The sequence below is a fragment of the Oryctolagus cuniculus genome, chromosome 11 (assembly GCF_051225735.1).
Source record: "Oryctolagus cuniculus isolate XC-2025 breed Fujian yellow rabbit chromosome 11, ASM5122573v1, whole genome shotgun sequence".
Taxonomy (NCBI): Eukaryota; Metazoa; Chordata; class Mammalia; order Lagomorpha; family Leporidae; genus Oryctolagus; species Oryctolagus cuniculus.
Window position 1 is genome coordinate 27,818,120 of NC_142877.1, and position 117,015 is coordinate 27,935,134.

The following is a 117,015-nucleotide window of genomic DNA, read 5'->3' on the forward strand; positions in this document are numbered from 1 at the left end:
ACTACAGAGAGGTAGAGGCAGAGAGGGAGAGGTCTTCCATCCACTGGTTTGCTCCCCAATTGGCCTCAGCGGCCAGAGTTGTGCTGATCCAAAGCCAGGAGCCAGGAGCTTCTTCCGGGTCTCCCACGCGGGTGCAGGGGCTCAAGGACTTGGACCATCTTCCACTGCTTTCCCAGGCCATAGCAGAGAGCTGGATCAGACCTGGAGCAGCTGGATGCCAGCACTGCAGACCTGGGCTTTAACCCACTGCGCCATAGTGCCAACCCCAGACGTTGAACTGTTGCTTAGTGTTTTGTTTAATCCAATTCAGAATAAAATGAAAAGCTTTTCATGCTCTGCAGGGTCCTGCCTGATCCTGCTACCCTCTAATCTCCTTCCTCTATCCGTTCTCCCTCCTTCTCATGGCCTCAGTCACTTGGTCCTTCCCAGTCCTTGAGTTGCCAGATATACTCACTGTTGGATCCTTGGTGCCTGGGACAAAAGGCACTCAACAAATAGCTATTGCAGTAATTAATGAATAGATTTAAATAAATTTTATTATCTTGCCATCAAAAAGGTCATTTATGCTTATTTTAGAACTTCAGGAAATATAAACAAGTAGAGGAAAAAAACTATAAAATTCACACTTGAGAGGCAAAATATCATTTACACTTACAATTTTGTTCAGTCTTTTTACTATCTTATGACATTCTGGCTGATTGATAAATTATATTCGTGATACAGAGTTTTGTCTTTTAAGGTGTGTATGTGTCATGCTTTTTGTGTTACATTTATTTATACTGCTCCTTATTCCATAAAAAGCTTGAGGCCCATGAGATACATGAGTACCGTGTTTTTTCTAGTGCCTGCAGTAGGCAGGCCTGTGCCGTGCTCCTGCTAAGTGCTTGCAGAATGAGTGGGGGTATGAGTCTCAGACGCCAGGGTGGAGGGCGGCAGACGATGACCATGCCTGACTCTGGGAAGCAGCCAGGGCCTCCTCCCAGCTGTGCCTGTGGCACACGGTACTTGGCAGGCTTTGCCTCCTCTTTCTGGAAGGAAGGAGACCTTGTCACAAGGAGTGGCTTCCCTGTGGACCAGATCGTACTCATTCCATCCTGCAGATGTGTATCACCGAAAACGCTGTTTGCATGCAAAGAATGCAAAGCCTCAGCCCAGCAGCTGAATGTACCTGCTCCTCCTCCCCTCCCATAGCCTGCAGGCCTGTACCCCTGATGTGGCCAACACTGCCATCGCCTTCCACCCGCCCAAGCTCCAGGCTCCTCTGGATGGGAGAGCGCAGGCAGGATGGTGCCTGCAGGTCTTTCAGAAGCCAGGGCCCTGAAGTGGCATATGTTGTGACTGCCATATGTGATTGTACCACCTCCCTCAGGCCACAGGGCCAATACACAAGCTCATCTCTTCACAGATGAACCTCTCGCCCCGCCCCCACTCACACAAATACCTGCCACAACCTCCTACAGCAGATGATCTCGGCGCTGATGCCACTGTCTCAGGAAAAACTTCGTCAACCCCGGATTTCATCATCTGACCTATTAAATGGTCTTATTGCGAAGCTCTGAGTTCCCTTCCTTCCTTGCGCTCTTGACAGTCTGTAGTTCTGCATTTTTGTGCCTTTGTTGCCCATTAGACTGTGAGCTCAGTGAGGGTAGGGGCCATGTGTGCTTCTGTTCACTGCATCTCCAGTGCTAGGCCCGGTGCCCAGAGCATGAGAGTGTTCAGTAAATATTTTCTGAATGAACAGATGAACAGTAGACTCTGGGGCCGAGGCAATACGGAGTGCTGCTTAAGAGAGTGAGCTTCGGAAGCAGACATTTGGAGTTCAAACCCAGCTGTGTGACCTTGGAGAGTGCTGCTGTTTCCCTGTCTGTTAGATGGAAATGGTGGTACTGCCTGTCTCACAGGTCGTTGCAAAGAGCAGGCGAGGTACTGTGTATCATGACCTTCAAGCTGGGCTCACCAGACCTCAACCTACCTTAGCTGTCATCATGGCTACCAGGTTCTACTCTTGTGCCCAACAGGAATGCTGCTCTAATAACTTTGGTACCTTTCTTTGAATATTTCAGTGGGTGACAGTCCTAGAAGTTGAGCGGTTGCATCAGAAGGTTCATTTATATGGAATCAATTTTTGTGTACAGAACAAGGGGGAGATCTTTGTATTTCCCAAATGGAGAGTTACGGGAAGCCAACACCCCCGTTAGCTTCTGGGTCAGTAGAAATGGGAGTCTCAGCAGCCAAGTCAGTGGCAGTGAGCATTTGTGTAAGTGAAGCATAATCTGATGGGAAGTTATCACAGCTGCTGGTAGCCTGCTTTACCCCTTGGAGCTTACCTGGGGTCAGGGGTCACCAAGATCAGACAGCCAGGACTGGATTAGAGGGTTCTGCTATAGCTCCCTGACTTGAGTTTTACACCCAGCAATGCAGGAAGTCGTCATTAATACAATAGCTTTCAGCCTTGCCTTACTTGACCATTTATTCTCTGTTTGCCAAGCGTCTAGACTTGACATCTAAATGCCTTAATGTTTAGAGCCTTGTTATCAGACATTTAGCCATCACATAAGCCTAGGGCTTTTCAGTTCAACATGTGGGGTTTTGGTGCAACAGAGAAGTCTCCTGGCCTCAGGCCTCCCTGGCAGCAGGCCTCACATGGCCTCTCACTAGCCAATCGTCCCAGCACCACCTATAAGTTCCACACAAATGAATCTATTTCTAAACTCTATTCTTTTCTTCTAATTCTATCGAAGATCTTTGTTCATCCAATTTCCACTATTCTTGTTTTTCTTTTAAAGATTTATTGATTTATTTATTGGAAAGACAGAGCAAGAGAGACATCTTTCATCCACTGTTTACTTCCCAAATGGCTGCAGCAGCAGATGGAGGACAGGTTGAAGGCAGGAGCCGGGAACTCCTTCCAGGTTTCCCACTTGGGTGCAGGGGCCCAAGCACTTGAATCATCTCCCATCCCATGCATTAGGGAGCTGGATCAGAAGTGGAGTAACCAGTCTCAAACTGGCACTCAGATATGGATGCAGGCAGTGGCTTAAGTTGCTGTGTCTCAATGCCAGTCCCCTGTTCTTATTTTGAAAAAAAAAAAAAAAAAATCCCTGGCTGTAGTCTCATCCAAGACAACTTGAGAATCAGCTCCTGCACATTGTGTCCCAACTCCTTTACATGTGCCTGTCTATGTGCATGTGCACACAAGCCCCCATGTGTTCATGTACACATGTGTGCGCACACACACACACACACACACACCCCTGCTCCCTCTGGGATATTCACTGGAATTAGATTGAACAAATGGAATAATTAAGAGGGGATTGATAGCTTTTCCTTACCAAATCCTCCCATCCTGGAACCAGAAATGGCATTCATTTCATCTGGGTTTTTTTTTATGTTCTTCAGTAAAATGTCGTAGTCCCTTGCATCTGGCCTCTCGCATTTGGTGTTCCTTGTTGCTGTTATCAGTAGGACCTTATTTATTGTATTTTGTCAGTTGGCTGTTACTGACTACAGGAGCACTATCGTTTGCTTTTGCTTTTTGCTCATGGTGAGAGGTGAACTGAGAATGTTCCAAACAGATGGCTAAGCTGGTGTTGGTTGCTATGATACAAGCAGAGTGCTAAATTCAACGCGATAAGCAACTCCTAGGAAGGACAGGTTGACCTGTGGGTTGTTTGCAGGGCACCGAGTGCCGCAGTTTGCCAGTAACATCTGTACTTGGTTTGGTTGCTATATAGTGTTGGGTACAGGTTTATCATTGCCTCATAAATATTGTTCCTGAACAATTCAGATTGGTTTACAGAGTCATTTAAGGCAGCCTAGGCAAAGCAGTGTTGAAATATCTTTTTAGATGATCCACTTTGATCTCTTTGTGAAGGCTTGGATTTTTTGAGAGTGCCTTCCTAATAGCACGTGTGACTAGTTTCACAGTGATGATAAGGTTCGCCTAGGGGTTTGCAGTTACTTGAGTTATCTTTTGACTTTTGGCCTTTTTAATCAAGATAAGATCCTGTAGTACTACTTTTTATTTTTAATGTAACAGTTTTATAAAGCTGTAGTTCACACAACATAGACTCACCCAATTAAATTGTACAACCCAATGGTTTTTAGGATATTCACAGATTTCCCCAACCATCACCACAGCCAGTTTAGAAGGCTTTCATCTCCCTAAAAAGAAATCCTGTTCCAACGAATAGTCACTCCCATTCCTCCCAACCCTCCTCAACTTTAGAAAACCACTGATCTACTTTTTTTAAAGAGTTTTATTTTATTTATTTGAAAGAGTTAGAAGTTGAGACAGAGAGGCCTTCCATCCGCTGGTTCACTCCCCAAGTGGCTGCAACGGCCAGAGTTGAGTCGATCCAAAGCCAGGAGCCAGGAGGTTCTTCCTGGTCTCCAACATGGTTGCAGGGGCCCAAGCATTTGGGCCATCCTCCACTGCGTTCCCAAGCGAAGTAGCAGGGAGCTGTATCAGAAGTGGAGCAGCCGGGATTTGAACCGGCACCCATATGGGATGTCAGCACTGCAGGTGGCAACTTTAACCCACTGCACCACAGTGCCAACCCCCTCCCCGCCCCAGTCTACTTTCTGTTTCTATAAATTTGCCTCTTCTGCACATTTCACATAGAAGGAACAAAACAACATGTAGTCTTTTGTACCTAGTTCTTTTTTAAAAAGATTTGTTTATTTGAAAGGCAGAGTGACAGAGGAAGAGATTGGGGGAGGGGAGGTTGAAGAGAGAGAGAGAGAGAGAGAGCTTTGATCTGCTGGTTTACTCCCCAAATGGCTACAATGACCGGAACTGGGCCCCGCTGAAGCTAGGAGCCAGGACCTCCACATGGGATTCCCTGGCAGTGGCAGGAGCCCAAGCCCTTGAGCCATCATGCACTGCTTTCCCAGGTAAATCAGCAGGGACCAGGATCAGAAGCGGAGCAGCAGGCATCCAAACCATACTCCATATGGGATACCGGCATTGCAGGCAGCGCCTGACCCACTGCACCACAGTGCTGGCCCCCACAACCAGCTCCTTTTACTACCATGAGTTTGTCAAGGTTCATCCACGTTTCAGCATCTATCAGTTCTTTATTCCTTTTTATTGCTAAATAATATCCACCGCCTGAATATATCACAATCTGCTTATCCATTTTTCAGTTGGTGGCCATATAGATTATTTCTACTTTTTGAATATCATGAGTAATACTACTATGAATATTTATGTATGGGATCCTAAGTTTTCATTTCTCCTGGACATGTAGCTCAGAGGTGAAATTGATGGGTCATGTGATAACTCTATGTTTAACCTTTTGAGGAACTGCCAGGCTGTTTTCCAAATCAGCTGCACCATTTTACATCCCCACCAGCATTCCAGGAGGGTTCCAATTTCTCCATAACCTTGCCAACACTCGCTATTGTCTGTCTTTTTGGTGACGGCCACTCTAGTGGGTATAAACTGATATCTCCATTGCATTTTCCCAATGGGCTAACCTTATTACTTCTTTGATCTAACATTTAAAAGCCGTCTTTTACCTTTTTTGGGGTGTGGGGTTACCCTTGCTAGATTTGCATTAAACGTTTCATACCTTTGTTTTCCTTGCAAGTCCTAGAAAGCCATGCAAGTAGACAGTGTGTCATATGAGCATTGTTACGGCAGCAGAAGGGGCAGGGGAGGGGGCATCCTTGAACAGAACTTCAGGAAGCGAGAAGTGTCTATAATGCATGTGACTATGGCCAAAAAAGAAAATAGGTTATTTAGACATCTCAGTCAACTACAACCCTTGTTAAAGGTATTATAAAACACATAACTAAATCGAGAAACAAGCTTTCTACTGGAATCCCTCAGTAATCGTTGGCTCCTAGTGAATCATATGAAGAAAAATTTAGTGTGTCCTGCCAGACATGAAGATACTACCTGTAGCCAGCAAAGTTCTCTGTGAACACGTGCTGATTGCCAGAAGCTGGAAATGTGAAGAATGGAGGGTGAGGGGGAAGTACAGAGAGTTGTTAGGATAGAGATCACTGAACCAAGGGCAGGAGAGCCTGCAGGACTCAGGTGTCTTCAGGGGTAATCTATCAGAAGATAAGAAATGAGAAAACAGCAGTGGGATAATGACAGTGAAGAGAAAGGCCGACACTTTGTCTGTGTTGCAGCCTTGAAAGCCTGAGCTTCAGAGATCAAGGAGAATTCAAGGCCTTGGAAGCCTTAGCTGGGGCGAATGGCACCTGCTACCTTTTATTCAGGCCTTGCTGTGTGAAAGGCACAAGGCCAGGGCGCACATGAATTGTCATGCTGACTCTTCACAGCCCCCAAGTTTACAGGTGAGGAAAATGAAGCACCAAAGGATTCTATCACCTGCCTAACGTCTGCAGGTGGCATTTGAAACCTGGCCTTTCTGGACCTTTGCAACTCAGAAATTTGGGTGTGTCTGCAAGGTAATGCAATTGTAAGCACTATTCTACTTTGGGTAGACACAGAATTTGAGAGAAACTAGGAAGAAAATGGTGATTTCTTAGTAAACTGCCTGTTTTCTAGCGCTGTGGTATAGCAGGTAAAGCCAGCACCTGTGATGCTGGCATGCTATTTGGGCACTGATTGGTGTTCTGGCTCCTCTACTTCCAGTCCAGCTCCTTGCTAATAGCCTGGGAAAAGCAGGGAAAGATGGCTCAAGTGTTTGAGCCCCTGCCTTCCACTTGGGACCTCAGGGTGAAGTTCCTGACTTCTGGCTTTGGTCTGATCCAGCACCAGCTGTTGGAGCCACCTGGGGAGTGTACCAGCAATTTCTCTCTCTCTCTCCCTCTCTCCCTCTCTCCTCTCCCCTCTCCCTCTCTTGGTAACTTTTTAAAATTTGTAAATAATTTTTTTAAAAGTAAAAGGCCCATTTTGTGGCAAGACTGAACTCATAACTACAGCAAGGACTAAGAATCCTCTAGAATAAGACTGAGTCCTACAAACACTTAGATGGTCTTGGTACCTGCAGGTCAGCTGTGACTTCCTTGTCCGTACAGGTGTTCACTGTGCACACTCACTGGACCTTCCTGACCCCATAACTCTCCCATCTGTGATTGAATGGGGCTGTTACTATCAAGACTGACAACATTAAGGTTTCTTGGGAGAAGCGAAGAGTATTCTGGAGAGAAGAAAAAGACAATGGGACAACTCTTAAAACTCCAGGAAATCAGTGTCTTGGATGAAGGGCTTGCCAGCCTTGTCCCTTACCCCAGCCCCTGATCCCGTCTCAGGTGGCAGTGAAACGCTGTCCCTGAGAACACAACAGAGCCATCAGTCAGCAGAGAAACACCACTTGGTGCGTCGGGGCCCTAGCAGTTTCCAGGGCAGAGCCTGCTCCGGGAACCATCACTTGTCCCAGCAGCTCCTCCCTGAGACACGCCTTAATGACTGAGGCCCCCTGGAGCCAGGGCCGGCAGGAGAATGGCAGGTTCCTGAACTGAAGAGCTTGGGGATCACGAAGATCAAACATCTCTGGTGCATCACTCTTCACTCACCACATGCTAATTGGGGATACTCTGGATCCTGGCCAGGGGTGGAAGATTCACCCTGCCTCTCTGTCACAGGCTTTGTGACTGTCAGCCTTTGTGTCCTCAACTGGGATCTGTCTCAGGAGAATCTCAAAGTCTTCCTGTGTGGGGCAACCACAGAGTCCCCGGCTGCCAGGATTAATAGGCACTCGGAGGCCCAGCTGTCATCACCATGCATTTTGTGGAAGCTCCCAGGGTGAGCCGCTCAGGTCGAGACATGCCACACACCACACAGCTGTGGAAGCCACGCTCGTGAGACAGGTGCAGCCACAGGATCTCACCATGCTGGCGCCACACCTTTGTACAAGAAGCTCCAGGCTTTTTATTTTATTTAATTTTTTTAACAACACATTTAAAAGTTCTGTCTTCATTTGGAATGGTGACAGAGAGAGACGAGTGGAGGGCGAGGAGTTCAGAGAGACCATGCGTGTTTAGACTGTGACTGTTGCATCTTCTTACCTGTACCCGAGGGAAGGTGTGTGTTCCAGGCCCCAAGACCTCCCCCAGGTCTGTAATTGTCTAGGACTCAGCATAGAGTATTACTGATGGGGAAGAATTAGTACCAGGAAAAGATACAAAGCAAAATCAACAAAGAAACAGGGCAAAGTCCCTAGGAAACCAGGAGCCAACATCCAGTGGAGTCACACGGGATGTGCCCAAATCTGCCAGCAACAAATGTGACAACACATGTCAAACACTGTCTACCAGGGACACTCATTAGAGACTCATTGCCCAAGGTTTTCCCCCCCGGGACTTGTCACAGGCTGCGTCTGCCAAGCTAATACTGAGACTCCAGCCTTCCGGGAGGAAAACAGGTGTTCTCATAAACCACATGGTTTGCACAAATGGCCTCTGCACAGTGAGCACACCCTCGTCATTTAGGGCAAGTTTCCTGTCAGCCTAGGGAACTGTTCACCAGGCAAGTTCCCAGATGTCAGCCAAGGGCAACCTTGAAAGGCTGGCCATTCCAAGGATAGCAATCTCAGGCCTGCTGTGTTTACTACACAGAGAGGCAATCACATTTCATCTCTTATCTGTCAGAGTTTAGTCAATTGCTGTCAGCAAGGTGAATGTGATCATTACTGTCATAAACCCTTAGACTCTCCCTCTAACAGGTCACCTACACCTGACTATCCTAGGATACCTCAAACCCAGTATGTACAACACTGACCTCATCATCCTCCCCACATTCTGGCTCTTTCTCTAGCATGCATTTCCTAGTGAATGGCTGTTCCAGATCTCCCATCACCAAGATTATTCTTTTTGTTAAGTTTATTTAGTCATTGAAAGGTAGAGTGACACAGAGAGCGTGCAAGAGAGCTGTTCCATCTGCTGGTTCATTCCCCAGATGCCCGCAATGGGCAGTGCTGGGTCAGGCCAAAACCAGGAGCCAAGAACTTCCAGATCCCACACAGGGTGGCAGGGATCCCAATACTGGAGCTGCCTCTCAAGGTGCACATCGGTTGTGAGCTGGATGGAAGCAGAGGCAGGACTTGCACTCCGTTGTGAATGGGTCATCCCAAGCCATAGCTGCACCCATACTCCCACCCCGGTATCATAGAATTCTGTTGTAGGAGCATAATTTATTTAACTAATTCTCTCCTGGTGGATATTTCAGATTTTTTTTTTTGACAGGCAGAGTGGACAGTGAGAGAGACAGAGAGAAAGGTCTTCCTTTGCCGTTGGTTCACCCTCCAATGGCCGGCGCGGCCGGCGCGCTGGGCCGGCGCACCGCGCTGGGCCGGCGCACCGCGCTGATCCGATGGCAGGAGCCAGGAGCCAGGTGCTTTTTCCTGGTCTCCCATGGGGTGCAGGGCCCAAGCACCTGGGCCATCCTCCACTGCACTCCCTGGCCACAGCAGAGGGCTGGCCTGGAAGAGGGGCAACCGGGACAGAATCCGGCGCCCCGACCGGGACTAGAACCTGGTGTGCCGGCGCCACAAGGCGGAGGATTAGCCTAGTGACCCGCGGCGCCGGCCTCAGATATTTCTAAGACTGCTATTCTGAAGTTTTTTGAAACTCAGATGTGCTCATAATAATCCCTGATTCTGACATTTTTTAAAAAAAGATTTATTTGAAAGTCAGAGTTACAGGGCAAAAAGGAAAGACAGAGAAATCTTCCATCTACTGATTCACTCCCCACCCAGATGACTGTAACAACCAGGGCTGGGCCAGGCCGAAGCCAGGAGCTTCCTCCAAGTCTCCCACATGGGTGGCAGGGGCCCAGGAACTTGGGCCATCCTCCACTGTCTTCTCAGACACATCAGCAGGGAGCTGGATCAGAAGCGGAACAGCCGGGACCCGAACCACCATCCATCTGAGATGCTGGTGCTGCAGGTGGCAGCGCATTGCTGTGCTACAGCGTCTGCCCCAGCTCTGGCATCTTAATTGACTTCCTATGGTTTTGACAGCTATGCCTCCATTTGGGAATTGGAGATGCAAGAAGGTTGCTAGGGATACCTGGTCAGGTGCTTATGAGGTACAAAGACATTGTGAAGTGCTTAGAACACTGCTCTCTTGATATGTGGGTAGCCCTATACAAAGGTTATCAATATTACTATTTTTACTATTCAAGGTCTAGTCTCCAGGTAGCTTCTGCTTTTCCAATATATCTGCTTACACTTTGCACTCTATTCTGCACTGATTTCCCTTTCCCCATTAAATAGGCTTTTCTGGAGAGAGGAGAAACTATCTTGTGTATGTTCACTGAGCTTAGTACCCAGAAGGCAAGCACTTGCTGTGGAGTAGATGTTAGCTGCACGAGGTAGTATGTGCAATAATGGTCTGAATTCTTGTCTCTGTTCTCATTTCATGCCTTCTCCATGCACCACCTGTGATTTTGGGTCCCAGATGAACTATTCACATCCCCATCACAATTTGTAAGTGAAAACTTCACCATGGAAACCATTGACACTAAACCAGTGCTTCCTTAACTATGTTCACGCTTAGTAAATGTTTTCCAAAAATAGGTTCCCTGGAAAAATAAGTTTGAGAAAGTCCGGGTTACACACAGCTGAGCAGATAACGTTACTGTAGCAGCTCCTGGGCATTCCCCAGGCCAGCGTGCCAGGGAGAATGGGCGGAATGTGGGGTGGGGTCAGCGAATTTCAGAGGGCTTTTCCCACAGGACATTATCGGCAAGTAGTGGGACTAGCTCTGAGGAATGCAAAGGATGAAAAAAGACTTGAACTTAGCCTCCTTCTCTCCTTGAGCTGACTTGCCTGGAGCCTGGCTGTGCTACCACTATGGGGCCGTTTATGGCTAATTACAGTGCCATTTATTGCTGCGGTCCCAGGCCCTGAGAGCGTCTCTACTTCTTTCCTAAAACCCTTGTGAAAAAACACCTGTGGCAGCTCACAAATCCATTCAGTAAGGATTTATTGAGTTTCTGCTGAGTGCACTGAGTATGGAGAAAATGATTTTTATTTTTGCCCTTGAGGAACTAGCAGGGGCTCACATTCAAACAGCCACAGCGTGGGGCCTCTGCCAGCTGCATGGGATCTTGGATCAGAGCATTTTTGAGGAGCACAAAGTTTCAGTTAGACAAGAGGAAGAAGCTTCAGGGTCTATTGCAAAGGGTGCAGTATTAACTGTTAACAGTGAGGCATTGTGGAGGGGCAGGCGTTGTGGTGCAGTGGGTTAAGCTGCTGCCTGGGATGCCTGCAACCCCTATTAGAATGCCTGGGATGGAGCCCTCTCTCCACCTCTGCTTCTCATCCAGCTTCCTGCTAACTCCTTGAGGGAGGCAGCAGAAAATGGCCCAAGTGTTTGGGTCCCTGCCACCCATGTGGTAGACCTTGATGGAGCTCCTGGTTCATCTCCCAGGGCTGGGAGTGAACCAGCAGATGGAAGGTCTCTCCCCCGCCCCTTTCTCCTCCCCTCCATCTCTCTCTCTCTCTCCCCCCTTCTCCTCCATCTCTCTCTCTTTCTCTCTCTCTCTCCCCATTCCCCATTTCTTCCCCCCCGTTGGTTCTCCCTTTCCTTTCAGACAAATAAAAATAAATAAACTTTTTTTTAAAAATGAAAAAAAAGTATTACACATTTCAAAATTTCTAAAATAGCACATTTTTATTTTAAACTATTTATTTGAGAGACAGGAAAAAAAGAGTTCTCATCCACTGGTTCACTCCCCAAAAGCCATCAACAGCCAGGGCTAACCAGACTGAAGCCAGGAGCCAGGAACTCCATCTAGGTCTCCCAAGTGAGACCCAAGAACTTGAGTCCTCACCTGTTGTCTCCCAGGGTGTGCATTAGCAGGAAACTGGAATCAGGAAGAAACCAGACTTGAACCAGGCGTCTCAGCCCCTAGGTCAAACACCTACCCTGGGTATGTGTTACATGCTTTATGCAAAAGACATGATAAATAGATGAGGTGATGGATTTGTTAATTAGACTGAAGCCAAGGAAGCAGTGGGACTTTGGTTTAGTTTTGGAATTTTGAGCTCACACAGATGGTTGGGGACAAACTGGGAAGCTGTATCCCTGCTGCAGGCAGCCCCTGAGCTCCATTGTCAGAATCGCACACAGGTGACCCTGGGTATCAGCAGGGGCTATGCTCCAGAATACCTCTCCCCTGCCCCCACAGCAGGTACCAAATACTGTGGATATTTCAGTCCCTTATACAAAATGGTGTAATATTTTCATATAACATACATATAACTCCATATTTTTCAGGTCATCTCTCATTTACTTACAATATCTAATCCCATGTAAATGTTATATAAATAGTTACCACATTGTATTGTTTAGGGATGGTGAAAAGAAAGAACTCAGCCAATGTTCAGTACATATTTTTCCCACATATTTTCCATCTGAGCCTGGTAGAAGCCATGATGTAGAATCTGACAACGCACAGGAAAGTGAAAGCCAGGTAGGGTGTCTCCCATGTAGCTGCCCTGTTTTTAATTTTTAAATTTATTTTATGTTTTATTTGAGAGTCAGAGTCACAGACAGAGAGGGAGAGACAAAGAGGTCTTCCATCCACTGATTCACTCCCCAGATGGCCACAACAGCCAGAGCTGAGCCGATCAGGAGCCAGGAGCCTCTTCCAGGTATCCCATGTAGGTGCAGGGGCCCAAGTACTTGGGCTGTCTTCTACTGTTTTCCCAGGCCATAGCAGAGAGCTGAATCAGAAGAGGAGCAACTGGGACATGAACCAGAGCCCATATAGGATGCTGTTGCCTCAAGCATAGGCTTAGCCCACTACACCACAGTGCCAGCCCCCAGAGGGCTCTTGAACTTGTCCCAAGCCCTCAGAGATGGGAGAGCTTTCCCTTCAGTGACCCCAGATCATGTTTTATTTTTGTGTGCATCTGTTTTCTTATCACTTCCATCTCTGATGGTTCCTGGCAGAGCTGTCCATGGCTTGCAACGTGCCGCAGTCAAAGCAGGGCATGCTTTAGAAGCCAGAGGGCGAGGTTCAGCTTGCTGTGGTTTGCCAGCCTGGTAATTGCTGGTGGGAGGAAGGCACTGGAGAGCAGGGCCTGCGGAGTATGATCGGGTTTGCGGTACTGTGGTTCCTGATGTCCCATGCAAATCCTAAGCAAACTGGAATGTAATATACACACCACCGATTAGAAGGAACTAGGCCACCCACGCTTGCTTGCTCCCAGCTCCCAGGAGCCGCCCAGCCTGCACCTCTGGGGCCCATGACATGCTCCCCAGACACCAGCTGTTCAGTACAAGGAACTAACATGGGTTCCCCAGGGGCGGCGTGGCTCACTTCTCCCAGCAAGTCCTCTCTGCTTTCAGAATGAAGCCCACATCTGTGCTCTGAGCCCCTGTCTTCGGCTCCAGCTCACCCTTCCCAGCCTCTCCTCTCCTCACCTCTGCTCCTTCCTGCTCTCCGAGAGAGAGCATGCCCCACGCTTTCCCCATGCTGGAGTCCTGGCTTTCTGCTGCCTCTGACTCTTGAAACCTCATGACTTTTCCAAGGCCTGTGAAAAATTAGGTTGGGTTCAGCTGCGTACAGGTATTTCAAAAAGTTCATGGAAAACAGAATTTCAAGATGAGTTTATTTTGGTGCTAAAAAAACTGAAATTCATGCATGTTTTTCTTTGTTTTGATTTTTAACTTTTATTTATTTATTTATTTGCTTCAGACAGAGAGTGAGTGCACATACTCCCAGCTGTTGGTTCACTCCCCATATGCCTCCAATGGCCAGGACTGGGCTAGGTCAAAGCCTAGAGCCAGGAACTTGGAACTCAATCCAGGTCCATGTGAATGGCAGAGACCAGTTACTTGGGCTATCACCTTTTAGGGTGCGAAGCTGAAGTCAAGAACCAGAGCTGGCAATTCACAATAGCTAAGACCTGGAACCAACCTAAATGCCCATCAACGGTAGACTGGATAAAGAAATTATGGGATATGTACTCTTTAGAATACTATACTGCAGTAAGAAACAACGAAATCCAATCATTTGCAACAAAATGGAGGAATCTGGAACACATCATGCTGAGTGAAATAAGCCAGTCCCAAAGGGACAAATACCATATGTTCTCCCTGATCGGTGACAACTGACTGAACACCAAAAAGGAAACCTGTTGAAGTGGAATGGACACTATGGGAAACAGTGACTTGATCAGCATAGCCCTGACTGTTAATGAACAACTTAATACATTATCCCTCTTAGTAGTTTTTTTGTCTGTTCTACTTAATATGACTGGTTTAATTCTGTAATTAATACACAGTTATTCTTAAGTGTTGAAATTTAACTGAAATGTGATCCCTGTTAAACATAAGAGTGGGAATAAGAGAGGGAAGAGATGTATAATTTGGGACATGCTCAAGCTGACTTGCCCCAAATGGTAGAGTTAGAAACATACCAGGGGACTTCAATTTAATCCCATCAAGGTGGCATGTACCAATGCCATCTCACTAGTCCAAGTGATCAATTTCAGTTCACAATTGATCATAATGAAAGGACTAAGAGTCAAAGGGAGCACATAAGCAAGTCTAGTACCTGCTAACACTAACCGATAGAATAAATAAAGGGGAGAGTGATCCAACATGGGAAGTGAGATACTCAGCAGACTCATAGAATGGCAGATGTCCTAAATAGCACTCTGGCCTCAAAATAAGCCCTAAAGGCATTCGGATCTGGCTGAAAAGCCCATGAGAGTATTTCAGGCATGGAAAGCCAAGACACTCTGGCAAAAGATCTCTGTGAGTGAGATCTCAGTGGAAAGAACAGGTCTTCAAAGAAGGAGGTACCTTTCTCTGAAGGGAGGAGAGAACCTCCACTTTGACTATGACCTTGTCTAAACAAGATAAGAATCGGAGAACTCAGAGGGCTTCCATAGCCTTGGAAACTCATGACTGGAGCATAGGGAGATTACTAATGCCATAGACAGGAGTGTCAATTGGTAAAGTCAACAACAGGAGTCACTGTGCACTTACTCCTCATGTAGGATCTCTGTCCTTAATGTGCTGTGCATTGAGATTTAATGCTATAACGAGTACTCAAACAATATATTTCACTTTGTGTTTCTATGGGGGTGCAAACTGTTGAAATCTTTACTTAATGCATACTAAACTGATCCTCTGTAAAAAAAAAAAAAAAAAAAGAAACTATCAACTCCCAACTTGACTCTCACTGGGATTAAACATGACAATAGGTCTGATCTGATTTCATCATCATTAAAAAAAAATCATCTATTATTTTTCACTTTATGTTTCTGTGTGGGAGCAAACTGTTGAAATCCTTACTTAATGTATACTAAGCTGATCTTCTGTATATTAAGATAATCGAAAATGAATCTTGATGTGAATGGAAGGGGAGAGGGAGTGGGAAAGGGGAGGGTTGTGGGTGGGAGGGACGGTATGGGGGGGAAGCCATTGTAATCCATTATTCGTACTTTGGAAACTTATATTCATTAAATAAATAAATTAAAAAAAAAAAAAAGAACCAGAGCTGGGATTCAAACCCAGGTACTCTGCTGTGGGATGCAGATGTCTTAACCACTAGGCTACATGTCCACTGCCAGGACTGTGAGCTTCTTACAGATAGTAGATGCATCCCGCACAGAGATGTTTCTTTTACAGCTGCCTGTGGGTTGATTTGTGATTTTTGCTGCTTTGTGAGCATCCTTCCTCCTCCAGTGAAACATCTCATAAGCATGTGTTGATTTAAACTGGGCTGAAATAAGTGGGAGAACCATGGTGTGGTTTCTGGAAAGGGTGCTGAATTTAGAATGAGGAGGTCTGAATTTGAATCCTGGCTTGAATGACTGTGTGTCAATTATGTGGTCTTCTTGGGCCCAGTTTCCTGATCTGCAAAATGGGGTCCTCAATTCAAGGGCCTTGAAGTTTTCTCCCAGCTTGACCATCTCTTAGGAATGAAATTGATTAGCTGCGTTGGGGTCCTACAAGGAGGTGGAGCCTGTGCATTCCTGGTGAGAGCCAGCAACATGGAAGGGAGGAGTCCTCGCACCAATCATTCTGCTTCACAGTTTCTGGGCTCTGGCCAAGCCTGGAGGGGCAGAAAGTGAAAAGGACACTGGGCCGGAACAGCATGCATCAGGAGTTTGCTGATGAGAGCTCAGTCTTGGTATAAATAGGCAAGAACAGGGGCTGGTGTTGTGGTATAAATGGTTAAGCTACCACCTGTGAAACCAACATCGGATATTGGAATGCCTCAGGTCCTGGCTGCTCCACTTCAGATCCAGCTCCCTGCTAATGTGCTTGGGCCTCTGCCACCCACTTGGGAGACCTGGATGGAGTTCCTGGCTTCTGTTTTCAGCTTTGCTCAGCCCTGGCCATTTCAGCCATTTAGGAAATGTGCCAGCAGGTAGATTTCTGTCTCTGTCTCTCTCTCCCTCTCTCTCTGTACTCTATCTTTTCAAAAAAAAAATTTTTTTTAAATAAGCAAGAACTAGCTCAGGAGATCATATTTCAGGACGTGGGAACCATTTGGAGTCTCTCCTTAACAAGAAGGGCTCTCGTTAACCCTGGCTTTGGGTCTAGGGAATGCAGAGCCCCACACTTGTCACCCTCTGTGCACTGGGGTAACCAGTGTGGCTCTCTTAGGCTACTTGGGATAGGGAAGCAAGCGTTGAAGACTCAGATCTGCCCTCGTGTTTCTTTGAACACGGTAATTGTCCTCACTGGGACTTAGATTCCCATCTATAAAGGACAGGCCTTGGCATCTGTCACTGACTCCTGTGTTTAGCACCAGAACAAAAATGATTAAAAGCTTGAATAGGTTCCATGAGCAGTGAACTCTCTGCTTGGCCAGCAACGCCTCACAGCCTGGCCAGGCATGCCCAGGACGGCACCAGGCACCCTCGAGCTGCCTCCCTGCTCCCTCGCCCCATGGCTGTTCCAGTCGTCATCACAGTTTTGTTTTGCTTTTCATATTTTCATCTCTGTTGTTTGATCTCCAGTACTGGTGTTTCCTTAGGAGAGAACTCTGGATCTCAGGCCAACAGGTTCACCTCTGTGCACACTCATTTCAGCTCTCACCTCGTTTTCTTTGGTGAAGTTTTGATTTTCCCGTCCACACCCCAACACAGGGCTTTGCTGTTGGTGTCCTTTGCCTTAGCTCACACTCATTCATGCACTGCTATGACAACCTCGGCCGTTCCTCTGCCTGTCTCCAGGTTCAGTGAGTCACAATAGGCAGTGAAGCCGATGCAGAAAAGAAGTGTTACACATGGTTGAGACTAGGTTCTTGTCAGAGCCTCCTTCCCAGGCTGGAAAGTGCTGACTTTGCTCTTCTGTGTATGTGGTCTCCAGGGAGAAAGACCTTTCAATGGTTGGCTTCGCAAGTGACCTGCCAGACCAGTCTCACAAGGGTTTTCCAAGTGGCGACATATGGCCAGAATCTCTGATTCTTTCTCCTCCACTTTCAACTTGTTAACAATAAGAACAATGACAACGATACTTAGCTATTATGTATAAAGTTTCTGTAAGGCACCAGGCCCAGAGCAGGTGTGCCACGTACCTGAATTTCAGTCTTCCTAACTTCAGAAGGTGGATGTCATTGACCCCATTCAGCAGATGAGTAAATCTCACGGAAACGAAGTGCTTTCTCTGAAGTTCCCAGGCTGCTAAGAGGCAGAGCCTGGTGAGAACCATGCTTTTTCATCTCCCCATAAAGAAACAGTGCACCCATTTTGAGTGTTAAGTGTTTGTGACAATTTTGACTAGGAAAAGCAAAAAGAAGAAAAAAGCTCTTATAAAGTTGACAACGATTCCAACTTTACTTGGAAATCAAATGGAAACAAATTGTAAATTCAAATCTTACTTCTGAGGAGAAATCACTTTTATGTGATATTCAGTTGGGGAAGTCTCTAAAATCCTCTGAGGAGCAGGTGTTTAGTGCAGTGGATAAATGCCTGCATTCCCATCACTGCGTGAGGGTTCGACTCCTGGCTCCGGCTTCTGACTCCAGCTTTCTGCCAGTGCAGACCCTGGGAGGCAGCAGTGATGGCCCAAGTGGTTGGGTTTCTGTTGCCCGCATGGGAGACCAGGATTGTATTCCCAGATCCAGATCCTGTGAGCATTTAGAGAGTGAACTAGTGGTTGAGAGTGCTGTCTCTCTCTCTCTCTCTCCTTCTGCCTCTCAAATAAATAATAATATTAATTAAAGAAATCTCTGAGCCTCCGTCTCCTTATCTGTAAGTGGGAAGATGGAGGCCTGTGTCCAGCACTCACTGCAGACACTCATTGCTTGGACAACACAACCATGTCAAAGATTTGCTTAAATAAATGCAATATTGAGAATGCATAATTATAATAGCTAATTTAGATCTACAAAGTGCTCTGCTTGAGGAAGGTGTTGTCATACCAGAACCTAGAGCCAGCAACAAATCTATGAATTTTCATTGAACTCCTGCTGTGTGCCAGGTTATTCTTGACTCCCAGTGAGATACACAGGTGACTAAAATATGGATTAGGGATTGTGTATGATTTATTTTTATTATTTTCCCACAATGAATTTATCATTAAAAAAATCTTATCTACCAACCCCAAAAAGACAAGGGGAAAAAGGAGGGCAGACCATGCCCCTTGAAGGAATTCAAAGTCTGGTGGAAAAGAGAAATGTATAAGTGAACCAGCAAGCATGGCATATTGTGGTGTTATCAAAGACGGACAACAGAGGGGCAATTAATGTTGACGCAGGGGCAGGAGGCCTTTGAGTGTCCTGTACATTAGGAACAGTAATAATCCTTGTCCATCTGCCTCAGAGTGGCGTAAGTTCCACAAAATGGATAAAACTCTCAAATCTTGTGTACCTGTAAAGAAGTATTATCACTTCCTCTCACATCTCTGAAGGAGGTGGGAGCATCTGTCTTTCTGTTCTCCTAAGGCACTTGCGCTGGGGTGGGGGTGTCTGAGGTTGTCCTTGGATCAGTTTTGTGAGCTTGTGAATTCACATTGAGTATGGCAGCCCCAGTAGCCACGAGGTCCGGTCCTTCTGCAGTGACCATGACCCCATTCCTTTCTGTATTCCCCTTTCCCCCATCTTCCTGTGTTCTACTTCCTATAAACGCCTTTATTCCTTTCTTCCTATTTCCATGTCAGGGTCCCCAGGACCGCTCCCAGGGCCAGTGATTTGTTAGGAGGACTTGCAGGCTTCAGTACATGGTTGTGCTCACAGCTGCAATTTAATACAGCAAAAGACTATGAAGCAAAACCCACAGAGAGGTGTGTGAGGCACAGGCCAGAGGGAAGCAGGAGGCGGCTTTTGGCATCTTCTCCCAGTAGAGTCAGACAGGACACAATTCTTCCACAAAGGTGTGGTGACAGCAGGTATGAAATACCATCTCCCAGGAAAGCTTGTCTGAGCCCAGGTGTCCAAGCTGTTTATCAAGGTCAGTCACACAGGCACCTCTGCCCAGCATGACCAAAATCTCAACTCCCAGAAAGAATATGTTCAGCAAAAACCACATTTTTTTCTTCTTATTTATTTATTTGAGAGGTAGAGTTATAGACAATACAGTGAGAGGGAGAGGCAGAGAAAGGTCTTCCGTCCATTGGTTCACTCCCCAGTCGGCTGCAATGGCCATAGTAGTGCTGATCTGAAGCCAGGAGCCAGGTGCCTCTTCCCAGTCTCCCATGCGGGTGCAGGGACCCAAGGACTTGGGCCACCTTCTACTGATTTCCCAGGCCACAGCAAAGAGCTGGATTGGAAGAGGAGCAGCCAGGACTAGAACCGGCGCCCATATGGGATGCTGGTGCCGCAGGCAGAGGATTAACCTACTGTGCCATGGCACTGGCCCCAAACCACATTTTTTTCTAGAAATGGTTTAGCACAGAGAGCCACTCTGGTCATGTAGGGTGGAAACACTCCCCACATCTGTGTCCCCAAACGCCAGGCAAAAGGCAGACTTGAAAACATGGCAGTCTTCCAACGATGGCAATCTCAGGCTCAGCATGCTAACTTTCTTCTTGGCCCTTGACCAAGGCATCTTGAGAGCAAAACTATTATCAAGGGGACTCCACCCAGCAGGTGAGACCAACCTGCAGGAATGATGTCAGTTATGCCCTTCAGGGGTCCCATACTCAGCTGGTAAAAACAAATCCCATCACCACAAAGATCTCTGTTATACAGTCAAGTGACTTTCTTCTTCAGTTTTCGTATAAACATTGCTTACTTGGCCTGAGGCATCTGCTCAGGACAGCTCTGGCAGAGACAGTGTCACAGTAGGAGTGCACACACGAAAAGTGCAACCCCAGAGGGCACACCCAAAAAGAGCTGACAATGACAGGGCTCCCCTCGCTGGGCATACGTTAGATAGGCAGAGCAGGTGGGCAGAGTCCCCCGTGTGACCTCCCACTGGGAGCCTCCACCATAGGCTAGCAGTCCCAGCCAATTAATTCAGCTCAGTCCCCGGTTTCAGAGGGACTGCCCGAGGCAGTCAGTTACAAATGGTTTGCTTGTCTGTGACACCAGTGCACCTGCCTCGCGAGCGTGGACGACAGCTGGAGGTGTTGTGCGTGGGAGCCTCGGAAGCTGCGCCACCCCCTGCTGCTCCGTAGTGGGTGCTGTCAGGTGTGATCACAGGCTCGGCAGTCAGTCGGAGTTCAAAGCGCTCCCAGCAGCTTGGAAAGGCAGCAAGGGGGTTTGGGTCAGAAAGATAGGACGCTGCCAGGAGCAGTTCTGAAAGACAAAGCCCGTTCAGCTCCCACTACTCCCTGCACCTCCTAGGGAGCCAGGGGTTTTGTTCTAAGGCTGTTGCACTCTGCACTCGACTCAGCAATCTTAACTTGACATTTTCAAAACCATCCCTAACTGTCATCCAGGCCTTTCTTTCACCTGGAAGGGTTGTATGGAGAGGAACAAAAACATTTTCGCAGAAAACCAGTTTTTATACGAATTAGCCAGAAAGCTACATCATGTTCTGGAACTGGTCAAAGATGAAATCTTGAATTTCCAGAATGGGTTTATGCAACCTCTTGTTCTTTTTATGTTGAGCAGTGTAGAAAAGATCAAGCTGTGCCCCCCAACAAGGTGTGGATTCCAGGGGAGAGGGAGAGCGGAGTCTTGCTCGTGGTCTGTTGCTGAATACAGCAAGGAATCCTGGAAGTTGAGCACAGCAATCAAAACCAGTGCAGCATCTCCAAGCAGGGTTGACAGTGGATCTGTCAGGAGTGGGTGATGAGGTCGTGGTCCCTGCAACGTGCCCTCCCCAACCTACAGCTTTCAGCAGCGATCTCAACTTAGAATGCAAATTGTCTCTGCATCAGAACAGAGAGCCTAGCAGCAGCCCCTTTTCAGACGGTCCCGTCAGAGCCTTTGCCCTTTCTTTGCGTGTGACCCAGAAGGTGCAGCTAGAATCTGCTATTCTCCTAGCTGAGGGCGCCGCAGGGGTGTCCCCTGTCTTCAAGGGCCCCGCAGTCAAACCACCTTGGTGGAGCCCTCACCTATTCTCATCTCAGCACAGCTGGAGCAGAGGCCACCGGCAGCCCACAGCACATGGTATCAGGTTTCAGTTCAGAGGCACATCTAGGCAATTCAAATCTGTGAACTCATGGTTCCAAAAAAGCTAAGGGCATTTCTTTGCCAGTGGAAAAGGCAAAGCAGTGGAGGACCAAATGGCCAGGTTCTGAGTCCGAGTGACAAGCAAGGCTTTCCTGAGCCCTCTGTGTCTTGCTATCCTTATAATCCAAGTTGAACCATTCCGAAAATATGCACAGGAGGCCAGAAAAGCATCAACCTGAAAGGATCAGCTCCTAGAAGATCTGGTATGATATTCAGGAGGTCAGTAGCAACCCCAAACTGCTTTTCTCAAATTCCGAGAATGTTTTCATCCCGGTGACTGGCTCTCTTTTCATGTTGATTGTTCCCAGAGCCTTCATAAGGCAACAATCACAATAAAAATCATCAGGATGGGGACTTATTCTAATACTCAAAGAGTTTAAATTCTAATCTGTTCATCAGTGGCAAAAAGCAAGGGAAACTGCCTCCTCAAAGAACACTACTTCTCACTTTTGTTTTTGCAGCTTTTCCTTTTGGGATGATCACTCTAACAGTTATGTGATTTCAAAGCCAGTTACATCATTCTTAACCTACATCCAAATGCAGTAGCCACCAAGTGCAAAGCCATTTGAAAGCAGCCTCACACCCTCTTTGTTTTCTCCTTGCAAAGTCACTTGATCCCCTGGTGGTAAATCCAGTGCTTACAGCACTCACCTTATGGCTGCCAGGGCTTGGAGGCTGGAGTGCAAGGGCAAGGGCATCAGGATGTGGAGAAATGGCTGCACTGTCCCCCTCCCTTGTGTCCTCGTTGGTTTACCTAAGACTCGATTGTGGGAAGCGATGTTAGTGACAGAAAATGTGTAACATTTTTCTCCAACCCAGAGCTCACTTTTTGAAATGGCTGGACCTGGCCGGCGCCACAGCTCACTTGGCTAATCCGCTGCCCGTGGCGCCAGCACCCTGGGTTCTAGTCCCGGTTGGGGTGCTGGATTCTGTCCCAGTTGCTCCTCTTCCAGTCCAGCTCTCTGCTTTGGCCTGGGAAGGCAGTGGAGGATGGCCCAAGTACTTGGGCCCTGCACCCGCATGGGAGACCAGGAGGAAGCACCTGGCTCCTGGCTTCGGATCGGCTCAGCACGCCAGCTGTGGCGGCCATTTGGGGGTGAACCAACAGAAAAAGGAAGCCCTTTATCTCTCTCTCTCTTTATCTCTCTCTCTCACTGTCTAACTCTGCCTGTCAGAAAAAAAAAAATGGCTGGGCCCTTTCTCCTCCCACCGAGAGGACAGAGGAAAATCAAAGGCATCAGGCAGAGTGGGCTTCTCCCTCACTTTAGCTGCCGGCAGCCACCAGGGGATCCAGCAAGTGAGCTCTGAACTGGAACAATCGTTGGTGGAATCCATAGGTAACTGACATCTCACGAGAGACTGCAAGCCACCCGTTTGATACCACAGCCATCCTGATGCCCACTCCTCTTCTCATGCTCCTCATCCTTCCGTTCCCAGTTAGCACTTCCACCAGATTTCAGAGTCAAAGTGCTTTACTGCAGTCCCTTTGTGTTGTTCTGCATGGGGGTCCCCAAGACCGCTGCCAGGTTCATTGGTTTTCTGGGAAGACTCCCATGTTGTATACTCATAGCTGTGGTTTATTACATTGAGCAGATGCAAAGGAAAGTCAGTGAAGGGAAAAGGTGCGTGGGGTGCAATGTGCAGGAGACCAGGTGCAGTCTCCCGGGAGTCTCCTCCCAAGAGAGTCACACGCGGCCATGCGTAGTTCCTCCAACTGCACGGTGTGACAGGATGTGTGCAGCGCTGTCTACAGAGAGGAGGCAGATGGTTGCTGCTATCCATCTCAGTCCTTTTTTAAAACTAGCGCTCCCATCTCTATAATAGCCAAGGCTGGGTCAGACCAAAGCTGGAAGGCAGGAACACAGTCCAGGTCTCCCACGTGGGTGACAGGGACCCAAGTACTTGATCCATCACTACTGCTTCCCAGGTCTGCATGGGCAAGAAGCTGGAGCCAGGAGAGGAGCTGAGAGTAGAAGAACCCAGGCCCTCCACTGTGGGGTGTGAGCATTTAACCACCGAGCCAGTGCCTGCCCACACCCCACACCCCATCCTAGTTCCTCAATGGGATCTTCCGCCGGGTCTGGGAACCACAGTGCAACAAGACAAATGAATAGGAGAGCAGCAGGAAGCTTTGTCAACTTTTACATGTAGGTGGGGACACTCACGGAGAATGAAGACCCAAAGAAATGGCCAAAGCAGAACATTTTAATACTTTTTAGATGGAGAACAATAAATCTGTGAAGGACAGTTACTGGACAGAGGGATCTGGGCTGGGAGAGTCACTAGGAGATGTGTGGCAGGGAGAGTGACGTGGCTGATGGAAGGTAAGGGTTATTTTAGTAAGTTTGTTTGTGCATGTTCATAGCAGCCACAATTCCCAGTCCATGGGGATAGGTTAGGCATCTTTCTCACAGGAATTTTTATGACTTACTAGGAAAAGGCAGGTCAGTAGACCTTTCTGTGAATATAGTTTCTCAACTGCCTTCAGCAGGAAATAATCAAAATGTCAGGTGTTATGTCCTTGGCTTCCACATCTACCAGGGGAACTCACCCAGGGGTCCCGGGTGTTAATGTGGATCAGTTACATAGGCACCTCTACCCAGCAGGTAGATCTTTTTTAAGATTTATTTATTTATTTGAAAGAGTTACAGAGAGAGGTAGAGACAGAGAGGTCTTCCATCTATTGGTTTACTCCTCAGATGACCGCAACAGCCGGAGCTGCGCTGATCTGAAGCCAGGAGCCAGGAGCTTCTTCCGGGTCTCCCATATGGGTGCAGGGGCCCAAGGACTTGAGCCATCTTCCACTGATATCCTAGGCCATAGCAGAGAGCTGGATCGGAAAAGGAGCAGCCGAGACTAGAACCGGTGCCCATATGGGATGCCGGCACTTCAGGCCAGGGCGTTAACCTACTGTGCCACAGCACCGGCCCCAAATAAGTAAATCTTAAAAAAAAAATTCCAGACTTCCAGGAGAGCAGGTGTTCAATGTAAGCCACATTGTACAAAGCACTTAGCACAGTGAGCCACTCTGCTTATTTAGGGAAAGGTGGCAACTTACCCATGTTCCCCATGTCTGGGTTCACAGACATTGGTCCAGGGCCTCTAAAGATGGCAGTCCCAGGCCCACTTTGTTGATTCCTCTATACACATGTACTTAAAAAGGAAATGAGAAAATAGAATAAAGCAGCAAAAAACAATATGAGAAAAGAGAGGGGCTGGCACTGTGGCACAGTGGGTTAAAGCCCCGACCTGCAGGGCCAGCATCCCATATGGGCACCGGTTGGAGTCCCAGCTGCTCCACTTCGGATCCAGCTGTCTACTAATGCACCTGAGAAGGCAGTGGAGGATGGCCCAGGTCCTTGGACCCCTGCACCCATGTGCGAGACCTGGAAGAAGTTCTGGGGTGGGGTTGGGGGGGTGTCATCCTGCCCCCACTCAATCTTGAGATTCCATGAAGCACCAGTGAAAGCCACTGAACATGATCTCTTTTATTTTTCAGATGATAACAGCAAGGCTGGGCACATTAAGGTCTCACAGTCTTAGAAACAGAGCCCATTGATCTGGGGTCTCAGCTCATTTTGTTGCTGTTGTCATTTTCAGTAAGTTCTAAGTGTCTCTTGAAGAAAAAGGAGTGAAGCCAACATTTCTTGGTAACCTCCAGGTAAGTCTGCAGATTGTTAGGAGAGATTTTGAAGGAAGTAAATAAACAAATGCTTTGGCATGGAAAATTCTCCAAACGATACCATTCAGTGTATGTCATCATGGACCAGCAGCCTGTCCTTTAGAGTCTAACGGAAGTAGCCTGCTCTCATGTCCTCATCATCCTTCTGCTCCTTCTCCTTCCTTTGTTTCTGCCACCTTCTCTTCCTGCTCCTCCTCTTCCTCCTCACCTCTCTTCCTTTCCTTCTCCTTCTTCCTCCTCATCTTCCTCTCCTCCTCCTTCCCCTCCCCTCCTTTTCCTTCCTTTTCTTCCTCTTCCTCCTCTTCTCGTCTTCCTCTCCTTCTCCTTCTTCCTCCTCTTCTCCTACCTCCTCCTCCTCCTCACTTCTCTTCCTTTCCTTCTCCCCCCTCCTCCTTTTCCTTCCTTTGCTTTCTCCTCCTCTTCTCTTCTTCTTCTCCTTCTTCTTCCTCCTATTCTTCTTTTCTGCTCCTTCTCCTCTCCTTCCCCCTCCTCCTTCTTTTTCTTCACCTTCCTCTTCCTCTTCATCTTCTTTGTCTCTTCCTCCTTTTTCTTTTGCAGGAGTTTGCCCTTCCCCTCCATTACAGTCTCTTTGCTGGCTTTGGACTGAGATTGTGCTTATTCGCTTTGAAACCAGGGGCCATAGCTCGGGCATATCCTGGTCTGTGCAGTGCTTAGCTGAGCACCTGGAAGGCCCAGCTCCCATGCAGTTAGTTATGCTGCCCTGGGTGCGGTTCACCGAGCCCACCTGTTAACTGGAGAGAGGAGGTTAGAGTTCAGTAAGAGCACAGAGATGTTGCCGTGAAAAACATTGATTCTACTTCCTCCTTAATTTCACAGCCTGGGTGCTGTTTATAAAACTGATGAGGAAAAAATGCAGTCTCATTATCTTCTAATTATAAATGTTACATCTATTTGTGTTGCCTTCTGTTAACCTCTCTTGTCCTGAGTTACATCTCTCCTCAGTAGTGGAGACTCTAGTGTCGCCACAAAATGTTTGCTTTGACCATGTAGTTTTTTGTTTTGTTCTTCTTGATGTCTAAAATATTTGTGATTTGCTTTAGAGCCCAGTTAGCTATACTGGGTGTTCCATTAGAACAGTCACCAGAAGCTGTGGAGTCCCGTTGCCTCCAGACTCCCTCTCTGACAGCTGGCTGGTTAGCCATCTTGCCTTTCTGTTTGCCCACTCTAGGCAGAAACTGACTTGCTCTGGGTTTAGCTCTTCCCATGACTTGATGAATTCTAGTTTTATGAGAAGTCTCACTTCCATTGCACTGCAGATGTCCCCCCGTGCCACTGTCCCCATCTTGTCTGTGTCTTCTGGGACTGCACAAGATACACATTGCCTTTCCTGGATTCTTCCTTCTGGTTTAGGGTGTGCAGTGTCGCACCAACCAATTTCACTGTAACACAGAGCATCATGAAGTGTTCTGTGCTTTTTGCCAGGGTAGAGAGAGGGGCATCTCATTCCGTTCAACCTAATATTAACCTGCTATACACTGTAATGCTCAAACAAAATGATTTTAAAGATAACATCTGGGGCAGACATTTGGTTTAGTGGTTAAATCGCCACTCGGGGTGCCCCCGTCCCATGCTGGAGTGCTTGGGTTCTAGTCCAGCTCAGATTCTGATTCCAGCTTCCTGGTAATGTGCATCCTAGGAGACAGCAGATAGTGGCTCCAGTACTTGGTCCCTGCCATCATGTGAGAGACCTGGCTCCTCGATTTGGCCTGACCCAGCCCTGGCTATTGCAGGCATTTGGGAAATGAATCAGTAGATGGAAAATCGATCTCTCTCCCTTTCTCTTTCTCTCTCTCCCTCTCTCTCTCTCTGCCTTCCAAATGATAATGATAAAAAATAATATTCCATGACTCCATTTACATGAAACTGTAGACGAGACAAAACTATGGTGCAGTTTGTAAGGCAGTTCAGTGCTTGCCAGGAGTGAGAGAGGGGATTGGATGTAGAGAACAGGGGAACTCTTTGGGGTAATGAAAACACTCTGTGTCATCATCAGGGTGGAAGGGTGGTAGGTCTACTACCGTACAGTGTTCAAAACTCATTGAATTCTACACTTGACATTGGTGAATTTTATCCTATGTAAATTATAGCGCAATAAGTAATATGTTTGATCTCCAAAAAGATAAGGAGAGAGCAGGATCATTCCTTTATCCCCTGCTATAAATTGTTTTCCTGTTGTTTGAAATGTAGCCATGGAGCCAAAGCCAGTTCTAACCTGCTTTGTTTTTACTGTGCTTTTTGAAAACATAATATACATTCAGAAAAGTGGATAATCACTAGTAGACATCCCAGTGACTTCACAAAATGAACACATCTGAGAAACCACCGCTCAGATCAAGAGAAAAAAATTTTCAGAATCCTCAGATTTCCCAATTATATCCCCTTCCAACCCTTAAACCATCTCTCCAACGATAACCACTATTGTGACTTATTTTTTAATGAAATTTTAGTTTTAAAATATTTTTCTTTTTAATTGACATAATAATTGTATGTACTTACGGGATACACTGTGACACTTTAATACAAGTATAGGGGCTGGTGCTGTGGCATAGCAGGTAAAGCCACTGCCTGCAGTGCTGGCAACCCATACGGGCACTGGTTCAAATAGCAGCTGCTCCACTTCTGATCCAACTCCCTGCCAATGTGCCTGGGAAAGCAGTGCAAGGTGGCTCAAGTCCTTGCATCCCTGTACCCATGTCGGAGACCCAGAAGAAGTTCCTGGCTCCTGGCTTTGGCTTGGCTCAGTTGTGGCCATTTGGGGAGTGAACCAGCAGATGGAAGATTTCTCTCTCTCTCCCTCTCTCTCTCTCTCCCCCCCCCCCCACCCTCTGCCTCTCTGTAACTCTGCCTTCCAAATACATAAATCTCTTTTAAAAAATACAAGTCTACAGTGAGTAATGCTCAGATTATGGTGATGGCCTTATCCATCACCCTAGGTGTTTATCATTTCTTTGTGTTGAGAACAGTCAACATACTCTACTAGTTATTCGGAAATATTCAATGAAATGTAGTCCAGCAAGCTTATCTTACTGTGCTGTAGAACATTAGAAGTTACTCCTGTGCAGCTGCACCCTACCCCTTAGCCATCCTCTCTACCCCTGCTCTGTGACTTCTAGCATCATGATGCGTTTGTTTCCTTGGGCGTCGTATGTGTGGGATCATGAGCAAGATCCCTGTTTTTGCCTGCCTTCTTTTTCTTTGTTATGATGCGTGTGAGATTCATTCGTGATGTTGTGCAAGTTTGTTCATTCTCCTTGTTGTGAGGTATTCTGATTGCATGAATAAATAACTACCTGATGTGGATGGACATGTGGGTTATTTGTGATCTTTGGCTATTATGGAGAGTATTGCTGACTTTGGTGAATGTATGATTGTAATTGTCTATTGTGGAGAGTATTACCTGACTTTGGGTGAGCTTCTGTCTGCAATTCTATTGGGTACTGGGAGTGGAATTGCTGAGTCATAGGGTATGCATGTGTTCATCATACTAGATGCTGCCAAACAGTTTTCCAAAGTAATTGTTCTGTTTGATACACCCACCAGCAACATGTGAATGTTTTACTAGCCCCACATCCTTGTTAACACTTGTTACTGTCCTTTTCATTTTAGCCATACTGGCAGATGGGTGTGGAATTGCATTGTGGTTTTAATTTTCACTTCCTGGTGACTAATGAAGTTGAGCACTTTTTTATATAGCATCTTTAATAAAGTAATTTTTCAAGTCTTTTTCCCATATTTCTATTGGATTGTCTGCCTTTTTTGATTTATTTTAAAAATAGTCATTTTCTTCAACATAATGTAGTAATGATTTTTGAAACATTATAAAATACTTTTTCAGGTAAAAATCCACAACTTCTGTATTATTTCTTTTTATTTCCAGAAATACATATTGGGCCTAAGGGGTGATGAATGCCAATCCTAGAAGGAACTTTGGCGAACTTTGAACACATTAATTATAAATTCTATTTAGAATACTTCTGTGGGGCAGATACCATGTCTGTACTTCTGTGGGTGCTACTGAGGACAGCAAGGTGGGAAGGAAGAACCTGGCACATAGCGGAATTAGCTTTAAAAAAAGATTTATTTTTTATTTGAAAGTTACAGAGAAAAAGAAGGTGAGAGAGAGAAAGAGAGAGAGAGAGCGCACGCTCAATCTTCCATTCACTCCCCAAATGGCCACAATGGCTGGGGCTAAACAGGAGCCTAGAATACCATCCAGGTCTCCCATGTAGGTTGTAGGGATGCGAGTATGTGGGCCATCTTCTGCTGTTTTCCCAGGCACATTAGCAGAGAGCTGGATCAGAAATAGAGCAGCTGGAACTTGAACCAGCACTCACATGGTGGATGCCAGCATCCCAGTTGGTGTATTAACCTGCTACACCACAGCATGGCCCTATTCTTATGAACCAATAGAAGGAAACTAAGACCCAGAGAAGTAAGATCACATAGCCATAGCAGATCCATTTATTAAGTACTCAGAACAGCAGTAGTGACTAGGAAGACACTGCTGGAACCCAAAGAGTTTTTCCCTTGTCCAGCTAACCAGCCTTACTCAGTAGAGCCAAGTCTTTGCTGTGGAAGCTGTCCTCTTCCTTCAGGGTCTGCTCAGGGGTGGGCTCTTTTCCTTCTGACCTTCTCAGCCAGAATCAGTCTTTCCCCATCATCTCTGTTCTGGGTTGGGTTGCAGCATTTGCCCAGCTCTCTCTTTCAGACTATAAGGGTATGTCAAAAGTTCATCTCAAATGGAATTCAAAGAAGTTATTCAAGTGTAAAAATTTGTATTTTCCATGAACCTTTTGGGAGCCCTTCATACACATGGATTTCAACATGTTCTGTACAAAAATAAACATCTTTTAATTCCACTTTTCCATAAACTTTTGGAAGTACTTTCACACCTGTATACCTATGTCTTGTCTTCTGTGCTAGGCATGAGCTCCTAGGGAGGCAGGGTTGGTGGGAGGGAGGCTTATACACATTAGTGGCTCAGTAAACATCTGAGCTGAATTTCTCTAAAGAGAAAGGGCTGCAGGAACTGTGTGTTCCAGGAAGCTAGGGACAGGCACATTTGTACTAAATTCATAGATGTCTTTGTTTTGGAGTAGTGGCTCCTGTACTTTTAAGAACAGTATCATGGGTCCCAGAGTCTTTGTAGATGGAGAAAGAGATTTTAGGGACAGATATTTGATATAGTGGTTAAGATGCCCACATCCCACATTGGAGTGCCTAGTCCTGATGCACTCTGCATTCCAGCTGCCTACTAGTGTGCACCCTGCAAGACTGCAAGTGATGGCTGCAGTACTTGGGTCCCTGCCAGACGTGTGGGAGACTCAGATTGAGTGCCCAGCTCCTGGCTGTGCCCTAGCTCAGTTGTGATATTTAAGGAGTAAACCAGTAAATGGAAGATCTTTCTCTCTCACTCTCTCTTGCTCTCACTTTCCCCTGCTGTGTTTCTAACTAATTAACTTTAGAAGGAAGGAAAGAAAGAAAAAGACTCAGGAATGGACTTTCCTTTCCTTGGTGGGATGCCCTGGGGTAGGGCAACTGCTCAGTAGTCCCCTGCCATGCCCAGAATGGGTACCTAACCTCTTCTGGCTTCTGTGTCACTCTGTGGTCTAGTGTAGGCTCAAGGGCTGCTATGAGGGGTAAGGCGGCAGATGATGTGAGCCTGGGGCCTCTTGAACTAAGATGGATGGGTAAAGATTAGCCAGGAGAGACGTTTGCGAGGTGTGGGAGGCCAGGGTCTGCTCCTGCCATTGCCTCCCTTCCTGCTCTGAGCCCCAGGGCCCCAGCAGTGGCTCAGTAGCATGCGAGGGTGTATGCATCTTTCTTCAGCTGCCCTCCCTCTCCACCCCACCCTGCTGGCGCACAGGTGACTACATCGTGGCAGACACGGGTGTGGGGGAAACTTGTTCTGTCATCACTCAGGCAGGGCTCAGCCTTGGAACAAGGATGCACCTGGCATTGCTGAGGCTGCTGTGTGCCAAGTTCCAGGGATTGCCTAGGATACCCCAGTTAGAGAAGGGATTTGGGCTTGAGGGTGCAGGTAGAATAAAATCTCTCCTAGCAGCCTATTAAATGGGACCTGCCACAGACTTAGAAAGCCTGGGAGGAGATGCAGACTGTGTCCCTCCAAACCCCTGGTTCTTAGACAGGGGGAAGAGGCAGCAGAGGGAAAAAGAGAACTCACAGACTCTGACTTTTTTTTTTTTTTTAAAGATTTATTTATTTATTCGAAAGAGTAACAGAGAGAGAAGAGGCAGAGAGAGAGAGAGTGGTCTTCCATCTGATGGTTCACTCCCCAGATGGCCACAACGGCTGGAGCTGTGCTGATCCAAAGCCAGGAGCCAGGAGCTTCTTCTGGGTCTCCCACATGGGTGCAGGGGCCCGAGGACTGGGGCCATCTTCTACTGCTCTCCCAGGCCACAGCAGAGAGCTGGATCAGAAGAGCAGCCAGGTCTGGAACCGGCACCCATATGGGATGCTAGCGCTTCAGGCCAGGGCGTTAACCCATTGTGCAGCAGTGCCGGTCCAAAGACTCTTGACTTTTTTTTTTTTTAAAGCTTATCACGGCTATGTTGTCAAATGAATGAAGAGGCTGTATAGAAACAGAGACGCCAAATAACTGATGAGATGCAAAACCTGAACTAGAACCCAGATCATGAGATATGGAGAACAGGGATGACGGGAAGCAGGTTATTGATCCCTGCTGGGTGTCAGACACTGGGCAGGGTGTGTGGGCTGCCTCCCTCACTCTGTGTAGCAATCTTATTTAACTCCATATCACATCATGTTACAGGTTCAGGCACTGTTTTTGTTTTTGTTGTTGTTTTTGTTTTTGTTTTTTAACAGAATGCCTGCCACATTGCCCAGTACAGTTCTTGGCCTGGGGATCCATTGAAGATCCAGATGGAGGTGGCCCTTGCCACATGGCACCTGGGGCCGAGAAGAGTCAGGTAGAGGGGTAGTTTTATGCAGTCTGGGGTTCTGACAGAAGTTCAGATGCCGTGGGAGCCTTGGAGGGCTGTGTGAACTCAGACTTGGGCTAGGCAGGGAGGGCTCCCAGAAGGACCTTTCAGGATAGGGAGTGCCTGGAGCAGGGGATGTGAGAGTGGAGGTGGGTGGGTGGGGAAGATGAGAAACAAGGCCGGGCAAAGGTTGGGGGGCACCAGGGCCTGAACGGCCTGGAAAGCCTTCTGACTTATCCAGGAGAAAGTGCAGGGTGGAGGCCCCTGGAGGAGTCTGAGTGCTGGTACCAGGCTCAGAAGTTCCCCTCTAAAGGAAAACATTGGCCTCAGTGTGGAAGGTGGGCTGGAAGGACAGGACGAGAAGCAGGGAGAGGAGCCAGGGAACCACAGCAGGGACCCAGAGCAGCAAGGATTCCGGCCCAGATTTGGATAGCGTCAGGGACAAGGGGAGAAATGCAGAAAGTCAAGAAATCAGTTTGGGGGTTAGAATCACCAGCACTTGACTGGTGGCTGTGAGAGTGGGAATTAGAGGGACCCAGGGTGACGCAGGTTGTCTGGGCAGTGTCATTGTCACGGGGCCATGTCTTCTCAGTTGTCCTGGTGAGAGAGTGACAAGCGCAGAAGCAACTTGTCCAGGGCCATCAGCACACAACCCTTCCCTATTCCATTAGCTTCGGGATTTTCCTGTTCATAACTGGACCATAGCCATGAACAGCTTTGGCCAAAGTGCAAGGCTGTGCTCTCTGGAGCAGTGAACTTCTGCAGTGGTTGGAGTAGACTAATTTTGAGCCTTAGCAGGCCATTTGAAGGAAATGTTAAGAACCTTCCCACCCAATCCCCTGTCACAGAGATCTAGGCACCATCCCCAAAGGCAGCCTGGGTTCATGGAAGGAGCACTCCTATGAGTTAGGAGACTTGGGTTCAGCTCCTGGTCCTGCCATGTCTCCTTCCTGAGGCCTCAGTTTCCCAGTCCAAGAATGAAGAGGTGGAGCCAGATGGCCTCTAACAGCCTTTTCAGCATCACTCTGTGAAGTTCTGTGTGACTAGGGAGCAGGACATGTGCTTGGACACAGAAAGCAAAGACCAGAGGCATCCTGGAGGCCACTGGATTCAACTTTCTTTTATTTGCTTATTTATTTTCATTTTATTTGAAAGGCAGAGAGAGAGACCAACAGAGATAGACCAACAGAGTCCACTCCCCAAATGCCTGTAACAGCCAGGGCTGACTCCATCCTGGCCTCCATGTGGGTGGCAGGGACCCAAGTACTTTAGCTGTCAGCCTGCTGCCTCCACTGACACTTGATTTCTGCACTGACACCCACATAGTTAATGGCTAAGCAAAGACTCAGCATCTTTAGATGCTCTCTGGATTAAGATGAAGAACGGATGAACAAACAGGGCTTTCCTGTACCACATCTGATCGCCATATACGGACTCATGGGAGGGATGATTAGTTCTATGTCCCTCACCCACTCCCTGTTTAATCCCAGCTGTTGGCCATCACAGCCCGGAAATGCTCATGACAATTAGGTTGTTTCAGTTTGGCCGTGGATAATTATAATCATTTCCATCGTAGCAAGCATCTCCTGTGACCACTAACTCTACCTTAGGAGGTGTCCAGCAGACCTGGCGATGTCCGGGGCTGCAGCACAGGGCCTTGGTGGTTGGGATGGGGACGGTGACAGTTCTGATGAGATAGCTCACTTCCTATAGGTGGCTGACAGTTCAGGCAGCCAGCTACCAGCACCTCAGCAGTTTCCCAGCTTTTCAGTTATGTGATCAAGGAGAGTGCTACTAAAACTTCAGGGGAAGGATTAAGAGACGAGGGCGGGATGTTCCTCCTTTATTGAAAAGAAAATTAGTTATTATCCTCTCCTTTGTTTCCTACGTCCTTGCGTAGCCCACAGAAATAAGTTTTATTAAAAGGTTAATGATCAATATATAATTATTTTTCTAAACTTCTATAGACTAGACTACCATGCTATCCAATATTACAGTAAGTCACAAATACAACCTGTAATTTGAATTAAAAAATTTCTAGTGGTCATATTACAAAAGTGAAAAAAAAAGTGCAATTAATTTTAATAACACTATTTAGCCTGGTATATCTAAACTACTACCATTTCAGAACATAATCAATATAAAATGACTCACATTTTACTTTTTTTCCCCCAGGAAACCTTCAGAACTTGAGACTGAGTTTCCATCCATGTCAGTCTGGGTTGGACACATTTTGTGGACACACATGGGTCATGGCTGTCACATTGGATAGTGCAGGGCTAGGGTCTGTAAGGCTTGAGAAAATCAGTTCATCTCTGGAGAGTAGAAAGTGGGGCGGGAATCTCACTGGTTTCTTGTAGAGTGTAATGGGAGAAGAGTGAGTACCAGATTTGAGCTCATTCATTCATTCATTCATCAAATATTTATTGAACAACTGTTTTGTGCCAAGTGCAGCCAGCTTACGTAGTGACTTTAGCCAAGTCCTTTCCCTTCTTAGGACTTGGACTCATGCCCTCCTCTTCCACCCTGGAGGAAAGCTGAGATGCCCCTGGGAGGGGAGAAATGTGTGCACCAGCCGGGGGAAAACACCACTGGAAATCATCAGATTACTGCTGGAGGTAGGCCACTGGCTACTGTAGCTTTCATCGAGTCTGTGGATGGAGCACTTAGTCTCTTTGTCGTTAATGTCAAAACCAGCCTTCTTTGTAGGAATCACTAGAGGAATTCATCACACAAACCTTATCCATGGAAATGATTGTTGTGCCTCAGTGTCACCCAAAACCCACCCTTTAAGGGAGTTTCCGAGGAGGAACTAATAAAACAAGTCACCAGTTCCAAGTGTCTTCTACATGCTAAGTAATCATCACCAACGGTGGGTAGACTGAGCTATGGGAAGACATCTGGGAGGTGTTTCAAGGAGTGGTGCTAGGACCTAGTGCCATCATTTGGCTAGGAAATAAAGTCACATGGATTCACTTGTAGGTGGCCATGACGTAGGACTGACTGCAGCTTAAACAGAAGAAGCACTTCCTAGGAACTGGGTGACATTCACCACACAGCCAGCTGTCAGATGAAATCAGCTTTTCAACTTCTGGGAAAATGATTCTACACAGGTATTTAGAAAGAGAGTGAATGACTTGGAAAACAGAAGTGTTGGAAACTTATTAAGTAGATAATGATCAGAAAATCAGATACGATCACTCATTGCAGCCCAGGCAGGCATTAGTAATTGGCATGCACAGGGCCAGGCAGTCATGGCTACTGGGAATGCCAGGTTCAGGTGGTGAACGCCAAAAGGTAAGCCCTGACATTGGTCCACGGTCTTCCAGCTAGACAGAGGGCTTTCACAACACTGTCTCACTGGAGCTTCACACAGCTCAGCGTGGTAAGTAGGCTGCATGTCCGGATCCTCACTTTTCCAGACCAGCAGCTGGAGGCCCATCCGTTAGGTGGCGAGTGAAGGTTCTGGGGCCAGTGAATGGCAGAGGTCTAGAAGAGGGATGGCTTCCTGCTGCCTTCCCCAGGACAGAAGAGCGGCCTCGATGCCTTTCCCAGCTTAGTGGAGCCTCTTGGAAGAGCAGGTGTCTTTAGAGGTCCTAGTCATGGAAGAGACTGAGCCTGATGAAGTGAGCTCCAGCATGGGAGGGGCTCAGCCTCCTTTCTCTCATGGGTGCGCAGACCTCTCTCTGTGGACAGCACAGAAGGAAAAGGAAATGGCTCTTCTCATTTACAGTACAGATTTCCAGTGGGTGAGTTCCTGCCACCCACATGGGAGGCCTGGGTGAGTTCCTGGCTTCTGGCTTTGGCTCAACCCTGGCCATTTTGGACATTGTGGGAATGGACCAGTAGTAGATGGAAGACTGTTCTCATCTCTCTCTCTCTCTCTCTCTCTCTCTCTCTCTCTCTCCTTCTCCCTCCTCCCCTCTGCCTTTCAAGTAAATAAAATTTTAAAACTTTTCACAGACATACCTCAATTCATGCCTTCAGCAGTTCTACAAGGTGGAGAACAGTCTGTAGATCTGTTGAATGCGACACCCACGTTTTGTGAGTTCCAGTCCAGTCATGTTCCTGTATAAATTTCCCTTGAGATGTGGTTTTTGAACCAGCATTGTGAAATATTATAGGGAAAATAGTGATACGTTCCCTGCACAGTTTTCCATGAAGTGGGGATTTGTGAGTATCTCAGGTCTCTTCAGTCATTCCTAATTACTTATACGGCTATAAATTAAATCATTTTTCACTGTCTCTGGAAGAGCTGGAGAAATGCCAAATTAGCATTTTGCTTCCCAAATGGCTCAAGGCAGAGTGAAGATGGCAATGAACAGTAGCCAGATATATAATTATCTCATCAAGGAATCAAAGCAGAAGGGTTAATCTATGAGCCACTCATCACAAGTCTAAAGCGATGCCAACTTGGCAAAGAAAGTGAGAAATAGGTATACACTGAAACCCCCCAGCTGCACCTGGTATTGTAATTCCAGTCTGTGAGCCAAATGCCTCAGCAAAGAAGAGAGCTTGTTCATTCCCCAGGAATTTCAAAGTTGAAGAGAGATACCAGAATCTTAAGACATGGCTTCTGGGGCCGGTGCTGTGGCAGAGTGGGTAAAGCCACTGCCTGCAATACCGGCATCCAATATGGGTGCTGGCTGGAGTCCCAGCTGCTCCACTTCCAGTCTAACTCCCTGGTAATGGCTTGGGAAAGCAGTAGAAGATGGCCCAAGTCCTTGGCCCCTGTACCCATGTGGGAGACCCAGATGAAGCTCCTGGCTTCTGGCTTTGGCCTGGCCCAGCCCTGGCCATTGTGTCCATTTTGGGAGTAAACCAACAGATGGAAGATCTCTCTCTGACTCTCCCTCTCTATAACTCTGACTTTGAAATAAATAAATAAATCTTTAGAGAAAGAAATTGTTTCTAAGGTGTTTGTCACTAAGGCTTATAGAAGGACTGAATGACAGCCAGCAGTGAGGAAAACTACGCTGTTTTAATAACTGCAGAGCTGTTTAGAGAAGGGGACCAAGTATTTCCTCCCAGGATGGATGCGCAAAACTACTGAACCAACTCTGCCAAGAAGGGCAAGCATCTCCTTTTTCTCTTTTAAAAAGATTTCTTGGGGGCCGGCGCTGTAGCGTAGTGGATGAAGTCACTACCCGCAGTGCCACCATCCCTTATGGGCACAAGTTCAAGGACCGGCTGCTCCACTTCCGATCCAACTCCCTGCTATGGCCTGGGAAAACAGTGGAAGATGGCTCAAGTCCTTGGGCCCCTGCACCTGTGTGGGGCACCTGGAAGAAGCTCCTGGATCCTGGCTTCGGATCAGCCCAGCTCCAGCTGTTGTGGCCATTTGGGTTCACATAGGTGCAGGGGCCCAAAGACTTGGGCCATCTTCTACTGCGTTCCTAGGCCATAGCAGGGAGCTGGATCAGAAGTAGAGCAGCTGAGACTCAAACCGGCATCCACATGGGATGGCGTCACCACAGGCAGCAGTTTTACCACTACACCACAGCGCTGCCCCATCTTCTTCTTTCCCAGGTGCATCATCAGGGAGCTGGGTCAGAAGTGGAGGACCTGGGTCTCAACCTAGCATTTCAATATGGAATGGCAGCATTATAAGAGATGGCTTAACCTGTTGCACCACAATTTCTGCCTCACAAGCACCTTCTATCAGGCATGTTACAGAATTTAAGTCTCCACATTGAAGGGGACCCTGACCCTGGCCTGCCTGCCAACTATGTCTGAAAGATTTCTGTCCCTGTCTTTGGGACTCTCTGTCCCTCAATGGTAGAAGAACCCACCATCATTTGAAGTTCTCTTTCTCTTTACGCAGGTTCTGGAAAGCATTGCCCTTCTGTGGAGTCTAAGACTGCCACCTGAGGACTTGTTCCTTGGAGATCCAGGCTACAGTCCTGGTGTGCCTGTCCCACGCAGCTGATTACCTCGTCAGAAGGTAGCCAGTTACACTTCTAGCTACCATCCCATCCAGGGACCACCCTCTGGATAGTTTGAGGGAGGAAAGCTGGACTCCAGAGAAAGCCCAAATTGCAGAGATCATTTCCTGTAGGATGTTGACTTAACTCCTACTTCACCCTTGAGCAGAATGTTTTATAAGTGTAGAGGGAGCACATGTGCCCTGAGTTGGGTTGCCAAGTCAACTGGCAATGCCATTTCCATGCCTACCTGGCCCTGCCCTACCGCATCTTGTGAATCCAGCAAAGGGCAGGGGGCTGCATTCCCCAGAATCCTTCAGGGGTCACTGGTTTTCCTCCTACAGGCCAGACAGCAACCCCACAGGCCCACTGTTGCCCCAGAAGTTAGTTGTAATTTATTAAGTTAATTGTAATTTATTTGGTCTGCCCATCCTGGGTCTCTTGCAGGTCCTGTAATCTCCAGAGAGAAAATGAGGCCAAAGACCAAGGACTAAGAGGACGACATGAGAGAGAGAGGGCATTGACGAGCTGTCAGGTGTTGACAGGGTGTGACCTTGGACTCAACTCCCCCACTTGTGGAGCATCCACCGAACCTTAGCATAACAGGAAAACATCCCACGCCTGACCTCCTTCTTACTATAGATGAAAAAATCGGCCCAGTAAGGGGTAGTGACTTACCCAGAGGCACACAGCCAGGTAGGAGCAGATGCTGGCACCTGGGCAGCCAGCCTTGGGTTTTCTAGGACCCACCGGGGAAGCTCCACAGCAGGAGCTCATATACAAGCAGGATATGAGTGCTTCCTCCTCTACCATGGGACATGGCACATGGGCTCACAGGCACCATGTTTTGACTTTCCACTTCAGTTAGTTCAAGTGTCACACTAATGGCAACCATGGGTTAACTAGTAGAGCAGGCACACCATGCAGGGCCGCCAAGACCGTGAGACCATGGCGAGTCCTCGCCTTCCAGCATCCCTGCCCCCCTGGTAATGGGGCTTGGGGTAGCTGGTCACCAAGATCTCTTCCTTCTTTCCGACCTTCTGTGATCATTCTGTGCCCAGGCACACCAGGAATCTGTTTAGCCTGTGTTGCTGGCAGATTTCACCCAATGTTAGCAGAAGTAAAATCTTTCCCAGTTGCTTCTTATACTGTCCCAAGAGAAAGAGGAGGACTTTTTAAAAATTTTAATGCATTTATTTAAGGGGTAGAGAGACAGAAAGAACTGTCGTCTGCTGGTTCACTCCCCAAATGTCTGCAATAGCCCCTGGCCAGGGCTGAAGCTGGGAGCTGGAAACTAAACCCAGACTTCCCTTGTGGGTGACCAAGGTCCCGGCGACTTGAGCCATCACTGCTGCCTCCCAGTGTGTGCACTGGCAGAAAGCTGGGATTCGGAGTGAAGCCAGGTGTCCACACCAAGCCCTCTGTGATGGGACATGGGCGTCTTACCTGCTAGGCCAAACACATGACCCCAAAGAAGTGTTTTGAGGATGGGATTGGAAGTGGAGTCCTAAAAAAAATGGCTCTACCATTTATAATGTACATACAGGTTAGGGGACAGATGCCCCCTGATTCTCAGGAAGCTATGTGACAGGATCGGGGGTCCACTGGCTGCCCAGTCCCCAACTTTCAGGCCCCTGCCCTGGGCCAGGTGCAGTCCCGCAGGGTGCCACTGTTCACTGATGCCACTATCACCCTGCTATGTGGCTGCCTCTCCATCGTGTCTCATTAAGATGTCTTGTTGACCCCAGTGCCTGGCACATGGTAGGTGTCTGTCTCACTCTTACTGACTGATGAAATGGGCGGAGCCTCATCACAAGGACAGCAGTGAGATTGCAACAGGCTTGGAGATACCGTGCTGCAGCTTATCACGTTACTCAGGCAAGTCTCCTGCCTCACTTTCCATAATTAAAATTAAGGAGTCTGACAGGTGAATATTTCCCACGTTCTCTCTAAACACTGAAGCCTTGGATATTTTGCATGAAAATAAATAGTCTCCCTGGGTAATCTGGGTGCTGCAACACACTGCAGCTTCCTCTTGGAGAGTCACATGCTCACTGGACTATGAAAAGCTCTGAGGAGTCCTGCAGTGAAGATGGCTATTTAATTTCATTTAAACCAACTCTCTCCAAGCCATTTTGGCCTCTCCCCCTCCTCTCTTCTCTGAGGAACCAGTGTGCTGAAGCCTGCAGCCTGGGAAACAGTGAGCCAGGTGATTTCTAAGTTCCCTTGGAACTGTCTTGTCACCTAAGAAGAGGGGCCTAGGGTAGAGGCAAGAATGTAGACTTTGGAATTAGAACTGGGTTCAAGTCTTAGCTTTGCCTTCCAGTCGTTGTGTGGCCTTAAACAATATCCTTAGCTTTCCAGATTCGGATTTCCCCATCTGTAAGATGAGTCTAAAAATACTCACTTGTTATGGTTGTAGGTTGTTGAGTGTATTAAATGACAAAACGTATGAATTATCTGCTACAGTGTTTGATATATATAGATGGCCCATAATTAATATGATGGACCTTCAAAAAGTTTATGGAAAATGAAATTTTAGCATAATCCTGGGAGTGTGCATTTGGCCTAGTAGTTATATACCAGTTTAGATGGCCACATCCCACATCAGTGCCTGGGTTCAATTCCCAGCTCTGTCTTCTGACTCCAGCTTCCTGCTAATGTGCATGCTGGGAGGTAGCAGGTGATGGCTCAAATGGTTTGGTTCCTGCCACCCACATGAGAGACCTGGATTGAATTCCTGACTGCTGGCTTGGACCAGCCCAGACCTGGCTGCTATGGGCATTTAGGGAGTGAACCAAAGGTTAGGCAACCTATCTACATCTCACAAATAAACTTTGAAACAAAGATATTACAAGTTGTCCATGAACTTTGCAAAGTCCCTTTGTTTTAGTTCCTTTGCCCCATTACTCCTTGTCCATTCATGCCTCACTCCTACTGCTCCGAACCCAGAGCCAGCATAGCAGAAAGGAAGCCAAGTCTAACTGCATTTTCCCAGTTTCATGGAAGGACTGCATACCAGCAGGCCCTGTGGTTGGGAGGCTGAGGTGATGGGCCAAGTGAGAGGTGGCAGAGAACTCTACTCTCCTTTGCCAAGTGAGTCCTCTCCGTGCTAGGCAGCTGTGAGAGGAGATGAAAGAATGCTTTCAAATTGTTACAGAACTAACGCCCAAAGTCATAAATCCATCACCTGAATAGCAGACTCATCCCATGCCCCAACTTGTGGGCAAAATCTTGGACTGTTTGCCCAGGCAAGAAGCTCATAAGGTGGGTATTTAGGGGATGTGAAGTGAGAAGGCCAGGTTAGAAATCTGAAAGGGCAAGGATTAGAAAGGCTTCTAGGAGCCTTGGCACCATGACAGACACAGCAGGATCTGCCCTGGGAACAAAACCATCACTCAACAAACAGAAATCAAGCATAAGGTTTATGTCAGATGCGGTTTGGTTGTGGGGGAAGAAGCAAGGAGTCAACCAGAGAGGGAGGGATGGACGGGCAAGCTTGCCTTTCAGTAGGGACTGAGCAAGTGGGGCGATCAGGTGCATCGATTCCCTGTGGGCTGCTACTGTTTTCTTATTACCCTTTTCTTCCCCCCTCCCCTCTCTAGGGAAGTGTTAGAAGAAAGCGCACAGGCCTGGGAGACAAAAGTGGCTTTGGGTCTCAGTCTGCTTTTGCTGCTTTTGTGACCTTGGGCAAGTTACTTCGTTGCGCCTCGGTCTGTGTGTGAAAGGTAAGAACAATATGCTGTGAGGGCTGAGCAAGTTACTGTTGATGGATTCCAAAGTGTGGCATTGACTTTGACACGGAGACAGACGTCTTCAAATTCTGTTAGTGGTGTGTGTTTTTCAAATGCCTTCAAAATAATTAGCATGCCAAACACTTTGTGCATGTTATTAATTGGTACAAGGCTAAAGTAGTAACGGAAGTTTGTTTTTTAAAAAAAAAAAACTTGGTTTATAGAAAATAATGGTATAGGCTGGTATACAGACAGAGTAACCCATGAAGGTGCAGTGTGGATGACTCAGGTGTGGGAAACTGAGTTTATTCTCAACCAAGCATGGTGATTAGCGCACCGCCATCATATATGGTCATTTCTCCTTGGAAAGGAAGGAGAGAGAGAAAGGCAGTGAGAGAGGGAACAAGCCTACTTCTCTACCTGCTCAGTCTCCTATGTCTGTCGCAGTCTTACTCTTCTTGAATTGCCTCCTTACCTCCGTGTTCTCCCAGGTCGGGCTCTTGGCCGTCCGGGTAGGACGTTCTTGGCTGAAGTCCTCTGCATGAGCGGTCCTCAGAAGCTCTAACCGCCTGTGCCAGATCCTCATCCCCAACACTTTCTAGGACGTCTTCTGGAGCTTTTGTGGGAACGAACGTTTGATAGGTGAGAGAGACAGGGACTGAGAGGTACTTAGAGAGGAGAGAAGAGAAGCATGAGGAGGGGAGAGTGGTGGAGACAGTGAATCAGTTCATGACTCTTGAGTTGGGGGCACAGACCTGACATGCCATCCTGTTTCCTAAGTTGACTTTTCTGTTTTTCTCTCAAAGACGTGGGAATCCAGAGATGGGCAGGGACCTGCACAAGAACACAGTGTGGGCCCAAACCTAGATGTATCAGTTCTTGGTCCCCTTCTTTGCTTTCTGTGTCATAATGGAGAGTCTGAGTTTTACAGCCCTACAAGAACCAAGTCACTTCTCCTTTAGGGCAGGCTCAGGGGTGGCTGTCTCACCGAGTATTTTGGAAGCTGCTTGGGACACCTGCATCCCACATTTGAGTGCCTAGGTTCTAGTCCTGGCTCTGCTCCCAATTCCAGCTTCCTGCTAATGCGCACCCTAAGAAGCAACAGGTGATGATTCAAGTTGTTGGGTCCCTGCCATTCATGTGGGAGACCCAGATAGAGTTCCAGTTTCCTGCCTTTGGCCTGGCCCAGCCCCAGCTATTACAGGCATTGGGGGAGTGAACTAGTGGATGGGATTTCTATCTCTGTCTCTGTCTCTGTCTCTGCCTCTGCCTCTGCCTCTGCCTCTATCTATCTGCCTCTGAGATTAATAAACAAAAAAGAAAAAAAAATTAACAGGTTCAGGTGTTAGAAGCAAAAAATTCCAAAAGCCAGGGGCTATATAGCACTGAAATCCAAACTATCAGGCCAGAAGTCAGCCCTTCCCTGACACAGGAGAGAGTACTGAGGGAGAATCGCCTGCCTGCAGCACAGCCTTTACCAGGCTGAGCTGAGAGAGAATGGGGCAGGGTTGTGGCCCAAATGGTTTGTTGACAATCACTGAGTCTAATGGCAGGTGTTCTGGCTGAGTGTGTACAGCACATGAGGCCAAAGACAAGCTTGAGACAAAACCTCTTTCCCAAGGCCACCCCGAGACTTAGTGACAGAGCCAGGACTAGACCATAAGTCCCCAGGCAGCTAACTTTGCTCTCCGATTTCACCCAGATGTAACTGTTGAGGGCAGAGCCTCTGATCCAAATGGAGTTCTCCCAGCCACTCTGCTGCAGGATGAAGGTGAAGAGAGGCCAAGTGTTGGGGTTCCTTGGATGTAGACAGTAGCTAGAAAACTCTCTATTTGGTCCTGTGTGGTTGTTGACTTGAATGAATAACTCCACTTCCTTTCATGTTCCTCATGCACAAGTCCTATAAATATTACCACATCTCATAGAGTAAGCCTCATTAGAATTTTCCAGACATTTACATTCCAGAGAGGCGAGCAGAGCCATTTCCCATAAAGTCCCCCACTTCCTACCACCCAGACTCTTCCTGCAGAGTGGGTTGTGGCATCATTTGCAAGTCACTCCTCCAGTTTAAAGTTATTGACAGCCTTGCTGAGAAGGCCCATGTGATGCTAGGACAAGCCTTTGCCCTTGGAAATTTATAGCTGTCTTTACAGATGCATGAAACTAAGATCTCAGTGTGCTACATGGGAAACTCCTCCTTTTTCCTTGAGAATTAGTGACCTTTGGTATTGGATAAATTTGGTGAAGACTCAGAGTCCCAGTCAAGTCCAACAAAAAGTCAATTTTCAAACTGTAAAATAATTCATTAAAGTCCTGTAGTATTGAATCCATTTTTATTTACCTTATTCAGTATGTAATAGGATAGAAAAAAGTGGGAAATGAATCATAGCAGCCTTATTTGGAAAGATAGTGAAGAGCTTGGTGACTAAACTAAGCATGATGGCAGGTGTGATGGTAGGTATGACAGTAAGTATGGTGGTAGGTGCGATGGTAGGTAAGACAGTGGAGTCATGACAAGGTGTGATGGTAGCTATGATTGGTAGATGTGGTGGTACTTGTAGTCAGTAGGTATGATGGTAGGTATGATTGATAGATGTGATGGAACATGTAATCACTAGGTATGATGGTAGCTAGATTGGTAGATGTGATGGTACATGTAATCAGTAGGTGTCATGGTAGGTGTAAGGGTAGGTGTTGTGGTAGATGTGATGGTAGGTATGATGGGAGTTGGGGTGGTAGGTATGATCAGTAGGTGTGGTGATAGATGTGATGGTAGATATGATACTAGTTATGATAATTGAAGTGATGGTAGGTGTGGTGGTGGATGTGATGGTAAGTGGGGTAGTAGGTGTGATGGTAGGTATGATTCTAGTTGTGATAGTTGATGTGATGGTAGGTACAGTGATGAATGTGATGGTAGTTGGGGTGGTAGCTGTGATGGTAGGTATGGTGACAGATGTGGTATTTGGGGTGATAGGGATGGTCAGTACAGGTATGGTGATAGATGCGATGGTAGGTATGATATTAGTTGTGATAGTTGGTGTGGTGGTAGGAGTGGTGGATGTGATGGTGGTTGGGGTGGTGGGTGTGGTGATCAGTAGGTGTGGTGGTAGGAAGGTACAGCGAGTAGCTAGTGAGGAGAGTAGATTGTGTGCTGTCACAGCCCCTTCAAATGTATTGTTCCATGAACACACCCACACTCTGTTCCTCCCTTATCTTTCTCTGATACTTTTCCATTTCTCTTTTTGTCCAGTTTCTTTTTTCTGTTGGTCTCATCTATGCTTTGAGCATGGTTTATGATGCCTCTTTCACGAATCTTTTCTCAATTCAGCAGGCAACCTCTTGAGCCTGCCCGCATACTTAAGTAAGTACATTCTGTACTTGGCTTCTCTTTTGATTGTCAGCTCTTAGAAGAAAGATCTTATTTTATTAGGACTTTTTAGAAAAATTAAAGAAAACTTGCCTTTTTTCTTGTTACATGATTTACAAATGTTCATTATAGACACTGGAAAGCACAATAAAACAAAATCAAGGAATACAAACTAGTTATATTTTTGTATGACATTTTAGGCTTTTAAAATCCCTGGATTTGCTATAAAGATATAGTAAATACTACATTAAGCTTTAAGTCTATACTACAGTGCATCATTAACATCTTTCTGTACTGATGTGGTTATATTCGTAAGTGGAAATACATAATGTAGTTTTTCTGTGCACATCATAAAAGTTGATAAGAAATACAGAATAGCATCAAGAATCATATTAAAAATGTTTTAATCATATTATGTAGACCACTGTTCACGCCCCAGTATATATCTTTTCATAAGTTTTTCTGTAAGAACTAGTGTGTGGAAGTGTATCACTGTTATATGTATATTTAAATATGCTCATTCATATATACAATTTTAATTTTTACTAATAAATTTTGATGAACATTTCAATGTTAAATCATAAGGTATCTATATCATCCTTTTTATTAGTTTTTAAGGCTTATCTATTATTTATTTATTTAAAAAACAGAGAGACAGAGGGAAAGACAGAGACAGAAAGAGAGAGCACAGTCTTTAATCTGCCAGTTCATCCTCCAAATGATCACAGCAACCAGGGCTGGGCCAGGCTGAAGCCAGGAGCCAAAAATTCTATCCAAGTCTCCTGTGTGGGTACAGGGACCTAAATGTCTGGGCCATTATCTGTTGCCTCCCAGGTGCATTGGCAAGAGGTTGGATAGGAAGTGGAGGTGGGACTCAATCCTAGGCACTCCAGTATGGGATGTGAGTGTCCCAAGCAGCAGCTTAACCTGCTGTGCCACAATGCCTGCTCCATTGACCTTTTTAATATCTGCATAGATAATGTGTGGACCTGCCACAAATTAATAAATTTTCTATTACCATTTACATTTTCCAGAATAGTTCTTTAACAAATGCCATGCCTCATCCTAGTGTATGCATTGGTACCTGCGTACCTTTATGGGTTCTGATACAAATTGCCCTCCATAAACTGTTTTCAGTTTTTAATTTCCAACAGTTGTACTTGTAATGACACAATAAATGTTGTGTAGGTGCATGAATGTGATCCAGACATAATTCTTTGTCCCCTTTAATCTTTATCTAATGTTAGGCCATTAGAGCTAACAAGGATGCACCTTCTGGCTAACATCTACTCATATTTTGTGGACTCACTTCATGGGTCAACCCCAAATGCTGTGACTTCCCCCAGGGGCACACGCTAGCACTCTGTGGGCACCTCTAATGAGCTTTATTTTTATTGATTATCTATGTGCATGTCTGGCTCACCCTCCCCTTCCCATAGACTGAGGAGAAATGTGTCAGGAGGCTGTTCGCCTGCTGGGGGTTGGTCTGGGCTGGAAGACGCCTCATGGAAGTCTGTGCCTCTGTTGCAAAATCTTCCACAACTCTAAATCCCTTAATTAGAGGGAGAAAAAAGGCAAATGATCAATTAGCTACTCTTTTTTCATCTTTCTATCCCTAACTAGCATAGAGTAGTTACTCATTAAATGTTTATTAAATGAGTGAGAACTACGAGATGACAAGTAGAACATAGACAAATTATGTGTATGTTTGCTTAATAAAATAGTGAACTGAACTAGTAAAAAAGTTCCATTGCTTGTCTGTCTTTTTCCATCAAGGGCAGGCATCTCTTAGAGTTCACTGAGCCTCATACACGAAGGCATTCAATGAATGAGCATGAACACGAGTTATAAGGGGCTTTTCAATTCCTTTTCTTCCTTTGGAGTTTGGTGTGGTTTTGGTTGTCTGGGCAGGAGTGGAATATCTGTTTTGCTATCAGTCCCCAGGACCCTGGTGGCTGTCCAGCCCAGAGTTCTTAATCTCATAATCCCCAGAATCAGTAAGGGCCATCTCCTGGACCAGAGACCCAGTTCTGTGCTCACTGACCTGGAGTGGTGGTCAGAGAGAGCCAGGTGGAGTCGGTACCAGCCAGGCCTCTGCTGTCACAAAGATCTGGGCTCAGATCCTTGTGTTGCCACTGGTTCACTGCATTACCTTGTCAAGTGCTTGGTCTCTTTAAGCCTCTGACTTCTCCAGAAAATGGAACAGTAACACCATCTCCCATGGAACTCAGCATGGAATCCAGCATCAAGATTGGTGACCATGTGGCCATGTGGCCACCCACCCCAAGGGTATTCATGGGAGAAGCGCTAACATGTTGAGATCAGGCATTGTTAAGTGACTGGTGAATGGCACTGGGCGCGTTCTCAGGCTGGAGGTGGGGAAGTCAGTGTGTTGTGTCCTATGCACAGGGCTGTGACATATGGTATCTCATGACTGCATGCGACACTCTGAAGGATAGGCAGTGCCGAGGTCAGCACGCCCATTCTTCAGAGGAGAAACCTAAGGCTCGGAAAGGCCAGTGATTTGCCTGAGGTGGTTCACACGGCTGGAATGGGACCCTGAGACTTACAGCAGATCTGCTTGTCTCATCACCACACTGGCATGATCAGGAAGGGAGATTTGCCTTGGGCCTTGATGATAATAAGACCTGGATACATAATGGAGAAAGGATATGTTCCAGGCAGATGTGTTTTATAAAGAGGTAGAGGCGAGGATAATCACATTGGGCTCTAAGAAAAATGGTTAGACGTGGTTAGTTCACGTAAGAGTAGTGGGAAGTACTGGAATTAAGGTGGAACATGTTCTGGAAGGTCCTGACGGCCAGGCGAAGGCACCTAGGCTGTGTTAGTTCAAGGGGAGCCATTGACAGTTTCAGAGGACAGGAGTAGCATGATCCACAGGAGCAACAAGATGGTGGGAAGCTTTGAAGTCGTGACTCATCAGGAATGGTTGAAGGAACCGATATTTAACCGAGAGAAGAAGACTGGGGGGGGGGGGTGCGGGGAGGGCGTCTGCCAGACCTGGGAAGGATGGAGTTAGACATAGGCTTGCTTGACATGGTCTCCAGGAGGGGGCAGGGTTGGGGGGGAGCACTGGGGATCAGTGGTAGCAGCTCTAGGGAGACAGATTTTCAGTTCAAACGAGGGACAACATTGCAATCCTTGCAATGCACTTGAACCCAAATTCATGGTGAGCTCACTGCACAGCATGCCCTGGACCCTGGGGAAGGAGCAGTGATTGGATATGGCAAAGGTCCTTGTGCCCTCCTGGAGCTCACAGGAAAGGGAGGTGGCCAGGCCCTAAATGACAGCTGGGGCTCCTCCTGTAGGGGGCCAGGCTGCCATGGGAGGGGTCAGCGCCTCATCACTGGAGTTGGGGAGAAATATGTCAGAAGTAGGGTTTCCCTGCTGGGGGATGGTCTGGGCTGGATGACACTTCATACGATTCTGTGCCTCAATACTTGTTGCAAAATCTTCAGCAGCCCTAAATCCCTTAATTAGAGGGAGAAAAGGGGCAGCGATCACTTAGCTCCTCTTTTTCAAAGCCTACATGTGCGTGCTTCATCTTCTCTGCAGTCTGAGGTGCAAGGAGTGTAGCCAAGCAGGAATTTCATCCTGCGTGTATAGCTAGGTGACTCCACCTATGAATTGAAAATCATTTAGCTGAGATTGTGACACCGTCTGCAAATTACCTTCTGCCTACAGGTTGGGGCTGTGGCCGCGGCCGTGGCCATGGCCATGGCGAAATCCTCCAGTAGCTAACATTAAATCAACTCGGGGCACACTCTTATTGGGGCCCTGCTGCTGGTTCGGTTAAGAGGGTGCCCACGAACTTGGCTGGAGCAGTATCCATGCAACACCAGGCTGTCCACAGAGGAGCATCATGGCCATGATTTCCCCAAGGTTTTGAGCCTCACTCTGGCCCTGGGAGGAAGATGGGTCAGACTAATGAGGACACTGGGGGTCAGGAAGTACAAGGATCCAGCCAAGGTCACACAGCAGACAAGTTACAGAGCCCGGCTCGAATCCAGGTCTTCTGAATGTAGCTTGGGACATTTTTCTACTCTGCCACTCTCGGGTCAAGACGGATGACCATAGAGCCTTCCCAGGGAAGGCCGAGTGGCCAGCAATCAGGTGCCTCTGTCCAAACCCCTGGGTCTCCCTGAGAAATCTACAGCTCACAAGACGGTGGGTTCTTCAGGGACGGCAGTAATGCTAATGATATCGATATTAACTTCTTTGAACCCAGCTGTGCCAGACGCTGTGCTGATTAAGCACTTGGTTTTCATTCTCAAGCAAGTCCACCTTGAGTTTGCAGATAAAAAAAAAAAAAAAAAAAAAAAAAAAAACAGAGGCTCTGAGAGGCGAGGTGAGGTAGCAGAGCCAAAAGTTGAGCCCAAGTCCATATGACCCCAAGTTCCTGTCTGGGGGCAGCAGCCTGCCTACCACCTGAGTCTGAGTCCCTGTGGCTCCCAGGTCAACAACAACGACAGCAGTAATAATAAGCCGAGCCCCTCCTCTTATGTGTGCCACGCTGGAAGGACAGGGAGCACTCACATCCTCTCATCCTGCTCCTCTTGCTCGTAGTTCTCAGGGTTTCTGGCAGGCCTGACCCTGCCAGCAGGGGCCTTGCAACAGACACAGGGGCCAAGATCACCTTTGCCTCCTCCCTGGGGCCCAGTGTTCTTTGACACTCACCTTCCCAACTCTGCTCTCTTCTTGGTCATCTGCCAGAGCCAACGGTGGGTCCCCATCTGCCTGGCGCAGGTGCGGACCCCCTCTCACAGCTGCCAGGGGCCTGGGAGGTCTGAGCTCCTCCTTCATCTAGGCAGCCTCTGAGGTTGGTGCTGGAGCCCCTTGCACCTGCACCGGCTGCTTGAGTAGCCTGAGGTCCATCTACCAGCAATAATAGTAGCACCTGTGTCCCAGGGTGGAAATGAAGTGGGAGAAGGTCATTTACAAGGGCTCTTCCAACAGTTACAGAAAATCAGTATTATGAAAAAATGATGCATGGATTTCAAAAATATTCCTCCACCAAAGTAAATATCTTTCAATTCCATTTTGCACAAACTTTTTGAAGTACTCTCAGACATGGAACATTTAGCCAGTGCCTGCCCACAAAAAGCACTAACTGGATGGCAGTAATTATTCCTACCTTTACAGTTGTGGATGGACTCATTGACTCAGAAATCTGGATTTCAGGGGCTGGCATTGTGATACAGTGGATTAAGCTACCACCTGCGATGCTGACTTCCCCTATCAGAATGCCAGTTAAAGTCCTGCCTGGCTGCTCCACTTTCAATCCAGCTCCCTGCTAATGTGCCTGGGAAATTAGCAGAAAATGGCTCAAGTCCTTGGGTTTCTGCACCCCTGTGGGAGACCCAGATGGAGTTCTAGGTTCCTGGCTTCAACCCATCCCAGCCTTGGCCACAACCAATTGGGAAGTGAACCAGTGGATTGAAGTTTCTCTGTCACTCAGACTTTCAAATAAATAAAATAGATCAAGAAAGAAGGAAGAAAAGAGAAAGAGAGACAGGTTAGTTTCCTGCCATGGTTAAGCCCTTCACTGGCTTCAGGAAGAAGATATGCATAGCATGCAAACCGTCCCTTCAAGGAGCCCAGACTAGGGGTGGGGATGGTTGCCTCGAAGGTGATGCATATCTTAATAGGGGTCCTAAAATGTACAGAAGCCTGCGGGAGTCCAGAGGACAGAGGAAGGTTGTTTCCAAGACACCAGTCTATGCTGTCTCACCTTTCCCAATGTCCAGCCTTTCCGCCTTCTCGCAAAAGACCCAAGTCCATCATCATGCCACTCCCCACTGGGGAGGCCTGGGGACATTTTCCCTCTGCTGTGAATACTTGAAACATTACTTTTAAATAAATGTATTAACTTCCTCTTCTGTCACAGGAGGCTTTGCTGCTTATAGATAATATCCATAGTGGGATCTTTGAAAGAGACACATCCTTAAAAACCAGCAAGCAAAAATACAGGATGGCAGAGGTCTCCCCTTGCCTCCACTTACTGTGCCCATTGTAGAAGCAGGGCACAGAGAGCGTCAGTGACAACCGGCAGACTCACACAGTGTGTTCGCTCAGCAGAACCCCAAGGTCAAGGCTACTCCTGCTACAACTTTAAGAAGAACAGTTTTCTCCCCAGGCTGGAATCAAACTGCCGATCCATCCCCCACGGTGTCTGGGTTTAATCCACGGTGGTATACGTACCTGTGCATTACGTTTGCCCCATGGCATGCATTACTCCCAGAGTGGACAAGGGTGGGCATGGTTATCCTTGGACACACAAAGGCTTCCAGGCTTCCTGGCTGAGCGATGGCCCACGGCCCAGCCAGCGTTAGCACCAAGGGCTTCTCGCTCCAATCACAAGCTCTGGCTGCTGCCCTGCGGCTCTGCACAAACAAATTGTGACCTGTCTCACACGCCCGTGCAAGTGGAAACTGCTAACACACAAGGAGACTTCAAAAAGTTGTTGAAAGAATGGAATTACAAGATAAGTTTATTTGGGTGCAAAAAGCGTAGTTTTTCATAATACTCATGTTTGTAAACTTTTGGAAACCCCTCATATGCGTGGATTTCAGAATTTTTTTCGCACCTAAATAAGCGTCTCTTTTAGTTCCATTCTCCATGAACTTGTTGAAGTCCCCTTACAGGTGTGTGGTGAGAAAGGACTTCACAGTTTTCTGCTTCTGGGTTCTGCCGACCGGTAGGGGACTTCCCGAAGTCGGCTCTGGACAAAACAATTTGAGGAGAGCATGGCGTCCTGTCCTAAACCTGGCGAGGCAGGAAATTCTTCATCTTTAAAAAAAATTGATAAAAGCGAACTATTCGAGTTTCCTCCTTATCTGCCGCTCCTCCCCGAGCTGGTCTTGCTCAAGTGTGATGACCTTCCTTTGGGTGACAAGTATGTCGTAAGTGAAACGTTTACAGGCACTACAGGACCCACCTGGTGCCTCGCCCACCTCATTAGAATTCTAATTGGGGTGTGTAGGAGCGGCTTCTATAAATGGTAGGGCAATCCCTGGCAGCCCGTCTCCCCACACTATCCGTGCCATTCCCAGACGAGCCCGCGGAGAGGCAGAGGAAGGTGGAACATGGCTGGTGAGTGTGCGGCATCTTCTCCACGGGGCTCTCACTGGAACCCCGTTCCGCCCGCCTTGGGCTACCCGGGACAGCCGCCCTGCCTTTGGGACTCCAAACACTGGGTCTTACTGTGTCAGAGCTCTGCACGGAGCAGCTCTTTCTCAGCAGCTGCCGGGGCCCTCTAGCGCGTTTCCGGGGGTGGGACATGATCGGAAGGTGCCCCCACGGAACGAGCAGGGGATAGAGGAGCAGCCGTGCCTTCCTGATGCTTCTTTCACACATCGGTCGCCACCTTTGTGAAGCCAAGCCAGATGGCACGCGCTGCCCGTGTTTCTCCATGTAGCTTTATCTGCGGTCAGAGGCAGAGGCAAAGAAGGCACAGCTCAGCGCTCTAAGGGGTGAGAGAGACGCCCTGGAAGTCGGTTGGAAGAAACCACCGGCATCACTGGAATGCTCCTAAGTAAACTTCCCGAGGGGAAGTCCCGGGAAGGCGGGTGGAAAGTGATTTGATGAGCTGAAGCCCAGGAGCACAAGGAGCAGGTGTGCCACGAGATCCTCGCTGGGGCCAAGAGCAGCACCAGGGAAGAGGGGTGGCAAAGAACAAGAAGTGCAGGTTCCTTAGGTCTGCGGTTACTGTCGAGGATCTGAGCACTTTGTTACTCAGCACTCCAGCTAAGCAGCGTGTTAATTATCGCCTGTCGGGGTGCTCAGCCTACTGGGTGGACAGCGACGCCAACCCAAACAAGGCATGAGTCAAAGCTGTAAAATATTGTGAATGGTGGTTAGGACCGCAGGAGGGTTTGCCAAAGAAATCACTGAGCCAAATGTACAAGGTGAATCTGCTTGCTTCAGAGATCACCAAGGCCAGGACAAGAGGGGTGCACAAATGGGCCCTGCCGGGAACGTGCAGCTTGGCTGGGCTGCTAAGAACAGGAGCTCACACTCTGGCTCCAGTCCTCCGGTCGACTCAGCCAGAGGGAATGGTAGCTGTCATCCAGCCACCTCCCTTCCCCCAGGGAGACTGGGGCCCAGGAGCCTGCGAGCCGTACCAAGGTCACAGAGAGAGTTGGTAACAGAGTCCTACTCAGTGCCAGTCACTAAGGGAGCTTTCTGCTGTGTCCTGGGCCAGAGCTGAGCTCGGCTATGGAAGCATGGGGCCCCTGGGGCATGGGAGGAGCCATCCTGGAGCTGGGCTCATCTGAGCCCTGTTACCAGCTGTCACTGTTTCCTCCCACTGCAGAGCCTCAGGTCTGCAAGATGAACGGCTTGAAATATATGGCCTTTGAGGCTCCTTTGAGCTCTCTCTCTCTCTCTCCACCCCCCTTATCTCCCTCCCCTCCAAAAGGAAACCAGGAACAGGAGGCAGATGGGCCCAGTACGTGCCCAGCCCAGGTGGTGAGCTCAGTTTGCAGTGGAACCACACAGACAGCCTGCCCACTGTGAGCTTGACACCCTGGACACCCGTGTGTCAGGTGCCTGTGACGTTGTGCTCATACAGTTTGACATCTGAATTGACCAGAAATGTCCCAAAGTCCCAACAGGATCCTCAAAGGCTAGCTGGGAAAAAATCAGCCCTGAGAGAGGTGGAGCATAGAGAGGCAAATGCATCCAGCCCCTTAAACTCATCCCACGAGCAGCTCTTAGCTCGGCCCCTATCGGAGCCAGCAAGGGCTCAGTGCTGCTGGGATGCACGAATTTGCTCCAGGGATTCCTAAGGGAAAGGGGCTGTGTGCGGTGCAGCAGGGGAGGTGAGGAGCAGGGTCTGCCTCAGCGAGCTTGCAGTATGGTGGTGCTTGGTGATGCCAGTTCAGAGGTGAGGAGACTGTCATCAGGGTACATGCCAAATACAAATCAAGAGCTATGGAGACCAAAGGAGATGCATCTTGGCTGGGATTTGGGGTAGGGGGCACTCTGGGTGTTAGTGGCACTTGATGGTTGGCAATGAGCTGGCTTTGGTCTGGAGTGGTTCTGTAGGGTGAGGGGTGCCCTTGGCAGAGAGAACAGAAGCATACATGTGGGTGTGCGGGCAGGTGTGACCCAGGTAACATGAGATCACATGTGTGCGTGTTTGAGAGGGCTGTGCATCCAGCTCCTAATTTAAGGCTCTTGTTGGAATCAGAGGACGGTTGAATTGTTCTGCTTTGTTGCTGGGCTGTGGACAGAACCACGGTCGGGGAGTAGGGCCTGGCAGAGTCCTGCACCAAGAGTCACGGCTCCCCCAGAGCAGACAGGAGTGCAGACTGTGAACACAGGAGCTGCGCCCTGTGTGGGGGACGCACTGTCCCCCATCTCCAAAGCCACTTGGAGACCCTGGGGAAGGGCAGAGTCCCCAGGGCACAAACCTGAACCTGTGGCCTCTGCCTGCAAAAGCCCCACATCCATGTGGGGGACACGGGCTGAGTCCTTCTGGGCCGTGAGCATTCTTGCCCCTAACACTACCAGACGGAGCACAGGCCCTGGCTCCAGGCCCCTTCCATCTGGGCCTCATTTCCCCAAGCTGCACAGAACCTGTCACACTCTGAGCCTGAAACGCTGTCCTTGGAGCTGGGACTCCAGGAGCTCTTTCTTCCCTGAGGTTTCTCCAGGCTTCCTTCCTGCTTCTCTGAGAATCTCCAAGGCGTGTCCTCGCCCCTCCTTGCATTCTCGTTTCTGCTGCCGGGACCACAGCACTAGCCACGCTGTCTCTCTGAAAGGCAGGTCACCGCCAGGAGCACAGGCTTATGACTCTGGCTGCTGGGCGTTTGAAGCGAGCCCAGCTGCCCCAGCCACCTTCTCCCACCTGTTGGGCAGGGAGAGAGAGCCCACCTGAAATGAGCCCGCTCACATTTCAACTTTTGTTCCGGTACAACAGAGTTGGCGAGTGTTAACGGCAAGCCCCAGAGTGCTGCCCGGATCGAGCCTCAGCTCTGTGCCTTTTGGTGCAGGGCCCTTGGGCCATTACCCCACCTGTGCGTCTGTTTCCTTCTCTGTAAAATGAGCTCTTGTTCTTACTCCTCGGGAACTTCCTCCACGAGCCCACGTTCTCCTTGCCTTGGGATCTTAAGAAAACCCCCGTGAAGTGACGTCTCTGTTAAACTCGAGGACAGGCAAGGGGAACGCTCTGTTCCGAGCCTCCCGTCGCCAGCCCCGTCCCCCTACTCCCACATCTTCTTCCTGTCCACCTCGGATCCATCAATCCTTTCTCCGCCTCCACTCTGCAGGGCTGCTCCGTGCACACGGCAGGCAGTCTCCTACCCTGAGCCCACACGCCAGGGCTGGGCTGGCTGTGCAGTGAGCTCAGCAGATTCTTTTCCCTATCACTTGGGAGTGGAAGAACAAGGCCTCAGGGTCTTTGGTAGGGCCTGGGAGATGGATTCAGAAGGAGTCTCCATCTCTTCTCTCGGTTTCATTGTCCTCGTTTGTGGAAAGAGGACAGTGGCTCCTCCTTGCCTCCCTCCCAGAGCTGTTATGTGGCCTAGGTGAAACAGTTGATAAACAAAAGTTTCAGTAAGTGTAAAATGACACACCATCCCCACCACACATGGGAATCACCAGGAAGGCTTTCAAAAAAAAAAAAAGGAACCAGTGCCAGGGCCAGGGTTGTGGCATGGTGGGTTAAACTCCCACCTGCGATGCTGGCATCCCATATGGGCGCCAGTTCGAGCCCTGGCTGCTCCACTTTGAATGCAGCTCCCTGTGTATGCACCTGGGAAAGCAGTGAAAGATAATCCAAGTGCTTGGGTCCCTGCCACCCACATGGGAGACCCAGGTAGAGTTCTAAGATCCTGGCTTCAGCCTGGCCCAGCCCTGGTCACTGAGGCCATTTGGGGAGTGAACCAGCAGGTGGAAGAGATTCTCTCTCTCTCTAACTTTCAAATAAATAAAATCAGTATGTTTTGAAAATGAGAAATACCAGTGCCGCCCAAACGCAGAGATACTGATGTAATCACAGGGGTCGGGGAGCAGGGAGCAGGGCTCAGACCAGAGCAGCCGCTCTGTGTGGTGCGGTGTGCGGTGAGCATTGACTAAGATCCTAAACTCTCTTTGAAGGGAAGTGGGCTGAGGAATCGCCCACCCCTCCTGTCCCCTGACAGTCTGATGTTAGGCAGTAGACTGGATGGTTTTTTCCCCCTGGGAAGCGTCCAGGACCTGTGCACCTGGCTGGCTGAAGGGCGGCAGCTTAGAGTCATATTTGGTCAGGCGGAGGCGGCTTCCACTCTGGCCTTGTATCCAGACTGTGCCTGAGCATGCGGCGTTGGCCAAATGACCTCACCTGGCTGGACCCCCAAACCCCTCATCTGTAAAATGGGTATTTTGTGACTGTTACAGGTCATAAGGCAGATGAAACGCTTAGCACAGGGTCTGGCACATGAGGGTTCTCAGCAGCAGCCTGGGAAAGTTCAGAGCCTCCTGCGCTCGTGGCGTTTTTGCCATTATTTGTGGGATCCCGAAGCATTCATTCCCCCAGCTTCCAGGGCCCTGTTGCTAGAGACAAGTGCATCTTGGATCCCAGACTGCCCCCTTCAAGGGAGGTTCTTCAGGCTTCCTTGCCCCCTTTCAACAGGTGAGGAAAATACAGCTCAGAGACCTTGAGATACTGGCCCAAGGCCTCAGGCTGTGCAGGCCTCCAGTCCAGGGCCCATTCTTCCTTGTCCCAGGGAGCCTTTCCAGGCCCCTGCACTGTCCATCACTGGAGCCCCAGACTTCCCGCTGCCTGCGTGCCACAAACTCATGTACTTGCACCGTATAGATGAAAAATATCTGACCACAGTGGAAAGCTAAAAGGAAATGGCATGTGTGAGACATGCGAGAAGAAAGGAGAGGAACTAGGGGTGAGCAGGGATGCACACACACACACACACACAGAACCAGAGACAGGGTTGGCCAGGAGCTGGACATGCCTGTGCCGGGGGCAAGGGTGAGGGTGCTGTTGGGAACCACTCACAGTCCCTTGACAGCTCAGACCTGAGGCCTGCATCCAGGCCAAGCTCTGCTCCAAAACCACTTGTGATCTCAGCAGATCACTTCCTCTTTGGGGGCCTCAGTTTCCCGACCTGTAATGTGGGACATGGGATTGCATCACTGTTTTCCAAGCTGTGTTGTCACCCAGTAGCAGGTCGTGGAACCAGCTTAGTGGATTGTGACAAGCAAGCATCAGAGGAGCTCACTGCACACAGTAGGCCTCTGTACTGTCTGGTGGTGTTCTGTGTCACAGTCCGTGTGTGGGAACATCATCAGACATCTTTCCTCTCGTGGTCCCTATCCAAAAACCTCAGAAGTCACTCCGCCAGGGGACTGCCTGCGCCACTGGGACATGGGTCAGCCCGTGAGGGGCCACCTGCCAGCTCCTCTGGTGTGGTCCTCCCAGGAATGGGAAGAGCACAGCCACACACCCAGCAACCCAGTCCTTCTCACCACCTGCTGCAGGTGAGCCAGGCAGTCCCCTTTCACAACCTGGCATCTTCTCTGTGCAGCTCATGTGAGCCAGGGGTGGGCAGGGCTACATTAGCAGGTTTGTGTCATCAGCTGTGACTGTGAGCGAGAGTGAACCCCAATAACTAGGGCTTAAAAAATCAGACAGAAGCTCAGTTTTTGCTCACACAAGAGGTCTGGACGTAGACGGCTCTGGGCAAGTCAAGGACAAGGCCCAGGCTCTGCCCAGTCCCCGACTCTGCCATTCCTGGGGCATGGATGGCCCTGCATGGTCTGTGAGGGGAGCTGGAGCTCTGTCCACATCACACCCACACACTCCATGATAGAAGGAGATGGAGGAAAGCAGGGGAAGGGCATTTGCCAGCTCTGCCTTTTCAGGGTTCCTTCCAAGACTTGAAACAGGTGTGCAAACAAATACTTGGGGTCGGCGTTGGCCTAATGGTTAAGACATCTGCATCCTCAACTGAGGTTGGAATCCCAGGTGCATACCCTGGGAGACAGCAGGTGACAGCTCAACTACTTGGGACCCTGCCACCCCTGTGAGAGACTCAGGCTGAGCTCTGGGCTCCAGGCTTCAGCCTGGCCCAGCCATTGTGGGCATTTAGGAACTGAACCAGTAGGTGCGAGCACTCTCTGTCTATCTGTCTCTACCTTCCTCTGTCTCTCTGCCTCTCAAATAAATAAAAACAAATTTAAATAAAAAGTGAAGATCAGTATTTGCCTGTGTTTGCAGTAGCATTGTTCACAGCAGCACAAAGATGGGATAACCTGCTGTCTGCCTGTTGCTGTGTGGAGAAGCACACGGGGCCTGTCCCCACTGGGGTGCTTCAGGAAGGTCCTGGGAAAATGGCATCAAAATTAGGGTAATTTGAGTGCAAAAAAATTTGAAATCCATGGATAATTTTTTCCAGAATGCTTATTTTAAAATGAATTTTTGAAGACTCCTTCTATAATGGGATATTACTTAGCCATACAAGAGAATGAACTGATATCTGCTATAATATGAGTGAACCTTGAAAATCTTGTGCTAAGTTGAAGAAGTCAGAGCCAAAGGCCACATGCTGTGAAGTGTCCAGAACTGGCAAATCCACAGAGCAGGGGTGGGGTTACCAGGGAACCAGAGTGACTGCAAATGGGTGGGGCATCAGAAGTGAAGACCAAGTTCTGGAATGGGCCAGGGTGGCAAAGGCACCTGATGCCACCGAACTGTACTGCAAAATGTGTACAAAGCTGATTTTTAGGTCATGTGCACTTTACCTCTATTTTTAAAAAGGGGGGGGGGGGAGATTCCCTGGAAGTTAATATATGGACTGTGTGCTTGCTAGTCATTGGCCAGGCCTTGCTCATGTGACCAGACAGCTCCACTCAAGAGCCTGTTCACACGGGGGATTTTATTACCAGGAAAGAGGGAGCAAAGGGATCTGGGGTAGTCACTTAGCCTCTGCCACATCAGGACTGCTGGTGGCACTGTTAGACTCAGGGAAGTTGCCCCAGGCCTGACCCTGGAGGTAAGCAGTTACACAGGTGGCCCAGAACTGCCAGGCGAGCACTGGAATGAGCCCAGAGATGTTCCTGTTACAGGCAAAGCACCTCTCCCCTCCGTGTCTGTGCCAAGAGTAAGGGTTGGGAGTGTGTGGCCCGTCTCCGGGTGTCTTTCCCCTCTGCTTTTGTTTCTGAAAGATTTATTTGAAAGTAGTCAGAGAGAGAGGGAGAGGGAGAGACAGGCAGACAGATCTTCCATCCATTGGTTCACTCTCCAAATGGCCACAACAGCTAGGGTGAGGCCAGACCAAAGCCAGGAGCTTCCTCCAGGTCTCCCACACGCGTGCAGGGGCCTAAGGACTTGGACCATCTTCCACTACTTTCCCAGGCCATTAGCAGGGAGCCGGATCAGAAGTAGAGTAGCTGGGTCTCAAACCAGCGCCTATATGGGATACCGGCACTGCAGGTAGTGGCCCAATCCGTTGCCCACCTCTGATTATTTTAAGTGTACAAGTTGATGAAGCAGTGCAGGATGATGTAGCTCTCCTTTCACCCCTCCCTCCACCCAGGCTGGTGCAGGAAACAGCCCTGAGTCTCAGGAGCACGAAGCAGAATGTTGCAAGTTCGAGTACCTTCTCTCCCTTTCCCTTGCCACACACACTGGCAGAGAGGGCAGCGTGCTTGGTCAAGGGCAGTAGGCTGGAGCAACAAGGGCCCTAGATAATCCATGTAGGTCACTGGCCTCTTGATTCAGAGACTGGCAGAGCCAATCATAGGGCTCAGAGTGGGACAGTGATGGAGGGATGCAGCCAGAGGGGAGAGAAAGGTTGCAGAAGCCAACCCAGAGCTTTATGAGTGCACACTTGACCTGCATTCCCCATCTTTTACTCCCTTCCTGGGGTCAGCTCTTGGGACACGTTTTTCCCCTTCAGGCACTCCCTGCCTCCTGTCCAGTAGGGTACAAGTGGCAGGCAGGGGCAGTGCATCCTACAGACCTACACCACAGAGAGAACCTTCTGGACACAAGGTTCTGCATGAGACCCCTTTCCAGGAGGACTGGGGACCGTGGTGACAGGGCAGGGCTGGTAAGACCTGGTGAAAAGGAAACACCATTTTCCTTCTAGGCTGTTTTCAATGTGTGGGGCTTTTGTCCCTCTACACCAAGCAAGTCCTCAGTTGTCAGTGGCCACCATCCAGTGTCCTACAGCTGCACTCAGTTATGACAGCAGCTGTCTGGAGGTAGCACAGACTGGGCTCTGTCCCACAAGGCTGCCCCTACTTCACTTTTAAAGGTTTTGAACAAAGATTGATTTATCTATTTGAAAGGCAGAGAAGGAGAGAGAAAGGCCACAACAGTCAGGGTTGGGCCAAGCTGAATTCAGAAGCCTAGAACTCTATCCTGGTCTCCCATGTGGGTGGCAGGGGCCCCAGGTACTTGGGCCACCTTCCACTGCTTTCCCAGGTGCATTAGCGGAAGCTACATATGAAGTGGAGCAGCCAGGCCTCAAACTGGTGCTCTGAGAGGGAATGCTGGCAGTGTAAGCAGCAGCTTGACCTGCTGTACCACAATGTCGGCCCCAAGACCACCCCTACCTCAGACGCCAAGTGCAAGTTCTGATTCTCACCTAGGCTTCTGACCACTCCACATAAATAGGGGATTTCTACCACCCTCCACAGACTCAAACATATGCTAGAACAGCTCTCAGGACTCAGCACACCGTTTCACTTAATAGATGACCCGTTGATTGTAAAAGGCTACAACTCCAAACGAGCCAGACAGAGGAGACTCGTGGCAAGGTTAGGGCATGGAGTTTCCACTCCCTGTCCCATGCATGGTGCCTTTCCCAGCCCTGTTCTCTTGGGGTTTTATGGAGGCCTCATTATGCAGGATGATTGATTGAATCATTGGTCACTGGTGATTAGTTCTGTCCCTAAGGGGCTGCCAGTTCCAATCCTGGGATTGCTGGATCCTGACGCCCAGCCCCCAGCCACCAGGCGTCTCACTAGCATACAAGCAGAAACTCACCCTCTCTGAGATTCCAAGGGTTTTAGGAGCTGTGTGCTAGGAAAAGGCACAGAGCAAGCTTCCAGTTCTAATTAGGTTGCGCCTGCGCTCAGAAGCCTGGCTCTGCCAGTTGCTAGGTGTATGACCTCCCATAAGGTATGCATCTGTGTCTCTGAGCCTCACTTTCCAGTTGTAAGCTTTCGTTGGTGATCTTCACAAAGCGCTTGGTAAACCGGCAGTAGCAGTGGGCATGGCAAAGCTGAATCCCCTGCAGCTCACAGAAACCTTGCATAGCCCACAGCCACCTTGATGGGGAGCAAGGCTCCCTCATGCCTCTGTGGCTTGCGTGTCAGGAGAGGCAGAGATGTCTGTGGGCTCTGGAGCCCTGCCCGGGACTGCATCTCCCAGTTCTCCACTCAGGGGAGGGGGTGAGCTGGCTTCTGCATACCTCGGCTTGCTCATCTGTAAAAGAGGGCATTACAAACGCTCGACTCACAAGGTTAATGGGCTACTGTGTGGAAAGACTAAGAACGATGACTGGCACACGATGCCCCATAAACTCCAGCTGAAGCTCGGATTGTCAGCCCAACAGTCGCCCCAGGTCTGACCAGGAGGGGTGTGCACAGTGTCTCTCGTCCATCTCCTTTCTGCAGGCATCCCCGGCGGGTGGGACAGGGTCTCTGCAGCCTGGCCACCCTGGAGCTCAGTCTTGTCTTGGTGTGTGTCCCTGTGGAAAGCCACGAGCCTCTGGGGTGAACAGAAGACTGCAGTCTGGTCACAGCCACAGCCAAGTCATGCCTTTTGGTAGAGCAAAGATGCGACCCTGCTGGGTGGATGCAGAGTCCCTCCCACTCTCCTCCCTGTGCCCTGTGCTGGGCAGAGACCTCTCTGGGGACAGGCTTTCTGCTCTCAAAGAGCTGTTGATCGAGAAGAGTGGCTTTTCCCTGGAGAAGGGCCTGCGTCCTTCTTGGTTGGGGAGGGGCAAAGAACCTCCAGGAGGCTCATGCCATCTGAAAATTCCTGTCTCCTCGAGTCCTTTTCTTTTCTAAAACAAGACAGAAGAGCTTCCCAAGTTCAGCGGGCTGGGATGCCCAGCAGGTAGTGAGTGAGGTTGGTAGGAGGCAGCGGTTAGAGAAGTTGGGGGCCACTGCCCAAGAGAGACCTCACCCCCAGCAGCAGGCCATAGGCAAGCCGTAGAGAGCACAGTGCTTGCCAGAGCGTCTCAGGTCTGGGCTGTCTCCGTTACGTTGTTGTACAGGAAACTTCATCTTTTTTCCTCCCTCCTCCTCCTGCTCCTGCCTGCCCTACTCTCTTCCCGCCATTCAACAGATTCTTGTTGGTTGCATGAACATTTGCATTGCTTTGAATTTGCACAGAAATGTATAAATTTATTCTTTCAGGAAACATCTGTTGAGTGAGTGTATGTAGGAATGAATGACTCTGTAGTACCCTGAGTTGGTGACAAGATCACCTCCTGAGCCCCCCTCCAGGAGCAGTGTTTGGTTAGAGACCCCTCCCTTGGCTCATGCCCAGTGCTGCTGTGCTGGGAGCCTGCTCCCTGGGCCTGCCCCGGCCCCCACTGGCTCTGGGCTTGCCTTCCTCTCTTCTCAGTGCAGGGCGTCTGCTCTAACTAGACAGCACACCCAGCCGTCCTGCGTCTTGGGGTCTCTCTTCCGGTCTTCTAGTACACAGGCTACCTCACTGGCACAGACAGAGCCTCTCGCCTGTCAATGTGCAGCATTTTCAGTGACGCTTCCCCGATCCCTGCCTCTTCCTGCCTGCATCTCGCAGCCCCCTCTCCTTGCAGGACCCTGGGTTGACCCCATTCCCTCCTCCGTTATCACCCAGGCCTGTCTTACTAGTTACTCAAGCTCCTGGTGAGTTGAAACCACACTGTTCACTTGTTTCTGCTCCCAGCACGGTGTCTCACACAGTGTCCCACAAAGCAGAGGTGCCCTGTACACGCTTACGGAACGAATGCGCAATTCACCTGTCCTCATGCCCTGCATTTTGCCCTGAAGTCATGCCAGATGTCTTGTGTCATTAGTTTTGTCTTTGTTGGTTTGTTCATGTATTCCTCCCTTCATTTACAGATCCAGCTGTCCTCATACCAGCAAGCAGTGTGTTAGGCTTGAAAACATAAAGATTTTATTTATTTATTTATTTAAACAGAATTACAGACAGTGAGAGGGAGAGAGGGAGAGAGAGAGAGGTCTTCTGTCCACTGGTTCACTCCCCAAATGGCCACAATGGCAGGAGTTGGGCCGATCCAAAGCCAGGAGCCAAGAGCTTCTTTCAGGTTTCCCATGCAGGTGCAGGGGCCCAAGCACTTGGGCCATCTTGTACAGCTTTCCCAGGCCATAGCAGAGAGCTGGATTGGAAGAGGAGCAGCTGGGACTGGAACTGGCACCCATATTGGATGCTGGTGCTGCAGGCAGAGGATTAACCTGCTGTGCCACAGTGCTGACCCCAAAGAATGCGCATTCTGATGGAGAAAAACAGACACGTATAAGAAGGCTGGTGTCTGGTTCCACATGTGTCATCAGCTATCATATGGTTGGGCCTCCTTGTGATGACACAGTTCAGTTTGTGAAGGGAAGGGAGATGCAACAGTTCAGCAGTCTGGAAGGGCGTGTGAGTTGGGACGACCAAATGGGAATAGGTTGTGATGCTCCTGCAGGTGGCAGTCCCCACCTTGCCACCCTTTGCCTGCCGGGACTTCAGGTTCTCTTTTCTGTGTCACAGCTTTAGAACCCCAGAGTATCAACTGGCAGATGACCTCCAACCGGCGGGCGCATCACACAGACAAGTTCTCCGGCCAGAACCTCATCCTGCGGAGGGGCCAGCCCTTTGATATGTTGCTAGCCCTCAACCGTCCCCTTGGCTCTGGAGAGAGTCTGGAGTTCACAGTCTCCACAGGTACCAGCCTGCTCCCCCCACCACCCACCGTGCGTCCACGTGGGGATGGCAACCACACTGGGATCACCGGGCTCCACTCCCGCCCAGCGAGTGGCTGCCCATCTGAGCCTGAGTCACCGTCCTCAGATCAACAGGCATCTGACCCCCGTGGGCTCTCCAGCTCCAGCACTCTCACCTAGTGCTCCTCCACTGAGTGACACCCCTCAGAGGGCCCCTGTGGTTGTACTGGAACCTGATCTCCCCGTGGTCTGACCAGCATTCCTTGGTTTCCTTTGTCCTCTGTCTTCTTTGGCAGGGCCTTACCCGTCAGAGTCCACAGGAACCAAGGCTGTGTTTCCGCTCTCCAGTGGAACCGGCAGAGGTGGCTGGAGTGCGGTGCTCAAGGGCAGCAGTGACAATATTCTGACCATCACCTTGTCCAGCCCGGCCAGTGCGCCCATAGGGTGGTACACGCTGAACATGCAGATCTCCTCCCAGGGGACCGTCTCCTCCCTGAAACTCGGGACCTTCATACTGCTCTTTAACCCCTGGCTGCAAGGTAGGCCTCTAGTCACCCACTCTTCTGGCCAGAGAAAGGAGAAAAGGAGGTGGGGAGATGGTCTTCACAGCCTCAGCTGGATTAGGGCAAGTCTGTGGGCTGTGGGAACAGCACAGCAGGGAGAAGTCAGGTGCTCTGCCACTCAGTTTGGGCAGTTGCTCCATTTCTCTGAATCCCAGATTCCTTACAATCAAAACCATAACCTGCTGCCTCCTCTGGGGCTCACGTGGCAATCACGTGCACGCTCAGAAACTGCCCAGAGTGGTCAGCTCCAGGGACAATGACTACAGCATAATTCTGCAGCATGGAGCTAGCTTCCTGCCTGCAGGAGCAGGTGTCTGGCCCCTGGGGTCTCACTTTCAGACCCAGATCAGAGTTCCTGCAACAGGAACGGAAGCACTAGGTCCAAAATCTCACTCCTTGGTGGAGGTTGGGGGGCGGGATAAAGTAGGACTTAGCCCAGCCCAGCACCAGTCTCAGAAGGAGTGAGAAAGTGCTAATGGCTGTCATCCTCCGTAAGAGTCTTGTCGCTGGTATCTGCTTTCTGTGTCAAACAGCGGATGATGTCTTTCTGAGTAACCATGCTGAGAGACAAGAGTATGTTGAGGAAGATGCTGGCATCATCTATGTGGGAAGCACAAACCGAATTGGCATGGTTGGCTGGAACTTTGGACAGGTAAAAGGGTCATATGGACGCTCAGGGTAGTAGCTCTGTCGTGCAAGAAGCACTCAGCTGCTTGTCCCGCAGATTGGGGGACAACCCCGCATCTGTTCACTTGCCTTCCCTCTCCCATCCATTTGTTCAGAAGGCACTTACTGACCACCTACTGTGTGCCTGGTCCCAAGCTGCACACTGGGGATACAGGAGAGGAATAAGATCCCCTGACTTTGAGGGGCTCGCGGTGTAGCCAGTGAGACAGATGCACAGAACTCAGCGGAAGCAGTGAGGCAGTACTGGTGCCGGGTACACAAGTAAGCCCAAGGCCCAGTAGAGACACTTGGAGCAGTAACGTAGCTTCTCTGATTCATTCCGTGTGAAGATGTGGTAGAGCGGCCTCGCCGTGTGGCCTTTCAGAGCCATCGCCTCGTGGTCTGTACTGCCTTGACTGCCATCTGAGTACGCACACTTCCCAGGTTTGCTCAGCTTAGAAAGTGTTCAGAGCTGCCTCTGCACCTTTCCTTTTTCTCAGAAGATAACAAAACCATCAGAGTAAAGTACCTTGGCAGGGTGCCCGGGATACCCAGGGAGGGGTGAGCAGGTGCACGCCTTCCCCGTCTCCAGGCCCAACTCCGTGCTCAACCAGAGGAAGCTCCTACCTGTTTCCTAAGTCGTGTTTCTGGGGCAGATTTCGAGGGAAGCTCTCAGCGTGCACCTGGAGGTGGAAGGGAGGCTGATGCATGGCACGGGCTGAGAAGGCCACTCTTAGGAAGGAGAACCTGGAAGAGGCCAGGGAGCCGGGGGATGTCTTGGGGAGGGGCATCCCGAGCAGAAGGAAAAGTGAGTGCAGAAACCCCAGGCAGCAGGAGCGTGGCCCCCTCCCTTTGAGAAGCGATGACCTGGACTAAGTCTTATTTTGTCAAAATGGCTTCAAATACTTTTCTTTTTATCTTTACAACTATTCCCCCAGGAATCTAAATAATATGCTCAAGATCATAGTCAGAGCTGGAAGGAAACTTTGAGATGACCTTGGCCTGGTCCCTCGTTATACAGATGGAGAAACTGAGGCCAGGCAGGCTAAGCAACTTGCTCCTGATCCCATGGCAGTGAGGGAGTCGGCCACCCCATGCCCTGCGCTGTTCACTGTTGGGGAGTGGGTACAAGGGCCTCAGGTACATCCAGAGCTCTGGGAGTCTGCAGGGTTAAAGGTTGAGTGGTGGCTGGTCCACAGCGGCTCTCAGTTCCTGCAGCCACATAAAGAAGTGACCCTGAGAATTTCTGTGGTCCCCACCACTGTGGCTCCTGAACCCCTGATCAGCAGACACCACTTGTCATTTCTCTCATCCTAACACATGGTCCCATTTTGAACAGTTTGAAGAAGACATTCTGAACATTTGCCTCTCCATCTTGGATAAGAGTCTGAATTTCCGCCGTGACCCTGCCACTGATGTGGCCCTCAGAAAGGACCCCAAGTATGTCGGCCGCGTATTGAGTGCCATGGTGAGTAACAGGCGACCAGCAATAACCAGTTGTCACCATGCGTTGAAGACCAACTCTGGCGAGGCCCCTGTGCTGGGACAGATATCATCACGCTGCGGCCTCACCAGGTGCAGCTAGGGACTGTGACAGTCCCCATCTTGCCAGCGTGGAGCACAGGGCGCCTCTGCCTTCAAGTGCCTGCCCGGGGCATACGGTGAGGCAGTGGCAGAGGCAGCGCTGGCCCCAGGTCGGGCTGGCTGCAACGCCACCGTTCCCACTGTCAGGAGGCCTGCCTCAGAGGAGAAGGGAACTCGCCCTTTGCGGGAGCACCAGCAAGGGGCCGAAGCAAAGCCAGGCCTCTGCTCGGTGGTGGGGCCTCCTGGGGGAGAAATCTTGAACCCACCACCTCCACAGCACACAGGACCCCAAGGCAGGAGGTCGCCCCATCCGTGGCCTAGACCCAGAAACAGGTTTAAGTCGTTGAAGTCAGTGGCTCGCAGCACACATGCTCACGCGTGCAGACTGGCTCCCATGGCATTGTGGGCGTGACCTCTGCACAGAAGGCTACGGTCCTAAGATGCGCAGACAGGGTGACCCTGCCCAGAAGTTCCAAGGTAAGCAGCTCAAAATCAAAAAGGGTTCTTGCGTTGTAACCCTCGCAAACGAAACAGCTCCCCAGACGTGTCTTCAGGGATTTTGTTGTTGTTGTTCCTAGCTTAGGCGTTCCTTGGTCTCCTTACTTTTGAGTGGGAACTTCTCCAAGTTGGCAAATGAGTGAGCTACCTGATTCAAATTTTGAGCCGCCTCTCAGCGGCATGATACACATCTGAGGCTAATCAGGGAGGGCAGCATGTGGAGCCAAGCCTCGCGGAGCAGGCGTGGAGCAGGCCCAGAGCGCTCAGGGAGACTCAGGGAAAGTGGGCAGACCTCAAAATCCAAGGGGCCCAGCACGGGAGGGGGCGTTACAGCCGAGGCAGAGAGGTGAAGCGGGAGTGCGGGTGACTTAGGCACTGAGCCTCCCTGAGCCTCCTGGGCCCAGGAGGCCGTGGGTGAGGCTGGCTGGCTCCTCCACCTGCTGACTCACCCTCCCCCCGGCCAAGCCACTTTATCTTGGAGCCAGTTTCCTCAGCTGTACCTCCCTGATGCTCTCTCCCGGCCTCCTGGTTGGGCAGGGCCATGAGCTAATTGTGGCCTGTGCAGGGCCTGGAGAGGCTCAGCTTTCAGCCAGAGATGACCCTGCTGATTGCCACGCTGGTGGCAGGAGCATGGTGACTCAGGAGCGGGGAGAGGCTGCTGTCTTCCATCTTGGAGGAAGCCAAGTCTTGGCCACTCCTGTGATCACAGCCCAGGCCCTTGTGGGAGGGCTGCCGCGCTCACTGCTGGGCTCAGGGACCAGGGAAGGATCGGCCTGTTTCCAGCCTGCCTCTTCTCATGAGCCAAGCCGCTTATAGATGCCTGAAAGGGCGGGGGGGGGGGGTGGGGGGGGTGGCTCACAGCCTTCAGGAGCCTCTGAGAGCCTGGTCCAGCCCCTCTGCACAGCTGGGATATACGACACGGCTTCAGAGACCCTGGGAAGGTGCCTGCTGGAAACCACCTTGGAGCTCGCTTGGAGCTCACTTTCCCTGTGTTGGGAGGTGAAGAGCTAAGTCCCAGACAGGTGAACTGACTTGCCCATGATGACAAGTGATAGGGTGGAGCTTGTGGCCTGAGTTTCTCCTTTCTTCCAGTTCTGACTTTGTGTTATGGAAAAGCTTAGACATACACAAAGGTAGAGAGAAAAGCAAGATGAGTTCTATGTAGCCATCATCAGCTTCAGCAATCACCGGCTCAAGGCCAAGCTCAGCTCAGCTCTGTCCCTGCCTCCACAGATCATTCGACAAGTCGCACACATTGCATTGTTTGACGGTTTCACTCATAAATATTTCCATATGTGTTTCCAGAAGACAATGCAAGTCGGGTCTCTCGAGTCCTTCTCTGGTACTCCTTTACTTTTCCCCTCTCCTCTCTCCCCTCTCCCTCTCCCGCACTGCTCCTTTAATACTATATTATGGTTGTGTTGCTTATAAAGGAGCCATGTGTTAAGCTGAATTCATGAATGATGAAGGAGTTAATGGGTTGAAGTCAACGTTCTATCTTTATTCTTTCCAAGATGTTACTTGTTAATGTTCTGAAGTGATCTTTTCAAATCAGTGCCCCAAAGAGTTTCAAATCACGGACCCCTGCAAACAGACCTGGGTCAGTGACTGCGAGTTCTTTTTTTTTTTTTTCTTTAAGATTTATTTTGACTGTGAATTCTTGCAAGAGGTCTTCTGTAAGCCAGAGTTACTTTTTCAAAGAACATGTTTTGTGGGTTTTTTTTTTTTTTTTTTTTTTTGGACAGGCAGAGTTAGACAGTGAGACAGAGAGAAAGGTCTTCCTTTTCTGTTGGTTCACCCCCCAAATGGCTACCACAGCCGGGGCGCTGTGCCGATCCGAAGGCAGGAGCCAGGTGCTTCCTCCTGGTCTCCCATGCAGGTGCAGGGCCCAAGGACCTGGGCCATCCTCCACTGCACTCCCGGGCCACAGCAGAGAGCTGGCCTGGAAGAGGGGCAACAGGGACAGAATCCAGTGCCCCAACCGGGACTAGAACCCGGTGTGCCGGCGCCGCAGGTGGAGGATTAGCCAAGTGAGCCGCGAGGCCGGCCCAAAGCACATGTATTTATTTGAGAGGCAGAGTTGCAGACACAGAGAGAGGGAGAGGTCTTCCATCCACTGGTTCACTCCCCAGATGGCCTCAATGGCCAGAGCTGGGCTGATCTGAAGCCAGGATCCAGGAGCTTCTTCCTGGTCTCCCACTCAGGTGCAGAGGCCCAAGCACTTGGGCCATCTTCTACTGCTTTCTCAGGCCGTAGCAGAGAGCTGGATGGAAAGTGGAGGAGCCAGGACTCAAACCAGTGCCCATAGGGATGTTGACACTGCAGGTGGAGGTTTAACCTGCTACACCACAGTGCTGGCCCAAGCCAGAGTTTTGGCCCTGCGTTTCCACTGACAAGCAGTGGAGTCTGTTTTCCACGTCAGCCTGCAGCACAGAGGGTCCAGGGTAGTCAAGCACAGCGCATTAGGAAAGGCACCTCTAAATTGTTAAGACACTGGATACCTTGGAGGGCTTGTTGTTAAACATTAGCATACCCAAGTCACCTACCAAGAAGCAGAGAAGTCCATGCAGCTGTATCTGGCTTTCTTCCTCCCCACGTTGCTCTGAATTCTGCAAGCCATTCTTCGTGGGAAAGGCGTGGTGCTGATTCACTTTGGGGTGGGGATTTCTGTGCAGATCAATAGCAACGATGACAACGGTGTGATTGCTGGGAATTGGAGTGGCAATTACGCAGGTGGCCGGGACCCAAGGAACTGGAATGGCAGCGTGGAAATCCTCAAGGAGTGGAAAAAGTCTGGCTACAAGCCAGTCCGATTTGGCCAGTGCTGGGTCTTTGCTGGGGCCCTCAACACAGGTACCTCGGGTGCAGCATGCCTTTGCCGGGTCAGTGGGCAGCAAGGGGGCGCACCAGCGTCCTGTCTGCATCACAGCCCAAGTCCTCACGCTGACCTTGACTTGCAGTGCTGCGGTGTTTGGGGATTCCCTCCCGGGTGATCACCAACTTCAACTCAGCCCACGACACAAACCGAAACCTCAGCGTGGATGTGTACTATGACCCCATGGGAAACCCCCTGGACAGAGGCAGTGACAGCGTGTGGTAAGTTTCAGATCCTTGCCCCAAACCTGGAGCAGCCCTCTTGCTGTTGCCATTTGCCTGGGATGCACACAGAGTTGGAAGCCGAGTAACCTGCCAGTGTGTGGCTTAGAATAGAAATGCTGACTGGGCTGGTACACCTAGCAGGAGCCCAAACGGCTCTGCTCGGTGCTGGGCAGAGTCGGGGGTGTGTGGTAGCTCACTGCTTTCAGGTGAAGGACGTGGCTCATGAGCCCCCTGAAACCACTCTAGATTCACAAGGTCTATTGCACCTTATACTGCTTTGGAAGATGAAAGACTTGAGACTATTGATTTTCTAGTAAGGAATATAAATTTATCTCATTTCAGGTAATCCATTTGACTTAAGGGCTTTGTTAAAGACAGTAAGAAAAGCAACATGCTTTCTCATAATGTATTGATGCTTGTTTATACCTAGGTTGACATAATGAAGAGCTGTGGGTAGTTTATTCTGGATTTTAGAAGAAAATAAGATGTTGTACATGTGTGTGGGCATAGCTGAGGCCACTTCAAAGAGTTTACAAAAGAATTAAAAAATAAGGATTTTTTTTTTTGGTGCAGAACAATTTTGGAATCTATACCTAGTTTTTTGATAATACACATTTTCCATTAACTTTTGAAGACCCCTTGTATATTTCTAACCGTTAATATGCCTTCTGTGCATGTGTTATATACACAAACATACACAACTTATATATGCCAACAAAATGTAGGTTTTATAAAACATACATATACCGATAACCACATACAGAAGTGTATATATTTAAAGGAAGATATTGTTACAACTATTTAAGATTATGTCATATGCCAGGTCATTACCAGATGGTCACTGAAATGAGGTCTGTATCTCTGGACACATAGATATCTGTGAGCCTGTATATGTGAAATACCACAGACATGTGTCAATCATGTATTTTAATTCACTGCATAGGATACACACACACAATAATTGCTCACATGTGTGCAGGTGGCTCCACAGTCTTTTAGCAGATACCATCTTATTTCCAGGTGTTCTGCTTTGAGATGGTATCTATAAAATATTCTTCATTAGGCCAGTGCCGCGGCTCACTAGCCTAATCCTCCACCTAGCAGCGCCGGCACACCGGGTTCTAGTCCCGGTCGGGGCGCCGGATTCTGTCCCGGTTGCCCCTCCTCCAGGCCAGCTCTCTGCTGTGGCCAGGGAGTGCAGTGGAGGATGGCCCAAGTGCTTGGGCCCTGCACCCCATGGGAGACCAGGAGAAGCACCTGGCTCCTGCCTTCGGATCAGTGCGGTGCGCCGGCCGCAGCGCGCCGGCCGTGGCAGCCATTGGAGGGTGAACCAACGGCAAAAGGAAGACCTTTCTCTCTGTCTCTCTCTCTCACTATCCACTCTGCCTGTCAAAAAAAAAAAAATATTCTTCATTACTTATTACTGCCAGAATAAGAGGGTCCCACTCCTCTGAAATATGCTTAGTATAGCTCATGGAATAAAGGGAAAGGAGAAATGGAAATTAATAGAAAAGCTGTCTAAAAAATAACTCCATGCCAACAACTAAACTCGAGTGTGGGTTCTGTAACTTACCCGGGGCCATGTGAATTCCAGGGTTTCCTGGAGGAAAGAGGCTTATTTTAGGATTTTCTTTAAAAAATGTATTTATTTTCATTTTATTTGGAAGAAAGAGAGTGAGGTCTTCCATCCACTGGTGCACTCCCCGACTGGCCACAACTGGCCCAGGACTGGGCCAGGAGGTAACCAAGAGCCTAGAACTCAATCCTAATCTCCCCTGTGGGTGACAGGGACCAAGTGCTTACAAGCACCGCTCACTCACTGTGCTACCAGGTCCACCACCACCCTCTCCTAGAGTACACATCAGCAAGAAGCTGAACTGGAAGTGGAGGAGCCGGGATTTGAACCAGGCATTCCAGTATGGGACGTGGGTGTCCCAAATGGTGACTCGACCATTGAGCCAAATGGTCACCCCAGGATGTTCTTTCTTGATCTGTGCGCACACAGCTTTCTCTAGTGACACTGCTACACATGGCCTGCCATAAGGGGGCGTCTCTTCTCATCCCTGGCCTTTTTTGTTGTGCTGTCTGAAATCCTGTGCAGCCAGTTCTGACTACGGAGGCAATGCCCTCCTTAGCCTTAGTGTGCTCCGCTGAGGGAGATGATTGGTCAGACAAGACATCTGACCTTCCTATACTTCTGTGATTATCCGTGCACACTAGGGAGCCATGCACATGCAGGGAGCCCAGAGAGCTCCAGACTCAGTTCCTCTACTGAATGCAATAAGATGCTCTTAGGGGGCCAGGAAGCCATTAGTGGACTTGGTAGCAGCACAGCATGGTGTATGGTGTGCAGGCTGGTGACTAAGTCAGTTGGCGTGGGGGGAACTCTGCTAGGGAACTCCCAAGGAAGTCTTCCATGAAGCAAGAAGGTGGGACTGCTGCTTTTGTGTGTTTGTTTGTTTACTTATTGATTCTTATTTATTCGAAAGGCAGAGAGAGAGACAGAGAAGGAGATCTGTCTGCTTATTCATTTCCCAAATGCCCAAAACAACTAGGCTGAGCCAAGGCCAAACTAGGAGCCCAAACCACCACCAGGGTCTCCCATGTGGGTGACAGGGACCCAAGCCCTTGAGCCATCGCCCACTGCCTTCCCGGGTGCACATTGGCAGGAAGCTGAATCGGAAGCAGAGGTGGGACTTGACCCCAGGCACTCTGATAGGGGATGCAGGCATCTGAAGTGGTGGCTCAATCCACTGCACCGTAATGCCCACTGTAGGGACTTCAAAGCTGAATTTGGAGTCAGAGCCCAGGTGTCCTGGTTACTGCTTCATGCTGCCAGCCCACATCAGCTCAATTACTCATGCTGAAGATGAGCACTTAGGGGGCAAGTATGTGTTGATGGAGACACTCCTGGGTGTCAGCCTCACGGGAGGGTACCAGGCTGGAAACTCTGTTCCTGAGGGTCCTGTCACACCCCCCAACCCCAACTTCCCTTTCTGATGCCTTCTCAGGAAGCAGTGGAATCTGAGAGTCACTCCCTCCCCATTGTCTCCTGCTGTGGGCAGTGTGAGGGAGGGAGCCCTGAGCCCTTGCTTGAGCCCAGCAGCCACGGCCCTTTTCTGGGCCCAGGTTCTCAGGGGGAAGTGCAGGGCTTGGCCCAGGACTCGGTGACCCCTTCAGCCTCCCAGCAGCTCGGGTGTTTCTGTCCTGTGCAGTTTCAGTCCGCGCCACTTTGTGTGTGAGAGCACCCTCCCCCCTCCCACGGGAGCCAGAGTGCCCCTCAGACATTAAATCCACCTGGAGTGACATCACTAACCTGTTGTTTTAAAGACAGAAAAATGGTCTTTTGACATTGGCAACGTTAGAAGCTCCACAGCCTTGTTCAGATTCGCCTGAAGTAACAGAGCGCGAGAACTAAGCAAGGCGAGGCGTCACAAAATGCTCAGTAGTAGTAACAGCAGCTCCTGACTTGCTGAGCGGTCGTCGGGCGCCGGCTGCTGCTCTCAGTGCTCGTATTTATTCTTCACAGATGATGAGGGAGGCGCTCTTATCACAATCCCCACTTTCCAGCTGAGGAAACTGAGGCACGGAAGGACTGAGCAATTTGCCCAGGGGCCACATAACTGGAAGGTGGTGGAGATGAGATCTGAACTCAGGCAGCTCTGTACACTAGAGCGTGGGAGGGATGCCAGCAGACGGTGGCGTGATTCCTGGCGGAAGTGAGAGATCTGGCAACTCCTGCCTTGGTGTTTTCCAACAGAGGTGGCTGGGCGCCAGTGGGGGCTCTGGGCGGGGCGGGGGCTTGGTTCTTTGGTGTATACCTTGGCAGCAGTAGAAGATGGCTGAGGAGCTCTGTGACAGGAAACGGCTTTTCCAAAGTCACACTGAGAATTCACAGCCAAGCACAGGTGTCCCGGAACAAGACTCTCCCAGGCCTCAGAACACTGGGGCTGAAAGGGGCCTCCCTGGGTGGATAAACAAACAGGGGCCCTAAGAGAGGCACAGCTGGCCCTCTGTGTCTGCAGGTCCCTTACCCACAGACTCAGCCAATTGCAGAGAAAAAATGTGGTGAGGTGTATGATGGCTGCCTTGGTGCTGAACCTGTGCAAAATTTTTTCTTGTCATCATTCCTTAAGCAATAGAGTACAACAACTTGCATAATATTAGGTATTATAAGTACTCTAGAGATGATGTGAAGTACACAGGAGGATGTGCACAGATTCTACGCAAATGCCATGGCATTTTACGTGGGGCTGGAACATTTGCAGATCTTGTTATCGTCAAGCCTTCCTGGAACCAAGCCCCAGCAGCTAGAGACGCTCGGGCACTCCAGCTAAGTGGGTGACATTACTTAAGTCCCTTTTGTGCACCTCAGCTTCCCACCCATAAAAGAAAGGCTTAGACCAGGGAGCCTGGTGGAATCTTCCAGATCTTTCTTTTCATGACAGTCACAGCGTCCAGGGCATAGGTTTTCTTCTAAGCCATTTTGTTCATGCCATAGTCTGTCTCCAGGGTATTCTCTTTCTTCAGAGGCAGGGCACCGGGGGCCCTGGTTAGGGCATTCCCTTAGAACATTTCCCCCAGGCCATCAGGCAGGGCGTTTCAGGGCCTGCTCCGTCATGGAGCAGCAGCCATATGATTTGGAATGTTTAGGCCAAGGGCATCTTGACATTTCTGGCTTGGCTTGTTCTCTTTCTTTTTTCTTTGAGAGGCAGAGAGACAGAAAGAGGTCTTCTATCCACTGGTTCCCTCCCCAAATGCCCACAACAGCCAGAACTGGTCAGGCCAAAGCCAGGAGCCAGGAACTCAATTCACGTCGCATGAGGGTGACCATAACCCAGGTACTTAAGCCAGCACCTCTTGCCTGCAAGGTGTGCATTAGCGGGAAGTTGGAATCAGGAGCAGGGCCAAGACTCAAACCCAGACACTCGGATACAGGATGTGGGGTCTGAAGCTGTGTCTTAACCACTTCACCACACTCTCAGCCCTGGCTTGTTTTTCTTAATCCATTTGATTTGATCCTCCAGTTTCTGGACTCACAAACCTGACTCTACTAATAGACTTTATGGAGCATGAGAGGGTTGCCCAGCTCTGCCAGAGATGGGGGAGGGGGGAGTTGTGCCTCCAGAAAAAAGCGATCAGCTGTGGGCACCTACTCCTTGGCTGAGCCCTGAGCCCTGGCCCACGATGCAGTCCCCACACATGGCCCCCACCTCTGAATACCTGTCCCCGCTAACACTTAGCCAGCTCCCAGGATCAGACCCTCAGGGTGGAAACCGAAGCTCCAAGAGTGGCCTCAGCCCCAGACTGTTGAGTTGAGCAAACCTGACTCAGTGCCTCCTTGCACGGGATGCTGGGCCCCAAGAGGTGTAGACTGCAGGAGCTTGGAGCTGCTTTGAGAGCTGGTGGTCGGGGAGTAGAGGGAGTGGAATCGTTGACTCAAGTGCCATACTCAGAGACAGCACAGCGGAAGGGTCAGCACTCAGCGTGTGTGAGGTTTGGTGGAGGTAGCATCCCATTCACACTGGGAAGGACATAGGGTTGACCCATAGAAGGTGTAGGCAGAGTCTTCTGACCTTGTGAATTCACGGGTAAGCACAGCTCAGTTGCTGTCTCCAGAGCAGTGGTTCATGAACTTCAAAGATCACATTAGGATTAATTTGGTGGGGGGATGGGGAGGGGAGATGAGGCCCTCGAATCTGCCTCTTTTAGCAAATGCCGCAGGTGGTCCTGAAGCCAGTAGCTGTTCTTTCCTGGAGCTCCTGCTCCTGAGACCTCAAGGGGGGGGGGGGGGCAGATCCCAAGGTTGGGGAGTGAGGGGCCAAGAGGAGTGTGGCCACAACTGGAAGCTCAGCCCAGAATTTCTGTGATGACTTCCCTGGGGATTGAGGCTCTCACCCCAAGCATGCGTGACTCCAGTGGCAGGCTGCTGCACGAGGGAGGAACCAGGATGCACTTGTCCTCTGCTGCTCTCAAGTCCTGCCTTCCATCCAGTCAGTATGAAAACACAGCTGATTATTTTTTTAACCAACCCGCCCTTCCCCTAGGGTTCTCTGTGAGAAACAGGATGAATGTGAACTTGGTGTTCTCACCAGATTCTCATCCCTCCCTTGTCCCTTCCACCCAGCTAGGACTGTCTTCCCACCCTCGCCCTGCCTTCTGCTGGGTGAATTGTGTAGAGTTTCTTTAATTTTTATTTTTAAACAATGCATAGAAATTGCACAGACTTACAGGATACCGTGTACTGTCTCCATACATGCAATGTTGTGCCATGTTCAGTATAGGGTAAACATAATGCTCTCCTCTTTTTTGATAAAACATTCAAAATCTTCTCTTCCAACTTTTTATATATATATATATGTATATATATGTACATATTTATTAGAGTACATTATTGTCCTGTAACAGATGGTGAATTTCTTTTTCCCGATCCTAAGTGAGTGCTAATGGATTTTTTTTTAAGAAATATTTATTTTTATTTGAAAGAGTTACACAGAGAGAGAAGAGGCAGAGAGAGACAGAGAGAGAAGTCTTCCATCGATGGTTCACTCCCCAATTGGCCACAATGGCTAGAGCTGGCGCCAATCCGAAGCCAGGAGCCAGGAGCTTCTTCCAGGTCTCCCACATGGGTGCAGGGGTCCAAGGACTTGGGCCATCTTCTACTTCTTTCCCAGGCCATAGCAGAGAGCTGGATCGGAAGTGGAGCAGCCAGGTCTCAAACCGGCGCCCATATGAGATGCCAGTGCTTCAGGCCAAGGCGTTAACCCGCAGCGCCATGGCGCCGGCCATCTCCGCTAAGGGATCTTAAAGACTCATTGAAAAAAGATGTTTTGGGGTTCGGCATTTGGTGCAGCAGTGAAGCTGCCTCTTGGTATGCTTGCATGCCACATCCCAGTGCCTGGGTTCCAGTTCTGGCTCCACCCTCCGTTCCAGCTTCCTGCTAATGTGCACCTTGGGAGGCAGAAGGTGATGGCTCAAGTAATTGGACCTCTGCTGCACACCTGGGAGATCCAGATTGAATTCCTGGCTCCTGGCTTCAGGCTGGCCCAGCCAAACTATTCTAGACATTTGGGAAAGGAAACAGATTGAGATCTCTCTCTCTCTCTCGCTCTCTCTCGCTCTCCTTCTGCCTTCCAAATACATTCTTAAAAATTTTTAAGAGGACATTATGTCAGTCCTGGAAAAAATTTTGATCACAATTAGATTCCAGAATGTTAAAAAGAGTAAAAATCATCTATGTTCCTATTCACTTATTTTCAACATTTGATGTCCTCTAATCTTTTCTCTGTTAGTTGTTTAGAATTAGAATTGCACATTTTATACAAAGAGTGCGTACAAGCCAGCATGTAACAGACACATCCTACCGTTTTCCACCCTTGGGATTCAGCTCCTTCAGTCAGTGCTCTTGACTAACCGTTAGGTCTGAGCGTTTGCCCCATGTTAGGAAATAGTCTTCAAAGTGAGACTGCTCTGCGTGGATCCTGTTCTATTGGGCAGCTGAAACATTCTTCCTCTGCTGTTACTTCAGGTATCTTTTTTCCTTTCTCCCCCTTCTGCCTGAATTCAGATCTCATCCTGCCTACTCACTCCCTGTGAGACCTGGGACATGTCATGTAATGCTTGTGCCTCAGTTTCCAGAGCTGCAAAATGTGGATAATAAGCATTTCTCTCATACAGACTGTTGTAGAAATAAAATGACAGCACATGCAAAGTAGTTAGAACACTTGACATTCTAGGTTAACACTGTGTTGGCTGTTAGCATTTATAGAATACATATTTTTAAAATACATATTTCCCTTCTGATAGGAGTAAAGATAGAAAATGCAAACATTGCAGAAATAGTGTAAAACTTAGTTCTTATGCGCCATATACATATTATGTACACATATACATATATATATCAAACTGTTAATAGTGGCTGAGACAATGATTAATGAATACTTTTTCCAATTGTTCATGTATAATTTAAAAATTAAAATGAACTAATCATGTATATTCAATATATATGTGTGTGTGTGTGTGTATACTATCCTATAACTTGATTTTCTTCATGACATTTGGGGGAAAAAAGATTTATTTATTTATTTGAAAGAGTGAGAGAAACAGAGGGCAAGACAGCCTGAAACTCCATCTTCGTTTCCCACATGGGTGGCAGGGACCCAGGTACTCCGGCCATCTTCCACTGCCTTCCCAGGAGCATTAGCAGGGAGCTGGATCAGAAGAGGAGCAGTATGGGATATCACTGTCCCAGCATGGGCCCCTGCTCGCTGTTTCTCACAGCTGTGTGATATTCCAATACGTGGCTTTGGACCAACCATTCCCTTACTGATGAACTTGTCCTCCAAATGTTTATTATCACAAATGCTGCTACAGGGTCCAGCATTGTGGTGTAGTGGGTTAAGCCATTGTCTGCAACACTGGCATCCCATATGGATGCTGGTTAAAGTGTCAGCTGATCCTTTTCCGATCCAGTTCCCTGTAAATGCTCCTGGGAAAGCAGTGGGAGATGGCCCAAGGGGTTGGGCCCCCGCACCCGTGTAGGAGACCCGGATGTAGTTCCTGGCTGCTGGCTTTAGCTTGGCCCAGCCCTAGCCATTACAGCCATTTTGGGAGTGAACCAGTGGATGGAAGATCTCTCTCTGTATCTCTCCCTCTCTCCTGGTCACTCTGCCTTTTGAGCGAATAAATACACCCTTTAAAAAAAAAAAAAAAAAGCAGTGCTGCTGCACACCTATTTACATGCACATGCGTGCACTCATGTGAGGTTTTCTATAGGAGAAACTCCCAGGTGTGGAAATACTGGCTCAGCGAGTATGTTGATTTTCTTGAAGTTATTTAAATTCATTGCCAAATTGCCCTCCACAAAGGTCATACCAGTTTACACTCGCACCTGTGGTGTGGGACCTCGATGGTTTCCCAGCAGGAAGAGTACAACAATGAGTGTCATCCTGTGCTTTCATCTCTGTCCATCTAGCAGCTGTCAGTCATCCATGAATCTCTGCCGTGGTATCTCTCTGCCATTTGAATTATTCGGTAATCATTGGATTTCCTTATGTGTCGCTCCCCCTCTTCGTGGAGGAGCAACACAGGACCCTGCGCTGTTCTTTTCGTCTGCTCGGCCCTCCCCGGGTTTGCTGCTGGTTCTTCCCGGGTTGGCTACTATCCCTTCCACCTCCGTGGAAGGGCAGTTCCCCCTGGCCGCATTCCCCACTTCCGCAGGGGAGCGGCACACCGCCGGCCGGCTTTCTCGGGGGCTGCACGGGTTCCCTTAGATGTTCCCCATAGATGTTCCTCATAGATGTTCCTGATGCATGCCGTCTCTCTCCTCCTTTATAGTCCTCCTCCGCCAATCCCAACTCGGCTGCCCACACGCCGAGTACGCTGCTCTCCAATCAGGAGCAAGTCCTACAGTTAATTGGTTGAACTGGAGGCAGCTGTGCGGAAGCTGTTTACTTCTCTCCCAGCGCCATATTGTGGGAGAGCAGATGCATAGAATAGGTCTTAATTCCAGTAACAGTCTAGTCCGGTTTGCTCCCCACAGATCCCCCTTTCTTTTTATTTTTGGCGTTGATACGCGCCTGTCTTCGGTGTCCCACGGCACACACTCTGCTCTACTTGCTAGAGTTGCCACAGGCTCTTACAAGTCCTATCCATCAGGCAAACCGAATCCGGGTCCTCTCTTCGCCATGTTGTGAGGAGGTTTTTTAGGCGCTGATGCGTGCCTGTGTTCGGTGCCCTGCAGCGCATGCTCTGCTCTGCTAGAACTGCCTGCAGGTGTTTACAAAACCTATCAGGCAAACCGAATCCAAGCCTTCTCATTGCCTTATTGTGGGGGAGACTTATTAGTGTTGGTTCGTGCCTATCTTCGGTGACCTGCAGCTCATACTCTGGTCGAGCTTTGCTGGCGCTTACCGCCTTAAATCAGGCAGACCGAATCCAAGCCTTCTAATTGGCATGTTGAGGGGAGGCCTTATTTTTCTCTATTTCTCTATCCCCGGGCATTCCTACTTCTCCCATTTTACTTCTATCTCCCAGCATTCCTATTTTTCTCACTTTACTTCTAAACTTCTGTTTCTCTTATCCCTGCGGCTTTCCGGCACCTCGCCCCGCCGGCGGGTTCCCGGCTCTGCGCCGCTTCAGCCCGCGCGCCTCTCTCATCTGCGCAGCTTCCCGGCTTTGCGCGGCTCCGCGGTCTCCACGCTTAACCCTTTCGCGTCTGAACCACGGCCTACGCCAGCGTTCCCTATCTATTCACGCCCCGTGCTCTCTCTGCACGCGGCGGCTTCCGCGAGTAACACAGCGTAGCTTGCGTCTCCACCACTAGCATTCAATCCAAGTTCCCCGGGCTAGCCTGGCGAATTCAACCCAGCGTACGTCTCCGCCCCACGATTTGGCTTCCTGTCCTTTGCTCCCCGGGCTAATCAGACGGATCCCAATCTGGCTTACGTCTCAGCTTCTGGTTTCAACTTTTCGCCCCCTATTCCCGGGCTAACTTGAGAACCCCAAAGTGGCTTTCGTTTCCGCCTTGGCCTGCCCCCCGCGGCTTCAATTTCCCTAACATTTTTCTCTACCCGGTATGTTTTCCCAAGCTTTCCTCCAACAATATTCCTCCCTCATTTCTCCTGGCCTCTCCCCACAGTCCGCGTCCGAGTCTGTTTGTTCTAGCTTTCACTTTCGCTTTTGACCTTAGAGATTTCTCCCAGCTTCCCCCCGTAGTCCGTATCCGAGTCTATGCCTAGGCTTTCAATAGCTTCTTCCGGCTCCTTTTTCGTCCGGCTTTTCCCTAGGCTGTTTGCTAGTTTCTCTCTCCGATATTTTCCCTAGGCTGTTTGCTAGTTTCTCTCTCCGATATTTTCCCTAGTTCTTCCCGTTTCTTCCCTCCTAAGTTTTTTATCCGTCCTAGGTTTCCTATCCGAGTCACGTTTCTTCCTTCCTAAGTTTTCTATCCGTCCTAGGTTTCCTATCCGAGTCACGGCACCATTATGTCGCTCCCCCTCTTCGTGGAGGAGCAACACAGGACCCTGCGCTGTTCTTTTCGTCTGCTCGGCCCTCCCCGGGTTTGCTGCTGGTTCTTCCCGGGTTGGCTACTATCCCTTCCACCTCCGTGGAAGGGCAGTTCCCCCTGGCCGCATTCCCCACTTCCGCAGGGGAGCGGCACACCGCCGGCCGGCTTTCTCGGGGGCTGCACGGGTTCCCTTAGATGTTCCCCATAGATGTTCCTCATAGATGTTCCTGATGCATGCCGTCTCTCTCCTCCTTTATAGTCCTCCTCCGCCAATCCCAACTCGGCTGCCCACACGCCGAGTACGCTGCTCTCCAATCAGGAGCAAGTCCTACAGTTAATTGGTTGAACTGGAGGCAGCTGTGCGGAAGCTGTTTACTTCTCTCCCAGCGCCATATTGTGGGAGAGCAGATGCATAGAATAGGTCTTAATTCCAGTAACAGTCTAGTCCGGTTTGCTCCCCACATTATGAAAATTGCCTGCTCATTGCATTTATTGGCATGTTTTTCTTTTGTGCCTTTTATATTGATTTGTTAGTACCTTATAATATTAATATTGTAAAGTAAATCTCTGTCTGCCGTATATGTTGCATATGGTTATAGTTTTTTTGGAAAAGGTTTACTTTAATTTGAAAGGCAGAGTGGCAGAGATCTTATATCCACTGGTTCATTTTCCAAATGGCCATGATGGTCAGGGCTGGGCCAGGCCAAAGCCAGGAGCAAGAAGCTTCATCCTGGTCTCCCACGTGGGTGACAGGGGATCCAAGCACTTGAGCCATCTTCCACTGCTCTCCCAGGCACATTGGTATGGAGCTGGATCAGAAGTGGAACAACCAGGGCTGGCACTGTGGCCTAGTGGGTAGAGATGCTGCTTGCAGTGCCTACATCCCATATGGGCGCTGGTTCAAGTCCCGGCTGCTCCACTTCCAATCCAGCTCTCTGCTGTGGCCTGGGAAAGCAGTGGAAAATGGCCCAAGTGCTTGGGCCCCTGTATCTGTGTGGGAAACTCAGAGGAAGCTCCTGGGTCCTGGCTTCCAATCAGCCCAGCTCCAGCTGTTGCGGCCATTTAGGGAGTGAACCAGTGGGTGAAAGACCTCTCTCTGTCTCTCTCTCTATGTAACTCTGCCTTTCAAATAAACAAATAAATGCTTAAAAAAAAAAAAAAAAAAACTGGAACAACCAGAACTCAAACCAGGGCTCTGATATGGGACACTGGCATTGTGAGCAATGGCTTAAGCCACAACACCAGAAATAGACCTACAGGTTGTTTGTTTGTTTATATGTAAGTTTCATATTTTTACCCACTCATGGGTATCAGTCTTTTCCTGTATGACTTCTACAACGCATGGTCTGCTTAGAGCTACCTTTCCCACTCTGTGAGTACAAAAACAACTTTGTTCAAGTTCACTAGCACTTGGAGTCAGTGTTGGACTTCTGTTTTCCTTGAGTTGAACCCAAAACGGTTGGAGTGGGTGTTGCTGCAGTTTCTGGGAATGGAGAGGAGGAGGGAAGAGGGCAGGACCTCGCCGTGGAGTGAAGACTCTGGCTAATTGGCTGGCTCTGGTGCAAGACGAGCAGTGAGTCAGACATGCAGACTAGGACACAGGTGATGCCAGTGACCAAGGCCCCTTCGGGACTGGTCTGTGTCCCTTCTGTTCAGACCCTAGCCAGCATGGTCACTGCTGCCGCAAGCCCGTCTTCGTCGGCCCCCCTGAAGACAGCAGCGTCGCCCGCAGAGAAGGCTGCAGGCTTTGCCTGCTGTGTAGCTGGGAACAGCCTAGATTCATTCTGATCCGGGGAGAGCGTGGTGGGCAAGACTGGCTTTGCCGTCAGGTATCCCCAAGTCCAAACTTTGTGCCACACTTAGCTGCTTAACCTCGCCAGGGTTCCGTGTTCCTTGTGTGAAACGGGCATAAAGCAGTGCGGGAGGCTGTCGGGGAGACTCTACTCCCCGAGGCCCGGCGCCCTCTGCGGCTCAGAGTGGACTCTGTCTGTGAGGGTGAGGACGGGGGCCGTGCGCTGGGTCAGAGACGGCAGTCGTGCGACTCAGCTGCTGCATGTTCTCAGGCGAGCGCTGCAGCTTCTGGTTCTGTCCGCAGGAACTTCCACGTCTGGAACGAAGGCTGGTTTGTACGGACGGACCTGGGCACCCAGTATGATGGATGGCAGGTGCTGGACGCCACTCCCCAGGAGAAGAGCCAAGGTAACCCTCTGGTGGCCCTTCCTGGACTCAGCGCTGGGTCGCATGCCTCTCAGTTACACACAGTAGGACTGCAGTGCAGGGGGCAGCCCCAGAGTCCTCTCCCTCCCCAGAATGCACCATGGGAGCCAAACAGAAATGTTTAAAAAATGCATTTGCATTTGTTTGCTGCTGCAGATCTCCTGGCCTGTGCCAGGTGGCGAGGGACAGGCACCTTCTTCTGCCAGTCAAGATCTACCCACACCACCGCCAGCAGCCTGGCGCTCCCACTGCAGAGCCCTGTGGGTGCCTACGGCCTTGGGGACTCCGTCCTCATGGCCAGCTCTGCTCCAAGCCTCCAGGGTCACAACCACAGCCGCTCTCACATTCCTGTATGTCCCACGCTGAAACAAACTCTCCTGCAAGCAGATCACCAGGACCCTGTCCCAGGCCTGCGCTCCGCCTCCGCCCTCACTCCCCCTCCTCTCCCATCAGGCTCAGAAACCACTCCCCCTCTCCCCCGACCTCTGCAGCCTGTCTTGTCTGATACCTTCATTCTGAGTCATTCCTTTCCGACATTAAAACCAAAGTGTATAAAGTAAAATACTCACATAGTTTAGACCTTTAAGTTGTTCCAAAAGGACTTAGTCTGACCCCCACGTCCAGCCCCTAGCCTGCTTTCTAGAAGCAGTATGTGTTGCTAGGTTTGCGGGTTGGGAGATATCTTCCAGATATTTTCTAGGCCATTGTTTTTTAGATTTTTCCTTGCGACCAAATTGGTTATCAGATCAAGTCAGTGGGTTGTGACCATCACTTTAAGAAGTGCAACTAAGCGGAATGCAATGGAAAAGGGAGAAAAAAGAAAATTAAATAAAATATCAGGGTGCCTTAGGCATAGTGAGAGCAGGTTCTGGCCCATGAAACGTGTCTCAGTGTCACATGTGTGTCAGCATGTCAAATCTTTCTTTCTAGGAGTCATGGTTAAAAAAAAAAAAAAAACTGAAAGTCACTGTTCCAGGCATATAGAAAATGGAGTGTGCACGTGTGTGTCAGAGTATGTGTGTGTGTGAGTGTGTGTGCCTCTTCTGTTTTGTGAACACATGGAATGATGCTCTCCTTTCGATTCTGCTCTATTTCAGCAGCACACTCCCTAAGTGAAACTCTGTCATCTCTCTCTCTGTTTCAATCCATCACTTGCTCCAGCTGCCTGGCTGTCTGTGCTGGGGGCGGGGGGGGGGGGGGGGGTCATGGTCCCGGCCTAGGAGCTTGGAGCAGCCGGAGGTCCCCAGGGCTGAGTGTTCAGGGCAACTCCCAGGAGCAGGGGGGTGGCCAGACTTTCCTCTTGAAGAGGCAGAGCCAGGGCAGTGGGAACCCACAGGATCGGGCAGGATCGAGCTGGTCCTGGATAGAGCTGGCATTGGGCAGGTGCCCTTGCAGATAGGTGACAGTGGCCTTGGAAGGCAGTGCCTGGGGCAGACGGTGGGGGCAGAAGAGGCTGTGGCAGGGGGTGGGGGGCAGTCTCCCAGAGGAGCAGGCCATGGACGGGCCTGGCACCAGCACGCACCCAGTCTCTGTCTCTTGGCCCCAGGGGTCTTCCAGTGTGGCCCCTCCTCGGTGCACGCCGTCCGAGATGGGGACGTGGACCTGGACTTCGACATGTCCTTTGTCTTCGCGGAGGTGAACGCAGACCGCATCACCTGGATCTATGACACCGCCAGCAACAGCCAGAAGCAGAACTCCCTGGACACTCGCTCCATCGGCAAGTACATCAGCACCAAGGCGGTGGGCAGCAACTCTCGCGTGGACATCACGGACAAGTACAAGTACCCAGAAGGTAGGAGGGTGTCGATGGGGCGGAGCCACAAGGGGCCCCTTGGTGAGAGGGTGGCTTTGAGGGCAGTGAGGAGCAAAGCCTCGTCCTCTCCCCACCCCACCCCCATTCTCAGCTCTATCCGAACAGTGGGGCTTCCCTGTGGCCTGCGGGCAGCTCTGGTGCCCCTGGAAGTTTGCTGCAGGGCCCAGGCAGCACCCTGCCATGCCCCGTGTCCCGTTCTCCGTTGCACAGCTGGGGTGACAGCACCATGACTGCACATCCCAGGGCGAGACCAGCCCTGCTAGGAGGTGTCCAAGGGCTTCAGGGAAGATTTCTACACCAGTCCGCTCCCCAGCCTCTGAGAAACACAAGCAGCAAGAGCCTTGCATGGAGAATGGCCCCAGAGACCCAGAGATGGGGCTGGTGCCACATGCACCCAGAGGCCCCCAGAGAGGCCAGATGAGGCGTGAGAGTGCGTAAGACAAGCCCCGGGCCCCCACAGCCGCCTCGGAGGACCAGTTGCCATGAGGCTGTCTTCACTCCAATTACGTTTGCCGCTCGGAAGCGGCTTTGATGGTTCTCAAGGGTGACCAAAGTTCTGCGTTTGAAGGTGAAGTTCATTTTTCAGACACAGCCAAAAATGCTTGGGCGCGAGCCTCCAGCAGGCAGGCCATGGTCACTCGCTCCTTCATGGGGTCAGCATCTCACTATCCCATGTGTTTGAAATGACTGATCCTCACAGTTGGTTCCAGGGGGCCAGGGGCCCACAGCACCCCCTTACCGGAAGCGTTGAGTAAATCTCTGGCGAGTGCTGGCTGCTGGCGCCGGCCGGAGCTGACCCAGAAGCCAAGCGCAGGAGGTGGGGTCTGACTGGGAGGGACCCCTCTGAGCGCTGGTGCTGGACGACACTGGGGGCCAACTCCAGGATACTCTGATCGGTGGCCTCGATTCGGCCCCCATCTGCCTCTGCAGGCCGTTCCTGTGGGTGGGTCGGTGGGCTGGGGCTTCTCTCAGCCAGCCTGGGGAGCCCCCCCCCAGTGCTGCTGCAAGCGGGGGCTGGGCGGGGGAGGGCGGGGCCAGCACAAGGTGCTTGTGTTGAGCAGCATGGTGGTGTAGAAAGCAGTGTTGGGGGAAGATGTGACCTGAGGCGGAGGGCGAACCCCAGTCCCGCCACTCATCACGGTGCAACCTGGAGCAGGCTCCTTCTGTCTCTGTTTGCATCTAAATGGGCACAAGGAGCCAAGCACAGTGCCCAGCCATAGAGAGGACATGGGGATCTGTCACTCTCCACGTCTGGGACACGCTGGGACAGTGGCCTCCGAGATGACTGCTTCACCGGCACTGCTTCCCTGGTGTATGGCCCGTGGGGTTCCTCAATACTTCCAGACCCTGGTGGTCCCGTCCCGGCAACATGTCCCAAGCGATGGACCTGGTGTGGCCTCAGGGCAGGGAGGGGCGGGGGCTCCCTTCGGGACCGCCGGCAGCGCGCCAGCCCCTGCGTGCCTGAAGTCGCCCGGCTCTTCCTACTTAATGATACCAGCTCATCTCTGAGGGATGAAAAGCTCATAAAATGGGTTGCTAAGCATTTACGCAACAGCAGCGCCACGGGGAGAGAACAGCAGCAGGAAGCTGGGTCTTGAGTAAGCCCAGAAGTTGACCTATATAGGCATTGAGGCTCTGGGCTTCATTGTGCAAACACACCTGCTTTGAGGTCCCAGGCACAGGAGGAGGCTCGGGTCCTGCGCGGCCATCAGCCCTGGGCGTGGACCTACAACTCAGCTAAAGAATGGAGAGGCACCAAAAGGAACCCAGCCCGCCAGGAGCTGTGCGCTCGGGTAATCTGGCTGCTGCCTCCTTTGGAGTAGGGCGTGTGGGAGGAAGCTGGGGACTGAGCCCTCTGCCTCTGACCCCTAGAGTGGCCTGGAGCCGGGACTCTAACCTGATGGACTCGGGCGTGTTGGCGTCCGAAGTCTCTGCCAGTTGTCGCCCAGAACTTACGGGAAGGGCTCGATGAGTTGCAGGGGGACTATTATGGGTCATCTGGCACCTTAATAATGTCCCGGGCTCGCTAGGGAAGCCGCGACAATGTATATGGTCTGCAGGTGTCAACGTCTGTCCGCCTTCCCCCATCACCAGCCCCGGGTTCAGGGCTCACAGCTGGCTACTCAGCTCTGCGTGCCCCGAGAGCCCTGCTGGGGTACGCCACCCTCCTCTGTGGCCCCTCCTGCCGTCACCCTCGGCAGCTCCCACCGCCTGGTGGAGAGTCAGAAGCCCGGGCTTTTAGTCACCCTTGCACTTCTGATGCCGGGAACCTCTCAGCAGTCTCATCACGGCTGGGAGCCAGACCGTGAGACAGCCTTGCTAACTGGCACAGACCGGGTGTCACTGTCGGGCCCTCGGAGCGCCTTCGGGAGCAGAGCAGGGGGCCATGGTGCAGTGCTTTGCAAGTTCAAATGCAGTCAGTTCTAAGTCCCAGCCCTGCTTGCTGCTCGTGGCTTCCTCCTAACCTTTTCCAGCTCTGTTTTGTGATTTATTTTTAAAATACCTGCTCATTCGTTAAGTCTCACCAAAGACGATTTATCAAAAAGCACAGAACAGTTTACATGTAACTTAATTAACAGAAGCCAGCGATCAAGCCAGCGTCGTCGTGTGTAAGCCATCTGCTTTCCCGACAGCTTCTGGGAAATGCAGAGCTGGTGGGAGAAGCATGAACCAGACCCCAGCGGGTCGGTGACCCTCCCAGGAGGAGGCTGAACGGAGACCTGGGAGGGGGATGCTCGCATGGGGCCACGCAGGGGGGTGGCCGTTGACCCGATGCGAGTCCCAGGCCAGCCCCCAGGCAGGGCGCCGTCTGCACCGCTGCAATGTTTCTGTCTTCTCCCAACACACAGGTTCCAGTGAGGAAAGACGGGTATTCCAGAAAGCTCTGGGGAAACTCAAGCCCAACGCGGCATTTAGCCCCACATCAGCAAGGGATTTGGTTGAAGAGGAGCGGTCGCCCAGCATCTCTGGTAGGTTCAAGATCACCGGTGTCCTGGCAGTGGGCAAAGAGGTCAGCCTGGCCCTGCTGCTCAAGAACCTGACCAGGGAGAAGAAGACGGTGACCGTGAACATGACGGCGTGGACCATCGTCTACAACGGCACACTGGTGCACGAGGTGTGGAAGGACTCCTTCACCGTGGACCTGGACCCCGAAGCAGGTAATTCGCCCCGGAGCTGGGGGAGCCCCAGGGACCCAAGTGGCCTCAGGTGGCCCAGCCGCCCAAGGAGGGGGCGGTCCGCGGCGCCTGTGGTTACACCTTGGTGCCTTGGGAGCTGCTTTCCCTGTGAACAGCACAGGTCAGGGTGGTGCCAACCCAAATCCTCTTCTGCCTGGAGGGAGTCTCCCTTACAGATGTCTGCCGCCTCCCAGAGCCTGCGTGGCCTGTCCATACAGGTGACCTCTCGTGACCTCCCAGAGGTCAGTGTCCACGGGACAGCGACTGAAGCTGAGGCTGAGAGAGCTGGACGACCGGCTTCAGAGGCTGGGTGTCAGAGCCAGGACGGGGCCGTGTGGGGTGCAGCTCCTGGGTTTCCTGGTGCTAACTCCAGGGCTACCTCTCCCTCATGCCACGCCCCCACCTCTGCCCCACAGTAAACCACTTTCCAGGTTTGACCCTGGATGGGCTACATCAGCCTAGAGTCTCCCCTGAGCCCCGCCATAGCTGCCACAGGGTGGGTGGAGTCTCTGGATTCCTGGCCGGTTTTTGCGGAGGTCCGAGCATTTGCAGGGCGGGCAGTGGGGGCAAGGACGCCTTGGCCCTGGGGAGCACGATGGGGACTGGCGTGGGTGGGGCAGAGGCAAGCTGGGGCCACGCGGAGGGATTAGCGCACAGGTGTTTCCACATGGGCAGCATCCTGCACATCGGGATGAGAAGTCGGGATTCACAAAGCAGATTAGGGAGGGAGGAGTAGAGCTTTGCCTCCCATAAAACCTGCTTCATTACGCGGCCCATCTTGCAGGAATTCTAGCTGCAGAGAAGTGCAGGTGTGTCACCCCTGGCGGAAGGCAGCAGCCCCAGCAGCCTGTCTGCCCGCAGACAGCCGCAGGTCTCAGCGGCAGGGACAGCCGCCCTGCCGGCAGCCAGCTGCCTTCCCAGCTCAAAGCAGAGCTCTCCCTGGAGACCGAAGATATTCACGGGAGGGAAGCGGTGTTTAAAGCTCCTTCTGCCAGAGCCAGCAGAGTGGCAGGAGAGGGGAGGAGGAGGCTGGTGAGGGGCCGGGGGGGGGGGGTGACGCTGTCTCGTGCTTGCTGGGGACCCTGGATGAGTCCGCCCCCTCTCCGGGCTGCAGCGGTTACTGACGGAGAGTCAGCTGTTCCGTCCACATTCAGGGCGGAGTCCTCAGTGCAGAAAGCAGAGGCGGCCTCTTTCCTGTGGCCCTAGCCTCCAGGAGCCTGTGCCCCTGGGGTGCTGGGGCACCCCGCGGAGCGCAGGAGGGAGAGCAGTGCCAGGACCAGCAGAGAAGGGAGAGGGCTGCTCGGCCTGCGGGGTCAGAAGAGGGGCCTTACAGCCCGGGGAGGGGCGACGCATGGAGAGGAGCTGGGAGGGGCACTGCACCTGGGGAACTGTGCAGGTCAAAGCATGGAGGTGAGAAATACACATAGGTCTTTGAAGGGGGAGGCAAGCTGGGCTCAGGTCAGGCCAGGCTGAGGGGTGGAACCTTAGTTCCCAGGCAGCAGGGAGCCATGGAAGATTTTGGAGTGACAGAGAGAGCAACGGCATGATTTAGAAAAACCTGCAGTCTTGCGGGGCTTGGTGGGACTGGCACGTGGATGGCTCAGGCAGGAGAGGCCTGTGACAGGGAGGTGGCTCCGGATGTGGTGGCCATGCACTCGGGCTTACGGTGGCCAGGGGAATCCTGAGCATTTATTTGGACAATGCCCCACTTCCCTTCCTAGTTCTTGATGTGTTGTCGTCATTACTGCTATTTGGTCCTTGGGCAGTCTGCTAACATGGGTGTCCTTGGCCCCACCCCTTAGGAGGGACCTCACCCCCTCCAACACTTTTCCAGAGTGGGGAAGAAGCAGTTACAGCCTCAGGCCCTGTGAGCCCATCCTTTTGGGCATCTGCCCACTCAGCCAGGCTCCTGCTGCCTCCCTGGGCCCTGTTCTGGGGCCCACCTGGCACAAGGGGGAGGTCCCGGTGGACAGGGCTCAGTGGGCACCTGGATGGCACGGGGACACTCCGCCAGCCCACACCTGCCTGGCCTGGCGTCTCACCTAGTGTACAGGAGCCATCCTCACTCCCTCGTGCTCTGTTCCGCCCCTGCTTCTCCTTCCAGAAACTCAGCATCCTGTGACGATCTCCTACGCTCAGTATGATAAGTACCTCAAGTCGGACAACATGATCCGGACCACTGCCATCTGCAAGGTCCCCAAGGAAGCCGAGGTGGTGGTGGCGCGGGACATCATCCTGGACAACCCCACCCTGACCCTGGAGGTAAAGGAGGGGGAGGGGCGCCTGCTCGGCCAGCCCTTCCGCCCCGCCAAGCACAGCCTTTCCCTCTGGTCTCCGCTCCAGCCCAGCCCCTGCCAGCTCGGTGAGCCTGGAACTCTGCTCAGGCCAGATGCACGTGCACGCTCGCCTGGCGCCTTCCCCAGTTCTAGTTCTAGACCCGCTGGGGCTGGAATCCCCCAGGTCAGCCATGGCGCACAGGCTGTGTTCTGGGCCTGCGTCTGAGAGCCACAGCGGGGCCCTGTGCCCGACCTGTCTGTGGGCGGTAGACCTGCACCCTGTTCAGGGAACAGACTAGACATAGGCACAGCTTAGGTGCATCTCTCCCTGCTCCAGACCCCAGAGCCACAGAATCACGCACTCCCAGGAGCCTAGTCTCATGCTCCCCTAGGCTGCCATCACGCCCGAGAGAACAGAGGCCCAGAGAGAAGCCAGGGCCCCCAGCTGTGCCCTGTCCGAGGCCTCCTGGTCATCAGTAGCCAAGACCAACATCTCCAGAGTGGCCGAGAGCAGAGGCTCTTCTCTCTCTCTGCTCTGACTTAGGCCCTGCCTGCTCCTGTCTGCAGGCCCTGTCCCTAGAGCCTGGACAGGTAGGGGCTGGCAGGGATGCAGGAGGTCCCTGGGGTCACTCTGTCCCTTTCTCAGCACCTGTGCTGCCTCCCACCCTGTCCCCGGCCTTCCAGCCACTGGGTGCAGAGCAGAGGGGAAGCCGAGCCCCAGGGAGAAGGAGCTGGTCAAGAGCAGGCCGACAATGGGCAGAGAAGATGGGCCTCCCCTTGGGGTGCAGCTGAGAGCCGCCTGTGCCAGGCCCCATTTGCCTGCTGTCTGCACAGTGAGCACCCTTTCCTGTCCATTCACAATGCCACCAGCTGCAGGGATCCCCCACCTCAGGGGGCAGAGGGACCCAGGGTGCCCACTCTGATGTGGGGTCCCAGTCTCCCACAATGCACCCTTTCAACTTCATGAGTCTGGGCTGTACTTCCCGGTAAGGAGCTGTCCCTTCTCGGGGACCATGAAGCTAGTGCCCAGATGGCCACACGGGGGCAGCAGTGAGGAGTGGTGGCTCTGCCCTTGGGCTGCGTCACCCCAGGGAGAGCTGGTATTGTGTCTGCGCACCACCATTCATCAGCAGTGACTCTGAGCAGGTGCCTTATTTGAGTCTCGATAGCTCCAGCTCTGTCCTGGGCATAATGGGATGTTTCCTTGATTGGCTGTCTAAAAATTCCCTTGTCATATCTGATGCCCCCAGACCTGGCCTTGTCCCCAGTCATACCCCCTCAGAACCCTCCGTCCTCTTCCTACCAGGAAAATTACCTTTATTTGTGCACTCGTTTGGTCATGATCCCCTTCCTGACTGTCAACTCCCAGAGGGCAGGGCTACCCTGTCCAGGACTCAGGACTAATAGCGCCCTCTGCAGGCTAAGGTGTGGGAGTCATGCCATCGACCCCGGGTTTTCGTTCGTCCTGGCCCAGCAGAGCTGCAGGTGCAGCCACAGCTTGTCCCCTGCATGCCGCAGCCTCTCCTGCTTCACAGGAAGCTCCCATTTCTGCAGACAAGGACTGGCGCGTCCCCACCCCAACTCCTGAGTCTAGAAACTGACACGGGGTTGCGGCCAGTGCGGCTGTGAAACATGCTGTCTTCAGCTGGTGTTGGAGTGAACTTAGATTCTCCCCGTGATGTGGCGTTCTCACGCCTTTCTGTGGTATTACCTTTCACTCAACACTTGGGTGCGCCATCTTTTGGGTTTCCATCCCAACTCTACTTTATCTTTAAAGTGATATCGTTAGACGGGAGATCAGAACACAACAGGCTCAAAATGCTGCATCGTGGGCCTCCTTCCGGTCTTTTTGAAAGGCACCTGATCTTCCCCTTTGAGAGGCACTCTCTCCTCTGCGTGCGCCGTCAGAGAGTCAGTTCTCGTCTGGACTGAATGAATTCACTCAGGGCTGGGGGGCACCCGTTTTCAAGCTCACAGAGGTGGTCACAGCCGGGGTGAAGTCCAATTCCATCACCTGGCACTCCTTGGCGATTAGCGTGAAGGACCTCAGGCCACAGAATCGGCCTCTTGGTCATCCCGATGGCTGATGTCCTTCAAGTCACTGCCCGTGCCCTCGGGCAGTCAGACACAGGCCGCTGCGGCCGGTCTTGGCTGTAGACGCATTTGCAGATTTGGGTCAGTAGGGCAGCCCTGGGCGCTCTGGTCACGTCCTCCGCAGCTGAGGGGCCTCCTGGGAGGCTGGAGGAAAGTGACACGCACTTGAGCGTGAAGCACTGTCGAGCCTCCCCGGGGCCTGCAGCAGCCTGGGCTGCCCCAGGAAGCAGAGGTCGTCCTTCAGGGCTTCTGAGCGAGGCAGGGAGGTCGTGGCACCCAGAGCCACCGCACGGCGCCCCTCGCCTGCTGAGTCTGAGTGTCCGCGGTGTGGGGTGAGCGCAGCGCCCCAGGATCTTCCATCTCGGGTGCCGGGAGGCCGGCTGGCACTGAGGGGGCTTAGCAGACAGTCCTCCGTTCCTGCACACTCGGACACCTTCCCCATCCCCACGGACTGAGCAGCCGGGTCATGGCCCCCACAGGTGCTGGACCAGGCTCAGGTGCAGAAGCCCGTGAACGTGCAGATGCTCTTCTCCAACCCCCTGGACGAGCCCGTGAAGGACTGCGTGCTGATGGTGGAGGGCAGTGGCCTGCTGCGCGGCAACCTCAAGATCGAGTGAGTCCCGGGCCCGGGCCGGGCAGGCACGTGGGGGCGGCAGAGGGCCCGGCCCAAGCTCCTGGGCAGGGCAGACAGAGCGAGCGCCGGCCTGGGCTCCCTTACTCTTAGGAGGGACTTGGGGCTGCGCTTGCTTTGGGAGCTCAGCAAATATGAACCCTTGGGAAGCCGGGCTCACCAAGCCAAGGGCTGGCCTTCGGGCTCAGCACAGCGTGTCCTCCCCTGCTGTTGGTGCTCAGCGCTGAGGGGACCGGGCGCCCCCCAGAGGCAGCTGGGGGGACTGGAGAAGCAGTGGCCTTTCCAAGCCTCCCCCGAGCCCCGCAGCCCACGGGCCTGTGTATCTCGCATCTGCTCTGATCCGAGCTCTTCCCCACCAGGGTGCCTGCGCTGCGCCCCAAGGAGCGGTCCCGGGTCCGTTTCGAGATCCTGCCCACTCGGAGCGGCACCAAGCAGCTGCTCGCCGACTTCTCCTGCAACAAGTTCCCGGCGATCAAGGCCATGCTGTCCATCGACGTGGCCGAGTGAGGGGCCCTGGCGGCCCCTCCCCCGCACAAACCTGGGACGCGCGGAGCAGGGAGTGCGTGCAAGCGGCGTGAGAGCCCTGCTCGGGCCGTCAGCCTCGGAAACCCACCTCACACCTGCCGGACTGGGACCTCCTGTCTGCAGCCACACCCCCCCCAACGGCCCCGCCCTCCCAGCCCGGACCAGGTCGACCCTGGCCTGTGACTTGATCACTTTTGCACGTCCTCTCCCTGCTGCCTGCTCCATGAGCCCCCCTGGGCCTGGTTCGTACCTCAGGCCCCTCCGTGCCGCAGGACAGGCTGGCCCCTGACCAGAGACTCTCCAGATGGACACGGGAGGACCGGTCTGCACTGAGTGCCGATCCCTGGTCTACACTCGGGACCGTCCCGCTCTGCCCTTGGGCAGCCGCAGGGGCAGGAGACGGTCAATCAGTCACCTGCTGTGGCATTCACATCTTCACATCCCAAATAAATGTTACCGAGCGTTACCAAGCGTGGCCGCACAGCACCGACTCTGCCAAGCCTCTGTTTCGCCTGGGGAGGGAGAGGGGGAGAGGGGCTGGCGCCATGGCCCTCTGGAGAAGGGATGAACTTGGGGACACCTTGTTTTCTGTGTCCCGTGTCCATAGGGACTGGGCTGGTGCTGTGTGGCTGTCGGAAGGGCCACAGACATCCGGGCAAAGCCATGATTAGGGCCTGTCTACAGCATCTGAGTGACAGGGGCTTCAGACTCTGCTGCTGCCAGCCTGGCCTCTGCCCTCCCCATGCCGTATGCCGAGGACAGGCCACCAGGTGCCCCTGCTGCCAGCCACAGCCCTCTCTGCCTTCAAACTCGCCCTGTGGGTTCCTTGGGCCTGGCACCTGACATACTCCGAGCAGGTCCCTTGGCTTTCTGTTGCATGCACTGACCCGTCCCGTTGGGCCAATCTATCTCACTTCGAATGTGAGGGACCAGCGCAGTCCAGGTAGAAGCCTCCGGCAACCCGGACCCTGTCATCCCCTTCTCCTCTTCCTCTCCTTCCTCCCCCACTGTTGCCTGATCCTTCAGAGCTGGAAAAGGACGAGGGAGGAGCCCCAAGACATGGGACAAAGGTCTGCCCCACGGTGCCACTGGAACGTGCAGTGGCCCCTGCCCAGGGCCCAGGGCTCCAGCTTCGGCCCCTGGAGGAAGCTCTGGCTGCCCTGGAAGTGTGCAGTGGTGGCTTCATGACGCTTTGGGGCCGGCCCCTCAGGGGTCCCACTGGCTCAGCGGAAGTCACACTTCCCTGCTGCTCCTCCGCCTGCTGCCTCTCCAGGTGCCCCAGCCTGGGCTTCCCACCTCCAGGACCTGTGGGGGGAAGCCGATGCCAGACTCCATCGGCATTTGCTCTCCCAGGGACGGTCACAAGGCCCCGGCTCTGGCGGCAGAGCAGAGCTGGGCCCTAGCCGTGGAGGCAGACGCTCGCATCCCCTCTCGCGAGAATCCTCACTCCCTGCAGGTGGGTTCCTGGGCCTCGCCGTTAGCTTTGGCTTGGAGATAGCACACCCCATTCCTCCTCGGAGGCTCTGGCCCAGTCCCCCACGGGGAGGGGTGGGGGGGAAGAGACTTCTGCTCTGGCCTCCAATAGGAAGGCAAAAAACCCAGACCTTTCCACTTCCGTCCATGCAAGGCACGCCCCAGATGGCCAGTCCTGGAGCATCAGTGTCACCCACCAGCACCCCCCGGGCACCTGCTTTGTGATCCAGGGATCCAGGCAGATAACAGCCAACAAGCAGCGTGCTCCCTGCCTCTGGCCGCCTCCCCCCAGAGAGCCTCTCCGGAGGCCCAACGTGGAAAATCCATGTAGGTTTCTAATGAACCCCAGGCACAGTCGACTGGTGAGCGCCGTGGCTAATACGTCCTCCATCCCGCATGGGTGCGGAATGGTTTTAGCCATCAAAGGACAGAGCAGCGGGCAGTGGCCTCGGTACCGTGTTTCTTTCAGGGTGGAGGCCGTCATGGTGCAGTGGGAGAGCGAGCCGGCTGCTTGCTGACCCCAGAGTCGGCAGCTGCCGTGCTGGTGAGGGGGCGCTTAGCCGCCACAGCAGGGGCCTGAATTCCAGCAGCAACAGGAAGGGCACTTACTTGTCGCCCATGTGAGGGTCCGGGAGGCAGTTCAGGCATCCATGTTCCTCTCACTGCCCCATGAGTTTCCACAGGTAGCATCCACTGGTGGTCCCACGTGGCCATTCTACCGTAAAGCTTTGATGTCCACAGTCCATCCGGGAGGAAAGGGGGGTGGGGAACAGGTAGGTACCTTCTTTCCCACTAAAGGAACAATGGGTTTTTTAAATTACACACCAAAATCATGCCTTCCACTTCCACTCCCAACCCATTGGCCAGAACCCAGTGACATGGCCACAGCCAGCTGCAAGGGAGGCTGGGAAGTGTGGTCATTGGCTGAGTGGTCGTTTACCATCAGAGAGAGGGTAACAGGCGAGACACAGGAGCCGCTGGACTGGAGTGGTGCTCCCTTACACAGGAGCAGAGCCCCTGCAGGAGCCGGGGGGCTGACTTAGAACTGAGAGGAGCAGAGGCCAGGCTGGGTCACATGCCCGATCCTTCTTCCCACGCGTATCCGTTAGGTAAGCACCACACCTGCCCAGGAGCAGGGAGAAGCTAGCAGCACATCTCGGGGGGTGGGGGAGGAGGGCATTGCTCCTTACAGAAACCGAAAGTGGCTAAGGCCTTGCTCCTTCCTCATCTCCCCCACCCCCCCACCCCGGAAGTACAGGGCACTGGCCGGGAGGGCTGCCTGTCGGGGGGAGCAGGCGTCGGGATGAACCTTCAGAGGCGGTGGATGGAGCCATGGTACAGCTCCGAGAGAACCGCAGCTGCCCAGTGGGGAGCCAAGGTGCACAGGTTTCCCATAGAGAGTGGGCACGGGGCAGAAACGGGCCACGGCCGATCACGGCCAGGGCCGCCCCGCAGGACCATGGCCTTGGCTTGAAAGCAGAGGCAGATCCAGGCGGGGCTGCCGCCTTGAGCACATGGCCGAGCAAGCTCGCTTCTGCCCTCGTGGGCTCGGCTGTGCGGTCTGTGGCACACTGGGGAAAAGATGGCCGCCGGCGTTCTCTAGCTGGCAGCACCAAGCCCCGGGGCTGCTTCCTACCCCTGGGAGCGTGTCCGGCCCCGACGGGACAGAAGCGGGCTTCTGTGAGCTTCCCAGCCTGGGCCTCCCAGGCTTCTGCTGTTGCCTGCTTGCAAGAGTGGAGAAGCCTGGGCCACTCTTGTGCCAGTAACGGCCTGGGCGTCCTTCCTTAACCTTTCAAGAAGGAACTTGTTGAATGGCAAGGAGGGCGATTATCTGACAGCACCGGGCTGCAGGCCAGCCTCTGGCCAAGCCATGCCTTGCTGGGCGCCCCCAGGCGGCTGCTGGGCCAGCAGGAGCTAGCACCCTGGCCGGTGCCCAGCATGGCGGCCTCTGTGGGCAGACGCTGCTCCAGGCTGGCCGGGCCGAGACTTTTCAGATGCGCGGTGCAGCCTGAGGCTCTGTGGCTCGCGCCTGCCTTCTCCACCTTTGATCTCTCAGAGGCTTTCTGTCCTACAAACCTCCTCAGCTGCTACACACAGCTCAGACTCTGCTTCCTGCAGGACCCCGCTGACACATGGCGCCACGAGCAGCCCAAACGGGGGTGTGGGGACTCGCTCACAACACAGGGGCCAGTGAGCGCCCCATCCTCGTTCCATCTTGGCCCAGGCAGTATGAGGAATACTCAAAAAGCTCATAGAAAATGCGTGTTTTGAAAAAACTGCGTAGGTTTTGAAATTTTGGCATCGAAATGAATTTATCTTTTAATTCTATTTTTCTACAAACTTGCTTTTAAATATTTATTTTATTTGAAATGCAGAGTTACCCAGAGAGAGAAAGAGATCTTCCAACTGCTGGTTCACTCCCCCAAATGCAAACGCAACAACCAGGGCTGAGCCAGACCAAAGCCTGGAGCCCGGAACCCCATCTGGGTCTCCCACACGGGTGGCAGGGACCCAAGTACTCAGGCCATCTTCTGCTGCCTTCCCAGGTGCATTATTAGCAGGGAGCTGGACAGGAAGTGGAGCAGCTGGGGCTCGGCTCCCAGGGGAGGCAGCGTCACCGTGTGCCCCAGCACTGGCCCTTGGGAGGAATGGGTGCCCCTGAGCGGGTGCTCTCCAAGGTGTGGGCTCCCTGACCGCCCTGGATCTTTGGAGCCTAGCAAGGTGGCGACTCCCCGCCTGCTGTGGTCCAGCCCCACCCTGCTCCTGTGCCGCGCAGCAGGGGTGCACTCAGGATTGGCTCCCACCCCCTGGCTGATAAATCATTTATCCCAGGCTGATAAATCAGGCGGAGTTGCAACATAACACAGTTGTAGATGTGTCAGGCCCGACAGGGAAATCAAGCGACTGTCATCCAAAGGAGTTGCACTAATTAGCGCTCGCGTCAGCAGGATGCAGCGATGCTGGTGGGCGTGCCCTCGGGCGTCTGATCTAGGGGACTGGAACATCAGCCCCCATGGGGAGAGTGGGCTGACCTGCGGACACACTTCTGGGAAACAGGGTTTCACACCCTGGCAGCGATCCCCGGCGCCTAACCCACATCGCCAGCCACAGAACTGGTTGTGGTTTTGTCACTGCATTTCCATGTGGTTTGCTCTTCGGCGAAGGATGTCATGAACCAGCATCTCCGAGAGAACATCGACTCCCACTCCAGCACCCGGCTCAAGGGCGCCTTCTCAGGGAGACTGCCCACCTCGCCCCACCTCGCCCCCCCCGCCCCACCTTGCCCCGCCCCACCCGCACGCGCCCCGCTCCCCCCCCTTCCTCACGCGCCTGTGTCTTTATGGGCCACTTTGGCGTCAAGTCCATTCAGCCTAGGTCTATCCTCCAGCCTGTACTGTGTACTTGTCCTGAGCCAGAACCATGGTGCCTTTAGCCCACGTCTTCCACACGTAGCACCAGTGACTGGTGTGGATGAAGCCCCACAAATATTCATGAAGAGTCACAAAAGTGAATGAGACTGTGGATACATGGATGAATGAATGAAGTGATTGGAATGACTGAAAAAATAAAACAGTGATAGCTACTGTGCCTTGAGGGTGCGCCCTCTGCGGGCGGCTGTTGGAAGCTCTTTGTAGGCATTTGTTAACTCCTTCCAGCAAGCCTCGGAGAAGACTGGCCGGCACCATAGCCCCACTTTGCAGATCAGGGAGCCGAGGCTGAGAGTCACTAAGGCCACTGGGAAGGTAGTGAGGGGCAGAACCAACCAGGACTCAGCCAGGCATGCCGGCTCTCATGCCTGACCTGTGTGCCACGCAGCGCTACCCACACGGCTGCTGAAAAGACATCCCGTGATACACACCAGCAGGTGCGCAGAGAGGCAGGGGGGTAAAGGACACGAAAACTCAGGGACTGTGGCTCTGCCACGGCACCCAGCCCCGGGAAGGCTTCCTGGGCGCCTCCTCCCAGGCCCCTTCCTGCAACTGTGTAGTAATTGGCTCCCATCCCCACGCTGAGGAAGTGTCATGGGCAGGGGACTCGCGTGGCCCTGGGCCCAGAAGCAGCCTCTCCCCTGACCCTGCCTTGGGCTCCAGGCCAGTCCCCCTCCCAGCCTTGATCACACGTGTCATGAGGAGCCAGGCTCAGCCAGCTGCACTCAGCCTGGAGCCTGCCCAGTGCCGGGCGCCCACCTCACCCCCACCAGTGACCTTCGAAGGTGGACGTCATCACGGCCTGGTCCCAGAGGGGAAACGGGCTGCCAAGGAGGCTCCTTGCTCTCGTACCAGCCACCTTCCCACACCTGTCGTCCACAGCACTTGACTGCAGCCATCTGTTTATCTGTCATGGTTGCCGGTCTACAGGGTGGAAGTGTAAGTGGAGTCCGTAACTGTGATTTATTGATCATGATCTGTCCCGGGCCATGACATGATCCGTTCAACGTCTCATCTGCCAGGCTCCAGGGCGACCGGGGCTGTGCCCAGAGCAGTGAACACAGCCGCTTCACCACCCTCGCACCCTGCCTGGGACCTCCTGCGCCCTGGACTCGCTGCATAGACCCGTGCCCTCGGCAGAACCGAGGGGTGGGGAGGCCAATCCATAACAAAATAGAACAATAGGGCTTACTGCTCAAGCTAATATTACTTTGTCTTACCTGTTATGTCTCCTTTTCCCTTTATACAGCTTTTTATTACTTACAGTCTCTGTGCTCAGACTTTATGGCCACTCTGTGGTAAATTAGCTTTCTCTCTAATCAAATAAAAACCATAAAATAAACACATACAAACGCATGAAAATCTTCGGAGGGGAGAGCGTTGGGCCTAGCAGCCCAGCTGCAGGTTGGGATGCCCGCACGCCGTCCTGCAGCACCCGGGCTCGAGCCCCACCCCGTGGGAGGCGGCAGTGACGGCTCCAGGACTTGGGTCCCTGCCGCCGCGTGGGAGACCTGGACTGAGTTCCTGGCTACAGGTTTTGGCCTGGCCCAGCCCCAACTCTGCAGGCATTTGGTGAGTGAACCAGCAGCTAGGAGCGGTGTGGGGGTGGGGGAGGCGGGGGGCGGGGGACTGTCTATTTCTCTGTGTGCCTCTGAAATAATTGAAAAGAACAACATATTTTATACAAATGAATTAAAGCGTGAAATTTCCCAAATATTTAAGCATATAAGGGAGCTGGAGAGGGACCGATGTGTGGCGCAACTGGTTAAGACGCTACCTGCAGTGACATATGGACACCTGTTCAAGTCCCGGCTGCTCTACTTCTCATCCAGCTCTCTGCTGTGGCCTGGGAAAACAACTGAGGATGGCCCAAGTGCTTGAGCCCCTGCACCCGAGTGGGAGACCTGAAGAAGCTCCTGGCTCCTGGCTTCAGATCGGCCCAGCTCTGGCCATCTGGGGAGTGAACCAGTGGATGAAAAATCTCTCTCTCCCTCTCCCTCTCTCTCTCTCTTCTCTCTCTCCTCTCTCTCCCTCTCTCTTCTTTCTCCTCCTCTCTCTCACCCCTCTATAACTCTACCTTTCAAATGAATAAAATAAATCTTTTAAAAGAGAGAGAGAGAGAGTTTTTAAAAAAAAAAAAAAAAGAAAACCTGTTGTCAGCTTGGGTTGTGCCTCTCCCAGAATTTCTAAGTCCTCAGGGGTGGAAGTAGAGCTCCTCCTACTGGCCCACAGGGGAAATGCAGGCATCTGTGACATCTGATAGCCTCCACTGGCGCGTGCAGGCCCACCCTTCTGCTTAGCCACGAAACACAGTAGGGGATGAGGCTTTAACTCCACAGAAAGATTCTAAAATTTGTGTTTGACCTGCACAATCAAGTCACCTGATCCTGGAAGCTGTGACCCCCGCCAGGGTCACCAGGCTGCTAAATTCTGTGAGCAAGAGCTCACTGACTCACAGTTGCTGGGCGATCCTGGTGGGGCCCAGGTACAGGGACTCAGCAGAGAGGAGCTGTGGTTTCCGGAAGCTTTGCTGTCACGGGGGTGGCTGCATGGTGCGGGGGTGAAAGCAGGGGGTAGGCAGGAGGAGTTGGATGACACGAGGAACAATGAAATAAATCCAAACCAGGAATCCAGCAACGACAAGGCACTGATGAGCAAGGGGGAGGAGGGCAGGGCTGGGGAGGCCGGCTGGCAGTGGAGTCGGGCAGAAGCCGGCCAGGAACCGTGAGGGGCAGGCAGGCGAGGATGTGCAGGCGGGAGCCCCAGGAGAGCAGGGAGAGCTGGGTGAGGGTGGTGGGGGGTGCGGACAGACAGGGGGTGGGGCCTGGGTGCCTTGAAAGCCAGCACGAGGCAGGCTGCAAGCGAGGTGGGGGCCCGGGGACGCTCTGACTTGTGTGTTAGAGAAACTCTGCAGCTGGCACAGGCGCCCAGGGAAGGGCCTGCAGCAGCCATGGCAGCCACAAGCCCCCGTGCGTATCAGCCTGGTGACAACGCCCCGCGTCATCAACGTGCCCCCTGCGATTCTCAAGGTCTCAATGCTGCTGTGGCCAATTCCAGCATGAGTCGATTGTTGTGCCGTGTTGAGCCTGGCTGGGCGCCCTCCTGCCTAGCACCGGGACAAGTCCTGTGACTGCACTCAGAGGCAGGGCTTTCTCGGGGCCAGTGTTGTGGCAGGTTAAACTGCCACCTGCGACACCAGCATCCCATACGAGCGCCAGTGCAAGTCCCAGCTGCTCCGCTTCTGCCTGGGAAAGCGGCAGAGGATGGCCCAAGTGCCTGGGCCCCGGCCCCCACCGTGGGAGGCCCAGGCGGAGTCCAGGCTCCTGGTTTCAGCTGGGCCCAGCCGCTTGGGGAGTGAGACCTCTCTCTCCCTGTCTCTCTCACTCCCTGGAACTCTGCCTTTCCAATGAGGATGAAATGTTAACGTTGTTACCTTGCTAACAGACAGAGAGCTTTCCTCCCAGACCCAACACTCCCCCCCCCCCCCGTCCTCACCCACGGCTGATCCCTGGGGAGGGGGAGAACCGGGTCTTCAGGTGACTCTGGGGAAGGAATAGGCTCGAAGTCAGGGGCTCACCTGCCATCCAGGGACCCCCAGGTCGCCTCTGTCTCCTAACAAGCCTTCTGAGTCGTCCCCCCCTCCCCGTGCACCTGTGCATCCATCAGTCAGCCACAACCATGCTGGCCACTGTGCTGTACCCACAAAAACACAATGGTCCATGGAGCTCGCATCCCAGTGGGGAGCCAGAGAGGAGGAGATAAAATCCAGAGAGCCTGCGATCACCAGGGGACAAAAGAAAGACGCAGGCGTGGTCCTGGGCCTTGGCAGGCAACAGTCCCCGGGGACAGGGGAATGCCGGAGCCCCGCGGGGCAGATCTGACGCAAGTGATGGAAACCGACCCTGGCTGAGCCAGGGAGAGGAGAAACTCCTGATAGGGCCTCCGAGAACTCGCACACTGGCTGCAGAAGGTAATGAATGGGCAAGAACAAAGCGCAGTCGCCCAGCTCGAGCCACAGTCAAAACCGCGTCCCAAAATCCGTCACCGCCAGCCCTGAGCACACAAGCACAAGAATCCATCCTGGCCACCAGAGCCATCACCCCGTCCCCACAGAGGAGGCCCTACTCACCCCTCTCCCTCTTGCCACAAGCTAAGAGCTCTCATTGGGAGCTGGCGCCGGGGTGTAGTCGGCTAAGCCTGCACCTGCAGCACCGGCATCCCACATGGGCTCTGGTTCGAGACCCAGCTGCTCCACTCCCCATCCAGCTCCCTGCTATGGCCTGGGAAAGCAGTGGAAGATGGCCCAAGTCCTTAGGCTCCTTCACCCGCATGGGAGACTCGGAAGAAACTCCTGGCTCCTGGCTTCGGATCAGCACAGCTCCAGCCATTGCAGCCATCTGGGGAGTGAACCAGCAGATGGAAGACCTCTCTTTAAAAAAAAAAAAAAAAGATTTTATTTTATTTATCTGAAAGACAGAGTTACAGAGAGAGGTGGAGACAGAGAGAGAGGTCTTGCATCCGCTGATTCACTCCCCAGATAGCAGCAACAGCCCGAACTTCTGTGTGATCACAAATGGGCCACTTGGTCCCGTGCAGACTCCCACAGCCCTTCCCAACCTTGCTGGCCCAGACTCACGAAGGAGCACACGGCAGCCACACACAGCCGGCGGTGCCTGCAGCAGGCTTGGCCCACGGACTCTGCCACCAAGGGCCCCGGGCTGAGGAGCACGGAGCCCACATCCCATCCCTGCCTCACCCCCCCCCACCCTAGGAGTCCTGACTTCCCACTTGCAAAGCCAAATGTGACCACGGGCGTCAAGCGGCTCCCGGGAGCTGGGCACGGTCACGTGTGGCTAATCATGCTTGCGGCACAGACAGCAGAGGGCCGCGGCTCTGCCTCCTCACGGACTGTGTGACATCGGGGAGCCACCTTGTGCCTCGGTTTCCTCACTTACACAGTGCAGATAATAACGGGGCCCCTGTCACGGAGTTGCCATGGGTCCTGGGATAACACATGCGGCGCGCTGAGAACCGTGCCTGGCAGAGTCAGCTCTGGTGATTCCTGCCAGGGCCAGGTACTGGCCAAAACCATCATCCAAGTCCGAGTGGCTCCCACCCCACCCCCACGACACCAAGATCTGACACACAGCTGAGAGCACCTGGAGCACTCCCTGCAGGTCAGAGTGGCGCGTGGTGCCAGCGCAACGCCTCGGCTGAGACCACGTCAGGGTCCCGAGGCTCTGCCTGGAGAAAGGCAGAGGCCGCTGGCTGTGTAGTGTCCCAGGGACAGCTGCGCCTTCCAGAACAGGGAGCACCCCAGGAGGCTGAGGGCTGGGGACAGCCTGCTGCAATCTTAACGACAGCCAGCAGAGGGCGACCTAAACTGGCCCCGGCCTCCAGGATGTAACTAGCCAAGGCCGACGAAAGCAGTGGTTTCGATGTGGGATCCACAGTGAGAGCCCCTAGGTAACTTGTCACAAACGCGCGTCTTGATCCATCGAGGGGAGGCGAGGCGGTCGGCGAGAATGTGTATCGGGCCCGCCAAGTTCTCTGGGCCTCTACTGTCACTGTACCAGTATCGGCCCCAGGAACCGGCCGTGGTCCCTGACAGCGTCTCTCCTGGCTCCTGCACTTTGGACTTGTGTCCCCACGTCTTTGGCCAGTCTCCTGATGTGAGACCCATCCACACATGCACACCTGGAATCAGTCCCTGTCTGATGAGGCTTTCCCCAGGGGCAGGCAGGCAGGGGTCCACGGGTGGACATGGCTTCTCCAGGGCAATCAGTTAGCTGGTGGCTGGCTCCACGTCGCCCCTCACCGGCTCTCCCACCGGGGAAGCCCTCCCAAACAAAGTACCCCCTTGTCCTTGTCTGGGGACCAAGGCCCAGATGAGCAGCTGCGTCCATGTGTTAACACCGTTGGACCGGGCAGGAAGGCTACATGGGACCCCACCGCCCCAGTCTTTCCACTCTGTGTGTGGTTGAAACTTTCTGCAATAGAAAATAAAACACATATAAAATACAAAATGTGTGTCTGGAGGTGGCAATTTAGGAATGAGGACCTGCATAAAAACACTGAAAACGCTAACAAAATTTGGCAAAATCAACATCTCTAGAACTCTGAAAATTAACCAAATTGAGAATAATGTAGGGGCATTCATTTTTTAAAAATGGCTGAATCCCAGTAAGAACCCCAGGATCGGAGGCCTTGACCCATTTCCCTCTCCCTGACCCTTCTCATGGTGGTCTGCAGCCCAGAGGCCAGCAGCCTGCAGCCCCCAGGGTCAGTCCCTGAGACCAGGTTGGCAGCTCCTGGAAGAGGCCTCTCCTGGGGGCTGTCCTTACCTGTCTGACCGGAGCTTGCCCTGCAGGAAAAGCCCTTATCCCCAAGACCTTTGTCAAAACAACCCGTCACTGCCCCAGGGCCATGATATCAGCGTGGTCAAATAAGAGCCTTGTCAAAAACGTTTGAAGACCTGGGGAGTACAATGTGCACGGTGGAAAGATCTGAGGCATTCCTGAGGATCCCGAAGGCTGTGTCACCCACGTGGGGGTTGTGTGCAGGGTCAAGAAACAGCCGAGGAGCCCCAACCTGTGACCCCTGGCTGACCTCCACGACCCATACAAGTAGGAAGTAAAGGCTAAGGCAGAGCTGCAGACCCACCTGAGCGAGGAAGGTGCCCCTCCCCGCCCCCAGCCTCTTGCCAAAGGGGGAAGAAATATTGGTTGAGAAATGTAATGAAATCTGACTCATCTTTAACCATCACTAAGCCAACAGCACAGACAGCGCAGAAGGAAAAACAGCCACACAGCCCACAAAAGGGAAGAAATCCTACTTCTGGAGGTGACACATGCTACTGCAAGACGTCCTGTTCTCAGGAAACATTATGAGAGACACGTGGAAGGCAGACAGATCCCCTACATCAGAAATGAAACCGGCAATAAAAACCGTCTCCAAAGAGACCAGTCACTGGACCTCCTAGAAGACTTTAACTCAAATATTGTACGTATTTTTTTTTTTTTACAGGCAGAGTGGACAGTGAGAGAGAGAGACAGAGAGAAAGGTCTTCCTTTGCCGTTGGTTCACCCTCCAATGGCCGCCGCGGCCTGCGCATTGCGCTGATCCGAAGGCAGGAGCCAGGTGCTTCTCCTGGTCTCCCATGTGGGTGTAGGGCCCAAGCACTTGGGCCATCCTGCACTGCACTCCCGGGCCATAGCAGAGAGCTGGCCTGGAAGAGGGGCAACCGGGACAGAATCCGGGGCCCCGACCGAGACTAGAACCCGGTGTGCTGGTGCCACAAGGCAGAGGATTAGCCTATTGAGCCACAGCACCGGCCAAATATTGTACATATTTTCAAAGAACTAAGGGAAAACGTGTCTGAAAAAAATCAAAGGAAAATAAGAGGATGATTTTCTTACCAAATAAAAAATGTATCAATAAAGAGAGAAAAGTTATAAATGAGACCCAAATAGAAATTCTGGAGTTGAAAAATATGACTTCTTATTGCAACTGGAGTTGAAAAATGCAGTAACTTTTCCCAAAGTGAAGTGAAAAATTTGGCTTGACAGGCTCCCCAGGAGATTTCAGATGACAGAAGAAAGAATCCCTGATAAGCCAATTGAGATGATTCAGTCTGAGGAACAGAAAGGTAAAAGAATAAGACAAATGCACTTGTGTGACATTGGCAATTATATCAGCATACATACAATGGAAGTTTCAGAAGGGGATAGGAGAGGGAAAATGGAAAGAATATCTGAAGAAATGATGAATGGAAATCTTGCAAATTTGATGAAAACCCAAGAACTTCAGGGAGGACGGGCTCAGGAGATGTACATGTGAGCACAGCATAATCAGACTATTCAAAGACAGACTCTTGAACTCAACAGGAAAATGGCTCATCACATACAAGGGACCCTCAGGAAGAGGAAAAGCCGACTTCCCATCGGAAGCCACGGAGGCCAGAAGTTAGTAGGACGACATACTCAAGACACTGGAAGAGAAAGCCTGCCAATCAAGAGTTCTCTATCCACCAATAGCATCCTTCAGAAGTGGAGGAGAGGGGCCGGTGCTGTGGCCTAGCAGGTAAAGCCACCGCCTGCAGTGCCGACATCCCACGTGGGCCCCAGTTCGAGACCCGGCTGCTCCACTTCTGATCCAGCTTTCTGCTATGGCCTGAGAAAGCAGTGGAAGATGGCCCAAGTCCTTGGGCCCCTGCACCCACGTGAGAGACCCAGAAGAAGCTCCTGGCTCCTGGCTCCAGATCAGAGCAGCTCTGGCCATTGCAACCAACTGGGGAATGAACCAATGGATGAAAGATTCTCTCTCTTTCCTTCTCCCCTCTCTCTCCCTCTCCACCGCCCCCCCCACCCCCGCCTCTGCCTCTGCCTCTCTGTAACTCTGCCTTTCAAATAAATAAATCTTAAAAAAAAAAAAAAGTGGAGATGACACATAGACATTCTAAAATACGCAAAAAAAAAATTCATCGCTAACCAGTTTGCCCTGGAAGAAATACCTCCAGACTGAAACAAAAGGACATCAGACGGCTCAGGAATAAAGAGCCGTGATGAAGGAACTACGTGGGAAAATATGGAAAACAGTGTAGACATCTTTGAAACTCTTTTCTTCTCCTTTGAGTTTTTTAAACTTATTGCAAAGCAACAGTAGCCAAAACACAATGATACTGGTATTAAGGACAGAGAGTCCGATGGAAGAGAATGGACGGTCCAGAAATAAATCCTCACCGACGTGGGTCTGATAAGAGTTTCATGTCCAGAATATATAAATGTCTAAATCACTCCTTTGTCACTACCCGCTTGTCAAAGCCACAGAACTGGGCGGCTCTAAGAGTAACCTATAAACACTTTAAAAATCTCCCAAGGAGGCAGGAGACCCCCGATGCAATGCAGACTACGCCAAAAAAACCAATTTGATTACAAACAGATGATGTGGTGTCACTGAAAGGCATGGGGAGCAGAGATGCTGGTCTAAATGATTTGGGGAATGACTGGAAACTCTAAGACTGAAGACCGGAAGCACTGTGCCTAACCAGAATGTGGTCAAAGGTTTTCCTTGGGGGTGCCCACACCGTGACACACGTGCGGGACCTCCCCACTCAGACGACTGCCATGCACAGGACTAACGCCGGCCACAAAAAGTCACTGCAAACGGACTGAAGGCTTCAAGATGAGAGCTCAGACTGGATCCAGCGCTGTGGCATAGCAGGCAAAGCCGCCACCTGCAGTGCCGACATCCCACATGGGCACCGGTTCGAGTCCCTGCTGCTCCTCTTCCCATCCAGCATTCCCATGGGATGCCTGCACTGCAGGCGGTGGCTTTACCTGCTACACCACAGCGCCGGCCCCTGAGACACCTGTTTTCAGAGCAGGTTCTGTGTTCTAGGTCTTGGATTCTGTTTTGACGGCCACACACCCAGAGCATGCTCTTGACCTCCTCCAGCCCCATATACACCATTCCTTTCCTCATTATTTTCAAATTGACATTCTTGTCTCCAAATGGCATTCTCTAACTACAGAAAGGAGTTGCTGTTATGTGATCTGTCAGAAATACAGCGACAACTGTGCCGTGCCTCCTGCGAGGGTTTTATTAAATGCGCCTACTCCCCTCGCAGCCCCTCTGCACCCTCCCCACCTCCCGTCGGTGTAATTTTGCAGGCTCACTCTCCATCGGCCCAGGTGGTTAAACCACATCTACTTCTACATCCTGAACACTTTGCCTTCACGGGAACTCTCAGCCTCACGGCTGCTCTGTCTTCTTCCTGCTTGTTCCCATGACAAGCCAAGCACTTTGCAATGGTTACAGTAGCCCCTCGAGACTCTGAGGCCTGCAGCGGTGCCACCACTGTCGAGACCCTGGGAGACTTTTTTGCCGTCTCCACAACTCCTGATCCGGATGCAAAAGTCCCTGTTGGCTCCCTGGGGTTCCCTGCAGGATTGCCCTGGAACCCGCGTCTCTTCCACGCCAGAGCATTTGCTTCCTGCATCTTTGTACTTGGCTTTCTCCTCTTCATGTGTGGCAGGATGTCCTCTGATAATTCTTTTATATTAAAAAAAAAGTAAACTTTATTTATTTATTTAAGCAAGACAGAGAGAGAGGACTTCCATCCTCTGGTTCATTCCCCAAATGCTCATAACAGCCAGAGCTGGGTCAGAATGAAGCCAGGAGCCAAGCACTCAACCTGGTTCTCCCAAGAGGGTGGCAGCAACCCAGTTCCTTGAGCCATCGCTGCCGCCTCCCGGGTCTGTAATATCAGGAAGCTGGAGTGGGAACGGACCCCAGGTACTCCAGTGAGGGAGGGGGGCTCCCTGACCTTCAGGCTGAATGCCCACTCCTTGGCTTGCTTTTCACCTGTCTGGATTTCTCCATTATCACAATAGGAATCATTTTTTAGATCTGGCCTTTCGCTTGCCATTCTTCTATCTGCTTTCTTCCCGATTCTCCCAGCCTGTGCATCTAGGCTTCTTGCATAGACGCGTTATAAATTATCAACTGATCCAAGGTAGCTGTGCACACGGCGTTCGCAGGGTGCGGTGTGTCCCTGCACTGCCTGTGTGCGATGGTGATCACCAGCTTAGGGCAATGGGCATCTCCATCGCCTTGAACACATCTCGTCTCTTTGTGCTGGGGACACTCGAGTCCTCTCTTCCAGCTGCTTGAAACACACAGTCGGCTCTGGTTTAGACACCCTCCCGGGCCACAGGCCTCTAGAACCTTCTCAGCAGGGCAGTTGTGTGTGTGGCAGGTGGCACTCAGGTGTGGTTTTCTGGGGTACCTGGGCCGAGAACGATCCCTGATCCTGGCTGTGCCGGCCCGGACACGGTCAGAGCCAGGAGCTTCTCACCCCTAACTGCTTCACCTGTTCTTCCTTTTGATTCCCTTAGGAGTCTGAGGAATGTTTAAGGGCAGGAAAGATTGAGAAATAGATTGTAAGAGTATTTTTTCAAGTGGCTTCCATTTGAGATTTAGTAAAAAGGCACTTAGAATTCTCAGGAAGCACATCATTCTCCCGGCAGAATTGAATTATTTCATTCTCTCTCCCAGGGGGCTTTTGCTGGACGTGTTCTCTTCCAGCTCTGTACTTATGCATTTCCTGGGAATCACCCTTTTACCACGTGTTGTCGTAATTATTTTCTGCATTTGTTCCTTCTTAGGGATCCTGAGTTCCTTTAAGGCTACGGGTCGTGTCTCACTGCCTTTTATCCCTCCTCCCCTTTATCGTGTTGCCAGGGGCGGGAGTTAATAAACAGTTGCAAAATCCATGCAGAGGTTTTTGATAACATGCATATTCCAGGAACCTTCTGATGACTCTTTGTATGCATAGATTTAAATATTTCTGCACCAAAAATAAACTCAGTTTTTAATTCCATTTTTTACAAACACTTTTTAAAATGTGATTTGAAAGAGCTCCCACCCAAATGGTTCACTCCCCAAATGCCCACAGCAGCCAAGGATGGGTCAGGCCAAAGCCAGGCCTCCCATGTGGGTGGCAGGGACCCGACTACTTGAGCCATCACCACTGCCTCCCAGGATCTGCATTAAGCAGGAAGCTGGAGTCAGAAGCAGAGCTGGGACTCGAACCCAGATACTCTGGCACTGGAGGTGGCCTCTCAACCACTAGGCCAAACGCCTGCCCTCCATGAACATTTTGAAGCACCTCAGATACGTTTGGTGCTTGGAAGGATGAATGCAGAACCGGAACCAAGTAATAGCAGCACCAGCAAAGCCAGCGCCTGGCAACCTCCCTGGGTCTCAGCTGTGGCAGAAACGAGAGCGCTTTAGAAGGATACTAATGATGATGTGACCGCGGGGCTAGGAAGCGGGTCCTACGCTCAGGCCATCTGAGGTCAAGTTGTGGGCAGGCTTGAGGACCGGGTGTCTCCTTTCCCATTTCCTCTCTGACACTAGCGCCCCACCATTGCGGGAAAAGCTGATTGGAGTGGCACTTGGTACAGAGGAAGCACGCAGTAAATAAACATTGTACTTTCTTAGAATGGTAAAGACAGTATGCCTTTAACAATTTCTAGCACCAACCTAATCTCTGTGAGGCCTGATCCTCCTGGTTCCCAGGAAAAACACCTTTTACTCTTGGATCAGTCACATCAGACCATTCCAGTCCACGCTGCCTCAGAGTGATGGCCCAGGGCCAGCACTGTTGTGTAGCCGGTAAAGCTACCTCCTGCAGTGCCAGCATCTCCTATGGGCACCGGTTTGCGTCCCAGCTGCTCTGTTTCCGATCCAGCTCCCTGCTAATGGCCTGGGAGGGCAGTGGAGTGCTTGGACCCCTGAACCCATGTGGGAAACCCAGAAGAAGCTCCTGGCTCCTGGTTTCAGATTGGACCAACTCCAGCCATTGTGGTCATTTGGGGAGTAAACCGGCAGATGGAAGACCTTTCTCTCTGTCTCTCTCTTTCTAACTCTGCCTTTCAAGTAAATAAATAAATCTTTAAAAAAAAAAAAAAAAGAGTGATGGCCCAGTTCTGGATGAATACACGGACGAGGGTCCTCAGGGAGGTGACACCTGCGCATCCCAGCAGAGGCACAGTCAGCTCTGAACCCTTGGCAGCTTCACACAGCCACACCAAGTTTGCTGGGTGGACAGATGGATGAGGAGGGCCACCTCTGGACACTGGGGCAGGCAGAGGCCACCTCTCAGCCCTCGGCTTGCCCCACAGCGGGCCAGAACAAGGGCTGCTGACTGTGGAACAAGGGCCCCTGCCTTCAGGCTGGGCGAGCAGTGAGCACTCCTTCCCCTGGTTTGAACTCCGGCTGCCTCGGTCACCAACCAAGGTCATTACTCTCGGGAGGGGATGACGCAGAGATGAGCTGGGGCTTCGCGGTCTTTTATTAGTTGCCCGGTGACTCTGCCCAAGAGTGGGAGGGAGCAGTTTCACCTTCCGTTTTCCAGCTGGGTTAACAGAGGCCCAGAGAGGAGAGGGGACAGTGGACAGCCTGCCACCTGACCCGTCCAGGTCCAGCCCTGACAGGTCCTGCTGACTCACGGTCTTGTGATGATGAACTCCCCAGGTGACGGAGGGGGCTCCCAGCTGGAGCAGCCAGGGATCCCAAGTCCAGCCGCTGCTCAGACCCTGGCATTCACCCCTCGGCGGCATCGGGCCCGTGGTTGCTGGAGCCATGGGGCCCTGGAAATGGGGGTTCCCAGTACTGGGGGACCCCCTGGGATGCTCCCTGCGCTGCACGGCTGCCCTGCTTCCCCCACCCACAGCCTCAGGCCCCTTCCCTTGTCATTTGGGTCCATCTGTGGCCCTCTCTCCTGGGGGAGGGGAAGTTTGTTCCAGACCAGGAAGACGCAGACATTCTGGTCTCAGGATCCCGTTGCACTCTGAAAACCTACTAAGAAGCCCACACAGGCTTGTGCCTGTGAGTGACATCTATGGGTATTTACTGACGTGGAAATCAACACTGAGAAACTTACAAAACAGTCATTCACTCATTCCTCTACAAACGAACAAATCCATTGTATCTCAACATAATTAGCATCTATTTATGAAAAATAACTACTGTGTTCTCCAAAGCCAAAACACAGCATTAGTAAGCGTGGCATTGTTTTATGGTTGTCTTTGTTTTCTCGGCTGGTTGGTTTTTCTGCGAATGTTTTTAACTAAACAGAAACTTAATGGAAAGCAGCTGGGACTTCTGTATTCGATTTTTTGAATCCCACATCCTCTAACCCCTGGAAAATTCCACTTCGTCCCCCTAAGAGAATGAGATTGAAACAGGAAAAAAAGAAGAAGCCTTGAGAGTTGTTCAAAGATACCCCCCAGGAGTCTGGGGGCCCCTAGATCTCCCTTTGCGGCCCCTGCTGTGGACAGTTTCCTGGGCGCCAACCTGCACGTGTAGCACCTGAGGAATGGTGAGGAGGCAGATTCTGGTCTCGGAGCTCCAGGGGAGGGCCCAAGCCCCCAGGGGATGCTAAGGCCACTGCCCTAGGACCTCGTACTCAGGGATTCCTAGCTCTGCCTCCGACATGCCTAGAACAGCCTGGACACACGTCCCAAAACCTGAAATGCCAGCCACAGTGCAGCCCCGGGCCAGCTGTTAACACAGTAGGAAACTGGAAATTAAGTCAACTCAACACAGTGCCTACTTTCCCAAGGTGGCAACTGGTGCCTAAGAACGCATCACTGCTCAGGGCGGAGGGGCCCAGCCCAGGGCTGTGCCGCTGCGCGTCCTGGAGAGGGCCCCCTCCCCTGTCCTTCATGGTCTGTCAAAAGAGGCCCCTGCTTCTCTCTACCTCTCCCCAGCAAGGACAGCGCGTTTCAGCTCGGCCGCCTCTCCGGGGATCCAGGGCTCCGGGCTGGGCGGGCAGGTGAGAGCTGAAACCATCCAGACACGCTCAGTCGAGACCACTGCAGTGGAAGGTGCACAGACAGATGGACACACACGCCCAGGAGCTCCAAGCAAAGAGACTGGAAGCTGTGGCAGCCAGGCCTGGTTTCCCACAGGACAGTGGGGCTGGGATGCAGTTGGTAGCACGAGAGCTAGGAAGGCTTTCAGGCAAGAGCCCAGCCTGATAAATGTTGGCAGTGGGGGAAGATGGACACAAAGGGCTTTAGGGCTGACTTTCGCTGCCATGACAGTGAAGATTCAAATGGCAAAACCAGATGGCACAGAAAACCATAAATAGTAATAGTAACAAATAACATCGTGGGTCATGTGCTGGACACCGTTCCAAGTGCTTTCCATACATGAACCTTTCATTTCCCCAAGGGCGGCTGCTCCTCCTATCCTCCATCACATACAGTGAGGAAGCCAAGCCACGGAGAGGTGAAGATTCTGGCAAACAGGGAACCAAGTGGCGGCACTGGAATTCAGCTTGGGTGACTAGGAGCCGCGATGTCAAGCAAACCTGCAAGGTAGGGAACCCGCTTTTATTTACACACTGGGCATCTGCTATGCACCAAGTATCTATCCAAGCTCTGAGCTCTGGAGTCTGGTTGTTGGCTGTGGGCTCCCACCTGAGCACTAGCGATAGGAGGACCTGGTTCAGGAACTTCCTGCCATGGTAGAGTTGGGCCAGGGGTCTGCGTGCCAGGCAGAGTATTTATGCAGAGAAACACAAAGACTTGGGAAAACCAGGATTGTGTTGCAAAGGCCATTGGAGGCTATGGTGAAGACTTTGAACTTGACAGAATCCATACAGCCTTCAGGACTTAGGGTGCCAATATAAAAACGATGCACATTGAAAGAAGTCAGAATCAGGAGTAGAGCCAGGACTCAAACCCAAACGCTGCAACAAGGGATGCAGGCGTCAGCCGCCAGGCCAAACGCCTGCCCACTTCCACTTGCTGAATGGCTGCGGAGTTCTTCATTGCACGGCTGCATCACAGTCAGGACTCACTGAAGGAGACGGGGTGCTTTCACTGTGTGACGCTTTATGCTGCAGTAAAGATATTTGTACATACACCTCTGAACGCATGTGTATCCATGCAACAAATCCCACGTATGAAACTGCTGCCTCAACAGTTTCACATCTCAGAAACTGTCCAGGGGCCCACGCTGTGGCTTAGCGGTAAAGCTGCTGCCTGCAGTGCCAGCATCCCTCATAGGTGCCAATTCGAGTTCCGGCTGCTCCACATCCAATCCAGCTCTCTGCCATGGCCTGGGAAAGCAGTAGAAAATGGCCCAAGACCTTGGGCCCCTGAACCTGTGTGAGAGACCTTGAAGAAGCTCCTGGCTCCTGGCTTCAGATCTGCACAGCTCCAGCCATTGCGGCCATCAGGGGAGTGAACCAGAGGGTGGAAGACCTCTCTCTCTCTCTCTCTCTCTCTCTCTCTCTCTCTCTGCCTCTGCCTCTCTGTAGCTCTGCCTTTCAAGTAAATAAATAAATCTTTTAAAAAAATGTTCATCAGAAAAGTACACAAAAATGTGGCACAGCAGGCTAAGCCACCGCTTGGGACACTCGCATCCCACTTGGGAGCGCTGCTCCGCTTCCAATCCAGCTTCCTGCTAATGTGCTGGGGAGGCAGCAGGTGATGGCCCAAGCCCTTGGGTCCCTGCCACCTAAGTGAGAGACTCAGGTGGAGTTCCTGTCTCTTGGCTTCAGCCAAGTTGTGGGCTTTGGGGGAATGAACCAGCCGATGGAAAATCTCTCTCACCTATCTCTCTCTCTCTCTCTCTCCCTTTCAAATAAATCTTCAAAAAATATTTCTTTGGAAGGGCAAAACAACCTAAATTCCTATCCGTTTGGGACTGGTTGGCTAAATTATGCAAGTCACACAAGACTCAACGCTAAGCATGACAAGGCACATCCGTGGGAGCATTCTGTGATCGAAAAGGAAGCACGGGCCGGTGCCGCAGCTCACTAGGCTAATCCTCCGCCTGCGGTGCCAGCACACCGGGTTCTAGTCCTGGTTGGGGTGCCGGATTCTGTCCCGGTTGCTCCTCTTCCAGGCCAGCTCTCTGCTGTGGCCCAGGAAGGCAGTGGAGGATGGCCCAGGTGTTTGGGCCCTGCACCCACATGGGAGACCAGGAGGAAGCACCTGGCTCCTGGCTTCAGATCGGCGCAGCGCCAGCCATAGTGGCCATTTGCGGGGTGAACCAACGGAAGGAAGACCTTTCTCTCTCTCTCTCTCCCTCTCTCTCTCTTCTCTCTCTCACTGTGTAACTCTGCCTATCAAAAAAAAAAAAGGAAGCACGGTGTGTGATTATGGGAAGGACAGGTTACGAGGCGGCGTGTGGGTCCTGCTCCTCCGTGTTCCCGTGTTCCCATGGGTTTGCGATGACAAGCCCTGTGCTTTCTTTCTCTGCACTGCTCGGGTTTCCCACATGATTATGTATCATCTTTATGGTCAGAAGAGCCATTAAGCTGCTCTTAAAGTATCTCATCATGCCACAGGCTCAGATTCTAACTTGTAAATCATCCACCATCTGCCGGGCACTGGTTGTGGGGCCTCCACGGGGGGATTCTAAGCAGCCCCCAGTCTCGGGCTCCTGCCTGCCATCTCTGGTCTGAGGATTTAGAATCAGAGACGGCTAGAACCCATCAAACCTGGCTCACACCCTCTCTCACCTGTGGGGGTACTGGAGCCCAGAGAAGCTGAGTGACCTACGCAGGGCCACACAGCCTGTGTGGCCCAGAGGTCCCAGCGCCCAGCGCTCAGTTGCCAGGCTGAACTGCTCCCTAAAGTCTCAGTTGGAATCACTGGTTAGGGCAGGGGGAACAGTGGCTCCGAGTGCCCCATCTTTGGGAGCCCCTGTCCAGACACAAACTCGAGATGTAAGATCAAAGGGCCCTACCTGGGACTGTCATTAGTGGGGAGGAGCCCAGCCCTGCACAGGCAGAAGGGCGGCTTGGGCCGGTGCAGATCTGCCGGCCTCCAAGCTGCAGCTGCAGGCATTTGGGAAGGAGGTCCCTTGGGCCCGTGCCAGACGGCCCTAATTATAAGGCTGTGTGGGCCTGCAAAGCACCCATTAGACATGTTTGCCTTGCGTCAGAGCCGTGAGCAGAGCTCTGCCTCTCGCCACTTTCTACAGGAAACCCAGCCACATCAAGCACTTCGGGGTTTGGGTGCACTTTCCTGGCTGCCCTGGGGAGGCCAGGGAGCGGTGGCACCCCTGCCCCTCCTTACCCAGTCTCATACCTGCCCCTCCTCACCCTGTCTCACACCTGCCCCTCCTTCCTCCTTCCCCTTCCTCTCTGGCCCAGCCCCCATGCAGCCTGCCAGGGCGGGGTTCCCCAGCAAAGAGAAACTGCCCACCGGCTTCCCTGAAAACGAAGCTTCCTCTAGGTCATGACACAAAAGTCAGCAGAGGCCTACAGTGCCAGGATGTTCAAGCCCTGGATCTTAGCCTTTGAGCTAGAATGGCC

At 51.6% G+C, this 117,015-nt stretch overlaps 1 protein-coding gene and 2 long non-coding RNA genes across 4 annotated transcripts in view; 2 read left to right on the forward strand and 1 right to left on the reverse strand.

The window, feature by feature from the left end:
* The window catches only part of LOC149123394 (uncharacterized), a 24,514-nt gene extending 10,525 nt beyond the window's left edge, over nucleotides 1-13,989 (forward strand). The window contains exon 3 of the long non-coding RNA XR_016216641.1: nucleotides 13,631-13,989. This is a non-coding gene — a long non-coding RNA (uncharacterized LOC149123394). The remainder of the gene's footprint in view (nucleotides 1-13,630) is intronic.
* A 27,723-nt stretch (nucleotides 13,990-41,712) lies between these two features.
* TGM3 (transglutaminase 3) lies at nucleotides 41,713-94,752 on the forward strand. 2 transcript variants are annotated; one of them, XM_051845192.3, is made up of 13 exons: nucleotides 41,713-41,834; nucleotides 63,950-64,123; nucleotides 64,419-64,661; nucleotides 65,219-65,337; nucleotides 66,691-66,819; nucleotides 70,109-70,286; nucleotides 70,394-70,529; nucleotides 83,633-83,736; nucleotides 85,301-85,546; nucleotides 88,417-88,725; nucleotides 90,848-91,005; nucleotides 93,593-93,726; nucleotides 94,104-94,752. In XM_051845192.3, exons 2-13 carry the CDS (start codon nucleotides 63,979-63,981, stop codon nucleotides 94,249-94,251), a joined length of 2,049 nt encoding a protein of 682 aa, XP_051701152.1. In that variant the 5' UTR covers nucleotides 41,713-41,834; nucleotides 63,950-63,978; the 3' UTR covers nucleotides 94,252-94,752. The 2 variants fall into 2 exon arrangements, with proteins under 2 accessions (XP_051701152.1, XP_008254439.1); XM_008256217.5 differs by lacking the exon at nucleotides 41,713-41,834 and adding an exon at nucleotides 52,194-52,323.
* On the reverse strand, nucleotides 79,195-83,626 carry LOC149123395 (uncharacterized). The gene is made up of 2 exons (XR_016216642.1): nucleotides 82,000-83,626; nucleotides 79,195-79,581 (listed from the first exon to the last, which is right to left on the reverse strand). It is a non-coding gene; the product is annotated as an uncharacterized LOC149123395 (long non-coding RNA).
* Nucleotides 94,753-117,015: the final 22,263 nt, after the last annotated feature.

Bases quoted from the DNA above. Each gene is read 5' to 3' on its own strand.
- TGM3 (XM_008256217.5), top strand. The intron at 64,124-64,418 runs GTACCAGCCTGC...CTTCTTTGGCAG, and splicing joins GGAGTTCACAGTCTCCACAG to GGCCTTACCCGTCAGAGTCC. The intron at 91,006-93,592 runs GTAAAGGAGGGG...TGGCCCCCACAG, and splicing joins ACCCCACCCTGACCCTGGAG to GTGCTGGACCAGGCTCAGGT.